Source organism: Hyaena hyaena, unplaced genomic scaffold (assembly GCF_003009895.1).
Source record: "Hyaena hyaena isolate Hyena2069 unplaced genomic scaffold, ASM300989v1 scaffold_81, whole genome shotgun sequence".
Lineage (NCBI taxonomy): Eukaryota > Metazoa > Chordata > Mammalia > Carnivora > Hyaenidae > Hyaena > Hyaena hyaena.
This window is the reverse complement of record NW_024080714.1, coordinates 2,405,965-2,550,143: the sequence shown is the minus strand read 5'-3', so window position 1 is coordinate 2,550,143 and position 144,179 is coordinate 2,405,965. Positions and strand designations below refer to the sequence as shown.

The window sequence follows — 144,179 nt, the reverse complement described above, 5'->3', positions numbered from 1 at the left end:
TTAAAATTATCCTAGAATTTCTTGCCAAATGAGCAGTCTGATACAGTGCATACAGCTTTAAGATCAATTTTCTAAAACTGTTGACCAAAGATATTCATGGGGCATATCTTACTGAAAATATTTTGAATTACTATAAGCTAATGTTTTGCATCAAAATGAGACAGAATTGTATTTTACCGAGTCCTTTTACAGATGAATTTGCAAATTTGCTTATATATTGGGGGGGTGGGGTGCCTGGGTGGCTCAGTTGGTTAAGCTTCTGACTCTGAGCCACCCAGGCTCTCCAAAATAAACATTTTTAATAAAAGAAGAAATTTTCTTTTTAAGTAATCACATTTTGATAGCCTAATAATATAACAACATTTTGAATAACCAATTCTTTTATTTTCTTTATTTTTTAATGTTTATTTATTTTTGAGAGAGACAGCAAGACTGAGTGGGGGAGGGGCAGAGAGAGGGGAGCACAGAGGATCCAAAGTGGACTCTGCATTGATAGCAGAGACCCCGATGGTGGGGTTCAAACTCACAGTCATGGCCTGAGCCAAAATCAGATGTTCAACAAACTGAGCCACCAGGCTCCTGGAATAACCAGTTCTTAATCACTATAATTTTTCCACCAGTTATTGAGAGGGAGGTTGTCAAAGAGACCAAAAGTTTCATGAAATCTCTGTGATTTATCAGGTTGAAAATCAAGAAGTTTTTCTTTCAGGGCCATATATAACTGCCCACTAGGCTGATTATACACAGTCTCAGAGGAATCTAGACTCATAAAAAGAGCAGATGCTGATACTAATTGAATGATTAAAGGAGAAAGAACCTGTTAAGGAATAACTATAAGTCAAAATCAACCAGAAAATAATAAACTGTGTAGGCAAAAGCAGTGACCAAGGAGTCACAAGACCTGTCTTCTAAGTCAGCTTTCCTACCAACTAGCTTTGTGACCTTAAGTAGTCTTATGACCTTGGCCAAACCTGCCCTCCAATTGTGCTTCAATAAAATGGTGGCCTCATGCCTGAATGGACTCTGTAGAACAGAACTGGCATGATGAAATAGTTCCAAGATATTTAAGAGAGGGGTTGGTAAAGTCCGTGCCAAGACTACATACTAGTCAAATTCCACCTGTAGAAATGTTTAGTTTGGCTCAGAAGGCAATGGTTCCATGGTGTTTTGAATTTGAATTTGCTGATCACATTTAGAATTTGGAAAATACTACATAAAAATCCGGCTTTCCAGCTTTCCACTAAAAATAGACATAGCACCAAGGGGCTAGCATCCTCATGTTGCAAAAGTTGGCTGATATGAGAAGAGGCTGTTCCTTTAGAGATAGCATACATGTCCCATTCTACATGGTGCTCACACTTTCTGTTGTTGCCTATATACTGAAATCAAATGCTTTAATCTCTCTCAACTGAGTTCCATTGATGCCAATGCTATACCACAGGGAATATCAACAGACTTATACCAGTGAACTGTAAGAGCTGTATTCCCAATTGACTGTAACATGGGAAGCCCAAACCTGCTCTTGTGAGGGGGAGCACCTCTGGGAAAGAAATGTGGGAGAGAGTTGTCTGCCACCTGTCATCCCCACAAGGTAAACAATCATTGCCATACTTGGAGGAAGAGGGAACATGTCAGTATTTCCTGCTGTGAATAAAGACAGTTGAGGGGTGCCTCAGTGGCTCAGTTGGTTAAGTGTCTTACTTGTTGATTTTGGCTCAGGTCATGATCTCACCGTTTGTGAGTCTGAGCCCCACATCAGGCTCTGTGCTGACAGCATGGAGCCTGCTTGGGATTTCCTCTCTCCTTCTCTCTCTGCTCTTCTTTCTCTCTCTCTCTCTCTCAAAATAAATAGATAGATAGATAGATAGATAGATAGATAGATAGATAGATAAACTTTAAAAAAAAAAAGGGGGGGGGGAAGAAAGATGGCTGAAAAACTAGACCAATGGATCTGTACCATTTTCTTCAATTTGGTTGTGGGTTGAATTGTGTCCCTTATTCCTATCCTACTCCCTACTTAAGAAGGTGACTGTATTTGAAAATAAGGCCTTTAGGGGCACCTGGGTGGCTTAGTCGGTTAAGCCTCCGACTCCCCAGCTCGCGATCTGTCTTTCTCTCTCAAAAGTGAATACACATCAAAAATAAAAATTTTTAAAAAGTTAAATATAGGGGCGCCTGGGTGGCTCAGTCGGTTAAGCGTCTGACTTCGGCTCAGGTCATGAACTTACGGTTCGAGGGTTCGAGCCCTGCGTCAGGCTCTGTGTGACAGCTCAGAGCCTGGAGCCTGTTTCAGATTCTGTGTCTCCCTCTCTCTCTGACCCCTCCCTTGCTCACGCTGTCTTTCTCTCTCTCTCCCAGAAATAAATAAAACATTTTTTTAAAAAGTTAAATATAAACAGCAACTTGTTTCTGATACTTGCTACAATATGGGTAACCCTCAAACACATTAAGCTAAGGGAAAGAAACTGGAGGCAAAAGATTATACATTGTATGATTCTATTTATATAAAATGTTTAGAAAAGGCATATCTGTGGGAAGAGAAGCTGATCAGTAGTTACTTGGAGCTGGAGTGTGACTGAGAATTGACCTTGATTATGGGGAATTTTTTGAAGTGATGGGAATGTTCTAGAACTGGATTTTAGGCATAACATCACAACTTTATAGATTTACTAAAAATAATCTTCACTTAATATGGGTGAGCTTTATGATATGTAAGTCCTACTTCAATAAAGCTCCATAAAGCCCTAAAATCATTCAGCTTCAGAATTCTTAATGTATCACACTATATTTTCTAATATTCAATATTGTTATTAGAAGCCTATGCCAGTCTGATTCATGTTCTTTCTGGATAACCTGAATTGTTTCTTTCCATCTCTGAATTTTTTTTTCTATTTTCATTATCAAAAATAAATATAGCATCATTTGGATTGTTAAATATGCTAAAATAGTATCTTCTAAATGTATCACTTCGTAACCTTTTTTTTTCTTTTCCTCAACATAATGGTGTTAACAGTTACCCATGTTGATACATAATAATTTTAAATACTATACAATAATCTGTTTTTCTATTATAAACACTGTTGCAAAGTACACTTATTTATGTTTCCTTAAAAAAAGAAAGGTCTTAGTTTCTCCAGAGAATATATCCATAAGTGGAATTACTGAATTACTGAGTCATAGTCTGCTTGCTGCAGGTTTACTAGGTTTTTTTTTTTTTTGAGTTAATTTATTTTGGAGAGAGAGGGGGAGAGAGAGAGAGAGAGAGCATGTGGGGGAAGGGCAGAAAAACCAAAGCAGGCTCCAGGCTCTGAGCTGTCATCCCAGAGATCAACACAGGGCTCGAACTCATGAACCATGAGATCATGACCTGAGCCAAAGTCAGTCATTTAACAGATTTGAGCCACCCGGGCGCCCCTTTACTAGTACTGACAAAATGCTCTTCAAAGTAATTATTCCAGCTTACACTTCCACAACAGTGTTTGTAGTTTGCATTTCTTCACATGCTCATATGTATGTTCAGACTTTTACATTTGGGAGGCAAAACACATCAGCTGAAAATGGAAATGAAAATAATCTTATTTTAGCCTCAAGTTTCTGGTATTCACATCTAAAGATGCATATCTTACAACTCAGGAAAATTCTCATTTCCTCTTCTCTGTTACTTCTCATCTCTCTCCCCAGATCAGTCTTGTTTGGCTGTTGTAAGTTGTACACTGCACAACGACATAATGACAAATAACTCACCTGTTACTGACCCCCTGAAATGATACTCTCTGACTCCAACTTTATTTTTCCATCTCTTTTTGCTCAATTTCCTGAGATCTCTCTTCAGCTTTTCCCCCCAGATATTCCATAACATTTTGGTAAGAAAAATCTTTCTCCTTATCTGAGCATTCCCTTTTCAGAGTATCCTTCTCCTGTGTTATGGACATAGAGTTTGAAATATGCTACTATTTAGAGAAAAACAAAATTATGTTCTTTTCTGTTGCCTGAATCATCTGTTTACTCTCAGGTCAGCTTTCCTCCTTGCTACTTTGTTTTTCCTCATTAAGTTCTTGAATTTTTCATCATACAATAAAACCTTGGGTTGCGAATAATTTGTTCTGCAAATGCTCCCCAAGACAAGAAAATATTTCTAATAAATTTTAACTTGATGAATGAGCAATGTCTTGCAACACAAGTAGGGATGCCAAATGTCACATGATCACAACTGAGCCAATGGTTTCTCTCTCTCTCCCTGTGGGATTGTGGGTGATCGTCTCCCATGCTCAGGTGCTCAGTCTCAGGCTGTGTGGTGTTTGGCAGACATCAGTGATTTTTCAGAACATTGGAAGGTGCCCACAACTGGCACTAGTGTATTTTTTGTCACTTCAAAGCACCTGTGGACAGTCCTTTGCTTTTCCAAACAAGAGGAAGCTTAGGAATGCTTTGCTTCATTCTAGGTCAGGCTGCCTGCTGGTAGAGACCATTTCCTCTGCTGTCTTACTGCCAGTTACATTAAATACAGTATATGACAAGAGTTTATTAATTCTGTACTGTCGTTGACATCTGTGCAAGTGTGTACAATGACCTCCATGCAGAAAAAGGTTGAAAAAAAAGGTGCTAAGTAGAAAGAGATGATTACAGTGGAAGTTAAGAAGAAAATTGTTGAGAAGTACGAACGAGGGATGTGAGTGGCTGCAACTGCAAGATTTTATAAGAAGTCTACATCCACATCTCGTCTGCAGAGGAGGAGAAGAAAAGGGCAGAGGAATCCCTCACTTCAAAAGAGATTAGGGAGATGTGTAAAATGTGGGAAGCAGTGCAAAATGTTGTAGAAAAGCACCACCCAAATAAGGCCGTAGCTGTGTGAGTGATGAATCTATTTAACAGCAATGCAGTGTCACATTTCTGAGAAATCCTTAAAAGGAGGCAAAGAGCAAGTGTCACTGAACAGGTTCCTTGTTAAAGTTGAACAAAAAGAAAAAGATTCCACTGAGCCAATAGATAGCAGTGATTCCATTAGTGATAGTGAAAGTCGTCCTACACAATCACCCTCTTCTCTCTCGTCTCCCTCACACCAGCCAGGAAGTTTTCAAAGGTAAGTGCAGGTTAATTTATTTTTCTTTATATGTTGTGTTTTCTTTATTATTTTGTATTATATTACATATTTTAATCATTTTTATATGAATATTTTGGGGTTGTGGCATGAATCCATTGAGTTTCCATTTTTTCTTAGGGGAAATTCGCTTTGATATACAGGTGCTTTGGATTGCAAGCATGTTTCCAGAAAGAATTATGCTTGCAAAGGTTTTACTGTATTTATGACTAAAGAATTAGGACAGCAGATTGGAAGCTCTGTATCTGTGGGTGAGTTTATCAACCAGCAGGCATTGCTTTACAAGGCATGTTCAGGGCGCCGGGGGGCTCCGTCTGTTGAGCATCCAACTTTGGCTCAGGTCACTATCTCATGGTTTGTGAGTTCAGGCCCCACATCGGGCTTATTGCTCTCAGCGCAGAGCTCACCTCAGATGCTCTGTCCCCGTCTCTCTGCCCTCCTCCCAGCTCACACTCTCTCTTAAAAAAAAAAAAAAAAAAAAAAGAATGCATGTACACAGAGTAACCCGCATATGCCAGAATGCCAAAGCTGGATTTGCCCAGATTTCATTCTAATTCTCCAGATTGTGTCCACTTTATTTAATGTATTTAGAAGAGAAAAAGGCACTCCATTGTTCCTCACGTTCATTTCTGTGTTTTTAGTGTCATCCACTGTGCCTGGTGTCTACAAATTTTGAGTGTCCCCAAAATGCTGCATAGCAGAGGGTTCTCTCTTTAGCAGCATCTGCTACACATAGTTTCTAAGTAATAGGTCATCTACTCTGTTTTATTGATTATTGTTTCATCTCCTTTCTAAACAAGTTAAAATCTTTACCCATCTTTCTATTCCTTGTTGTGATGACTCTATTTATTTTTATTATTGTTTTTTAAAATCTTTATTATTTATTTCTATATTTTTAAAGTAGGCTCTATACCCAATGTGAGGCTCAAACTCATGACCCGGAGAGCAAGAGTCACATGCTCTACCAACTGAGTCAGCCAGTCACTCTTTCTTTTCATTATTGTAAGTTTTCATAGGGATTCAGGAGGGAAAGGTAAAAAAGCATGAGCTCAATTCACCACTTTGAATTTTTTTTAAATTTTTTAATGTTTATTTTTTGAGAGAGAGAAAAGAGCACAAGCGGAGGAGAGTCAGAGAGAGAGGGAGAAACAGATTCTGAAGCAGGCAACAGGCTCTGAGCTGTCAGCACAGAGCCCAGTGAGGGGCTGGAACTCATGAATCAAACCATGAGATCCTGACCTGAGACGAAGTCAGATGCTCAACTGACTGAGCCACTCAGGTGCTCCTCAATTCACCACTTTAAGCCAGAAGTCTCAAATTTAACTTGAATATTAAAAAGGCGCTTTGTATCCCAAATAAATGAATTAGACTACATTATTTACACATAATTAAGGTAACATTTTGGAACTTACTGAATGATAATACTATCATGTAACCAGCACAAATGACTAGTATCCAAACTTTTTCTTATTTTTTGTAGAGAACATTTAAATATGAAAGGAAAGTACTGCCTTAAGGAAGGGAACCCACAAAGACGCGGGGGCTGCTCAGATCAGGGAAGACAGACTGTCCAACAACTCCTTCGATGTGGCCTCACTGGTTTCCAATCTTATTATGAGGACACACCCAGGAAAAATCAGTTTTACATGATTTGGGAGGGGTTTTTTTTAATGTGAAAAATGTGATAGAGGCCCTCAGTTACTAGAGGATCTATTGATCCTATCTAATTTCTACTCATTTGCCATATATTTATCGGCGACTTCTTAGTGTAAGGCGAGGACAGCTGTTTCAGGCACCAAAAAGGAATGAGACAAAACAAAACAAATAAACAAAGCTCACATTCTGGACCTGAAATTGTTTCCAGTCTCCTGGTGAAATGGCAAGGTCAACAGATACACGGGCCCCATGAGACTCCACAGGACCAAGGAGGAAGGAGCTTCCAAGCTTATGTTGAGACAGAGGGATGGATTGTCTTGGAAGCCATGATGTTTTAGTCCATTCTTAGAAGATTAGGAGTCTGCAGTGTGTGAGCCGGGAAAGACATTCCAAACAGCATTTGAGAAACGCAAAGTGTTCAGAGAGCATAGTACACCCGGAGACCGACACGTGTCTTGATATTTCCGGAGCATGAAGTGTAACGAGAGAAGAATTCTGAGCTGGCATCGCATATAGCAAATGCAAATCAGTATGACAGGGACCATTACTGTCACAAAAGCATAAAGAAAGTTGTTATCAAATGTGCAAAAATACTTTGAAAATAGTACGGATGCTGGCATTTCCGTTTCAGCCAAGCTCATTTAAAATCTCGTTAGATGATCTCTTAGCTTCTTCTAACAAATTACTTTGGTTGGGTCAGGTTTTCTCCCTCTCAAAATGGTATTTTCTCATTCCCTGAGAAAATACGTTGAAGCTAAAACTCACTTCTCATACACCCAACCTTTATCAGACAGTAACGGATATGTTCCTGTAAATCTCTAAACAGCCATGTATTTTATCATTTCGGTTTGATTGACGGAATGGAGAGTATTTGAACAGAAAAATCAATCCTAGTTCGTGTTGGAAAAATAGGAGTTTCGAGTTGGAAAATACATGTTTTACACTTTAAGAAACCAGAAGTAACCTCTTTTGTCACATGATCTTATACAAGGAACGTATGGATTTTGAAGGTGAACAAATTCGCTAAAAGATACCCAATAGTAAAGACTTTTGAAATAAAATGGATCACTCACTTTAGAATTCAAATTGAAGAAGACCCATTAGTATCAAGGTAGTGTCCTAAAGCCTAACCTATTTTTTAAGAAATCAAAATTGATCATGGAGTTGAAAATGTTTGGTTCCAGTTGCTTAGACCTCACTTTTTCATTTCACATTTCTGGCTTACTTACATATTCATGGAGTATTGTCTCTTTGTGAATTCCTTCCAACATTAGTGTTTAAATATAGAATCTCTGATGAGTAAGCACTTAACCAGAGTTTACTCCTAAGCAATCCCATATGCCCCTTTTCACTTTTAACATTGAAGCTGTATAGTACATTTTTCTATTCCTTTCATAACCAAACAGAAAGGAACATTTTCAGCTAGAAATGTTTGTTCTTCACAAATACTTCTATTAGGGACCAATGTTCCAAATCACATTTTGTAAAAGGTTTGCCTAGGCCAAAGTTTTTATCAGATAATCCATTTGTGTAGATGGAATTTGTGAATCATATACTCTCAGCATCACATTCAGCATGGAGTAGCAAATGGAATAAATATAAATATAGTCTCTATACATCAGGGGCACACTATTTTACTGAGGAGAAATACAGAGGCAACAGGTAAAGACAAAAGGTAACCAATGATTACATGACCCAAAACAGGTGCAGCGTGGCAGTATCCCATACTTTTCTATCCAAAGTACCCCTGGAGGAGACTCCTAGCCTCCTCCTCTAGAATTTCTTAATTTGGTCTGGGGAGGAGCCAAGGAGTCTGAATTCACAAGGTCCAGGTGTTGATTTTACTAAGATAAAAGTAAAAGCAAAGTAAGCTGGTGTGCCCAAGGAGTATTTCACTAGGGAAATGAGCAACGGACTAAACCTACCAGGATGGAGACATGTAATTGGGTTTCAGCAGTGGAAGAAGGCTGTATGTGTGTATTTTAAGAAGTATGCTGGGGCGCCTGGGTGGCTCAGTCGGTTAAGCGTCTGACTTCAGTTCAGGTCATGATCTCACGGTTCATGGGTTTGAGCCCTGCGTCGGGCTCTGTGCTGACAGCTAGCTCAGAGCCTGGAGCCTGTTTCAGATTCTGTATCTCCCTCTCTCTTTGACCCTCTCCTGCCCATGCTCTCTCTCTCTCTCAGAAATAAATACAATATTAAAAAAAAAAAAAAAAGAAGTGTGCTAAATGGTACACTTGGCTGGGACAAGAAAACTTATTTTAAAAGGAACAAGAATTAAAAGTAAAACAAGATTTTATTCAGGCCAAGAAAATGTTTGTTTTGTAGACAATGCAAAGGTATTTTTGAGCTGAAGAACCAAATGATGAAATCAGCTCTTTAGCAATAGTAATCCAGCAGAGGTGTTTCGGGAAAATGTGTGGTGAAAGAAAGCCAGGAGACATAGCCTACTTATTTCATTCTCTTAACAAGTATATATTGAACACCTAAATTATGTGAGTGTCCTGTGCTAAGTAGGAAGAATGCACAGCTCTAAGTATCAATGGCCAGAACTACCGAGCTGTGTCTGTGAGCTGTCTGTGTTTAATTCTTTTTTGTTCACTAAAATTTCTTCTTGTAGCCTGACTTAATTTAGGACTATCCTAACAGCTTTCAGTTCTGTATTTATGCTAATTTGCCTAGCTATTTGGAGTCACTGCATTTGCAATTAAAATGTTCTATGTAGTTGTTAGAAAACTGCTCTGTAAGTGAGATGAAAAACAATTTTGTTCCATCCAAAATATACTTAAAAGACTTTGAGAGGAAAAAAAATTAAAGCCATATTGATAGGTAGCCAGATCTTGAAATACAGAGAATAGTTAAGGAAAGTGGTTTAATGGTAATGCATTTATCAGAACAGAGAGGAATCAATTGGTATACATAATAATGATTACTGAAAAAGATTTAAATGTTTTTTTTTTTTTTTTTTGAGAGAGAGAGAGAGATACAGAGCATGAGCAGGGGAAGGGCAGAGAGACGGAGACACAGAATTGGAAGCAGGCTCCAGGCTCTCAGCACAGAGCCCGACACTGGCTCAAACTCATGAACCTGTGAGATCATGACCTGAGCTGAAGTCAGACGCTTAATGGACTGAGCCACCCAGGTGCCCCTGAAAAAGATTTAAATTTAGAAGTATGCTTAATTACATTCTGATTGGAGGCTTGGTCTCTAGAGTCATGATTGGTATATGTCATATATTTCACTGCACAACTTTTGAAATCTTAGTAAGAAGAGACACAGATTCCAAACCATTATTTGTGTTAAGAGTTATTGTATCACACATTCCAACCTGTAAGAAATTAGCAAATTTTCCATCTTCTTTAAATCAACTAAAATCTCTGTTTATAAACCCCATCCCACCAACTGAAGGGAAACATATTCATATGTATATATGTATATATTCATATATATAATTTATTATTTATTCATATATAAATATATTATTTATTATATAATGAAGTATATATTATTAATATATAAATGTATAAACATAAAGTTTATTATTATTTATTATATAAATATGAAGTTTTTTATTTATTTTGAGAGAGACAGAGACAGCACAAGCAGGGGAGGGGCAGAGAGAGGGAGAGAGAATCCCAAGCAGACTCTATGCTGGCAATGCAGGGCCAGATTCAGGGCTCAGACTTACAAAACTGTGAGATCATGACCTGAGCTGAAACCAAGAGTTGGAAGTTTAACTGACTGAGCCATCCAGCGCCCTTGATAGGAAATTTATTCTTAATTGTCTTCATTGCTATGTGTCAGAAGACATGAAAGCTATATGAGAGGTCACAAAACGGTGCCCATTAGCCTACATTTAGCTTATTGATGTCTTATTGACCCACAAAGTATATATTACAAATAAATAAAATGTGTAACTACCACACAGTTTCTACATAGTTGCCAGAATTAATATGGAAGCATTCATGTAAAGTTTGCATTTTGAGCTTCTATTACAAAATCAGCAATAATTAGTCTACATTAATTGTTGGCAACAATTGACTGGACCCAAATAGCCCTGACCTTCTTAGAAAGGGTGTCTTCTTATAGTTGCCACAGCCCCCAACATCTTTATGATCTTACAAATAAGGGCTTTAGCCATTTTGTGTTACCTCCTGCCCTGTAGGCATTTGGTTTTTTGCCACTCTAGCCCACTGGATTTTGAGGGGGAAATGTGACCTGTGCTAAATAACCCACTAGGCTAACTAAGCATGCATTGAGCCTGCTCTGAAAACAGGGCCATCAAAACGTGAGACTTGGTTTTGAAATCTTTATGTTCTTAAAACCTCAAAGTAACAGAGAAATGCCAGATTTGTGTTGGATTTTCTAATATATATTTTGTAGTTTAGGGGGGTATTTTTAAGTAAATGCGGTGGGGGCACATATGGCATACCAATAGTTTTTCAATATTAGGACCATGGAAATCATTATGTGGACCCTAAGATGGGCCTCAAGAACTTTGCCCCTGAGATTTCAGGTATGATGGGTCATAAATTATAGCATCCATGGGGTGCCTGGGTGCCTCAATCGGTTGAGCATCCAGCTCTTGATTTCGGCTCAGGTCATGATCCCAGGGTCGTGGGATCGAGCCCCACACCAGCCTCTGCACCGAGCTTGGAATCTGTTTAAGATTCTCTCTCTCTTCCTCTGCCTCACTGCCATTCTTCCTCAGTTGTGTGTGCTCTCTCTATATAAAATAAAAATAATTTAAAAAAGAAACTATAGCATCTATAATTGAAATTACTTGGAATCCTTTGCCAGAGATCACAAATAAAATCAGCACTGTAGGCAGTGAACTCTCCTCTTCTATGGTAAGGGCAAAAAATTAGCCCAGAGAGGGTAAGGGGAAGCTCCTAACTTTGCTCTTCATTAATTAAGAATGCACATGAAACACACAAAGCTATACCAAATCCCTCTGTTCATAGCATAAGGCCACATCTGTCCTCATATTTCAGTAAGGCTTAAAGTGGTTTCTTTGCTTCATGCCCAGATGAGGCCAGTTTAAGAATTCAGTCATGAGTGGTAAGAATGGAAACAAGTTAAAATACATGAAAATACAAACTTTACATTCATCACAAAACAAAGCAAATGTCAAAGATTCCTCTCAAAATGAGATTAGATAATATTAAAATTAACTTGAAATATATCTGAATGAATTTAAGATTATGTTAGAAAACTCAAAAAAGGAGGAAGAAAGAGAGGAGGAGATAGAACAACTTATACTAAAAATGCTTGCCAAAAATAAGGGGAATTAAAGATTTTGTGTCATTGTTGATGCTGACTACTACGAGAAGTCTAGACTAAAGGCTGCTTTTGAAAAACTTAATGGTCAACATCAGTAAATTTCAAAACATAATACAGTAATAGTTCAATAATAACTGCTTAAAAATTGACCATGAGCTGTTTGCAAGGCACTATTCAAAGATCTTGACATACACGGGGCACCTGGGTGGCTTTGTCAGTTAAGCCTCTGACTTCAGCTCAGGTCATGATCTCATGTTTGTGGGTTCAAGCCCTGCGTCAGGCTCTGTGCTGACAGCTCAGAGCCTAGAGTCTGCTTCGGATTCTGTATCCCCCTGTCTCTCTGCCCCTTCCCCTGCCCCTCTCACGTTCTGTCTCTCTCTGTCTCAAAAATAAATAAAACATTTAAAAATTTTTTTAAGAAGTTCTTGACACACATCATCTTTTTTAAGTCTTCACAATTGCTTTATGAAGCAGGAACTATTGTTGTCCCATTTTTGCAGATGAGGAAACCACAGTTTAGCATTTGTGACACACGTGAAGTCAACAGAGCAAGTGATTTGTAGAAGGGGAATGAAAAGCCAGATCTGCCCGATTGCAGGGCAGAAGCTCATTATTACCCAAGCTCTATCCTACTGCTTCCCGAAACTTTAGAGAAGACACAGCAGAGATACAAAGTTACAGGGAACAGAACAGAAGGACAAAGGGATGGTATGATAAATCATTTATTTTAATAAGTATTTGGGTAAAATTCCCATGTCAAAAATAAGTTACGTTAGGCCATGAGCCATCTTCTAACTATATGCTATTTATCGATCAACGCATAAGATGAAATGACAGGGGCAGCTGGGCGGCTCAGTTGGTTAAGTGTTTGACTCTTGATTTTGGCTCAGGTCATAATCTTGCAGTTGGTGAGATTAAGCCCTGTGTTGGGCTCAGCACTAACACCGTGGAGCCTGCTTGGAATTTTGTCTCTCTCTCTCTCTCTCTCTCTCTCTCTCCTCTCTCTCCTCTTTCTCCCGTCTCTGTCCATTCCCCACACATGTTCTCTCTCTCTCTCTCTCAAAATAAATAAATAAACATTAAAAGATGAAATGACAGAAAATGATTAAAAGTCAAAGGATATTGGAAAATTGTAAAATGAAGAGATAAGTTTTTACCACTACATTAATATCAAACAAGGTACTCTCTCAAAATAGGGGCATCTGAATGTGAGAATTGTTCTCTAAATAGATACATTATTAAATTACATTATTAATTTAATATATTATGAAATGTAGACTAAGAAAAGATAAGAAATTTTATACCAACAAATGTGTATTTCACAATAAATTATAACTCATAAAGCTTTACTAAAAAGCATTGAACCAAAAGACATAGTGTCTACCTATCTGCATGGCAAAATGCTTCGAAATACTGAAGAGAGTAACACATGCAATAATGTTGGGAGATTTTTAAAAATTTTTTTAATGTTTATTGATTTTTGAGAGAGAAAAAGAGAACAGGGGAGGGACAGAGAGAGAGGGAGACACAGAACCTGAAGCAGGCTCCAGGCTCTGAACTGTCAGCATGCGCAGGCGTGTGCGTGCGCGCGCACACACACACACACTCACACACACACACCTATACCTTAAACTAACCCAGAAGGGTAGGAAGCAGAACTTGGGCTTCTGTTCATTATTCTGGACCCTGGTCTCAATCAAAGTAGCTGATGTCCTCAGGACTACATCAAACATATGGGAGGAAGACACAGAAGCAGTTTAAGAAAACATTATCATTCGGGGGCACCTGTGTGGCTCAGTTGATTAAGCGTCCAACTTTTAGTTTTGGCCCAGGTCATGATCTCGGGGTTCATGAGATCAAGCCTCATATTGGGCTCCTTGCTGACAGTAAGGAGCCTGCTTTGGATTCTGTTTCTCCCTCTTTCTCTGCTCCTCCCCTGCTCTCTCTGTCTCTCTGTCTCTCTCAAAATAAATAAACATTAAAAAAACAACATTACCACTTAAAGTAGAATTCATGGAATATATAGATTACTGTTCCAAAATAAGTCTCTCTGAAAGAAAGAACAAAGGATTTTAGCAACATGAAGTAAGAACAGTAGCAAAGAAGAACCAATGAGAAATATAGGATATGAAAAACTACATCTGAAATCAGTATCTCACTATGCGTCATTAAGTCACAAAAATGGGTTCATCCCATCTTATCTTGAAGCAGAGTGACCAGTCATCCTGTTTTCCCGAGTGAAGAGTTTCACTGTCAGTTCTGACACTAGAAAGGCCTGAGCTTTGGTCCCCTATCCAGAAGACAAGAAGTCGTTCAGAAGACTTTGGTTAGAATCAAAGTTAGAAAAAAGTTTTAAATGAGATCAAATAAAACTGTCAACATTCAGGTAACAGGAGAGCCAGAGGAGGAATTATAACCCTTTAATTATAAAGAAATAATGAGTCAGAAATTTTCCAGAAATGAAGAAAGATGAAAAATCTAAGATCGGAAGCGTTCTAAACTGTCAAGCAGGATGACATGTTTATTGTAAACATCAAAGAAAGAAAATTCTAAAAGTACACAGAAAGAGAGCAAAACGAAAGAACAAGCATCAGGTTAACTGGAAATTTCTCGGAAACAACATTGGATGTAGAAAAGATGGTGTTCAAATATCTTCAAAAGTATCAGAAGAGATGAACTTCTAACGTAGAATTTTGTATTCAACTAAACTGCCGTGGATATAGAAGGATCTAGAAGGCCTCGATAACTTTGTCACACAAATGATCTCTCTGAAAGCACTCCTGGAGGAAACAGTTCAGTAAGGGGGGGAAAAAAAGAATAACATTATATATATGGAAGCGAGTTAGTGACATGTTCAATGGTCTAAAAGAGAAAGGAAGTGGGGCACCTGGGTGGCTCAGTCGGTTAAGCATCCCACTTCGCTCAGGTGGCTTCCTGCCCCTTCTCAGGCTCTGTGCTGACAGCTCAGAGCCTGGAGCCTGCTTTGGATCTTTGGATTCAGTGTCTCCCTCTCTCTCTCTACTCTCTACCCCTCATCCAACTTGTTCCTCCCCCCTCCCCAAGTGAATAAACACTTAAAATTTTTTTAAAGAGAGAGGACAGAACAAAAAAGTGCATCTATAATAATTGAGAACATAAATTGTAAATATCACAGTGGGGGCAGGGGGTGGCGTCACGTGGGAAGAAATGGAATAAAAGAGAGAGAAAAGTATGCTAGGAGACAGAGATGTTGATAAGCTCAAGGAATTGAAAAGACGTCTAACTGGCACTAGGGAGGGGTGGGCGTTTGCTACCTTGGGGGCTGGGGGGGCGGTGGAGCCAGGCGTCCTCAGCGCCCAGCGCCGCGCGTGAGGCAGCCGGGGGCGCGCCCCGCGGGCCCATCGTCCGTCCACCTGCCGGAGCGAAGGGAAGGCGAGCGAGCTGAGCTGGGAGTCCGGCCAGCCCTTGACCTCCAAGCACGGAGAAGGGGGGCGGGGCAGGTGGGCAAACCGCCTCCGGTGAGTCCCTGACTGCGCTGGTAGGGAGTCGGGGACCTCGCGAGGTGCCCGCACCTAAGAGACCTCGGCGGGTCGAAGGGGAGCAAACACAAGGGCACTGCCAAGATCTTAAAACCACCACAAGTCCAGAAAGGAGACCAAGGGGCAGACCCAAAAAACTGGAGAGGGAGGAAGAAGAAGGCATCTCGCAGGTGTCGGAGGAGGAGGAGGAGCAGGGACCGCTGGGCTCCCCGCTCCTTCACCGAGGAGCAGTTCCCTTCTGGGACTGGCCGGCTGGCTCCGCTCCCACCGCCCCTGCCTCCAGGCGCGCGTCACCGTCCCCCACCTGTGCCCTCACCACCACCCTCCACCGCACACCAGGGCCCCGAGGCCCAGGGGGAGCGGTTTTCCTCGGGTCTCCAGCGACCCCTCTCACCCACACACTTGCCCTCCCAGACAAAGCTGACTTCCTACCTCCCCACTCCTTGCCCCTACTGCGTCTCCACACTCAGCGGTGGGGACATAGCTGACTGGGCTCTGGGTTTGGGGGGGGGGGGGTTCCTTCTGCTTCTCCACTCTTCCCTCTGGCTTCCCACGAAGGGGCCTGGGAGGGCTCCCCCGGCCTTAAAAGGGGACCAAACCCCATCTCATTCTGATCCGCCCCACTCCAAGGCAGTGACGGCAGCAGGTGTGGTCAACAGGGAGGGGCTCCCGGCCCCAAGATGCCCCAGGCAACCTGTGCCTCGCGGATGGGGCCCATGCCCACTTTCTTCCTTCCCACCGCGCCTGTACCTAGCCCTTGCTTGGGACGGACAGTCCCTTCTGGGGCTCGGGAAGACAGGCAGGAGGGTCTTGAGCCCACCACCCTCTCTAAATGGGCTCCAGTCCACCTCACTCCCACCCTGGAATCTATTGCAGTGATGGAGTCGCAGCACCTTATATCCAGGTGAGGGCCACGAAGCCCACGCCCCCTGTGGCAGCCACCTGAGGTGGGCTGGAGCCACTGCCCAACCCATCCACTTTCCCCTTGGGCCTCAGTTTCCCCTTTCCTCACATGGGGCACTAATAACAAGCTAGCCTGCCCTCCCTCACCTATGTGCTCCTCCCCATCCCCCAAGGTTCTGGTTCCATCTTTCCTCCCTTCACAAGCTACTTCTGGACAGTGTGTTGTTTTTGTTCACTGTTTCCATTCTTTGACATCCGTCATTGCTGCTGTGACCGGCACCCAATGTTCATCCTCATTGCCTCCTCCTCTTCTGCTCATATTCCCCTCCTCCAAGATGCTCTTAGGGGAAGGGGCCTGGGGCACAGCAGGCAGGGGTAGGGGCCACCGCAGCCCCAGTGAAGGTGGGGCTCTGCCCCCACTAGCTGCAGCAGAGGGAGAAGTGGGATGCCTGTGTTGACTGTGGAGAGTGTAGGGACCACCTTCTCCCCCTGTTCTGCCGGCAAGGAGGCAGCCATTATTTTTCCCAGCCTGCCCCACCCCCAAACTCCTTCCTATCCACAGGCACTCGAATTTAAAATAAAAGTCCTTGAAAGGAAAAGAGAAGAGAAGAGAAGAGAAGAGAAGAGAAGAGAAGAGAAGAGAAGAGAAGTTAAGGAAAGTAAAGAAAACAAGAGAAAAGAAAAGAAAAGAAAAGAAATTGACAGTTGAAAAGTAAACAAGTATTGATCTTAATAATTTAGTGATAACCATCTAAAAAATTAGAATATCATAAATATCTTTCAGTCTGATAACCCCTCTCAAAATCTTGGTCTGTTCAAAAACTAAACAAAACAAAACAGAAAAGAGAAATAAGTAGGAAATATGAAAGAAGATGGTATAAAATTCTAAGATGTTATTGCATTTAATTAATGTAAATAATTTAAAAATGCACATCAAAAGAATCCTAAAACTAGATAAAAAAGCAAAATACAGCAAACTGCTTGTAAGAAAAAATATGCAAAAAGTTTGCAGATAAAGGGATGTATACAGCTACCTGCTAAACAATAACAGTGAAACAAAATAAATGCCAGGAGATTAATTTTAATATGACAAAATATAATTTTTTGAACAATAAGCACCTTTATTGCATGACCAAATATAGGAGGAAAGAAGATTTATTTGCCTTTCAGGGCTTTAATTTTCCTAAGAGAGAATTCTGGCTCCTTGCCCTCTGGCACATAGCCATCTGCTCCCCCACACTGGTAACATTTTTTACCTTAACTCTAAAGGAAAACGGAGCATTAAGACTAACAAAATAATCAAGATGCAGTTTCTAATGCCTTAAGAGAGAAAGCAGCAACTAGTAGAATTTTAGGAGGAGATAGATAAATAGACAGATGTAGCTGGAAATTTTAAAGAATGGTCACCAAAATTTACTGATAAAGCACACTAAGAACAAGTTAAGTTACAGATGCTGTAACACGATTAATACGTTTCACACAGATAGCTACATAACCAACAAAAATTTTTTTGAAGCAGACATAGAACCTGAACAAAAAGTCTGCAAAATGCCCTCAGCAGACTTTTGCCTACCTCTCGCTCTCCAGACCTGTGCCTCATGGCCACCATGTACAGTCGCTGGACAAAGCTTGCAAACAAGTATTGGGATTCACCAGCCTCTATTGGAGAGGCAGGCAGGGGAGAAGGGTGTTGGGAGTAGAAACCTTCAGTATCTTCCACATCTTGGTTATGTCATTATTCTGCCCCAACTTGAATGATCAAGAGCAACTGGATCTAAAATTCAAGTCCTAAGTTTTTATGCTCCGAATTTCAGACATTGCCCACTGGCATCCAAAGCATCTAAGGCAAGTTTTATACCAGCCTCTTCGGAGTTCCTTTGTAGTTTTCCTAATTATTCTCTGAAAGTTTTTATGATCTTTATTTTTATTATAATGTTCTGAAATTATGTGTGAACATGCCTAGCTAGGTCTTTTTAAAAGTCATTTTAGGGACGCCTGGGTGGTTCAGTTAGTTGAGCATCTGACTTTGGCTCAAGTCATGATCTCCCCGCTTGTGAGTTCAAGCCCCGCGTCAGGCTCGCTGATGTTAGCCTGTCAGCACAGAGCCCACTTCAGATCCTCTGTCCTCCTCTCTCTGCCCCCCCCACCTGCTTGCACTCTCCCTAAAAAATAAATATGTATTTTTAAAAAGTCATTCTACGCAGCACTTTTAATCTGGAAACTTGAATAATACCTTTCCAATTCTAAAAGCTTTCTTCTATTATTTCTTTGGCAATATTTTCTCTTATTGAGACACCAATAAGTTTGCATATGTTGGCTCTCCTTGATTGTTTTTCTCTCCTATTTTCTGTTTTATAATTTTGGACTCATTTTTCTTCTTTATATATGATTTTTCTATTCAAAGGGTGTGCATAGCCCAGCAGCGCTAGCCTCACCTGGGAGCTCATTGGAAAAGTAGAAATTCAGGGGTGCCTGAGTGGCTCAGTCTGCTAAGGCGTGTCTCTTGATTTCAGCTCAGGTCAGGATCTCACAGGTCATGAATTCGAGCCCCGCATCAGGCTCTGCACTGACGACATGAAGCCTGCTTAGGATTCTCCTTCTGCCTCTCTCTAAAAATAAATAAATAAACTTAAAAATAAAATGTAGAACTTCAGGCCTCACCTCAAAACTACTGAATTAGAGGGACACCTGGGTGGCTCAGTCGGTTAAGCATCTGACTTCAGCTCAGGTTATGATTTCCTGGTTCGTGAGTTCAAGCCCCACATTGGGCTCTGTGCTGACAGCTCAGAGCCTGGAGCCTGGTTTAGATTCCTGGAGCCTGGTGTCTTCCTCTCTCTCTCTGCCCTCCCCTGCCTTTTCTCTCAAAATAAATAAATAAACTTTTAAAAATGTGGAACTTCAGGCTTCAAAACTACTGAATTAGTCTTTGCATTTTAATGAAATCCCCAGGTGATTCTTATGTACGTTTTTGAAAGGTATTGTGGAGTTTTTTTTCTGTTACCCTCCATTTCTTTTGAAATATTTTAGTTGTCGCATTCATATTTTTTTTGTTTCTGATAGCCCTTTCTTGTACCATTTCTTTTTCAAAGAATTTTATTCTGTTTTATACATATAATATTTTCTTGAAACTAATTAGTTTTCTTTCAAGCTCTCCTCTGTTTCATGAATTACCTCTTTCCTCTCGGATTTGGCTGGTGGGGGGAGGTGCATCTTGGTCCAGCTCTTTCATGTTGCTTTTTTTCTTATACGTCTGTTGATCCCTGATAGTTTCTTTATATTTAAGGATAGAAGATGTGATAGGTTATTTCATGTAATTGCTATAAGTTTCTCCTTCTGCTGCATAAGAATGATAACCTGTTTCCCTAAATGGGAAGTCATTATATGTGAGAGAGACATGTTGAGGGACTTGCTTTATTTCATCATTACCATCCAAGAGTCAAACTCAGGACACCCCTTGGAAAACTTACATCTTCAAATATCTTCCTTAGGAATTGAATTTTTTCGGGGCACCTGGATGGCTCAGTCGGTTAAGCGTCCGACTTCGGCTCAGGTCATGATTTCATGGTTCGTGGGTTCAAGCCCCGCATTGGGCTCTGTGCTAACAACTAGCTCAGAGCCTGGAGCCTGTTTCAGAGTCTGTATCTCCCTCTCTCTCTGACCCTCCCCTGCTCACGCTGTCTCTCTCTCTCTCTCTCTCTCTCTCTCTCTCTCAGAAATAAATTTTAAAAAATATTTTTAAAAAGGAATTGAATTTTTTCTTTTTTGTGATGCAGCCTCTCTGGTGGGTGAGGTAGGAAAGTAAGGAGTTGACTGGCATAGCTCTTCTGGATTTTCAGTCCCGCTTTGCACTCCAGTCTTTTTCCAGTATGTTCTGCTGGTCTCCCAGTTACACTGCTACCCCTCTGAGCTGTAGTTTGAGCTATATCTCACACACAGTCACCCATGAATGTATCAGCAATGTATGATGCTTTTGTAGACAAGATGATGTGATGTGGGTGGATTTGTATTCAATGGAATAATCAGAAAAGATTGAAATAGTGCTGTTTGATCCAAGCTGGGAGAGGGCTTTACCAGTGAAGAGTAGAGTCATTAGTAATCAGACAGTTTTTATAGCAATTGATATAATAACATTGAGAGTATGCTGACAAAACCTTCAAATGAGTTAAAAGTAGAAGGCTAATAGATTTGACAGAAATAGAATTTTGAAAAAGGTGGTAGGTTGGAATGATGGATTTAATCTAAAAGAACAAAGTTTAATATAGGTAAGTATAACATCCAGGACTTTGTTCAAGAAACTAACCACACAGGAGCATAGCCTACAAGCAGCAAATGTGATGTGATATAGATGCTAAAAATACAAAATGGAATTTTAAGTCATACAAAAAGAAGTAGAATAGGGCCCTTAATAGGTTTGGTTCTCTCTGCATCAGGCAGTCCTTATTCATAGTATTGTATTCAGTTTTGGGAGCCATTATTTAGGAACAAACATCCTTTTTTAAAACTGTTTATTTAATTGTTTTTGAGGGGGGAGGGACAGAGAGACAGAGAAAGGGAGAGAGAAAATCCCAAGCAGCTCCATACACAGTGCAGAGCCCAAGGGTGGTCTTGATCAGAAATCCTTTGAAGCAGATCTGAAGACAATGATCTGATGAGATGATCATAGGAAGAATAACTAGAAGTTGAGAGGAGTACCTAGGTGACTCAGTTGATTAAGTGACCAACTCTTGATTTTGGCTCCGGTCATGATCTCCTGGTCCATGGGATCAAGTACCACATCAGGCTCTGCACTGACAGCATAGAGCATGCTTGGGATTCTCTCTCTCTCAAAATAAAATCAACTGTAAAAAAAAAAAAAAAAGAGGAAGAAGAAGAAGCAAAGGGGGCTCCTGGGTGGCTCAATCAGTTAAGCATCTGACTCTTGGTTTCAGCTTAGGTTATGATCTCACGGTTTTGTGAGTTCAAGCCCCATATCAGGCTCTGCACTGACAGCATAGAGCCTGCTTGGGATTCTCTCTCTCTCTTTCTCTCCCTGCCCCTCCCCTCCTCATGCTTTCTCTCTCTCCCTTAAAAAAAAATACACTTTTTAAAAAAAGAAGTGGCCAGGAGCCTGGGTGGCTCAATTGGTTAAGTGTCCAACTTCAGCTCAGGACATGATCTCACAGTTTGTGAGTTTGAGCCCTGTGTTGGGCTCTAGGCTGACAGCTCAGAGCCTGGAGCCTGCTTCTGATTCTGTGTCTTTATCACTCACTGCCCCTCCCCTGGGAGTGCACGCCCCTGCTTGTGTGTGCCCGCTCTCTCTCTCTCTCTCAAAAATAAATATTAAAAAAAAAACAAAATTGCCAAAAACATTCACTGAAGAATTAAGCATTGGCATATGCTCATATTCTTTTCAATTTTGAGATTTTATGAAATATGAGTGAGGAGGAAGGAAATACAGGTTTGATGCTTTATTAAGTTATAAATGAAAAAAGTCAACTCAGCTATTTCCAGAGAACAAATTCATGCTCTCATGATTGTGGCCTTGTTCCTGCAAGGCCTGAGATGTGTCCTGCAGCCTCACATTTTTGCTTCTCATATCCTTTGTAATGGAAGAAAGAGAATAGAAAATGGCGATTAATCAGATTTGTTCTTCCTGGATAACAAAAGTTGAAGAGGTTTGGGCTTCTGATGGAACAATTATCTTAACTTATCTTAACAAAGGCTTGCCAAACATTCCCCATTTTCTGTGAATTGCAATGATTTATTCCATTCCTGTCTTTAATAAATTGTCAATAATTATTCGAATGCTATAGAGGTTGAATTTCTTTTACGATTGATGTTAAAGTTTAATAAGAGAATCTTTAACCATGGCTGCGTTCTTGGCTATATGATAACTTCCAGAGACCTAAAAATCTTCAGGTTTGTAAGAATACTATTAGTTAGTTTCTTTTAATTAAGTAAAATAATTAAGTGGTTTCTTTGTTGATTTGTAGTTCGAAGGATAATCTCTAAAAAGTTTAGAATAAATTTTACAAAATAATTCTGGCATTCTGATTTAGGAGACTAAGGAACACTTTTAATGAGAAATGTTAAATGTTTCTCTTTTTTGCTAAGTGGGTTAACCTTTTTTTATTAATGCTCTACCTCTATTTCTTTTGATATACTCAAGACACAGACAAGCATTCCATCCTTAGCAGAGTTAAGTGACTAGTGCCTGTCTTGTGGAAGCTAGAAGTGTAGCCAGCCCTCTCATGTGTACATTTCTCTCCATATCCAGCTAAAATTTCATCCTCCCCAAATGCATCCTCCTTAATTGGCTTGCCCTCCTCTTTCTCTGTGGTTCCTGCTTGGTTAAATCACAACCCAAGTAACTCCTGTGCACCTCTCCCCACATGGCTCTATGTGGCTAGAGGAAGATTCACAGACATGTTGCCGGTTCTCACTTGAATTCCCAGTCACTGTTCTTGAATAGGCCCTTAATGCTCTCTGCCCTTAATACCACATCACATCCCCTTCTCTTCTTACACTGCCTTCCAAATCCTCGGTCTACACAGCTCCCTATTTCACTAACAAAGCAAGAGACTTTCTATACCAGCCAACCACCCATCTACCCACAAACTGCATCTTGGCCAGTGCCTCTTCATGTTCATGTTCTCCTCTTACTGTGGATGAGCTATTTGTGCCCCTAGCAAAGGTCAACTCTTGAGGGCCTTTGAACTGGCCACTCCCTCTGTCTGGAGCATAACTCCCTCCTTCATCTTGCTAGGGTCTATACTAAAATACCAGTGAGCGTCTCCTGTTCAGAATAGTAACCTCCACCCCCAGCTTCCGGCCTCTTTCCTTGCTTTATTTAGCACTTATCATCAAATAACATATCATATATTTAGCTTGTTTATTTTGATTAATATTTATCTCTCCATAGACAACTCAACTTCAAAAACATGTCAGTTCTCCATAATTTATCTATAAATTAGTAGGATCCAAATAAAAATATCTAGGGATATGTAAACAAGTAGACAAATGGATTCTAAAGTTTCATGTGGCAAAAATATCAAAAAATTATTGACAGAATATCCCTGAAATAAAATAGCAATAAGGTAGAACCAATCATACAATATAATAAAATATATTATAAGAGCCTGAAGTATTAAAACAGTATTAGACAGACATATTAATTAACAAAACATAGACAATATGTGGGAACTTAATGTACAGCAAAGGTTGTTTCCCAAATCATTGGTGAAAATACAAACTTTTCAGTAAATGAATTTAGGACAAGCTTCCCATCTGGAAAAAAATAAAGTCAAATCCAAAGCAATATGTAAATTTAATGAGAGTCCCTAAAAGTAATTTTGTTGGTTACCGCTATGTAGTATGTTTCTAAATTCCAAATAGGAATTTAGAGGAGTTAAAATTGTCCAGAAATTTGGAAAAGTAAGATTATTAATTAGGGGAACTGACCGTTATCAGATATTGAAGCAATATAAATCTATGGTAACTAAAACTATGGACTAGACACATGAACAGACAAGTTTTTCTACATTCATGTTCATCTCTTCCTATACATGTTTGTTGAAGATAAAATACAATGTCCAACTGAGTAAAGTATTATCTTTAAACTATCTTCTGCCTTATAACTTAATCATCCATTACTTTATTAATGGAATTTGAGTTTCCATTAATATAAATAATGCATCAATAAGTAAATTTTAAAATAATGCTTTATCCAGTTGAAGATTATATTCTATCTTCAACAAATGTATGTATGTATATATATACATACAATACCTATAGTCATATAATAAAGTTTAAAAATGTATGTGTTTATATACACATCACACACTAGACATGCAAGCATCAACATGGATGAATCTCATAAGCATTATATTAATGAAAACTTGAAAACTGTATACATGAAGTTCAAAACATTGCATACTCGAAAACAAATTGTATAGCAATATACATATTTAGCAAATCTACAGAAAAAGCACGAGAATAATAAATACACATCTAGGGGCGCCTGGGTGGCTCAGTCGGTTAAGTGTCCAACTTTGGCTCAGGTTATGATTGATTTCACAGTTCGTGGGTTCGAGCCCCGCATCGGGCTCTGTGCTGACAGCTAGCTCAGAGCCTGGAGACTGTCTTTGGATTCTGTGTCTCCCTCTCTCTCTGATCCCCCCCTGCTCATTCTGTTTCTCTCTCAGAAATAAATAAGACATTTTTAAAAATTTAAAAATAAATAAATAAATACACATCTAATGTGGTAGCTACTTGGCAAATGAGGAGGAGGTGTTTGGGATGAAGGGTGATGGGATTTAGGATAGGGATAGACAGGAAGTTGGGAGGCAGATACATTAAAAGCACATTTGAGACCCACTGTCCATAGAAAGACCTGCTTGCAAGTTTAGACCTTGGCTGGTGTCTGGGAGCTTGGATTTCATCTTGGGAGAGTTCCCACCATTGCCTGATAAGAGTGGTTCGCCGTGCCTAACTACGAACAATGTGATTTATACCAAGCACCTGCTATTCGTTCAGAAGTCTTGCAGCCTATGTGTCCAGCCCCCAGGAAAAACCCTGGACATTGAGTGTCTAACATGCTTCCCCAATAAGCCACACTTCATGATAGGCCATAACACGTGTTGTCACAACTTATTGCTAGAAGAATTAAACACATCTCATGTGACTCCCCTTGGGACAGGACTCTTGGAAGCTTGCACCTGTTTTCCTTGTGCCTTTTCCTTTTGGTGATTTTACTTTGTATCCTTTCACTGTAATAAATCATACTATGAACATTACTAGATTCTGAGTGTGTGAGGACCCCTCGCAAAAATCAAAATGAGTTGATTGGTTTTAGGAATCTCTTTCAGAGTGGGTGATACAGGTGTTCACTTTTAAATTTATCTGTCTTTCATATATTGTAAATATTGTATGTACTTACCAGTTAACAAAAAGGACAATAAAAGGAAAAATGAATAGGAGTTGCCCAATAAAGATGAGATGCAACTGTGTAGAAGACATTCCAGTAAAATAAAATAGAATGGCAACGTCTGGCATCAAACCATAGAATACTGTATTCAAGAATCTGAAACTACGAAAAGGGAATCAGGAAACAATGAAACTGGAAAATTAATCAGAAATAGCCATCTACCTTCCCAATCCCATCTACCTTCCATGTACTGCTTCTCTTCTTTTTTAATTTTTTTAATGTTTATTTTTGAGAGACAGAGCACAAGTGAGGGAGGGGCAGAGAGAGAGGGGGAAACACAGAATCTGAAGCAGGCACCACGTTCTGAGCTGTCAGCACAGTGCCTGATGTGGGGCTCGAACTCACAAGCTGTGAGATCATGACCTGAGCCAAAATGGAACACTTAACTGACTGAGCCACCCAGGTGCCTCTGTGCTCCTCCTCTTCTTAATTTTCCTCTAGAGTGTGCTGCATTATTTTTCTGTACGGATTGCCCTTTTCTCTATCGCCATTTATTGAAAAGACTATAGGCGCATCTGGGTGGCTCAGTCAGTTAAGTGTCCAACTTCAGCTCACGTCATGATCTTGTGCTTTGTGAGTTCGAGCCCCGAGTCAGGCTCTATGCTGACAGTGCAGGGATTGGAGGCTGCTTTGGAGTCTGTGTCGCCCTCGCTCTCTGCCCCTCCCCTGGTCTGTGTCTCTGTCTCTCAAAAATAAATAAACATTAAAAAAATTTTTTTAGGGGCGCCTGGGTGGCTTAGTCGGTTAAGCATCCGACTTTCGCTTAGGTCATGATCTCGCGGTTCGTGGGTTCGAGTGCCCCGTCGGGCTCTGTGCTGACTGCCAGCTCGGAGCCTGGAGCCTGTTTCAGTCTGTGACTCCCTCTCTCTCTGACCCTCCCCTGCTCACGCTGTCTCTCTCTCTTTCTCTCCTAGAAATAAATAAAACATTAAAAAAATTTTTTTTAAATGAAAGACTATGAATTACTTTGGCAACTTTGTTGAAAATTAATAAACTATATCTGTGTGGGAAAATGGATGGAGGGAGGGATCGATGGATTTTTCTATTCTCCTTTTTTGACATATGAATTTATTTATACTCCATTACTACATTTTCCTGAAGCTGTAGCTTTATAATAATGTTTTAGATCAGGCAGTGTAAATCCTCCCAGTTTTGTTTAAAATAGTTTTAGGCACTCTAAATCCTTTTCATTTTCATAGAAAATGTGGAATCAGCATGTAGATTCCTAGGGAAATCTACTTTTTCAAAGAAATTGCATTGAACCTTTAACTCATTTTGAGAAGAACGTCATCTTAACCATATTGAGTCTTCACTCCATGAATGTGCTCATCATTCTTGTTTAGATTATAATTCAATACTACTTTATTTGCTTCACATTGTTTCTGCTTTGGTCACTAGGAACTCTTTCAGTTGGTTCTTGTGTTATTTTGAGATACATATCAGTGTGTGCGCATGTGTACGTATTTGTAACACTTTCCAGGTGATCACTAAGGTTCTCTGTTCTGTGAATTTTGCCATTTTTCCAGAATCCGAGAGAGAGAGGGAGGGAAAGGACATGAAGCGGGCTCTGCGCTGACAGCAGCAAGCCCAATGTGGGGCTTGGACTCACAGAGTGTGAGATGGTGCCCTGAGCCAAAGTGGAGAAATCAACTGAGCACCCGGGAATCCCTATATTAATAAATTTTTTAATGTTAAAGTAACTACATTCCTGAGACAAACCCAGCTTGTTCATGATGTGTATGTTAATTTGCCTTTCCTGATGACTCTCATTAATGTTATATTGTTTCTTTGTGACTTTAATTATTTTTGTGTGATCCCTGTTTTAGGAGGCCAAATAATGTCCCCTCCCAAAGACGTCCACACTTTAATCTGCATGCATATATTACCTTACATGGCAAAAGGGACTTTGCAGATAGAGTTAAATGAAGGGTCTTGATGGAGGGAGATTACTTTGTAGTACCCAAGATCCAATGTTATCAGTGGGGTCCTCAGCAGTGAAGGAAGGAGGCAGGAGATGGAAGGGAAGGTGTGCCAAGGGAAGACATGATGGCAGTTTGATGTGAGAAGGACTGGAATTGCCCTTGCTGGCTTTGGAGAGGGAAGCAGGGGCCACCAGCCAATGAGTGGAGGCAGCATCTAGGGGCCGGAGACGACCCAACATCCTCGAGGAGGATGCTGCTCCAGTGAGACCACTGTTGACTCCTGACAGTCAGAACTATAAGATAGCTGGTGTGGTCTCAAGCCACTAAATTTGTGGTAACTTGTCATAGCAGCCAAGGAAAACTAATATTCTTATTAATCTTGAGACTACACTTGCAGAATTTCCTTAAAGCCTTAGATGCAGCAGCAATCTTCCAGAGAGAACTCGTACTTCTAGTTGTCTAGGGGCACTGTTAACCTGGGAACACTGTAGACTACATTAAGGACTTCAAGTAATGTGCTCTTGAAGCACAACTCCAAGTAAAAGCTAGGTGGTGTGTGCTTTTTAGTATTTCCCTCTCTTCTTGCTCCATTAGACAAAGACAGCTTTCTTGTAGTCCCCTGGGGTGAGGAAGAAGAGTGACTTTACTTCTCTTTCTCCTGAATCTTGGGTTAAAACCCTTGGGGGATCCAGTTTAACGTGAAGAGAGACTCCAGTTAGACTTCCCAACCTGGGTGGCCCTAGGCTTTGACTTCTGCCCCCTTTACCTCAGGAGGCTATCAAAACCCCAACTTCAATTTTTTTTGGAATGGAAAATGCCCTCAAGGCAAAAAAACAATCTCACAGTCCTCTCAGGTTCTTGCTTTATTTATCTTTTGCTTTGTTTTCAGTACTTTCAAAGCTTCTTGTATTGTTTAGTTTTAGACAGCATTTGCTGTAATTTTCAGTAATGGGACTGGTCTCAATAATCTAGTCTACAAGTTTGCCTTCCAAATCGGTCAGTGCCATCATCTAAACTTCATGTTGGTCTGATCCTGCTGTCTTTGTGTTTCTGTTCTTTTTACTCCTGATGCTTTGTTTTTCTGTTCTGTTTGTTTGTTCAATTATAATTTTATTTTTAACAGACCTTCGTTTGCCAGATTTCTTTGTAAAGTAGGTTGAAGTTGCTCTCCTCCAGAAGAATTTGCAGTTATTTTCCCAGTTGCCTGGAGGAATGCATCATAAGTTAACCTAGTACCAACATAAAATGATTTGCTTGAAGTTTTATACATTACCCAGGTATTATGAACGGGACCAAAATCATGCATGAAGGCTGTAAATTCTCAGGAAAAATCTTCCCTCTCCTTCCTCTACTCCAATGTTGATCCAGGCAAATTTTCCTGCTGTCCCCCCCCCCCCCCGCCCTCATCTTGGGATAGGTTTGTGTTTGTGTTTTTTCCCTCCCTTTACAGCTTCAACCCTTGACATTTAGCATTATTCAAGGTTCTCTTATAAAACTTCATAATGTGATCATCTCAAGTCCTGTGTCCATATCTTGAGTAGCGATAAAAATCAAAGCTTAGTAGCATCAGGGACTGGCATTTTAGTGCTATCTTATTTCTTGGCTTCTGATAACTGCTTGCTTTATACCAATTGCTTTACTTCATATCATGTCAGCAATGCACTTGAAAAGAAAATTTAAGCATTTTAACCATCATTAGTAGTTGTTATGCAACAAAAGTGTTTAGGGAATCTGGCCTGCCATTCCGCTGAAATTCATCATTTTAAATTGTCAGCTGTTTGAAGGAAATTAAGGGGCTAAAGGACTAAGGAGCTAAGGCTGGATTTCCTAAACTATGCACCAATGTCTCCTGTCCCCAGGAAGTCCTCCCTGAACCCCCACAGTTAAGATTAGATTCTATCTATCTATCTATCTATCTATCTATCTATCTATCATCTATCTATCTATCTATCATCTATCTATCTATCTATCTATCTATCTATCTATCTATCATCTATCTACCTGCCTATCTATTTAAAGTAGGTTTCATGCCCAATGAGGACCCCAGCCTGGCGCTTGAACTCACAGCCCTGAGATGAAGACCTGAGTTGAGATCAAGAGAGGGATGCTTAACTGATTGAGCCACCAGGCACCCCAAATTCCATTTAAATTCAAAATGGATTAAAGATTTGAAGGCAAGACCTGAAACCATAAAACTCCTGGAAGAAAACAGACATTGGTCTTAGCAATATTTGCTTTGTATTAGTCTCCTCAAGCAAGGTCAACAAAAGCTAAAATAAATGGGATTCCTCAAGCTAAAATGTTTTCGTATGGTGAAGGAAATCAACAAAACAAAAAGGCAGCCTATTGAACGGGAGAAGACATTTGCAAATCATTCATCTGATTAAAGGTGAATATCAAAAATATGTAAAGAACTTACACCACTAAATATCAAAAAACCAAGTAATTTGATCAAAAAATGGGCAGAGGACTGAATAGACATTTTCCCAAAGAATAGGTATAGCTGGCCAACAGGCACATAAGATGCTCAGTATCACTAATCATCAAAGAAATACAAATCAAAACCACAGTGAGATACCGCCTCACCCTGGGAAGATCAGCTATTAACAAAAAAGACAAAAAATAAAAAGCATTGGTGAGGATGTGGAGAAAAGGAAACCGTTGTGCACAGTTGGTGGGAATGTAAATTGGTGTAGCCACCATGGAAAACAGTATGAAGATTCCTCAGAAAAGTAATAAGGAACTACCATATGATGCAGGAATTCTGCTTCTGTGTATATGTCGTAAGGAAATAAAATCACTGTCTAGATAGAAGAAATATCTATACTCCTATGTTCATTGCAGCATTATTCAGAGTGGCCAAGATATGGAAACAATCTAAGTGTCTGTTGACAGAAAATGGATAAAAAAGATGTGGTATATATACATACATATGTATATGCACATACAATGTATATGTACACTGTACCATATATGTGTGTATATATATATGTATGTGTATATATGTATATATATGTACATTGTATCATATATACATATATAAACACACATAATCAATGACATTTTATTCAGCTAAGAGAAAGAAATAAATCTTGCCCTTTGTGTCCACATGAATGAAGCTAGAGGACAGTACGCTAAGTGAAATAAGCCAGACATATGAAGACAAATATGGCATCATCTCCCTTACATGTGGAAGCTAAAAGAAAGCTCAGAGCAGGGGAGTCCGGCTGACTCAGTTGGAGGAATGTGCAATTCTTGATCTTGGGGTCATGAGTTTGAGTCCCATGTAGGGTGTAGCAATTACTTAAATTGATAAAACTTTTTAAATAAATAAATGTAAGAAAGTTGAACTCGTAGTAACAGAGGGGAATAGTGGTTTCCAGAGTTGGGGAGCAAAGGGGTGGGTATTGATCAAAGGGTACAAACTTTCAATTTTAAGATGAATAAGTTCTAGAAGCCTTATGCAGCCTTCTGACTATAGTTAATAATAATATAAAGTATATTTGAGATTTGTTAAGAGGGGACTCTAGCTGGCTTAAAATGTGACTCTTGATCTCTGCATCATAAGTTTGAGTTCCATGTTGGATGTAGGGTTTACTTAAATAGATGGATAGTAGATAGGTAGATGGATAGATAGATGGTTCAATAAATAAACTTAAAAAAAAGAAATTTGGTAAGAGAGTAAATCTCAAGGGTTCTTACCACACACACACACACACACACACACACACACACACACACAGTGGTAACTATGTGAGGTAATGGATATGTTAATTAGTTTGATTGTGGTAATCATCTGGCTGGCTCAGCAAGCAACTCTTGACCTCAGGGTTGTGAGTTCAAGCCTCATATTGGGCATGGAGACTATTTTATTATTTAATATTTTTTAAGTTTATTTTCATTTATTTTGAGAGAGAGATAGAGAGCAAGCAGGGGAGAGGCAGAGTGAGAGGGAGAGACAGAGTCCTAAGCAGGCTCCACACTCTCAACATGGAGCCTGATGTTGGGCTTGAACTCATGAACCGGGAGATCATGACTTGAGTCAAAGTCAAGAATCAGACACTTAACCTACTGAGCCACACAGGAACCCCTAGTATGGAGCTTATTTTAAAATAGATAGATAGGTAGATAAGTACATAAATGGATGCAAGCTAGCAGAGGAGATACAATATCTCCAAATATGGTCACATTCTGAAGTGCTTGAGCGTTTGGACTTCAACATAATGCCTTTTGGGAGACACAATTCAGCCCCTAGCATCATTCAAAACCAATTCTAAAAAAACACCTTGAGAACCTTCACATTTAGATTAAAATCTGTAAAATTAATATATAATGGATAAAGTTAGGTCTTCAGAAGACCATGATTCTGCTGCTAATCTTACTATAGGCATTACATTGAGCCAAGAGGGGCACCTCAGTGGCTCAGTTCGTTAAGCTTACAACTCTCAGTTTTGGCTTTGGGCTCTGCACTGACCGTGTGGAGCCTGCTTGGGATTCTCTCTCTCTCCCTCTCTCTCTCCTCCTCCTCCTCCTCCTCCTCTATCTCTGCTCCTCCCTTGCTCACACTGTCTCTCTCAAATAAATAATAATAATAATAATAAAATAATAAAGTAATATATAATAATAATAAATAAATAATAAACTTAAAAAAAGTTAGCCAAGAGATGTCAGCCTAAAAACAAGAGATACTAGAGATGTTTATTCAGTACAGTCTAGGAAAAAAGAACACTACAGCTTGGGTATACGTTGTGGAGAAGGATATAGAAGTTCTAGTCACTTAAGTTCCTTTTTACCGTTTAATGATTCAAAGCAACCTTCAGATTATTAGTTTCCCAGGCATCTTGATAGGAAGAACTTTGTCTTAAATAGTAGGGGAATTCCAGTCACTTCAAAGTAATATAGTAGGAACACCTTTGTGGCTCAGTCAGCTAAGCATCTGATTCTTGATTTCGGCTCAGTTCATGATCTCATGGTCATGAGACTGAGCCCTGAATTAGGCTCTACACTGAGATTGGAGGCTGCTTAAGATTCTCTCTCTCTCTCTCTCTCTCTCTCTGCCCCTCTCCCCAACTTGTGCATTCTCCCCCCCCCCCCAACACACACACCATGGAATAGAAGTATAAGAAATGGTTAACACATTTGCATTCTGGGGGTGTATATCAGACTCCAGTATATTTGATTATCTTTCATTTGTCTATGAAGCACCGATCCACTCTGGATATATTAAGTTAACTTACTAATCTGCCAACATATGAGGAACACAATGATCCCAATTTATTGTAACCCCGTGAGGCCTCATTTCCATGGCCACCTTGATGCCGCCCATCATTGTACCTTCTTAAAACAGTTGTTTGTAGCAGAAAGCTTGACCAAGTCTAGGGATATAAGGAAATGCCTTTTGGGCAACATAACCTCTTTTATCACAACCCAAGCCTTCTCTCTATAACAGCAAAATAATTTGGTCACTTCCTCAATGATTTGAAATGAACATTTTTTTGTATAGTCAGCACAGTCTCCATCATTTCACAGCAGTGGCATAAAACTCTAATGTGGGCAAAATACCCCCTTTACAGGCAACTTGCAGTAGTGTTCATTTGGAAAGTCTGGGGGAACAAGTGAAGGTTGTCTCTGTAGGCAAAGCAAATAAGTTGGATCAGGAGGGTGTGTGTTAGAAGTAAGGAAAAGTTCATTATGAAGGCAAAGACATGAATGTGCTGGTTTATTCACTGGAAAGGCAAATGTTAAGTGTAAATCAATGGTCATATTATAGAGCCTGGAAATTTAGAAGTTTTCCTGATCTTTGACAACTTCTACTACTACTACTACTACTACTACTACTACTACTACTACTGCTGCTGCTGCTACTACTACACTACTACTACTGATGATAATGATGATGATGATGTGTTCTGTTTTACCTTTAGCCATTTGAAGAACCATCCTTTAACAGACAACAGAACAAACCTACCAAACTCAAAATTGCTACTTAATTTAAGCTGGTAAAAGTAAAATGTTTACTTTGTATCTTTAGTATCTCATGTTTCTTTTAGGAAATAACACTTGGTTTCAGTATCAAGCTTGGTGAATTATAGTGTGCCCATTAAAAAAATGAGATACAAAAATACTGAATTTTTGCAAAGGGGTGCCTGGCTGGCTTAGTTGGTAGAGCCTGCGACTTTTGATCTTGGAGTTGAGTTGGAGCCCCACACTGGGTGTAGAGATTACTTAAAAATAAAATCTAAAAAAACCCCCACAATCCCAGCATACTAATCTATTTTTCACTTTTTGCATATATATTTTTAGAGCTAAAATGCATTAAAAGTTTATCTTATTCCTGTATACTTAGTAGTCTATCAGATGCATTTCCCATACTTCTAGTCTTATTCCAACCATTTAAAAAATTACTGTGGTTACGTACATCTGATATAAAATTTACCATTTTAACTATTTTTAAATGTACATTTCTGTAGCATTCAGGACATTCACATTGTTGTACAACTCTCACCACTATCCATCTCCAGAACTTTTTCATCATCCCCAAATGAACTCTATACTCCCCATTCTTGCCCTCCTCTGGCAACCACTATCTACTCTCAGTATCCATGAATCTGACTATTCTAGGTACCTTATATGAGTGGAATCATATTTGTCTTTTTGTATCTTTATTTCACTCTGCATAATGTCCTCAAGATTCATGGATGCTGTGGTGTCAGAATTCCCTCCAATTTTCAAGTTAAATAATACTCCACTAAATGTGAATATACCACATTTTATCTATCCATTCATCAATCAATGAACACTTGGGTTGTTGCCACCTTTTAGTTATTGTGAATAGTGCTGCTATGAACATGGGTGTAAAAATATCCATTCAAGTTCCTTCCTTCCATTCTTTTGGGCATTTACCCAGAAGTGGACTTGGTGGATCATATGGTAATTCTATGTTTAATTTTTGAGGAATCACCATTCCGTTTCCCAAGTCTAATCATTTCTATTGGCTGTATAATATTTCATTTGTTTTCTATACCCTTATTTCTTAAGCCATTCCAGGACGCTTTCTAAGGATCTTCAAATTTTCTCTTCTTCCCGCCCCCCCCCCCCTTTGGATGGGAATGAGTTTTGGTTTAGGCAATGCTCCAGGCTTTTGTCCCAGTTAAACAACAATGACAACAACAACAACTCATTTACAGGGGCACCTGGGTGGCTCTCGGTTGGTTAAGCATCCGACTTTGGCCTAGGTCATGATCTCACCATTCTAGAGTTCGAGCCCTGCATCTGACTCTGTGCTGACAGCTCAGAGCCTGGAGCCTCCTTCGGATTCTGTGTCTCCCTCTCTCTCAATCTGCCCTTCCCCCACTTAAGTTCTCTCTCAAAAATAAACACTAAAAAAATAACTCATATACATATATCATTACTTCTGACAGCTAATAATTAAGTTGATTTTTTGCTTCATGTCACCTTACAACTATTTCCTTATACTCAGGAAGTGCCCTATCCATGGCAGTAAGTCCTTTCTAGCTAGACCTCTGCTTTCCAATCTGGTAGTCACTAGCACATATTTAAACTTGAGTCAATTAGAGTGAAATAAAAATAAAAATTCATTCCCTCAGTTGCATGAGCCATATTTCCAGTACATAATAGCCACATAGAGCTAGTGCTACTGAATTGGGTGACACAGATATAGAACACATGATCCCAGAAAGTTCTGTGGTGAGTGCTGCTCTAGACTCTGACCTTTTGGCTGAATTAGAGCCTACGAGTTAATCCCAGAAATGATTAAGTCCCAGGAGACAGGCCAATGATAGCTACATTCAGAAGAGAAGGTCACAAACTCTAAAATGTGAGTTTCATAGTTTGTAATTGGGCATATCTCTTCCAGAGGCAGGAATACTTCTGTCTACTATTTCCCCTGTCGTTCCTCTTCAAAATATGAATTAGTGGCCTGAAGTATTTTGGTGATGGTCACCTAATCCAAAGTGGGTCAATTAAATTCCTTCTCCTTCCCTTAGGAATTTGGAAGCGGGAAAGCAGAGTGTTCAGTCAAGTCCTCTAGGTGTTTTGAACTATAAAACTAGGAGCATAAATCTTATCTTACTAGTAAAACAGAGTTGGATACAGTAACAGAAAGAAAACAAAAGCAGGTAAGCAGAGATTAGGCTGCTGTTTACGGTTTCCATATTCTGGTTCTTTAGGCCCATGTGCACTCCTGACTTTGGAATCAAGGACAGAAATCTACCCACATCCTAATAGAGAATTCTTGTATGCTTAAGCTAGCTTGAATTGGTTTGTTTTGCTATGTGGGAATTGGAATCCTAAGACACACACACACACACACACACACACACACACACACGCATATACTATAGATATGGGTACTGCCATGTTCACACTGTGGAAGCATGTGTGGTTGCGCAAAACTTTGTATTTAGTCATTGCACTGAGCCTCCAGACTCCCTATAGCCCCTCTGATCTTTCTCTACTTTTCCTCTTGCTTTACTTCCTTCTCATCTTGGTGCTCAGGCTGTCCTCTACCTTTTTCCTCTTCTTTTCTTTCTCTTGATCAAAGTATGCCGTCTGCTATCTTTCAGGGTGTGGAAGCTTTATTAAATCAAGTCATGTAACATATTAACAACTGACTTTATTCTTTAGCTGGTATTGCATTTTACTCTCTCAGGCCTAGGTAATTCAGTCAACATTCATTAATGAATGACTGAATAAATAATCCCCGACAGGCCAAAGCAGTGAATGTTGAGCTTTAGAATCTGGCATGAATAGAACTGAGTAGGGTACTTATGCAAGTCTAGCACGCTACTTTTACTTTAGATGGATTAATTAGGATAGACCTTACCTCTTGCAGGAGGACAGGGTGAGTCAACTATGAAAAGAATGACAGCATCAGCATCCCAAAGGGAAGGGACACATGCTAGTGTTCTAGGCAGTGAAATGCTTAGTGTTACCAAGGAACAAAAAGGAGGCCATTGTGACCAGAGTGGAGAAAGTAAGGCAGAGTAGCATGAACCTTGGTAGGCAGGGCCTTCAGGCCCTGGTAAAAGGTTGTGACAATTTCTGAAGAGCAATAGGAAAATTCTAAAGGGATTTAAGCAAAGAAGTGACCTCATCTGACTTGAGTGAAAAAAAAAAAAGTCCTTCTGGCTAGTTTGGAGATGAATTATAGGAAGACAAGCAGGGGACCCTTTAGGAGGCTATAGCAATTGTTGGCAGAGAGATCATAATTAGTAGGCTTTTAAGGATTGGAGGTCAAAGGAGACAGAGAACTTTGTGACCACATTTGAGGTTTTTAAGGTAGATATACAGGCTCTTACTGATGAAGAAGTTATTCTTTTTGCCTTTTAAGTAGCCAGCCCCCGTATTAAAGTTGTTAATGGAGTAGACCTAGACCCTAGGAAATCAAGAAGGGCATCTCTCTGTTTCATAGGCTCTGGGCTCAGCTCTTAACCAAAGTACCTTGAGACTAACAATCTCTCAGCATAAAATTCTGCCATTTTCCTCCCTTTCCTTTGAGTGAACTTGGGAGGTGACTGCTGAAAAAAAAGACTCTCAGCAAGAGGACAGCGGCCTTTGGGGTTCGGCGGTACACCTCTAACTTTTAATTTCAATAAGTGTTTGCTTTTAATTTGGTATCGGTTATTTTACATTGCACAAAGTGAGAGCAGGCATTTTGCTAGCAGCATCTCCGTTTTCATCCACGAATATTGTATTCTCCATCTCAACTCCAAACAACCAAGGGCAAGATGCCTTTAAAAGAATTCATCTTTCATTTAAAAATGAGTTCCCTTTCACCTATCCAAATCTCGTGCATCTGGGACCCGCTTCCCGCCGCACCGACAAATGCACTCATTGTCTGTGCACCAATCCCCCTGGATTTTATGCAGCGTGCATTTCCTGCTCCGAGCTGCTTGCTGGCTGTGTGCGTGCTTCCCTCGTCCCCTGCCCCCATCCGGATCCGAAGCTTTTGTTTCTCATATTTCCTCGAGACGCTATTAAAATGCATGGGCTCATCGTTCCTAAATAAATGAATGTCCAGGAACTTTTCTTTTGGCTGTTAACCTCTAGGCCGCTGTCCAGTAAAGTTGTGAAAGGCAAGGGAACCCAGCATCTCACGTAAAGGGGCCAATCCACATGCAAACAACGGAAACGTGGACATTATTTCCCAAACTTGTCGCGTTACGGGGACACTTTGGCCCGTTTCAGGGAAACGCTCGGCAGGGCCCTCCCCGGGCGGGCAGAGGCGCCCCACGCTGCCGCGGCGCTCGCTCCCGCGTCTGCAAGGCGCGAGGAGGGGGCGAGGAGCTGGCTGCCCCGGGCCGAGCGGAGCGGGACCTCCGGGCGGCGACGCTCTGGCCCGAGCTCGCTCGATGGTTTCCGCGCGGCCGCTCGGGCCCGCGCGGTCCAGTCACCAGGGGGCGCGCTGGCCGGCGCCGCGGATCTCCGAGCTGCGCGGCCCGACTCGCGTCCGCCATATTGGATGCCGCAGCCGCTGCTGCCAGCGCTTCCTCCTCCGTCTTCGCTGTGCGCTGCTGGTTCCTGCGGCCCGAGCGGCGGGGAGGTGAAACAGGAGTCTGACGAAGATAGAAGAAGGAGGGGGTGGGGAGTGTAGGGGACGGGGCTGGAGGGCGGAGGACCGAGACCGAGCGGGGCTGAGAAGAGAAGGCGCCGCGGCCCGGCCCCTCCCCCGCCCGCTGCCGACCCGCCCCGGCAGCGCCTGTGTTCCCCAGACCGGCGCTCCGCCCGCCCTAGCGGCCATGCCGGAGCCTCGCCGCCCCTGAGGGAGGCTTTCCCTGCCAGTGCTTGCCCTTCCACTTCGGCCCCAGGGTCGCAGCGGCCGGGTCTCCCGCCGGCGCCCCTCCTCGCGGCGCCGCCGCCGCCCCCGTCTCGCTCTCCCCACCCAGTGCAGTGGCCGCCGCCTCTTCCGCCGCCGGGCTCGGGGCCTCCGCACCGACAACATGGAGGCTGTGAAAACCTTCAATAGCGAGGTTGGTATTGCAGCCCGGCTTCCCCTCCTACCCACACCTCCCACCGGGCCGAGGTCCGCGCGAGCCGGGTGGGTGCGGGCCTGCAGGGCTTCCCAGGGTGGGGCGAGCGGCGGCCTAGCTGGGTCGGGCGGGAGGGGGAGGGGTGTTTCTCTGCCCCGCGCCCCTCCCCCGAATCCGAGGGGAGGGCTGGGGGAGGGCCGCCCCGGGGCGGAGGGAGGTTCCGGTGTCTCCAGCGCCCTATTGAGTGGCTTCGGGGTTGGAGGGAAGGCCCCGTTGGGCCCTCCCCCGGAGGCTCCTGGCTGGTCTCTCGGGGTCAGTTCCGCCGAGGCCCGGCCCGCCCACCCCTTCCGTGGGCTTGCGGGGTTTTAACTGCCCACGGGTCATCACTGCCCAGACCTCCCCGGGGTCCTTGACGAGGCAGGCTCCGACGGGGGTGGTACAGGAAGGGAACCTACGGGGGTGATGATCTCTGGTCACGTTGTACGTACTGTTTATATTTGAGATACTGTTGGCTAGGTAACCTGCCAGCTAGGGACCGATGCAGGGAGAGGCTGATGGGGAGGCCAGATTGTTCCCGGTCTCTCCTCTCATCATCAGAGCGTAAAGACACAAGTGATAGGGAGAGGTCTGGGCTTCAGGAGAGAGGGAAGATGCACTTCCCATGGGCTCGTTCATAATGTCACATGTAACACTAGATTTTAAAGCAGGTGTCCAGTTTTCACTACTTAATTGAACTCCTTAGTCTGAAAGGAGGCAGGTTTCGATCAAGTGCGTTTGTTTATTTATTTATTTAACTTAATTTTTTTTTTTTACAACTCCGACGTAAACAGACCTTAATGCAAACATTAAACATAACAAGTACCTATCTACATAGCCAGAATTATCCTTATCTGTTAGGTCTTAGGAAAAAAAGTATTTTGATGCGATGTTAACTAAAGTCGCATAAATTTTAGGGACTTTTGATGTGGAAGTGCCGGTACTCTTTTCAACAGTATGATTGACAAAAGCTTAGATATTCACCTTTTAAAATACTAGACATAATTACTGTTGATAATCAGATGAGGATAATACTATTTTTTAAAAGCTGTTTCAGAGGTTTTTTTTTTTTAATTTCTTCCTTTTTTTTTTTTTTTTTAAGAATTGACATTTGGGAAGCTTAGCAGAAAGGCTAAATAAAAGTTAGATAACATCCATGTGAGTTGGGCTCTCCACTCTCTACGTTACCGTACACAGCAATGACACCGATGAAAGCAAACATTTTTTATAAAGGGTTTTCTTTTTTGGTATTGGCTTTTCTTTCTCTTTAGGCACTTCTTAAAAAGAGCAATAGACTTGGGAATCTTTTTTCCATTTTATTTATGAATTTGTAGCTAATTACGAAATTTGTTCTCTCAGTAGTACTTAGTGCTTAAAATCTGAAAGAAAAATATTTATTGGTATTATATGTTCCAATTTGTGGCAAATAGTTTCTCAGCTGTGCAGGAAAGAAAATAGCTCTATGTAGCCTTTTTATTTGCTACATACAGTGGTACAGCACTATGGAATGTTAAAGTTTTAAGAATTGTATATATTTTTAAAAAGCCTTTCTCTTATTTCCACTGCAGTTATTTGATTTACTCCCACCCCTTTTTATCAAGTTTGTTTATTTGTTTATTTTTTGTAATCCCTACATCCAGTGTGGGGCTAGACCTCCCAATTTGAAGATCAAGAGTTACATGCCCTTCTGAATGAGCCAGCCAGGTACTCCTACCCCACCCCTTTTTGATGGGTGTCCCTTCTGTTGTCTGGGGAGTTCCTAATATGTATCTTCCTTCACTCCCGGCCCCCACCCCCAAAATTTTGAATAGGATCCCTCCTGTGGTAGGTAGAGAAAAGATGTTAACTTTTTTTTAGGGTCATATTGTGACCCTATGGTTGTCACAGTAGAGCACAGTGGAGTCGAAATTGTATATCAGTTTTTCAGTTTAGTACCGTCCTTAAGGATGGGGGCCTAATATTTACATGGCTAGCTATATATTTAATCTCTTTTTTCATCTAATCTTTACAGGAATTTGAAATTGCCAGTAGTAGTTCCATTTTAGTGTATGTAGCAAATTCTCCTTTCTCTCTATGGATTTCAGAGAACATAGAAATAGAAAATCTTTTAACTACTTTATTTACTAATCTGCTCAAACGTCACCATGTTTGAATGTGGAGTTAGCTTAAAAATAGCAATACAGAGTCATAGAGAGTTGGGGAAGGGAAGTACATGCAGAAAAGATTCAGAAGAATATACTTTTTGTTTTAAACACAAAATACATAATCTTTTTTTCTGATTTTGAATATGGTTTCCTTGAATGTCTATAATGCTTGCTGTTGTAGTAATTTTGTTACAAGTAAGCACATAGTCATGGGAAGTAGTTCAGTAATGAATATTTTCCATTAAATCATGTATTATAAAGCGCAAAAATAAAAAATCTTGAGTTATCATATTAGAGAAAAGGATGTTTTAGAATATTTATTCATAGCGAATTTGGCTTTTAAAGCCTGACTTAAAATATGAAATGCTTAGGTTTTATGGCTGGCTAATTCTCAGATTTTTTTTTTCAAGTTTATTTATTTGTTTTGAGAGAGTGAGCATGTGCAGGGAGAGTTGGACAGGGGCAGAAAGAGGGAGAGAGAGAATCCCAAACAGGCTCTATGCCACTGGCACAGAGCCCAACGTGAGGGGCTTGATTTCACAAACCATGAGATATGACCTGAGCTGAAACCAAGAGTTGGACCCTCAACTGACTGAGCCACCCAGGCACCCCGGTTCTCAGGTTTTTTAATATTGACCTCCTTCCAGCACTGGCTTGAAAATAGGGACATATAGTACCAGAGATTTGTTAAGAATCAATTTTTTTTAAAGATTTTATTTTTAAGTAATCTCTATATTAAACCTGGGGCTTGAAATGGCTTGAAATCACAACCACAGGATCTAGAGTTGCATTCTCTACCGACTGAGCTAGCCAGGCACCGGAAGTTAAGAATATAGATTTTTATTTTGCAAACCATGGGTGAGTTTCAGTCTGAAAATCCATGACCTTATTTATGAGTCATGGTCAACAGGTGCCGCTGCCCCCACTTGCACCCACCATAATCTCTCAAAGGGGGTCTGTGGCCTCTCCTTCCCTGTGTTCAAAATCACTGTCAGTGCATCCTTTATGTGGTTAATTCCTCTTAATTATCTTGAGTTCAATGCGATTGAGGCCCAAGAATTGATATTTAAGTGCCCACTGTGCTGGTTTAGTGGGAAAGCCATAGTTTATAGCTAAGCATCATCATTGTGATGAGTTAATCCCAGGAGCAGTAACATCAGTTCTGAAACGATGAAAGAAAGTTTGTCCACATTGGAATATAAGGCTCCCTAAGAGTTGTGCTTGATCTGGGCATTTAACTCCAAGAGAATTCTTATCATTGCAAGTAGTATAGTTGTAGCTGCTCTAAGAGAGTGACATACCCTTGTTATGGTGGCTTAGAGTTCTCACTTCAGTGAGAGGGGACTCATTGGTCTGCTTAAATTCTGTTAACTACTTTAGGACTTCAGCTGATTACTGGAATGCAGCAGTTTTATGTGAGCTGTCCGTAAGAATGCCACTGAATGGTGGCCATCATGGTAGGGTTATTGTTTTTGTTTTTGAAAAGATGGAAATGGATAGCAATGTATAACTCTTAAGAAAATTATAACGTAATTAGAGAGGGCACTTTCATGATATAGGAATTCTTAAAGTAACACATGGAAAATACGACAATCTGTTATGCACTGGTTATACTTAGACACAGTAACTGGAGGAGATGAATTTTACTTGTGTGTTGGGTTCTTTAAAATTGTTTTTGTTTACAAATTTTTTTACTGTTTATTTTTTGAGAGAGAAAGACACAGAGCATGAGCGGGGAAGGGGTAGAGAAAGAGAGGGAGACACAGAATCTGAAACAGGCTCCCAGCTCAGCTGTCAGCACAGAGCCTGACGTGGGGCTCAAACTCACAAACCACGAGATCATGTCTTGAGCTGAAGTTGGATGCTTAACTGAATGAGCCACCCAGGAGCCCCTGGATTCTTTAAATTTTTAGGGACTTACTGTACTTCAGCAAGTTAACAATAATACTTTTAACACAATCAAATACGTCAGTGATCAGTTTTTTCCCCCTGGATTCTTTGTAGAGCTTATCGAATTACTATAGTTGTTTTTTTCTGTTATCCATTTCTCTTTTTACTCACAAAAAGGCTGAGTGGGATAATAAAGAACCAGATATGTAGGTTTGAGATGTGTCAGGTGAATTATCAAAATTTAAATTTTGGATTTGCCTTGGTTCATAAATTTGAAATGATTTTAGTACCTTTTATTGCCTGTAGGATGCCTAAATTCTTGGTGTTTTTTTGTTGTTAGGGTCTTTCGGTTAGTCAGGATTTGCAGATGTAGACTTTTCAGAGTCACATTAACACCTAGGACATTTTCCTTTTCTGTGCCTTCTATTTCACGTCAAAAGTGAAATCCCATCTTGGTTTTACTTCGTCTCCAGTTTTGTTTCCATAGTGTCCTTTTGTCCAGCTGTAGGAGATTTTATAATGTTCCCACCAGTATCTAGTAGTAGACATGGGACTGTGAAGAACAGTGGAAAAGGTAGTGGAAATAATAAAAATGTGTGAAATTTATTTGATATTTGTATATTTTTCTTTTGTCTGTGGTTCAGGAAAGGGATTTTATGTGAAGCAACTGAAAACACTGCATTTTTGTTTCATTTTCACTTACTAGAGAATCTGTCTCCTATTTTCTTTCCTGTTTTAACTTCTAGTGGGTGCTTTGGTTAATTGTATCAATCAAAACCATCTTTTTTGTTTCCACCCTGTGAAACTCTCTTAAAGATATGGTCTACTTAGTGTTATAAAGGGAGGAACCCTTCACTGCTCCAGTGGTTTAGGTTAGGGTTTTTCAGCCTCAATACTATTGATATTTTGGGCTGGATAATTATTTGCTGTGAGGAGCTGGCTTGTGCATTATATGAAGTTTAACAGTAATCACGGCCTCTACCCACAAGCTGCCACTATTGTGACAACCAGAAATGTCTGTAGACATTATCAAATGTCCCTTGGGGAACAAAATAGACCTTGGTTGAGAATCACTGATTTAATTCCCATTACATGGTCTTAAAAAACTGTACTTTCACTTTTAGTGATTACTATAAGTAACATAGTAATAGTTTTTCCTACCCAACAATAAGTGTCATGAGGACAGTGACCATAGATTTTCATTGTTTTGTAGCCTCAGTACATAGCACAGTACCTTAATACATAGTGTATGTCAAATAAAGATTTCTTGAATGAATGAATGAATGAATGAATGATATACTGCAGACTGAATGACCTGGACCAAAGTAGTTAACATTTCTGGACATTTGGTTTTCTCCTTTGTAAATGATTGATTTGAGATTATATTTAAGTTTCCTGTTAGAAGATTCTTTGACTAAATATAAAATTAATGTGAGGGACGAGTTAGTATTTATACGGATTATTTTGAAGGTCATTTTATGGAGTATAAGAGATCAGGTGGAAATTTTTTAATTGAAACTCTTTACTAAGGAGGGATCATTGGGAGGGGACTATTCCATTTGAAGGTTCTAGTTAGATTAAGTCCATCCTAAGCTTTATTTTGTAATTAACCCTATTTCCAAACCTTTTGTTGCTTTACTGTTTTTCAATTTAAAGCAAAATATGGTAAAAGTTGTGAAGTTTTTTCCTTATAATATTTTTAAAATTTGGAAAACAAGGATAATGGAGATTGATAATAATGATTTTTTATACCGTGCTTTGGGAGTGTTACAGTCTTAATTGTTCTAGACTAAATATAAAAAGTTTTTTTGGCAAGATTGAAATAGCTCTCTATCATTTTATTCTAGGATAGCACTGAGTTTGTTACAGTAATTTTGATTGACATATAGGGAACATCTGTATTCCCCAGATTCCTAAATAGTCATATTTTATGATCAATTGCTTCTTTTTTTAGAAGTATAGTTGGCTTAGAATTAGTGATGATATTACTAGTTGCACGTGGAATTTCAGATATCTCTTTCTAGGGCCAGTTTCGCTGTTACTGGACAACTTCTAACTCAAAGTGGTATGAGAGAATGTAATCAACCTTAACCTTGAACACTGGCTGAGCTCCTGAACTCGAATGAGCTCATTTTATCTGGTTTTGTTTTCTCAACATCTTTCTCTACTCCTCTCTCTCAGGATTGTGCCTCTACTCCTGCTTGTACAGACTGCTTTTTCCAGCAGCATGGACACAAGAAGCATAGTAAGATGACTATAACGCACATAAGGCAGGCCCTTTGGAAAATATTAGGTTTAAATTGGTAGTGAAATGATCTTGATTATACGGGCTATACTTGGGAAGTGGAATAAAGTTTGTCACTTCGAATATATTAGTAATCTTAAAGAGAGCATCTAAGGAATAGTTGAATTTCTTCACAAAAAATAGGTTAAGTGAAAAAAAAGTTATTGTGCTTAATAGTCAACCTAAATCGTATACTCTTGTTGCATTTACTTACATTCTGCTCCACATAATTACACTGTACTGTAAAAGGAATATAACGTTACTTATTTAATGTGAATGAATTGCAAATCTGTTAATTTGGTGGTTGGAAGTAAAATACATCTTATATTTTGAGGAAGTTCTTCAAACTATAAGATGATAGATAATTGACAGATATGCTGCAGGGATGGAGGAACAAAAAGATTACATCAAAGTTTTGGTTTTCTAATTATGAAGGAGCAGATTTTGATAGAGCTACTATTAGAAATAATGCTGATAAGAAATTTTTATGTAGCTTGTAATTTCTTATCTAAGTTAATTCTATCTCAAGTTTGATGATACATGATGCATTTGTGCTTTGATTTTTAATTTTATGCATTTGGTCTTCTAATTTGATTTAACAAGAATATCGTATACACCATATTTTAAACTCAGGGAAAGATATGTAAACACATTGTGGTATCTACTATAGGTCAGGAAGTATCTTAGTAACTTTGAAATTACCACGTTTGGTCAGAATGGAGAATAGAGAATATTAATGTTTTTTAAAGACGGTTATGGCTATGAAGTTAATGTATGCCAAATTTGTTTTAAGAATAATTCCACAGCTTAATATAACTCATGTAGGTTGATTTGAAAGACCTGTGTTTCGTTTAACCCAGGCATTTTTCTATCTGCTGGGACACAGTGGTAAACAAGATATGCAGGAACCATACCCTTTTGGAGCTAATGTTCTTGTAATCCCCCCTTTTTTCCCTCTCACTTGATCAGTTTTGCTTGCAGACAGTGACCTTGCTGCAGCACTAGTGAGGTTGTGCAGGCAGGACTGACTCCAGGGCTCTGCTTGCTAGGGGTTGGGCCGGCTGCAGCCCTTCTCCACAGGCGCACTTCTGCTTGCTCCACTCTCAGCATTTTGCCACGGAGACTAGAATGCTCTTCTACTATTCAAAATAGAGATTGAGCAAGTAGATTTACTTAGACAAGAATATGGTCTTATGTTTCAACTGTGGGAAACCAAGATGCACTACATTAAGTTTTATCTTATACCAAATTTTCTTTTTTTTTTTCCTTATATATATATTTTTATTTCTAGGAGAGAGAGAGAGACAGCATGAGCAGGGGAGGGTCAGAGAAAGAGGGAGACACAGACTCCGAAATAGGCTCCAGGCTCTGAGCTGGCAGTCAGCACAGAGCCCGACGCGGGGCTCGAACCCACGAACCGCAAGATCATGACCTAAGCGAAAGTCGGACGCTTAACCGACTAAGTCACCCAGGCGCCCCCCAAATTTTCTATCATGTATTTATGAAATCAATTTTTATTTTGAGATCATAATTATTGCTTAAAAGGTAACAGCTTTAAGAATATTTCCCTTTGTCACTGAAATATTTGTCTCTGCATGCAGTGATTAAAAAAAGCTTAAGTAGTGACCAAACCTTTATGAATTTGGAAGAATAAATTAATAAGTATTCTTATTTTTAAAACAAACTTTTGCTTAAGTACATGAAAAAATTGGGTGTCTCTCTCTCTCTCTCTTATAAACACTTATTCTTTGAATTTGATTGGATCCCTCAGGGCTAATTTGAGTAGCTTGTAAGTGAAAGATGAAACACTTTGGATCATGTATCTTCTATCTTACTATGTAGAATTTAGGAAATGATATAAAGATCTTTTTATACTGCGGCACAGTACCCTGAAACTGTTACAGTGTTCTGTGTCAGTTATATTTTACTTAAAAAAATAAGTTGATTAAGTCCTAGTTAATGATTTTTTAAAATTTAGTAAGATTTTTACACTGGAAATTTTTATGATAAAAAAACAGATTGGGGTGTTTGAATTTATTGAAATACTGGAAGTATCTGGGTAAAAAGAATGTTGAGTACGTGAAAATTTTTACAAACCAGTATCTACTTTCTGTAACAGCTGCTTGCTGTGATGAAAAACGTCTGGCTTATGTACTTTTGAAATACTTTTTGTTTACCAAACATTGTTGAAAGTGAGCCACTTTATAATATATAGTGTTGTATAGCTTACAGTGTTGACTCTCTTTTCCCCAACCATCATGTTTCAGTGGAAGTTTAGGATAAGCTTGTGAGAAATGGGTAGGTGCTACTCTCCTTTTACCAACTAGAAAACTGAGGCCACCATTGTGGTTTTACCAGTAAAATGCTAAAGTATGTAAGTATATAAGTATTAGAGCAGAAACTAGAAGAGACCGAGGTCTCAACCTTTGGTTGAGTTATTTTCTTATCCTTGTTCAAATAACTCTCACTCAGTTTTTCACAGTTCCTTTCTACTGGCATAACATCCAGTATAAATTAGTTCTACTTTTCCCACTTTTGAACTTTATTTTTACAACTTCAGATTTGCAGAAAACTTACAAGAATGAAGGATTTTATGTACACTTGATCTTGATTTTGCTACCTGATTATGTTAATTAACCATTTTTGCTTTTTTGTTCACCCTTCACATGCACATGAAAACACAAACTCTTTCTGGCATTTTGATAGGAAATGCAACTCATTTTACTTTTAAGTGACTGTTTTCCACAGTGACATTCTTATACATAGCCGTAGTATAGGAATCAAATTCAGGAAATTGATATAATGCAGTGGTCTATAGATCTTGATCAGATTTTGTTAATTATATCAGTAATGTCCTTAATAATGGAAAGAGAAAATGCTACACCACGCCTTGAGTTCATTCATCTTGTCTCTTCAGTATCCTTTACTCTCAAACAGTTGGTTATAACTCTTTCATTGTCTTTTATGACCTTTGATGATATTAAATGATAATAGTCCAGTTGTTTTTAGAATTTTCTCAGTTTTTCTTCTGTTGCTTCATGATTAGGTTCAGTTTATGCATTTTTGGCATTCTCCGGAAATGATACTGTGTTCTCAGAAAGCACATCATGCCTATTTATCCCATTAATAGGAATGTTAACTTTTTCCCTGCAAGTTTTCTCCATTGTAAAGTTACTATTTATCCCTTTGTAACAAGTATCTTATGGGGAGGTATTTTGAAACTAAGCACATACCTTGTTGCTTATCAAACTTTTACCCGTTTGTTTAAGCATCCATTTAGTTCTTGCCTTGAATCAGTACTAAGGTGGTTGCCAAAAGGTGATTTTCTGTCTATCATTTATTATTGGCATTCTGTAAGAGCTTTTCCTTCTTCCCACTTAAGTGTTTATGTTTATGTATGCATATCAGTATGAACTCATGGCTTTTTTTTTTTTTTATTCATTGGGATTTTTTGATGGAGAGTGTCTCAGTTTTGACCAGTCAGAGCTATTTCAAGCTGTCTCTTGTGTCCTTTTGATGTCTGCTTACTATCTTTTGTGTATTCTCCTTCTTACATAATAAGATATTCCCACCCCAGCCTTGGAGTCAGCCATTTCTCCAGGGAATTGTAGTTTCTTCTTGTGGATATTTATTAATGGATTGCCACAAATATAAACATATATACACATAAATCTTTTTTTTTTTATTATTATTACTGTCTTCCTTTCTAAAAAGCCATGGATTCACCCTGATACCTCCAATTCCAGTCCAACAACTGTAAGGTTCCTTCTAGTTTTTTGCCTTTCCAGTTCTGTAATTACTTTCTCTGACAGCAAGAACTAGTTTCTGTTATCCACAGTGTATTTACATATTATTTGTTCAAACCTGAAACACACAAATAGTTTCAGAATTGCTAAACCATATGTCTCTGAAAACAAACTTATTAATTAGCATTTAATGCTTGTTTATAGTTCTTTTTTTTTTTTTTTTTTTAAACCTGAGAGCATATAGTCAAAATGCTATGTTTAAACATGGCTTGGTTAATCTTTTCCCCTTAATGTAGTTCTGCTATTCATTTGACGTATAATTAGGTTGGGTTTTTTAGTTTGTATTCCATTTTTTTCCTTCCTTTTCCCATTTTTGGTATTTTATTTCTTCAGTATGGAAAACATTAAACATAAATTAACTTTATTTTTCCATTTTTATTTAGCGTCAGCATTCATAACTGTTTATGCTGTGGTTTAAAATTTTTTTTTAACATTCTTCAAATCAAATAGCAAGCCAGAATTCAGAAGTTTTAGATGCAGATAAGGTTTTAGGTGAAAGATGTGTTTCTAATAGTGCAGATTCAATTCATAGGTGAAAGAGATGTATATTCAAAAAACTTTCATTCTCTTGTAAATGGAATCTCCATTCACAGGGGCCAGTAAACTTTTTATGTAGAGGACCAAGTAGTAAATATTTTTAGGTTTTGTTAGCCACTTACGCACTTTTTCACAGACTCTTTTTTTAATTTTATTATTTTGAGAGAGAGAAAGTGAGAGAGGGAAGGAGGGAGAATCCTAAGCAGGCTCCATGCTGTCAATGCAAAGCCTAACAACAGGGCCTGAAGTCAGGAACCATGAGATTATGATGTGAACTAAAATCCAACCAGATGTTTAACTGACTGAGCCACTCAGGAGCCCCTCTTTCACGTATTCATTTTTAATTTTTTTAATATTTATTTTTGAGAGAGAGCAAGCAAGCAAGGGAGGGACAGAGCGAGAGGGAGACAACAGATCTGAGGCAGGCTCCAGGCTCTGAGCCTTCAGCACAGAGCCGATATGTGGCAGGAACCCACAAACATGAAATCATGACCCAAGCCAAAGTTGGATGCTTACGACCCAGCCACCAGATGCCCCTCTTTCACATGTTCTTGTTGGTCTTTCGCAGTTCTTTTAAAATATGAAAAGTGTTCTTGAGGACCTACAAAAATAAGCCATAGGCCATACCTTGCTGGCTCCTACTGCAAACTTTGAAACCTGAGAACTTGATTAATTGCATGCTACTTATAAGTCAGGATTATAATTGAGCAGGAAGATATATTCCTTTTGGCTTTATAATAGCCTTATTTGAACATCAAAAATAAGAAATAACAACTGCCTTAGTGAAAATTATTTATTCAAAATTTTTGAGCACTTACCACCAAGTGCAGACACTATTCTAGGCTCTAGAGATTTTACAGTGTACAAAACAGATTCCACAACAAAACACAACCCCACACAAAAAAACCCTCTGCCCTCATGGAGTTTACAGTCAGTTTTGTGTGTGGATGTTTTCACATTTTTTATAAAATTCAAGTGTTTCTTTTTTCAATTCGTGACATTTATCTATTAAAAATTGTTTTCAGGGGCTCCCGAGTGGCTCAGTCAAATGTCTGAATCTTGGTTTCTGCTCATGATCAGGTCATGATCTCATGGTTCGTGAGTTCAAGCCCTACATTGGGGCTCTCTGCTGTCAGCACAGAGCCTGCTTGGATTTTCTCTCTCCCTGTCTCACTGCCCCTCCCCTGCTTATACTGTTTCTGTCTTTTCTCCCTCAAAACAAATAAGTTTAAAAAAAAGAAATACAAAATAAAAAAATAAAAACTTTGTTTTCATATTAATTGCAGAGTGAGCATTTTCTTGAAAACCTGTTAAAAATGCAGCAAAAGGGGCAAACTTTAAATAGCTTGGCTCATTGCTTCCCTTCGTGTGTGTGTGTGTGGAGTGTCATTTTTTAAATTTGAAAATGATTCTTAGTCATGATGCTTTCAGGTTATAACTATACTAACTCACTAAAAGATGACAAGCTAAGTCTCACTAATTGGGACAAAGAACCCAAACTTAATTTAGTGATAAATATAGGTGTGTTATAGAATTTTAAAAAAAAATTTAATGATTATTTTTGAGAGAGAGAGAGACACACACACACAGTGTGAATGGGGGAGGGGCAGAGAGAGAGGGAGACACAGAATCTGAAGCAGGCTTCTGGGGCTTGAACCCACGAATGTGAGACCATGCGCTGAGCTGAAATCAGATGCTCAACTGACTGAGCCACCCAGGTGCCCCGTTATAGAATCTTTAAAAAAATGTTAAAATACGTAATAGTGATTCAGCTAGTCTTTCTTTAAGGCTTTAATGAATAAAAGATAATGGAATGATTTTTAAAATCCTGTCTGAAGCTGAAGACTATGGTGAAAATAGTAGTTGTTAAACGTAGCTTTTTTGAAATAGGGAGAACATGCCCTGATAGTGCGTGTATTTATTTATCTAATAAAAGTTCCAGAACTGTGTGCAGGTTATCTATCTAGTCCCTGGCTAAATATTGAATAAAACTCATCACAATGAGTTTTTACCATGTTTTAAGTTTGTTGCTAAAAGGACTTTTATCTTTGAGTAGTTTTTCTACAAGCATTTAACTAACCAGTAAGTGCCCTTTTTAAAAACTTTATTGAGCAGTGCCTGGGTGGCTCAGTCGGTTAAACGTCCGATTTCAGTTCACGTCATGATCTCATGTTCGTGGGTTCGAGCCCTTTGTTGGTCTCTGTGCTGACAGCTAGCTCAGAGCCTGGAGTCTGCTTCGGATTCTGTGTCTCTCTTTCTCTGCTTAGAAATAAATAAAACATTAAAAGATTTTTAAAAACTTTATTGAGGTATGACTAGCTGCTTTTGTAAGCATTATTAACATATTTGATTTTTTTACACCAAGAAAAATATTATGGTAATTCCTTTTATTGAGTAAAATTTTCCAAATTTTTGTTTCTATTTCTATCAGGAGAACTCAGAACCTTTTTTCAAGACATATCACTGCTTTGGTGGCAATTGTAAGAACAGGGCTTGTAACCAACTTAGCTGAAGGGTATTGGCTTTTTAAAGGAGTTGGCCAGACCAGCCACATCATTCCTTGTACATAATTTTCCAGTTTTTTTATTCATTTGCATAATCAAAGGACTAAGATGTCTTAGGCCTCTTAGAGCTGTAATAATTAATGATTCCAGATAATTCTTTTAGAACTTCCTCTATTTTACAAGTCCTTCAAGAGTGTTAGACCATTTTTTCATTCTATTTTCATTAGACTTTTCCAATTGCTAGAATGTAATTCCAGTCAATGAAAATTTTCATGTAATAGCAACTAGCGGTTGGAAAGAATGCTGCAAGAAGTAGTTGCTGGTTGTTTGAGCTTTATTTTTTATGCTTATTTGCCATCTATCAGGCATTGTATTCTGGAGAGTGGTTACCAGTCTTAAGTAGATATCTGTGTTCTGTTTCTCAGCTCATATTCCAGTAGGGGTGGGAACGGGAATGGGTTACTACAAAGAGTTAGAAGGTAGTGTAATGAATATTATGTTACAGAAAGTAGTGATACAGCATGTGCAAACTGTGTGTAAGCTTTTCATCGTGTATATCATGATGTATACAGAATGAGGGAAGAGACGTCATATGACGCAAAGGGTAAAGGATCATTTTCAAGAAAATGGCAACTTTAGGGGTTGGGGTTGGGAGGATGATGGAAAATTACCCAAAGATTTTCTGATGAAGGGCTTTTGTACACTGTAGATAAGATCTCGTTTTTAATCAAAAGGGAATGGAGATCCTGAAGGGTTTTGAAATTGTGTTTCAAAAAATGAGTAGTATCTTTGGAGCAGGGCAGGACATGGAGAGGTGAGATTAGGGAAGGGAGGCTAAGTTAGTACAGAGAAGATGAGGGGCTCCACTAGAGAAATAATAGGGAGAAGAAAAAGAGATGAATGCAGGAGAAATTTAATAATAAGGAGCTAGATATGAGGACAAGGGTGGTGCCAGGGCTTTGGCTAAGTGACAAAGTAAACAAGGTGGTGTGGTATTAACCACTAAGATGGGCGAATCAGGAGTAGTTAGAAATTTGAGAAAAGTAATTGGGTGGGTTGGGTTGAAGGGAAATCATGTTTCATAATCTGGAATAAGAGAAAGATCGTTAGTATGGTAGGACTGAAATACTACCCATATCTCAACCACCAAAAGATACTTTTAGTATTTTGCTGAATATAGTTGTAATTTTGAGAGTTTTCTAGGGAGATGATCTAGAATAGAGAAGCAGGCTTAGGGCACAATCTTGTGGAATCTCTATGTTCTTCAGTTTTTTTGTTTTTTTTTAAGATAAGGCTTTTATCCTTTCTGTTATATTGTATTTGTGAATACGAGGACATTTAAAACCAACTCTGTATGGGATATGCTTGATTTTAAACTGCTTATAATGCAATTGCTGTTCTTCTGTGCAGTTAATATTAAGTTGTATATGTAGTCATCTGTGAATAAAATTGATTTAACTTTCTTTGAGATTTTATTAGAATTTATTAACATTAAGCCTACTCCTATCATTCAGCGTTTTATTAGCTCCTCTTAGTCACATAATTTTTTTACCTTAACTGTGTGTATAGTAATGAGTTTATTGTGAATATGTAATTGTGAAAGTAAAGTCTATATCATTAGAAATAGAACTCATTATTTATCTGAGAAATTTCAGCTAATAATGGTTTGTGGAGATTTTTTATTTATGAAGAGGATTTACAAATGAATTATTCTTTTTCATTTTTTTGGACCGCTTCGTTATTACTAGTACTTCTAACATTAAAAGGATATAAAATTGATATAATTTCATTTCAATGTTTTCAAAAAGACATAGGGAAGAATTGAAATTAAAGGAAGTTGGATTGTTTGGATCCCAGGGAAAATATAAACTGAAGAATTATTTTTATATATGTGTATGTTTGTTTATAGTTTTATTTTGTTTTCTCCTTTGGAGAATCATTTCTGTTTCCTTTGACTTTAGGGTAGCCAGAGACCATTACAGTCATGTTACACATTTGTAGCTGTGATTGGGTTTCTTGTTTACTTCTGTGCTTACTTTACTTCCAGAGATTACAAATTTTAGACCTGAAAGACTTGTAATAGTATGTCACTTAACAGACTCATATTATGGATGAATAATCAAGACAGAGAGATGATGAAACTTGTTTAGTATCAAGGACACATAGTCACCAACCAAATTGGAATTTCTGCTCTTTGTCTCGGAGTTTAGTGGTCTTATTTTTTCAGTATGTATTTGTTTAGTGGGATTTTGGTAGTATTTATGTGTGTTGGAGGTAGAGGAGTAGAAATAGAGTATTCTTAGTTGATTATAATCATTTCATGCTATCCTGGGCCAGGATAAGGAATGAACTATTATACTGCTGCTCTCCTGCCTGTGAGCTAAGGGGCCACAGGAAAATATGCGTGCCTTAGCAAAGAAGTACTGCACAGTAGCAACTCCGGTAGTCAGCACTTTCTAGCAATTTGGCCCTCTATGAAAAGTGAAAAAGTCATTGGGTCAAAGCTCACGTATCTTTCACCTTCTTTGTGGGAGAGGAGTGCAGTTATTCTGTAAGCCCGTATCCTTAGCATGTTTCTAACATTCTCATTTTAATAACGGTGGCTGCTTTGTAACTACCTTTACATTTTCTGGGACTACTGTTTTAAAAGGCTTCTTGTTCAGGTATCTTAAAGCTCGGCAAGGCTGCAGGGTCATGGTTACTGTCACAGTAAGATGTGATAGATTGTAGTTGACCTGAAAAGAGATAGTTGTTTTATCATTTATAAAATGGGACTACAAAAGATAACCTTTAGGATCTCTTTAATATTAACCCTAATAAGCAAGTTTTCTAATTAATTTTTCTTGGCTTCAGTTTACTCATTTCAGAAATAATGATAATGATGCCTTACTTGATCATCTCTAAGAATTTTTTTAAATACTTAAAATATTGGGGTTGCCTGGGTGGCTTAGTCGGTTAAGCGTCCGACTTTCGCTTAGGTCATGATCTCGCGGTTCGTGGGTTCGAGCCCCGCGTCGGGCTCTGTGCTGACTGCCGGCTCAGAGCCTGGAGCCTGTTTCAGTCTGTGACTCCCTCTCTCTCTGACCCTCCCCTGCTCACGCTGTCTGTCTCTCTCAGAAATAAATAAAACATTAAAAAAAAAATTAAAAAAAAATACTTAAAATATTGGCTTATTTTAGAATATTTAGAAAAGCTCATTTAAATAAAATATTTAAATTATTTTATAAAGTATTTGGAAAGTTAATACTAGTTCTGGGGACACCTGGGTAGCTCAGCCAGTTAAGCATCTGACTCTTGATTTTGGCTCAGGTCAATGTCCTATGATTGAGAGATTGAACCCTGTGTTGGGCTTCAGGCTGACAGCACAGAGCCTGCTTGGGATTCTTTCTCTCCCTCTCTCTGCCCCTCCCCAGCTCATTCTCTGTCTCTCAAAAATAAACATTAAAAAAAAATACATGAATTCTAATATTCTTTTTTTTTAATTTTTCAAGTATTTATTTCCGAGAGAGAGAGAGAGAGAAGGGAGGGACAGAAAGGGAGACACAGAATCAGCAGGTTCCAGGCTCCACACAGTCAACACTGAGGCTGATGGCAAGGCTTCAAGTCATGTCAACCATGAGATCATGACCTGAGCCGAAGTTGGACACTTAACTGACTGAGCTACTGAGGCACTCCCAAAAAATCTATTTTAAACAGTTGCGAGGAGTGTAATTTTGCACTGGAACATACCATATAGATACACATTTACAGTATTTATATATATAGATAGGTGCATATAGAAAATTCTGGAAGGCAGCCTACCAGTCTTAACAGTGGTCATTTCTTAAGAGAGCAATAGGTGGATAGTGTGCAGTAAATGAGAGCTTTCAATATTTGGAGTTTTTACATTTATTACCATGTTACTTTTATAATATCCCTCAAGCCCAAAATACTATGTTTCTTAGCTTTTGGGAGAAAGAGGAAGTTAGTCTATCTTAATAATATTATTTTTTAAAGTTTTATTTTTGAGAGAGACAGAGTACAAGTGGGGGAGGGGCAGAGAGAGAGAGGCAGACACAGAATCTGAAGCAGGCTCCAGGTTCTGAGCTGTCAGCATGGACCCCACTGTGGGGCTACAACCCACGAACCACAAGATCATGACTCAACCGACTGAGCCCCCCAATGATGTTATTACGTTTGAATGCTGATTAAGATAATTAGAAACCATTTTGTATATATCAGCTGCACTTCCATTTTTAATGTTTATTTATTTTGAGACAGAGCATGCACACAAGCTGGGGGGGAAGGGGGTAGAATCCCAAGGAGACTCTGTGCTCTCAGTGCAGAACCCAGTGAGGGGCTTGAACTCATGAACCACGAGATCCTGACCTGAACTGAAATCAAGAATTGGATGCTTAGTTAACTGAGCCACCCAGGCACCCCTGATTGAATCCTTTAGAAAGTGAGCTTCTTTGTTAAAGATTGGAGGACTCTTAAACCTTATTGAGGATTGCTTAAAATCCATGTTTAACTGAAATTTGTTTAGCTGTTTGGTCAGTAGATGCATAAACTTCACAATCTATTGTCTTTTGATCAAAGTCTTCTTGGTTATTAGTTAAGTTGATGCTGTTAAATGGCATATCTCCACAACCATCTGCCATCTTACTCAGTGACTTTGTTGTGTATGTTTAGTTGGTTGCTAGCTGGTGGGCTTTTTTGTTTTGTTTTTGGAAACTGAGTGTCTGGGTAGGCAGAAGAACTGAGTTTGAGACATAGTTCATTAGCTTACTATGAATTTGAATTTAGTTAGGTTACTAACCCTAAATTTATACATCTATAAAATGAGAACGATATTAATCTCATTGGGTCATCCTGAAGATATGATAGCATTTATGACAGTACTTAATAATTGACAAAGTATATGAAAGTAATATATATTACTATTTTTTTTTTTATTTTATCATGCTACTGCCTGTACCTTGTTTTATTCTGTGTATAGCTTCTATTTCTGGAATCATTTCACCCGAAGGCCTGGTAGGCTCTTGTTCTTCTTATTCTGTCTCCGGTACTTATAGTATTTATTCTTTATCTCTTTAACTATTATCTCTTCAGGAATAACTTGTATTTTTGGTTTTCTCTTCTGGGATTCAGTCTCGTACTTTTTTAGGTATTTTGTATCCATATGCACATGAACTTTTATTGTTATCACCTGAATCTAAACTTGTCTTTCTTTCTTCCACAAACTTCTTTTAGACTTCTTTTTTTCTCTCATTTTATATGAAAGAATATTTTAATTCTTTTCCTTAGGAACTATAAAGACTATAAATATTTGAAAATGAGACTGTACCAAACATTGGCCAAAGAAAAATCTTTGACTCTATGCCTTGTCTTTGTTCTGTTCACTTAGAGATACAGTGTTATCAGCTGTGATTGTTGTTGCTTGTTGCCTCATATTACTTTTGTCTGTGTGTTCAACATAGTCTGCTCTCCTCCACATAGATGCAGGACCCCTTTCTCATATTCTAATATGCCATGTCTCTGAGCCCTGATCGGAATACTGATATTCATGTTGTGTTTTGACTGACATCACCCATCTGGTATGTTTCACTTTCCCCTGATCACCACATCTCCTTCATTGCTGGAGAAAATACCGTGACTATGTTTTTCTCTTCCACCTGATTCATGACATGGTCCTGACCCACTTGCCCAGGTAACTACATTCAATTAAGACATATTTCAAGAATGAGGCTGCTAGCTATTTCAGACTCCCGTCTTACAAAGTGATGGTAGAGCTCTGATGCAGGTTTCCAAAACATGCTTTTATTGGCCTTTCCTGCAGTCTCGTCCTTGGTCCTCGCCGGACGCTCTAGCCTGAACCTGGACGACCTCTTACGTCGGTAGTAAAATCATGCTCCCAAATACTCAAGACTTGAAAACCTGGAATTTTCTTAGGTGCCTATTTCATTTATGTCTTCTCAGTCATAAAATCCAGTGAGTTATTTTTAAAAATGTGTTCTGCATCCTTCCCTTTTATTCTCAGTATTAAATAATAAAAATAAAGTGTTGATACTTTAGTCCAGGTCCTCATTATTTTCCCTGTTGGTTTGTTATAGTTGGGTTTGAATTGGCTTTTAATTTACTATTCTCTGTTCTCTCTAGTTCATACAATAGAACTAAGTCTTTTTATATTATTAGATTAAATTTTACTAGATTCATCTTTTCAAACAACTGTTTTGCTTGAATCACTTTATACTTTTTAAAACACTTCATATTACTTTTGACTTCAACAGTGCAGATTTCTTAGCTATGGATTTCAGGCTTTTTATAAGGCTATATTTTAGAAATAAGTTATTTATAAGTAAATGTAGAAGTATGCTTATATACATTGTATATACACAGCACTATGAGATGGGAACATTATAGTAATGTGTGAAGATATGCATTATATATTCTTACCACGTGTCTTGTTGTTTTGGTAGTCTGATTCTCCAGTAGCAAAGCACACTGTTCTCTTGAGATTCTAATGCATTCCCATTAGGAAATACTTCTCTTCTCCAATCCTTCTTGAAAATTGCTATTTGTAAAGAGAGATTTATTGTTGAGTGTGTCATGAATAGAAATAGTGTGGAAGCAGAATCACAGCCGTAACAATATTACTGCTCTCTTTTTCCAGTCAACCTATTGCACTTCCATTTTCTTTATTAAACCCTGTCTCTCTTAGCAAATGCATGTACATTTCATGTGTTTGGTTGTAGCATCTTTTATTCTGGCACTGTTATGCCATGGGTTTTGTTTTTGTGAGGCCAAATCTTCAGGTTCTCATGGGTCTCCCAAACTTTTAATACCGCTTTAGTATATTATTCCTCTGTTAAATGCAAATGAGAATTTGAGAGAAACAAAGATCCTCAGCCACTAATAGTTAAGTAAATTATTTTCCCATACATCAGTTTTTTAATATACACACCTCAAATTAGCATCTTCACAGAATTACCTGGGATTACATTTTAAAGGCCATTGGGATTATTAGCTGACTGTGGTGAATCTCAGAATACTAAGAATCTACTATGTCATAGTAATGGTATGTCACTGACCTCCCCTTCTATGTCAGTAGATTGTTAGATATCTGAGGTAAAGTTCTTGAAGTTTTGTTTTATTTTTTGTTTGTTTCTGAAGGGCTTAATATTGTGTATATTTGCAGATCTAGTCAGTGACTCTTGTTTTAATTTGATTTAAATCATTGTTTGGCTTTAACCTATTAATTGGTTGACTTTGGCTTTGTATTTTTCAGTTCTCTGTTTTTAGTTGATAACACGTTGATAATAAAACTTTATTGATCTGAGTAAGAATATTGAGTGCTTGTGATTAACTCTAAAAGTCAACTTGAAAACTGCATATAAGAATAATTATTATACAGTATTATAAATGATATTGGGGATTGTTTCAGAGTGAAGCACTCTTCTGCTTTGAAATAGTTTCTTATTTTCATGAATATTGGCATAGAATTATAAATAAAAGTCTGCAAAGATTTATTTTAAATGTTTATTTTTGAGCGAGAGGAGATAGAGTGAGCAGGGGAGGGACAGAGAGAGAGGGAGACAGAATCCCAAGCAGGCTCTGAACTATCAGCACAGAGCCTGATGCGTGGCTTGAACTCACAGACCGTGAGATCATGACCTGAGCCAAAACCAAGAGTGAACACTTAACCAACTTGAGCCATCCTGAGGCCCAAGGCTGGAAAGATTATTAAAAGCAAAAGTTCAGGGGGTAAATGTAAATGTATATCATTACCTGTAGCTTTCATATTCCACTTCTTTGAGCAAAATAAGTCTGTTGCATTTAAGTGAATTTAGATATGAATTTAGATATGAAGAAGCCTGATAAATTTTTGCCAGTTTGTATTTGGTTACCTGATTACCACTGGAACCCAGTGAGCTACTTTATCAAAGTCGAATCCGCATATATGTGGATACCTGATGTGTTCAAGGAACTGTTTTAGGCATTGTGGGGGATATGAAATAAAGGATACTGATATTGGTACCTATTTATTGAAGATTTACAACATGTGAAGTCAGTGTTTTCCAAAGTGGGTAGATGAATGGAAAGATAGATGGCTAGGTAGCTAGATCGGTAGGTATAGAGAGAGTCAGAGAGAGAGTCTAAACAGAGAAAATACTATGACCAAATAATTTTATCCTTGTGGTAAGAGTGCTGTGAAGGTAATAAGCAGGGTATATAACAGTTGCAGGAGGATATGTACATCACTGGTGGCACAATGTGATTTCAGATATGAAAGTTATTTCCCTTTTCCCGTTTTGCTGATTACAATTAGGAAAATCTGAGTTTTAGTACCACTGTGTCTTTTACATTTCTGCATATTTGCTAATTGTCTTTAAAAAAATAAAACAGACTGCACTTTAGACTCAATTCTAGCCTTTGGCAAGAATTATCCAGAGAATTTAATCATGTTTTATTTTCCTTATAATTAATTTTAGTATTACCTTCTAATTATGACTGTGGCCTAGCTAGAACAGTGTCTCAAAAAATTTATACAGCCCACAGTAAGAAACATAATTTGTGGGGTACCTGGTTGGTTTGGTTGGCTGAGCGTTGGACTTGTGATTTCAGCTCAGGTAGTGATCCCAGGGTTATAAGATCAAGCCCCAAATCAGGCTTCACACTGAATATGGAGCCTGCTTAAGGTGCTGTCCCTCTGCCCCCCTCCCTCTGCCCCTCTCCCTCTCTCCCCTCCCTCTGCCCCTCTCCCTCTACCCCCTCCCCCCCCCCCCCCCGCTCCTCTCCCGTGCTCATGTTCTCTCCCTCTTGCTTGCTTGCTCTCTCAAATTAAAAAAAAAAAGTTGTGTCATGAGCCAATAGTCATATATGTAAATATAACAAGATACAAGTTTCACCCAAGGTTAGTCAGGGTGTACTTCATTATTTTAATTGGGCTAGAATTACCTTGAAAAAGTTTTCATCTAGTTCATTAATTAAATTATGGTCTGAAAAAAAAGTAAAAGAAAAAACTGCATGAACTAGAAAAAGAAATATGTAGTATGATTTTTGTTTAATTGTAAGAAAACTGTGTGTGCCTAATAAATTATATTCATTTGTTATAACGGTTTTTGAATGTTTTTCTTATTTTTACATTTAATATTATATTTATAAAGTTTTAGTTATTGCAGATATTTTATATTTGTCATGTAATGTGTTAGGCATTTCCATATTTCTACGTTAGGAATGTATATATAAGTTGACTCTCTGTCTCTTAGGATACCTTACTCAATCTTTCTTCTTGGGTGTTTTTACCTTATGTAAAATGTTGATGTGGGGATGCCTGGCTGGCTCAGTTAGTGAAGTGTCCAACTTTGGATCAGGTCATGATCTCGTGGTTTGTGAGTTTGAGCCCCTCATCAGGCTTTCTGCTGTCAGCACAGAGCCCTCTTGGGATCCTGTCCCCATCTCTTTATGCCCCTGCCTTACTTGTGTGCATGCTTGCTCTCTAAAAAAAAAAAAAAAAAAAAAAAAGTAAAAATTCCATGATTATGGCCTTTTGCTTTTTAAAATATATAAAGTCACTCATAAACATTTTATAACTCTTGTATTTAGCCCCATACTACCTTTTCCTTCCAGATATTGTAGTTTTCAGTTCTAAAATTTTCAAATTATCAGTTGATTCTCTTTTGTAATTTTTCTTTCCCTAATTAAAACTGCATTTTTGCATTTATTTCAAGAATTTGCTCCTTAACCTTATTGGGGATGATTATAGTTTTTTTAAAGTTTGATGATTCCAACATGAGCATCATTCTGAGGTTGACATTTGTTGATTATCCTTTCACTGGAGCATTTTCCTGGTTGTGTGTGTGTGTGTGTGTGTGTGTGTGTGTGAGAGAGAGAGAGAGAGAGAGAGAGAGAGAGAGATGTCCAGGAAGTTTGGCTGGTATACTGGACATTTTCAGTATTATACTGTAGGACTTCATTAAAATCGTCTTAAGAATGTGGATTTGTTTTCTTTAGCCAACATTCAACTTGGTTAGGTTCAGGATGCAAGTTCTGTCTTGCCTTTTTGTAGCAGTTTTAATGTCAGTTCCATTTTACAAGCATTTTGCATGTTGCTCTTTAGGTGTACCCAAAACATGTGCCACTCAGGAGTTAGTGGTTTATATAGATTTTTGTTCTCAAAGCTTTTGCTGGGTTTGTTTTGGGTGTGTTTCACACAAACAATTCCAGAATGAGCCCAAGACTTTCATTTATTTCTTTTTTAAATTTTAAAATGTTTTATTTATTTCTGAGAGAGAGAGAGACAGTGTGAACAGGGGAGGGTCAGAGAGAGAGGGAGACACAGAATCTGAAACAGGCTCTAGGCTCTGAGCTATCAGCACAGAGCCTGATGCAGGGCTCAAACCCTTGAACCGTGAGATCATGACCTGAGCCAAAGTTGGACGTTTAACTGACTGAGCCACCCAGGTGCCCCAAGACTTTTAAATTCATACACAGAAGGAGGGGATCCTTTTCAGATCTCTGTGTGACTCCCATACTCTATCTAGATCCCAAGGCACCCTTTTCTCAAAAAATCAAGTTTCTCTCCATGTTGAGCCTTCAGCGTTGAAGTGGTAAGAAAGAAAAGGGGATTCCTCACCATACTTTTTGGGCTCTTTTCCTAGTTCCTCTATCTGGAAATTGCTATTCTTTTGGTGGGGGGGGGGGATTAGGTGCTGGCCACAGTTGCTGCCTGCCCTCTGACCCTTAGTGTGTCGTGTGAGAAATGAGAGAGGGGAAGAAAAGATTGCTCCTGGTGCCCACCTCATCATGGAGGAGTCCTTTTACCTGGCAAGGTAAAAGTGTTCTGGCAAGACGAAAGGGGCTTCCTCTAGCGTGTCTGCTTCTAGCACTGGCTGTGCGACTCAGCCGGCTCTCTGGCATTGAAGCCTGTAGATAATACAGTTATTTACAGCATAAAACAATAGGAAATTTACTTCGGTCCCTTCTCCTGCCATCGCTGGTTATTGTTCTACTCCAGTTTCTGGTCAGCTTCCTGTTGATTTTACTTCTCAGTCTTCAGGTAGTCGCTTTTTTTGTATTTATTGTGGCCGGTTCAGTTGTTCTCAGTGGGGGAGAGAGGCGGTGTTGGCTTGCTCCATCTTGGCTCGCTGTAACTCTTGTGTACCTTTCTAAGAGATTTTTGTTGTTGTTTTGAGAATTAGAGAGGGGGAAGAGGGGCCCAGAAGGATGGGGGGGGAGAGAGAGAGAGAGAGAGAGAGAGAGAGACGGAGAGCGTGCGCGTGTGCACACGCGAGAGAGAATAATCCCACTTTGTACATGGAGCCTGACTAGGGACTCCATGTCCCCTATGTGAGATCATGACCTGAGCTGAAATCCAGAGTCACCCAGGTGCCCCGAGAGTATTGTTTTATCCACTTTATTCCAAGAATTTGGAAAGGAATTGTAAATTTTTGTACTGAATTAAAGGAGCACACAAATAATTTTTTGTGGTCTAAATTTAGTTTTTTAAGTAGTAGTTTTGGGAGGAGAGTTGATTATAGTTTCTCTTTGTTACTAACACAGTTTTAAACTATAAGCTAGATTCTGAAATAAATGGCTACCTTTTTATAAGAGTGTTCAAAACTATAGTATTAACCTTAGACCCCTGCCAGGGTTGAGAAATAGTGTTCTGCTTAGTAATATAAAAGGTTAATTATGTGAAAATACTTTAGTCCATAGGAAAAAATAATTAGTTACAAAGCATGTAAACATTTATGTTTGTCATAATAATTTTGTTAGCATTTATATACATATCAAAATCTGGCTTTTTAAACAATGTTTATTTTTGGGAGAGGTGCAAGCAGGGGAGGGGCCAAGAGAGGGTGACAGAGGATCTTCGGCTGGTTTTGCACTGACAGGCTAACAGCAGCAAGCCTGATGGGAGTCTTAAACCCATGAACCATGAGATCGTGACCTGAACCTAAGTCGGATGCTCAACCGACTAAGCCACCCAGATGTCCTTTTTTTTTTTTTTTTTTTTTTAAACTAGAGGATTCTACCCCAGCCTACTGCCTCATTAAAAGCTTAGTATATAGGTTTGATCTTACGAGACAGATGTTTGCATCTGTTTCAGATTTATAATTTTAAGAAAATAGGTATCATTTTTCCTGATAATATCTTACACTTTTATATTTGCTGTTTTTTATTTTAGAGAGTACATATAAGCTGGGGAGAGGGGCAGATGGGAAGGGAAGGGGGAGGAGAGAAAAGAGAGATCTTAAATAGGTTCCGTGCTCAGTGCAGAGACTGACTCCAGGCTCGATCCCATGACCCTAGGATCATGACCTGAGCCAAAATCAAGAGTCAGATGCTCAACCTACTGAGCCACCCAGGTGCCCCACCTTTTTTTTTTTTAAAGGGGTTCTGGATTTGAGATCCTGACAAAGGTGTGGCTTTGCATACCCTTCACTAAATAATATTACTTTCATTGTATACTTAATTATACTTGGCAAACTGTTAGAATATTACCCGTCTCCAGAAGCACACTGTCTGTTCCATGAGGACAGAAATGTTGTCAGTCTCTTCTGTTGAGTCCATAGGGCCTGGCACTAATGAGTGATTTTGGGATGAATGATTTATTGTTGGATTATAGAGAATTTGCATTTTTTGTCATCTTTGGGCTTTTAAAAATATTTTCCAATTTTTCTGTACTAAAATATAATCACAGAAAAAGTGATTTAAAGCCTAAAAGCCTTTAGGTTATATTTTAAAGGGAAAGATTCTTTCTTAATTTTGCTCACTGATTTTTAAATGTTGTAACATTTTAGATTTTATGTACTGTAATGTTTCAGTTACATGTGGTTTATTTATTTCAAAGATGCATTTGAAACACTGGAAATTAAAAAAAAATTTTAACCTTTATTTTTGAGAGAGAGAATGCAAGCGAGGAAAGAACAGAGAGAGAGGGAGACACAGAATTCGAAGCAGGCTCCATCCAGGCTTGGAGCTGTCAACACAGAGCCCGACACTGGGCTTGAACTCACAACATGAGATCATGACATGAGCCAAAGTTGGACGTTTAACTAACTGAGCCATCCAAGCGCCCCAAAACATTGGAAATTTTTATATTGGTACAGTATTAGTGTAAAATCAGGAACTGTGCCTTTGTTAAAAGCTTGATCAGGGGGTCCTAGCAGAATATCTGTAACATACATCTTTTGCTCTAAAAAATTCTCATTGCTCCAGAATATTGCTATTTTAACAGAAATAACCCAAGTTTATGTATAGTTTTAATTCAAACATTTCTTACAAAGAAATTTACTTTAAAAATCTGAGTTAGGGGTGCCTGGGTGGTTCAGTCAGTTAAATGTCCAACTTTAGCTCAGGTCATGATCCTGTGGTCTGTGAGTTTGAGCCCCATGTCAGGCTCTGCACTGACAGCTCAGAGCCTGGAGTCTGCTTTGCATTCTGTGTCCTCCCCCCTCTCTCTGCCCCTCCCCTGTTCACATTCTCTTTCACAAAAGTAAAAAACATTAAAAAAGTAAAAAAAAATCTGAGTATAAATTCCCTATTGGTCACATTATTCTTTTAGAACATGCTTTTAATGTTGCATTTTCTTTGTAATGAATCTGTTAATTTTCTTGTTACTTTTTGGTTACATTTTATTATGTCAAGTGCAACTGATTTTATGCTACTTCAATACATGTTTATAGTATCTAATATTTTATGTTGTATCTCAAATCAAAAGTAATACAGAAGATCCTGGTATAAAGGAGAGGAGAACTTGCATATTAGGGAGTGACAAATTTTGGGTATAGAGAACACTTAGTTTTTTGACCTGTTGAAGTAAACTTTGTAATGAAGTATACTGATTCTCTGGTATTACAGTCGGAGAATAATCTTTTAAAACAACTTTATCAGTGAAACAAGTCTCTTAACTTACTTTTTTATTCCTATGTAGTATATTGATTCTCAGGTATTACAGTCGGAGAATAATCTTTTTAAAATGACTTTATCAGTGAAACAAGTCTCTTACTTTTTGTTCCTATATGCAAAATACTGAATTTCTATTTTTTACTTTTCAAGTTATTTAGGAAAACAAATTTTTTAAATTTTAATTTTTGACTTTGAATTATAAAAATAATTTTCACAAATATTTTGTGAAAGTTAAAAAATTTAAACAGTCAAGATAAAGTGAAGAAAAATCATTTCTTTCTGATTTTAACTGTATAAGTTTTCTGTTGCTGCTTAACACATTGCCACAAACTTAGCTTGTGGCTTAAAGGACCACAGATTTATTTTACAAATTCCATGGGTCACAATCCAAGCACTAGTTTGCTGCCTTTGCTGATGGGCTCACCAGGCCAAAATCAAGGTGTCCACTAGGCTGTATGCTCTCATTCAATACAGGGGTTTCTCTTCCAACCTCATTTTGGTTGTTGACTGAATACTGTTCCTTGCTGTTTACAGGGCTGAGGTCTCTGTTTGCTAGCCATGGGTTGGGGATTGCTCTCAGTTCCTACCAGCTACCTTCAGGTCCTGGTAGTCATGTGGTCCCTCACGCGGCCATGTGAGAGAGCTAGATCTTTGGTGTCTCTTCTAATGATGCTAGTCCTATTGAGTCAGTCTTAAAATCTCTTGTGACTTTACCTCCAGATAGGCTCTGGACCGTTTTCAAATACAGTCACATTAGTGGTTGGGGAGTCAACATAAGAATTTGCAGGGAGAGGGGCGCCTGGGTGGCTTAGTTGGTTAAGCGTCCGATTTTCGCTTAGGTCATGATCTCGCAGTTTGTGGGTTCGGGCCCCGCGTCGGGCTCTGTGCTGACTGCCAGCTCAGAGCCTGGAGCCTGTATCAGTCTGTGACTCCCTCTCTCTCTGACCCTCCCCTGCTCACGCTGTCTGTCTGTCTGTCTGTCTGTCTCTCTCTCTCTCTCTCTCTCCCCCACTCTCCTAGAAATAAAAAAAAAAAAAAAAAAAAAGAATTTGCAGGGAGAGATACTATGGAGGACCATTGTGGCAAGTAGAGTTAAAACAAGATTGTATTAAAATATAATTATTATATTTTTCAAAGTAACATAGGGCATGTAATTTTTTTAAGGACAAAAGAGATTTTATTTGAAGCTCTTCCTTCACACCTTATGCTGGATCCTCCAAAAAGAAAAATGTTTTAGTTCTTAACACTTTAGTTCTTCTGATGATTACCTTCATATATCTAAGAAGTATTTCTATAACACTGTTTCTTGAATGATTGATTTTAGATATTTTTTGACTTTTTTGCAAGAATAAATGAGGCATTAGTTCACTTGTGTTGCTCTTGCTCTCTTTAATACCTTAATTTTATGTGTTAGGACTCTGGATTTAAGCAGGACAAATCATTTTCCTCTGGCTCTATCTTCTATGTGTACTGTGGCTTGTGGTTTCCTCTTTACGTTGTCAGTTACTAATCCCCTTAATTATATTTCCATTTTTTGTAAATTTGTAACATCTTTTTTGCTGATTATACTTCCCTTCCTATTCTGTTTTCATTGTGAGGGTTTTTTTTTTTTTACGCCTATTTAAAATTTTATTCCTTTATTGTCCTCTTAATAGGAAGAGGAGAAAAATGTCTGTAGTCGGCATGCTGTCTTGACTTGAAAGTATCAGGATTGTTTGTTCCAGGATTTTTTGTAATTTCTGATTTTCAGATTTTGGAGATTTGAGGGACTTTAAATAGTACTTTCAAGGCAGTAAAGGACCATTGTTGGGAAAGATGGATTGGACTGATCACTTTTTTAGTTATATTAGGCTTACATAGGGGTTAATTCCATTGATCATGGAACCACACCCTTAAACATTAACCTGTAAATGAACAAGATTTTACCTACATTTGGTGGTTCTTCTCTGGGTAGTCAGTTAATAAGTTCTTTGTTGGGCATTTCCAAGGTAATGATAGAATTCATGTAATACCTATGCTCAAATTGAGAAAGGCACTAAAATTTTTGAAGCGAATTTCCTTAAAATAACAGCATGAAGTACAGCATCTTGTTAGATTTTGGGTAATGAGTCAGACTCAGTGTGGAAGAGGGTAGATGAGGGAGGACATCGAGTATACTTTCCAGGGACATGAGATTCCAGCATTTATCCAAAAGAAAAAAAAGTGCATGTTTCTAGGATTGAGAAATATTGCCCAAAATCAGGATTGGCTGGCTTTTTGTAGGTAACTTCTGTTGGAACATACCCTGCCCGTTCATGTGTGAATTGGTCCTTGGTTGCTTTCTTGTAACGGGTAGAGACCATGTAGCCTTAAAGTGTAAAATACTTATTGTGGTGACTATTCCTTGGCCTAATTAATAGCTGACAACTACAACTTTAGAAATCTGTATTCTAAATAAGTTTTTGTTGGAGTAGCCAGCAGCAACTAAGATATCTCAGTGTAGGTAAAAAAATTTTTCTCAAAACTTGATTAAAGTCATTAGAAACTGATTTGATAAATTATTGTTTTCAGATCTAAAAATTACAGTTGATGTGCCTACAAGTTTCCAAAGGGATTGAAACATAAGGAAGGAATTAATTAGCCTGAAACCCAGGCTATTGTTTAATGTCTTTGTTTAAATAAGTCTTGAGTAGCCAAAGGAAAGGACAGGTCAAGACTGGGACTTCATTTCACTTACTGAGGTCAGACAGATAAGGAGAATCTGTATAAATAAAGGATTGTCACATGAGATTAAATAACGTTTGAACATACCATTTGAGGGGAAGAGGCTTGGTTTTAGGAAACAAAGTTCAGACATAGCAAGTATCAATAGCCCCAGAAAAGTTAAAATAGTCTTAACAAAGGGAATAATTTGATGGAACAAACTAACAGGAATCAGCAGCCACTTTACACTTTAGAAAACAGTGTAGCAGGGAGCCAGAACTCAAGAAATTGATGGGTGGGATTAAAACCTATACATGAGAACACTGGGTGTCTAGAGAGCCCAGAGAGCTTAGAGTGCATGCAGCCCTGGTCTTCTGAGCCAAGCATGAGGTGGGAATCATCATACAAATGGAAAAAAGGTCCCAGAATAAACTTTCACTCTTCTCCAGCATTTTCCAGTGTAAAACCCCAGATCACATTTTGAGAGTACAGGGAGAATAACATTCCCAATTTTTGGTGAGGGTTTGGTATATCTGATTAGAATGAGGACTGAAATGAAGCTTGGCACTTCCTAATGGCAGTATTGTAGCAGAATTAAGTTATCGTTGGGTAATACAGGTTTATTACTGTCTATCAGGCATTATGTCACATCCTGTAGATCTAAAAATTAAATATACTCTCTTGATATACATTGGGTTATTTATAAATGTTCTTAAAAGCTTTGAGTGACCTGACAGCATATTTCATTGCTACTTTCTTTTTTTAAAATACTGAATGTTGTAGTGATAGTCACACAATTCTCAACAAATAGTCTTTGATGGAGGTCCTAGAGGATTGAGTTTGATGTTGGGAATTGACAACAATGGAATATATAGCACACCTATATTGGGAGATAGAATTGAATAGAAAGAAAAGTGGATAATGACAAGCTGTCTATGAAGTCGTGTCACATTAGTTCGTTAGATGTATAAATTTATACACCACCTACCTCAAAGGAACTTTGAAACAGCTTATCAAAATTAGACACCCATGAAAATACATTTTATTTTTAGATTCAATAAAACTAATAGTTAAATATAGCACAGAAGTAGATGCCAGTAGGCATTTGAGATTTATGTTCAGACAAGTAAAATAAACATCAATCAGTAGGCTCAGTTAGAAGCCATGCCACAAGATGAGAGAAACATATTAAGGTTTTTTTTATTATTATTAAAAAAGTAAGCCTGGGGAAACTAGCTGAATCATTATCCTGCTTCTGTATTTAAGGAGAATATACTTTGGGAATTCTTGCATAAGTGATTTTTTTGGGGTTAAAGGTAATTTCTTTAACAGATTGGTAAAACACAGTGTACTTAAAGTTTAGTAAAAGCATTTGGTGAGGAATTAAAGGAAATGATCTGTGCCCATATTCTGATGATCAGATTTAATAAGGAAATGAGATTTTAGAGAATCCAGAGTAATGGTTAGTTGGAAGCATATGTATTAGGTGAGCCTTGGAAAAGCACTTCATTATCAGTATTTCTCTGAGTACTACCTTAAATTTCTGCAGTAGCTGCATTTAAAAAGGGGGAGGAGGGGCGCCTGGGTGGCTTAGTCGGATAAGTGTCCGACTTTCGCTTAGGTCATGATCTTGCAGTTCGTGGGTTCGAGCCCCGCGTCGGGCTCTGTGCTGACTGCCAGCTCAGAGCCTGGAGCCTATTTCAGAGTCTGTGTCTCCCTCTCTCTCTGACCCTCCCCTGCTCATGCTGTCTCTCTCTCTCTCTCCTAGAAATAAATTTTAAAAAAATATTAAAAAAGGGGGGGGGAGGAGATCTCTGGGGAAAGATGACTTTTGAAAATGTTTTTATAAGTCTAAATTACATGTCCGTGTGCCATAATATGGACTAATGCTTTATTGAGACTTCGGGGCTTTGCTACACAAAATATATAGTCAAGTGTGGGAACAACCTGATGCATCTTCATTGCCCTAGTCATATAAATTATTCTAGAATGGACTTGTAAGTAGTTGAGTGAATAAATGTTTGATGGATCCTTTAATATTACTCATTTAAATGGAGAACACCCCAAAGAGAAGGATTTTAATTTTAATAATGGCTAACTCTATTGAGTAATTTTTTTCTGTTCTAAAAGCTTTATTATATGTGGTGTTTCTATGAAATGAGTTTCACTTTTTGAATGCGAAAACTAATTTTCAGAGGTTTAGCAACTTGTAATAAGGTGACATAGTTGGAATTCCTATCCAGGTCTTTCTGTGCAAAGCTTGTACAGTGTTGTGTTTTATGTGTATTTGTTAATTTTAATTTATTCTTAACAAATACTTATTTTCTCCCAGACACTGAAGATAGTTTGGAGAAGAGGAAACAAATCTAAACAAAAAAAGACGCAGTTTCTCTTCTTGAGCTTCTATTCTGTAGTGGGTCTCAGATGGGCAGCAGCCAGAGCCTACTGAGAAATTCTGGGAAATTGACCTTTACTTTTTACATACAGCTTTTTGTAAGCATTGTAGAATGTGTTGATGTTATTTTGTACCTGTTAAGTAGACTGGCATATGGGTAGGAATTGAAGCCACAAATATATTAAAACTCCCTGTGAGGGGCACCCGAGCAGCTCAGCCAGTTAAGCATCTGGCTTTGGCTCAGGTCATGATCTCACGGTTCATGAATTCCAGCCCTGCGTCGCGTTCTGCACTGACAGCTTGGAGCCTGGAGCCTGCTTCAGATTCTCTATCTTCCTCTCCTCTCCTCCCTGGCTATGCTTGCTCACTTGTTCTCTCTCTCTCTCTCTCTCTCTCTCTCTCTGGCTATGCTTGCTCACTTGTTCTCTCTCTCTCTCTCTGTCTCTCTCTCTGGCTATGCTTGCTCACTTGTTCTCTCTCTCTCTCTCTCTCTCTGGCTATGCTTGCTCACTTGTTGTCTCTCTCTCTCTCTCTCTCTTACACACACACACACACAAATAAATATTTTTAAAATTCCCTGTGAATTTGACAGAGGTACCTTCTTAAATCGTCTGATGAGATCTTGACCCTAATGGGTGGCAGTGTACAGGTGGGCACCTCTGTGGGTACTTTAAGGAAAGGACATTTATATTCCTCTCACAGTTGATTTCAGCTTGAACAGCTTGAACAGCTCTTGTATCATTAATGTCATATTAACTTAAACTGTAGTAAAGGAACCTACCTTCTTTGCCCTTGGTGTTACTGTCATTTGTGACAGTTCTTTTAAAAATCACGTGTTAGTTAAATGATCAACAAGTAAATGTCAGAGTACTATGATGAGTGCTTCAGAGGTGAGTGACAGAGGAAGAGCATGAAAGGGGAGGTATTGATCTGGCTGGGAAGGTACGGAAGGCTTTCTTCATTAGATGTTGCTTAAACTAAGATTGATGAGCACACATTAACCAGTGAGACCATGGTGAGGAGTATTCCAAATAGAGAGAATGGGTCCATTTTAAAGGCTTTGTGGCAAGAAACTGGAAAAAGACCATTGTGCCTAGAGCAGAGGGCTCAGGACGGGAGCATGTGGTGAGATGAGACTGGACAGGTGGACAGGAATTGAACCATGTAAATATCCAAAGCACGGGAAGTCATTGATCTTCGTAAGGGGGTATTCATCACCTGATCAGATTAGTTTTTGAAAAGATAGACATGCACATCCTTTTAGAGATGTTCTCTGTGTGGGAGATGAAAGTGATTTGGGCTGTGGTTATGATGGTGGTTGGAGTAGAAAGAAGAGACAAATATGGGGAAAACTGGGTAAAAATTAGTAGAATTCATTGATAGGTGAAGCAAAAGCTGTAGAGGACTCCCTACATTGCTGGTTGACTAACCAACACATTCTGTTTGTTACGTTTAAGTCTGTTCAGATTGTTTCTGCAGTCTTCTAATGGCCAAGCTTAGTTTCCAGACTTGAAATTAATAATGTTGTGTCATTATAGTTAAAATCTTAGCATCATAGAGTGCAATGCAAGTTTTAATGAATATTTACTTAGCTTAGTTATTTGTTCATTGCCTGATTCCCCACCTTTTAAAAAAAGTTATTTATTTATTTATTTTGTGAGAGAGAGTGAGAGCAATTGAGGGAGAAGGGAGAGAGAATCCCAGGCAGGCTCTGCACCATCAGTTCAGAGCCTGATGCAGGGCTCAGATTCACAAACCATGAGATCATGATCTGAGCCAAAGGTGAATGCTTAACCTACTGTGCTGCCCAGGTGCCCCCTTATTTTCCCACCTTTAACTGTTTTTCTTTCTAAGCAGTTTTATTATCCCTTGCTTATATGAGAAGTTTCAGAACAAAATTATTATTTTTTTTGACTTGGAGGATTACTGCTAAACCTTAAATCCCTTGATTTCTAAGAAGTTTTGAGTTATAATTTATATACCATACAGTTAACCAATTGGGTGTATACTTCAGTGGTATTTAGTACAATTGTACATTATTACCACAATCAGTTTTAGAATATTTTTATCACTACCCAAAAGAAATGTTGTACTCATTAGTAGTAATGCATCATTTATCCCAAATTCCCTTAATTGTAGGCAGTCACCAATAGATTTGTGTTTTCTGGACATATCATATAAATGGAATCTTGTAATATCTGGTCTTTTTAATATGGCTTTTTTAACTGAGCATAATGTTTTCAGGGTTCATCTGTTTTGTAGCATGTATCATTCCTTTTTTATGGCTGTTTTGAATGGTTATAACACTGTTCTTGTTTGATGGACATTTGGGTGGTTTCCACTTTTTAAATGACTTTCTTATGAGTAATGTTGCAATGACCATTTGTATACAGTTTTTATGTGACCTTTATTTTCAACTCTTTTGGGTATATACCTGGGAGTGGTATTGCTTTGTCATATTATATATTACTGTGTTTACTTTTAAAGGAACTGCCAAGCCATTTTCCAAAGCTGCTGTACCATTTTACATTCCCACTAGCAATGTATAAGCATTCCAGGTTCTCCACATCCTTTCTCGCTCTTTTTATTAACTGTCTTTTTTATTATAAACAAGTAAATGTGAAGTGGCAACTCATTGTGGGTTTTTTTTTTTAATTTTTTTTTTTTTATTTTGAGAGAGAGAGAAAGCAGGAGGAGGCAGAGAGAGAGGGAGAGACAATCCTAAGCAGGCTCTGTGCTGCTGCCTGTACAGAGCCCCACATGGGGCTTGATTCCGCAAACCTTGAGATGATGACCTGAGCTGAACTCCAAAGTCAGATGGTTAACCGACTGAGCCACCCAGGTGCCCTCTCATTGTGGTTTTGATTTGCATATCTCTGATGGCTAATGATGTTGAACTTGATTTTTAAAAGAAACAAGCACTTTGATTTTATTGAGAATATAAAAATGGAGATGTTTGCTAATTTCATGTAATTGCTTAGAGACCATTAGTTTTGCTGTATTTAAATTTTTTTTTTTTTTATCAGTTGTATTCCCTGAATGACTACAAACCACCCATTTCTAAAGCGAAAATGACCCAAATTACTAAGGCAGCCATCAAAGCTATTAAGGTGAGTAATAAACTTTACACTTGAGTTTTCAGAAGAAAATACTATGGTAATATTTTACAGGAGGCATAATTTTTAAAGATTATACAGTTAACCATTGAGCATCATAGATTTGAATTGCATGGTCTGTTTACACATGAATTTGTTTATAGATACAGTGCAGTTACTATGGATATGTTTTCTCTTTCTTACAAGTTTCCTAATAACATATGCTTTTCTCCAGCTTACTTTATTGTAAGAATATGGTATATGAAACATATAGAAAGTATGTGTTTATCAACATTTCGTTATTGGTAAGGCTTCTGGTCAGTAGTACTTAATTTTGGGGGGAGGCAGATCTTCGACCGTGCAGGCTGTTGGTTGCTCCACTCATGTTGTTTCAGGATCAATGTATATTTTCTTTCTCTTTATAGAGTTAATATATGTTCTTGGGGGAAAAACACAAAAGCAAACATCTGTTATCACCTGCAAACTCTCCTACCTAGAGATAAACATTTAACATTTTGATAAATGTTCTTCCATGAACTTTGAAGCTATCATTTTTCTTTACTTTTCGTAAGCAAGATTTTAGATAGAGCCACATTGTGGAGAATATCTTTATGCTGTTGTATGTCACACTGACTTTACAGAATCTTGGTAAAAGTTTTCTAAATAGAAATTAATGTTTTTTTCTATTCTACTATAGATTTGAAAATTAGACATTATGAAAAGTAATTGAACCTTACTGTTTATAGGACACTTGGAACTGTGGGAAGATGCCCCAGGCATTTAGCCATTGCTCTGATAGAGTGATTTTGAGCCAATCTGTGTTGACTCATGGATATTCTGAAAATCTCAGAGAAAGGTTGGACTTTCTGTAGAAAAATACACAGATGCACAGAATTTTGCATAACATTTCTTGGCTTTATGGACCTTTTAAAGTTCAACCAGACACCTCTTTCTAAGAGGTTCTTGTCCCCAAAGTTAAGACTCCCTGCTTTAGTGGACTGTTAAAGTTGAGAATGAATGTTTCTTTTTAATTATGTTTCAACCAGTGGGTATTTGGTGATATGTTTTCCTATTCTAAATAAAAACATCAGCCATAACCAGAAGCACCAATTATTTGAACAAGTTGTCTTTGGATAACAGCATTATCTATTAGGTGTAACAAATTCCTATTTACAGAGAGAATAGTCACTAGGGGAAAATGCAGATAGTTGATTTTTCAGTGTTCTGGTGGCCAAAGCTTAGTTTTCAGATGTGCCGTTAATTTCTTACATCATTATAGTTAAAATGCCTGTACTTATATGTGGAAAATCAAAGAGGTAATAAGTAATAAGGACAGTAACCAGTAAGCATTTAAGCAAGAGAATTCTTCAAAAAAAGTGATTTTTCAGGGTATCTGATAGGCTTAGTATAGAATATTTAGTCTCCTGGACTTTCTTTATCCTATTTTACATTGTGATCTGACTTTTATGGTCAGGATCTGGAGAGTGTACGAACATGTATATTATTACCATTTTTAGTCTGAAAATAATTGATGTATTTTATACCACTTGAGCAATAATACTTTTTAAAAAAATTTTTCAGTCAAGTATAGTTGACACATAATGTACTAGTCCCAGGTGTACAGCTTAGTGATACAGTGTGTCTGTTCCTTATGCTGTCCTCAACACAAGTGTAGCTGTCATCTGTCACGATACATTACAGAGCCATTGATTGTATTACCAGTGCTGTGCCTTTTGATAACCTGATAATGCCACAGCAGAAAGCCTCTTCACCTATTTGCGCATCCCTCCAACCTCTTCCTTCTGAGAATACTTTTTAATTAAAATAGTCTGGAAGTATTGGTGTCAACATTATTTCTACTTTTCAGGTGTAGGAAGGGTCTAAGAGAAATTAATTTGCAAAGTCAGAATAAATACAGCTAGATTTGAATTCAGGATTTTCTTAATCAAGAACCTAAACATTGATATACTATACTATTTTGATTTATTGTTACCACTTTTAGTATTTTAATTTTCAAAATTCTACATCGATGTTGCAAAATACAGTGAGCAACACATCGTCTTCCCTTAGATTTGCCAGTTGTTAAAATTTTGCTACGTTTGGTTTCTTTCTGTACACACAAACACATTTTTTGGCTGAATTGTTTGAGTTTCAGATTTCATTCATAATAACACTTAAATCCCTAAATATTCGATTTTGAATCTCCCTAAAGACATTTCCTAAGTAATTATATAGCACACTGACCACATGAAAGAAATTTCAGGATCCAGTAAGATCGTACATTATTACATTTATTTGTCCTGTCACTTAGCCTTACCCAGCTTTTTTCTTTTGTTTTTTATGTCATTAACATTTCTAAGAGTTCAGACCTGTTGTTCTGCAGTACTGTATTAATTTTTAAAGATTTTTAACATTTATTTATTTTTGAGAGACAGACCATGAGCAGAGAAGGGGCAGAGAGAGAGAGAGAATCCAAAGCAGGCTCCAGGCTCTGAGCTGTCAGCACAGAGCCTGAAGCAGGGATCGAACCCACAGACTATGAGATCATGACCTGAGCTGAAGTCGGATGCTTAGTTGACTGAGCCACCCAGGCACCCCAGTACTATATTATTTTAAACTGCATTTAGTACATACGTAAATTGAGATTTGAACTGCCTTTTAAGTCAGATTTAAAAGATACTGTGGTTCAAATTGAGGTAAGTCATTCGTTTCTTTAATCAGCGTTTAGAGGCATGATTATTTTGATGGACAGTTGTTAACATTGCACACTGTCAGAGAAATCTCACAGATGAACCTATCAGGGAAGAAGGCCTATGTGAATTGATAAACTTTGAATTAAAGTTTAGTAAGCAGTTTTACTCAGAATTACATGTAGTAAAATGGCTAGACGCAGGAAGCACTGTCAAGTTGTTTTCCAGAAGAATTATTATTTAGTAAAAATCGTTCGGTGTGTAATTAATATTTTGTGTGTTGATTTTAAATGCTTAAGTAGTTCTTACTAACTTTTAAGTAGTTGGCTTGGCTTTTTTACTTAAGCAACTTAAACTTTTGAATTAACTATTCTTTTATACAATGAAAATTTTAGCCAAGCTTAAACTTGGACACTTTGATTTGATGACTATGAGTGATAAGGTTTTTCCTTTCTTTTTCATTTTATAAATATTGGATTTCATGATGCAGTTCAGAGGAATGTTCTTATGTCTCTTTGGTCTAGGAGGATGTTCCTCAAAAATAAAATGCCTGAGGTGAAAAGTATAAATAGAAGCCCAATTGAAGCTCTTTAAACAAATATGCTAGTATGCAATTGCCATGTACCAAAACTTACTGTGCACAAATTCTAGATACCTTTTGTGAAATCTGTAACTTTTATTTTATTCCTTTTTAGGTTTATTCATAGAGTTGTTTCTGAAACTTACATTTATTTTCTTGTAACTGATAGTAGCCCATTACTCATTTTTAATCTGTGTGTTGCCTTTACTTTGATTTGTTTTGGCTGATCCGTGAGAACTTAATACCTCTCTATACCTTATTACATATACTTGTTCCATTTCCAGGAGAAGCAGAAGGAGATAATGAAGTTGAAAACAACTCCTTTGCATTCATTTATTAATACTATTGGTTGAGTTATTTGATTTTTCTAGTATAGTATATGTATTATATACTATATTCTTACAATTGAGTTAGCTGGGGAAATAAGATGTTATTAAGAAAATCATAAGAGAAAATACATGGTACTATACTTTATTTATTGAAAAAAATCAGCGTGTAAGTTCAAACCTGTGTTCAAGGGTCAGTTGTACTGTCCATGTATGTATGTACATCAAGAATCCCCTTTAATAATTAGATACCATAGTTACTTGCTTATGAATGGGAGTGACATGCTTGTCTTAAAATTCATGATTAAAATTTATTGTTTAGATAAACCTCTGAAGCTATGTTAAACCTTTTGTTAACAGGAAGATTTGAATCTAATTGAACAAATTTTAAAAGCACACTTCATGTTTTTTCTTTTAGTTCTATAAACATGTGGTACAGAGTGTTGAGAAATTCATTCAGAAAGTAAGTATATAATTTTCCATATATATACTAAATGTACTGTAATTCTAGATTAATGCCTTGTGCTCTACTCTTTTAAATAAAATACTCAAGTTTAAATTGTTTTGATGGACTGTTAAGTGATTTCACTTATTTTCTAATTAATAAATAAAATGGTGGTGCTTTTTGTATAAATCTAAAAACAATAGCTTTTATTCAGGTAGATGTTATTGTTAATTTGCAGTGCCATAGTGAGTATCTGTCCCTTGAAAAAAATGGTGCCCATATGATTGATTTTAAATAGAATTATGAACTTGTTGCTTTTTATAACTTTTAAAGGAATTTTTGCTGGTCGTTTCAAGCAGAATGCCTAGAGAGCAAGACTTTTAGATAAGGTGTGGAGAAGACATTGCCTACTGACTACTTCTCTTCTGCGTTTTGTCTCATCCATTAGGACATTATACATCTCAACATCTTACTGTGTAGACCTTGGGGGCACCTGGGTCGCTCAGTCAGTTAAACGTCTGACTTCGGCTAAGGTCATGATCTCATGGTTCATGGGTTCAAGCCCCGTGTCGGGCTCTGTGCTGACAGGTAGCTCAGAGCCTGGAGCCTCCTCCAGATTCTGTATCTCCCTCTCTCGCTGACCCTCCCCTGTTCATGCTGTCTCTCTCTCTTTCTCAGAAATAAATAAAATATAAAAAAAATTATGTAGACCTAAAGTTCCATTTTCCAGGGTAAGCAGAGGGAGATGAAGTTGAAAACAGATGTCTTACACATAAGTAGTAGTGCTTTTTATAAGCAGAGTCCAAGGTGACTAGATTCCAGTTTTTGCCTTCTTGGTGATCAGTGCCTTATTCATGACATAGTTTTTGGCAGAAGTACATAGGGCTTAAAACTTTTGAAATGATACTATATTTGCACTTTATGTAATTGAATTTAGGCTTTGTACTCTGCCCATGTCCATGTGCCTAGATGTAACCACAGCAAATTTCAGAGTCAGTGGTATATGGCATTAAGGATTCAGCAAAGTAGCAATTTTTCTTAAAAATAGTTGACTAGGAGAAGGGTATGTGAATCAAAGTGAGGTGACTGTGTCACTAAACTAGATAGGTAACCTTGAGTAAATCAGTTAACCTTTATGTGATTCCCTTTTTTCTAACATCTTAGTTTCTCAGTACTTAGAGTATTAGTAAAACATATTTTGAAATGAAGAACTAGTGAGTTGAGGCTAAGACACAAGGTAAAATAAAATAGTGTCCTGTGTGTTTTAGGTAAATCACATTATACAGTAAAAATAGTGATTTGGAAAATACCATTTTTCTAAAGCTTTTAAGAGTTTTTAAAAACATTTTCAAATGTTGGGGCACCTGGTAGGCTCAGTTGGAAGAAGAGCAGGCAACGTTTGATCTCGGGGTTATGAATTCAAGCCCCACATTGGGTATTAAGATTACTGAAAATAAATAAGTGAACTTAAAAAGACATTTCATATGTCTAAAGCAGTGCACCTTAAACTTTTTTGTGCATAGGATTTACCTAGGGATTTCTTTTTAACTTTTATTTAAATTCTTGTTAGTTAACATAGAGTGTGTAATACTAGAATTTAGTGATTTATCACATATAATACCTGGTGCTCATCACAAGTGCCCTCCTTAATACCCATCACCCATTTAGCGTTCCCCAGCCTACCTTCCTTCTAGCAGCGCTCAGTTTGTTCTCTGTTGTTAAGAGTCTCTTATGATATGCTTCCCTCTATTTTCTACCCCCTATATATTCATCTCTTTTGTTTAAATTCCACATATGAGTGAAATCGTAATGGTATTGGACTTAGCATAATATACTCTAGCTCCATACACATTGTTGCAAATGGCAAGATCTCATTCTTTTTAATGGTTGAGTAATATTCCTCTCTCTCTCTCTCCCTCTCTCTCTCTCTCTCTCTGTGTGTGTGTGTGTGTGTGTGTGTACGTACGTACGTACACCACATTTCTTTATCCATTCATCAGTTGATGGGCATTTGGGCTCTTTCCATAATTTGGCTATTGTTGATAATACTGCTATAAATATCAGGGTGCACATACCGCTTCAGATCAGTATTTTTTTATCCTTTGGGTAAATACCTAGTAATAACTGGGTTGTAGGGTAGTTCTATTTTTAGTTTTTTTGAGGAACCTTTCTACTGTTTCCCAGAGTGGCTGCACCATTTTGCATTCCTACTAGCAGTGTAAGCTAGTTCCACCTAGGGATCTTGTTAAAATTCAGATTCTGATTCACTAAGTATGGCATGGGGCTGAGAGCCTGCATTTCTACCTGTTTCTAGATGATACTTTTGGTATTGGTTCAGAAACCACAATTTAAGTAGTTAAGAGTTTAAAGGATAAACATGAATTTATGGGTAAATGTTTTTTTGACTGATTTGATTTGGGACTGGGGTACTTTTAATAAGACCTTTCAGAATCTTAGGAAGACCTTAGGTGAGCAACATTATCTCCATTGTGAGACAATTGTAGAGTCAGAGTACAAACAAACAACTTTTATGACTCTGCCATATGTTCTAAAAGTTGAAAGTCTCAGGAGTGCCATCTCCATTTGGAATGGATGGCCTTCAGAGCCAGTTTCTGGCACAATACTTAGATCTTGCCCTTAAGAGAAATATTGCACAATCAAGTTTAATGAAGCTTTGTACCCAGACTCATTATCATGGTTTTATTTTAGCTTCGGTTTTGTCCAGCCCTCCACATTTTTCAGTCATTATATTGAATTTCTTAGTTTTACTTAAACTTTCAGCAGCCTGAAAGATATTTGAAATGGCATCCAGAATAACCAGAATAATTTTGGTATCTTTAATAGTAATGAGGTTCATCAGCAATTCTATTATGTCATAGTGAATGAAGTATATGATCTGTTCCACTGTTCTGTCACTTGTATAGTTAGTTGGTCACAGTCCATATAGCTTCTTTTTGTATCTTAAAGCCTGCCATAGAGGGACATGTGGCTGGCTCAGTTGGTAGAACATGGAACTTTTGATCTTAAAGTCTGCTTTAGAACATCAAAAGAGGAATGACATTGCCAGTCATTGTCTAGGCAGAAATTAAAATGCTTTACTCCCACCCCTATTTAAATCAGAAATTTGGCAATGGGTTAGTGTAATGGTAAATTGAATTATGTGTGTATATTTTTAAACTCTCTATTTTGTAATAATTGTAGATTCATGTGTCATTTAATTGATACTAGATTATAATGATACTCTCAGTAGATTATAGTAAAAAGAGATCCCATATAGTCTTCACCCAGTTTCCCCCATTGGTAATATCATGATAATGTAAGTATTACAGTCAAGACATTCATATAGTCTATCAAACTTATTCAGATTTTACCAGTTTTAGATGCACTCATTTGTGTATATGTACATTTAGTTCTGTGCACTTTAATCACATATTGATTCATAAATCCACCACTGTATTCAAGATACAGAATAATTCCAGTCACCCCAAGGATCCATCATGTTCCTTCCCCTTTTTATAGAGCCACACTCTACTCTCCTCCTCCCCCCACCCCTAACTCCAGGGGGTCATTAATCTGTTCTCTGTCTCTAATTTTGTCATTTCAGGAAAGTTATATAAATGCACCCTTTGAAATTGCCTTGTTTTGCTCATTATAATTTTATTAAGATCCATCCAAATTGAGCTCATGTCTAATGGTTACTTCTTTCTCATGTTTTTTCCTTCTTTTCATTTTGAGTAACATTCCATGGTATGCGTGTCTACCCCATCATCTGAGTTGTTTCCATTTGGAGTGGCTATTATTAATAAAGCTGCTAGGAACATTTGTCTATGGATTTTTGGGTGAATGTAAGTTTTCATTTCTCTGGGAAAGTAAGTGCATGTTTAATTTTATAAGAAATTGCCTCTATTTTCTAGAATGGCTGTACCATTTTACATTCCTACCAGTAATGTGTGATTGGTCCAGTTTCCACATTTTTGCTGTCATTTGGTGTTACCATGATTTTTTTATTTTAGCTATTCTGATAAATATATAGTAGTGTCTCATTGTGGTTTTTTTTTTTTTTTTTTTTTTTTTTTTACAAATAGTTTATTGTCAGATTGGTTTCCATATAACACCCAGTGCTCATCCCCACAAGTGCCCTCCTCCATGCCCATTTCCCCCCACCCTCCCACATCCGTCAGTCTTCAGTTTGTTTCTCAGCATTCAAGAGTCTCTCATGGTTTGCCTCTCTCCCTTTCCCCCAACATTTCCCCCATTCTTCTCCCCCATGGTCCTCAGTTAAGTTCCTCCTAATCCTCATAATACGTGCAAACATATGATATTTGTCTTTCTCTGCCTGACTAATTTCGCTAAGCATAACACCCTGAAGGTCTATCCATGTTCTCATTGTGGTTTAATTTGCATTTAGGTAATGGCTAATGACGTTGAACATATTTTTACATGCTTAGTACTTGGCATTTTCAGTGAAATATCTTTTCGTGTCTTTTGCCCATTTTCTAATTGGATGCTTTTTTACTGTTGGATTTTCAGAGTTCTTAATAATATTCTAGATGCAGGTCCTTTGTTAGTATTGTGGTTTGTAAATATTTTTTCCCTAGTTGGTAGCTTGTCTTTTCATTTTCTTATTAACACAGGTGTTTTGCAGAACAAAGATTTTTTAGTTTTGACAAGATTCCAGATTGCATATAAGTTTTTAATACAAGAGGATAACTTTTCCTCCATTGTATTAGAAAAAATTTTTTAATGTTTATTTTTGAGCAGACCATGAGCGGGGGAGGGGCAGAGAGTGCGGGAGACACAGAATCTGAAGCAGGCTCCAGGCTCTGAGCTGTGTCAGCACAGTGCCCGAAATGGGGTTCAAACCCATGAACTGTGAAATCTGAGTTGAAGTTGGATGCTTATCTGACCGGGCCATCCCAGGTGCTCCTCCTTCCTGTTCTTACTTGAACTTTAGTCCAGGGTGGGGGGGCGGGGGTGTGGAGACAGATTAAACTTAAGTAAAAATGGAGCAGTAGTGGTTGTGGTAGGGAACAAGTTTTGTTTTCTGCCCCATAGCCCTTGAGGCCATTGCATAGATGCTTTGTTCTGTGGAGCCCAGTTTGTAAAACCACTGAATTAGAGTATTGTTTATACCAGGAAGTACTGTTTTAACAAATCTATGAGAAGGTCCATTTGTCAATGTATATAGCCAAATGAAAGATCTAAGAAAAATTTGAAGTATTATTTAATGATGTGAAATTTGTAATTTTGGGACTCTTGCAACTCTAGAACACTGCATATTGGCTTCTATGTGCTTTCTTTCACCCATCATAGACCGTGCAAGGAAAGGAGAAGTCTGGCAGTAGTTTGATAATGTGTTACATGTGAGTCTAGGTTTTAGCTGTGAAGGATTTATAGATAAATTAGGGATAGTAATAAATGAAAAGATAAATCACCCAAATAAAATGACATTCCATAGTCTAGGAATACTACTTGAATGTTTATTCTGGCCTTGGGCCTCTGGTGTGGGTTACACAAAGGTTTGGGCACTTGACCAGAGGTAGTTTGAAAACAAATTTTCAGCTTTTCACTTTCCTTATGTACTTTTTACTAAAATTCCTTTGCCCTGGGATGTTTTAGATCCATTCTTTTCCTCATACACCTTAAATGAACGTTTCAAATGTATCTTGAGCTTATCAGTCAGCATTAGTCATTAAGATACGAGAAGCTTTTGCCTATTGTGCTTTATTTAAGAATTTAATGTTTATATAAATGTTTCTTTTTATATGACATGTTTACACATTTACAGAAAAGTTCAGAAAATACGTAAAGCTAAATTTTTTAGTTACCTGTGTAACTACTGCTCAGTTCAAGAAATTGAACTTTGATTCAAGTCCCCAAGTGTCTCTTCTTGATCATATCCCTCTATAAGTGAGCACAATCTGACTTTTATGTTAGTCACGTCCTTGTTTGGCATTACAGTATTACTCTAGAAGTCTGAATTCTTCTACATTGCAGTTTAACCTGCTTTATACGTTTGTATAAATGGAATCCTGTATTATGTATTCTTTCGTGCACAGTTGTTTTTACTCAGTGTCATATGTTCAGGATCTATCCCTGTTGTTTGTGGCAGTATTTCTTTTCATTGCTGTATATATTCCATTATGTGAATAAACCGCTGCTTATCTATTCTGTTGTCAGACATTGAGTGTGTGTATGTATGTGTGTAGGTTTTTTCAGTTTTGGGGATTGTGAATGATATACTGCTGAGAACACACTTTCATATGTATCCTGGTGTGGCTTGCATTTCTGTGGTAGTAGAATTGCTGGGTAGGAGGATATGCATTTCTTCAACTTGGCTAGATAATACCAAATTAATTTCACAATGATTGTACTGATTCATACTCCCACTCTCACTCAGTGTGTGCATCTGTGTTGTTCCCATCTTTACCCACACTTAGTATTGTTGGACTTAAATTCTTCTAATCTATGAATCTTTTTTTTTAAATTTAAATCCAAGTTGGTTAACAAATGATGTCAAGAATAGAATTTAGTGATTCATCACTTGCATGTAACACCCAGTGCTCATCCCAGCAAGTGTCCTCCTTAATGCCCCTTGTCCATTTAGCCCAGCCCCCCACCTGATACCCCTGCAGCAACCTTCAGTTTGTTCTCCGTATTTAAGAGCCTTTTATGATTTGTCTCCCTCACTGTTTTTATATTATTTTTGTTTCCCTTCCCTTATGTTCATCTGTTTTGTATCTTAAATTCTGCATGAGTGAAATCATACTTGTTTTGCTCTGACTTATGTTGCTTAGGCATAATATACTCTAGTTCTGTCCACGTTGTTGCAAATGGCAAGATTTCATTCTTTTTCATCATCAAGTAATATTTCAGTGTGTGTGTGTGTGGGGGGGCTTGTATGTATGTACGTGTGTGTGTGTGTGTGTGTGTGTGTGTGTATGTACCGCATCTCTCTGTTGATAGACATGTGGGCCCTTTCCATACTTTGGCTCTTGTTGATAGTGCTGCTATAAACATTGGGGTGCATGTATCCCTTTGAATCAGTATATTTGTATCCTTTGGATAAATAACTAGCAGTGCAATTGCTGGGTCATAGGTATTTTTAATTTTTTGAGGAACCTCCATACTGTTTTCCGGAGTGGCTGCACCAGTTTGCATTTGTACCAACAGTGGAAAAGAGATCATCTTTCTCCACATCCTCGCCAATATCTGTTGTTGCCTGAGTTGTTAATGTTAGCCATTCTGAAGGGTGTGAGGTGGTATCTCACAGTGGTTTTGATTTGTATTTCCCTGATGATGAGTGGTGTCCAGCATTTTTCATGTGTCTGTTAGCCATCTGAATGTCTTTGGAAAAGCGTCTGTTCATTTCTTTTGCCCATTTCTTCACTGGATTATTTGTTTTTTGGGTGTTGACTTTGATAAGTTCAAAGATTTTGGATACTAACCCTTTATCTGATATGTCATTTGCAGATATCTTCTCCCATTTTGTTGGTTGCATTTTAGTTTTGTTGATTGTTTCCTTCACTGTGTAGAAGCATTTTATCTGGATGAAGTCCCAATAGTTCATTTTTGCTTTTGTTTCCCTTGCCTCTGAAGATATGTCAATTAAGAAGTTGCTGTGGTCAGCGTCAAAAAGGTTGTTGCTTGTTTTCTTCTCTAGGATTTTGTTGGCTTCCTGTTTTATGTTTAGGTCTTCCATCTATTTTGAGTTTATTTTTGTGTATGTTGTAAGAAAGTGGTCCAGGTTCATTATTCTGCATGTCGCTGTTCAGTTTTCCCAATACCATTTACTAAAGACTGTCTCTTTTCCAGAGATTTGGGTAATCTTTTCTGCTTTGTCAAAGATTAGTTGGCCATGTTTGTGGGTCCACTTCTGGGTTCTCTATTCTGTTCCACCGATCTATGTGTCTGTTTTTGTGCCATTACCATACTACCTTGATGATTACAGCTTTGTAATACAGCTTGAAGTCCAGAATTGTGATGCCTCCAGTTTTGGGTTTTTTTCAGGATTATCTTGGCTATTTAGCGTCTTTTCTGCTTCCATACAAATTTTAGGATTATTTGTTCTAACTCGGTGAAGAATGCTGGTGTTATTTTGATAGAGATTGCATTGAATATGTAGACTGCTTTGGGTAGTATCAACATTTTAACAATATTTGTTCTTCCAGTCCATGAACATGGAATGTTTTTCCATTTTTTGTGTGTCTTCAATTTCTTTCATAAGCTTCCTATAGTTTTCAGTGTATAGATTTTTCACCTCTTGGTTAGGTTTATTCCTAGATATTTTATGTTTTTTTGGTGTAATTATAAATGGGATCAATTCCTTGATTTCTCTTTCTGCTTCATTATTGGTATATAGAAATGCAACCAATTTCTGTATATTGATTTTATATCCTGCGGCTTTGCTGAATTCATGTGTCAGTTCTAGCAGTTTTTTGGTGGAGTCTTTTGGGTTTTCCACATAGAGTATCATTTTATCTGTGAAGAGTGAACGTTTGATTTCCTTCTTGTCACATAGAGTATCATGTTATCTGTGAAGAATGAACGTTTGATTTCCTTCTTGTCGAATTGGATACCTTTTATTTCTTTATGTTTTCTGATTGCTGAGGCTAGGACTTCCAACACTATGTTGAATAACAGTGTTGAGAGTGGTTATCTTTGTCATGTTCCCGACCTTAGGGGGAAAGCTCTGTTTTTCCCCATTAAGGATAATATTAGTGGTAGGTCTTTCGTATATGGCTTTTATGATCTTGAGGTATGATCCTTCTATCCCTACTTTCTTGAGGGTTTTTATCAACAAGGGATGCTGTATTTTGTCAAGTGCTTTTTCTGCATCTATTGAGAGCATCATGCGGTTTATTTTTTCTTTTATTAATGTGATGTATCCCATTGATTGGTTTGCAGATATTGAACCAGTCCTGCATCCCAGGAATAAATCCTTCTTGATTGTGGTGAATAATTCTTTTAATGTATTGTTGGATCCGGTTTGCTTGTATCTTGTTGAGAATTTTTGCTTCTCTTTTCATCAGGGATATTGGTCTGGGGTTCTTCTTTTTAGTGGGGTCTTTGTCTGGTTTTGGAATCAAGGTAATGCTGGTCTCGTAAAATGACTTTGGAAATTTTTTTTCTATTTCTAATTTTTGGAATAGCTTCAAAAGAATAGATGCTAACTCTTTAAATGGTAGAATTCCCCTGGAAAGGTATCTAGCCCTGGACTCTTGTTTGTTGGGATATTTTTGATTACTGATTCAATTTCTTTACTGGTTATGAGCCTGTTCAAATTTTCTAGGAATATTTTCTAGGAAGAATATTTCAGTTTTGGTAGTTTTATATGTTTCTAGGAATTTGTCAGTTTCTTCCAGATTATGTAATTTATTGGTATATAAATTGCTGTTAATAGTCTCTTATTGTTTGTATTTCTGTGGTGTTGGTTGTCATCTCTCCTGTTTCATTCATGATTTTTATTTATTTGCTTCATTTCCTTTTTCTTATTGATAAGTCTGGCTAGGGGATTATGAATTTCATTAATTCTTTCAAAGAAGCAACTCTTGGTTTTATTGATCTGTTCTACTGTTATTTTAATTTCAGTATCATTGATTTCGTCTCTTATCTTTACTATTTTCTTTTTTTCTGCTGGTTTGGGGCTTTATTTGTTGTTCTTTTTCCAGTTCTTATAGGTGTAAGTTTAGGTTGTGAATTTGAGATCTTTCATTCTCCTTTAGGAAGGCCTGGGTTGCTATATATTTCCCACTTATGACTACCTTTGCTGCATCCCAAAGGTTTTGGGCTGTCGTGTTTTCATTTTCATTATTTTCATTGGCTTCAGTATATTTTTAAATCTCCTCTTTCATCTCTTGGTTAAACCATTCATTCTTCACTAGGGTGTTCTTTAATCTCGAAGTATTCATGGTGTTTCCAGATTTTTTCTTGTGGTTGATTTCGAGTTTCATAGTGGTGTGGTGTGAAAATATGCAAGGTACAATCTCTATCTTTTTGTACTTGTTGAGGGCTGATTTGTGTCCCAGTGTGTGATCTGTTCTGGAGATTGTTCCATATGCACTCGAGAAAAATGTGTATTCTGCTGCTTTAGGATGAAATGCTCTGAATATATCTGTTAAGTCCATCCAGTCCAGTGTGTCACTCAAAGCCATTGTTTCCTTGTTGATTTTCTGCTTAGATAATCTGTCCATTGCTGTAAGTAGGCTATTGAAGTCTCCTACTACTGTGGTATTATTGTCATTGAGTTTCTTTATATTTGTGATTAATTGAGTTACATATTTTGTTTTTTTCACATTGGGGGCATAAATGTTTACACTTGTTAGCTCTTCTTGGTAGATAGACCCCTTAATTATGATATAATGCCCTTCATCTGTCATTAGTCTTTATTTTAAAATCTTGTTTGATATAAGCATAGTTACTGCAGCTTTCTTTTGATGACTTTTGGGATGATAGATCCTCTTACTTTCAATATGGAGGTGTCTTAGGTATTAAATGGGTCTCTTGTAAGCAGCATATAGATGAGTCTTACTTTTTTATGCATTTTGATACCCTGTGTATTTTGATTGGAGCGTTTAGTTGGCATTTTGTTGCCTATAGACTTGGTGGTGGTCTCTGGTCCTTTCTAGTCTTTGTTGCTTTGGGTCTTTTTTGTTTTGTTTTGTCTATTCTCCACTCAAAGAATTCTCCTTAAAATTTCTTGCAGGCCTGGTTTAGTGGTCATCAACTCCTCTAGTTTTTGTTTGTCTGGGAAACTCCTTATTTCCCTTTCTATTTTGAATAACAGCCTTGCTGGATTAAGAATTCTTGGCTTCATATTTTTCCAATTCAGCACATTGAATATATCTTGCCACTCCTTTTGGTCTGCCAAGTGTCTGGATAGGTCTGCTGTGAATCTGATTAGGCTTCCCTTATAAGTTAAGGACTATTTTCCCCCTTGCTGCTTTCAAAATTCTTTGTCTGTGCATTTTGTGAATTTGACTATGATATGCCTTGGTGATAGTCAGTTTTTGTTGAATCTAATGGGAGTTCTCTATGCTTCTTGGATTTTGATGTCCGTGTCCTTTCCTAGTTTAGGAAAGTTTTCTGCTATAATTTGCTGACATGAACCATCTGTCCTTTTTCTCTCTCTTCATCTTCGGAGACTCCCATGATTCAGATGTTATTCCTTTTTAAAAAGTCACTGAGTTCTCTTAAGTCTGGTATCATGCTCATTTGTCTTTGTTTCCCTCTTTTCCTGTTTCATTATTCTCCATAGTTTATCTTCTAGATCACTAATATGCTGCTCTGCTTCATCCATCCTTGCCATCATGGTGTCTATTTGAGATTGCATCTCGGTTATACCTTTTTTAATTCCGTCCTAACTAGATTTTACTTCTTTTATCTTTGCAGAAAGGGATTCTTTTTTTTTTTTTTCCAACCGCAGCTGGTATTCCTATTAATTGTGATTCTGAATTCTAGTTCACACTTCTTGCTTGTAGCTATGTTAAGCCACTGGCTGCCGTTTCTTCCTGTTCTTTCTTTTGGGGTGAATTCCTTCGCTTTGCATTTTGGAAGAATAAAAAAATTAAGAAAATACTATTAAAATAAAAAAGACAAGGAAAAAAATCAAAGGAAGCTATATCCTAGGTGTGTTTTGGTCTGCTTGTTGAAAGAAGCTCGATAGAATAGAGAAAAAAGGGAAAGAAAAGAAACAAATGGTAAAAAAAAGAATCTAAATTAATATATATAATAAAATAGAGTAAATTGAAATAGAAAATAGAATAACAAATTAAAAAATAAAGTAAAAAGTAATTTAAATAGAAAGTTAAAAAAAGAAAAATAAAATTTTTTCCTTCTGTATCCAAGAAAAAGAAAGGAAAAAAAAAAGAAAACAAAAAGAGTAGCGAAAAAAAGAAAAAAGAAAGAATAAATGAACCCGCAAACAGAATGAAACCCGAATGAAAGTACATTCAGTTTACCCTAGAACTGAAACCGAAGCCCTCTATGGTCTGTGCACTAAATAGGTAGAGGGACTTGTGTTGGTCTTCTAGGGGATGTACTTGGAGGGAGCAGTGAGTGGGGCTTGGTGCAATGGCTCTGTTCTCCACTAGGTGGTGCTACTTAGCTTAGTGATGTAGATCAGTGTGGTGCACGTTTTGCAGGAGCAGTAGAAATGGCTTTACCCAGCTACCTAGTTTCTGGCACAGGAACTTAGAGCTCTCACTGATCAGCGATCAAGCACTCCTCCTTTGTCTCTGGCCTCCGTCCATTCCCTGCCTGTACCCTGTCCATGTCCAAGCTGTCTCTCTGCCAGGTGGTACCTCTCTCCAGTTCTATCTCAGATGGGATTGTATTTCAAAACCCCACACTTCAGAGACCCCCATGGCTTGGACCTGCACTGACTCTCTGGGGGAGGGCCTCGTTGAAGAATGGCTGGGTCCTGGCTTGACCCAGCAAATGTTTGTGCAGTTGCGCATCAGCATAGGTTCAGAAATTACGGCAAATCACAGCACACAGCTGGTGCCAGGTTTCACCGCACTTTGGCATCTGTCCCAGTATCAGCAAATGTGGCTGTTCTCCAGGGTCAGCTGGGACCTTTGCCTGTGGGGAGGCCATATGTCCTCTACCAAATGCATCGCAGACAGAGGAAATGTTTCTCCCCGTGTGGCCCATGGGCCCCTCAGACCCTGCTGCCTGCTTCTGGGGATTTGCCCTATTCTTCTCCAGAACAGCACCAGGCACTGAGCTCTAGAACTTCAGACTCTGCACTCCACTGTTTATAGAATCCTGGTGGTATTGAAACCCTCTCCTTTCTTCCCGTCAGTGGTTTTGGGGAACAGGTTTTTTTTTTTTTGTTTTGTTTTGTTCAGTCCCCTGCGAGTGTTTTCATTCTTTTTCTCTCTTTCTCTCCAGCCACTTTCAGGGGAGTGTTTTTCCTGTACACTCCCAGTGTGCCACACTTTCCCCCTTTCTCTGTCCTTTCTCCACAAAAATAGCTCCCTACTGTCGGTGGCTTTTCTCTCCCCCAGATCACCTCTCTGTCCTCATACCTTCTGAGGTCTGTGGCTCCAAGTTGTGCAGATTGTTGTGTTAATCCTCAGATCAATTTCCTAGGTGTGCAAAATGGTTTGGTGCTGATGTAGCTACATTTCAGGAAGGAGACAAGCTGAGGGTCTCCATGCTGCTCTTCCATCTTGATTGCAATCGCAATCTAATGAATCTTCGTTCAAGGTTATTTTTGAAAGATGTTACCCTCATATCACCTTTACTCAAGGAGTTAAATTCCAACCAGCATTAAGTCTTGTTAATCAGAATGTTTTTTAGACTTTTAAAGACTCGTCAAAGAGATTGAATATTCTATAATCTGACTATAGTCAGAGAGTGAAATGTATATTGTCACCAAAACTGAAAAATAGGTTGCTTTATGGCTACTGTTACTTTCCTTCAGATTCAGTATTATCATAGCTAGTTTAATCTGAAATATTTTGCTAAGTTGTGTATTAAATTGGGATTTGTTTAGGTTTGCTTCATCAGGAAATGGGATAATTTTTTTTTCTTGTCATCTACCTTCTATAGTTGTGCAGTGACCCTTTATGTCAGTGAAGAACAAAGCCTTTGTCTGTCTCTTGCTTCTTTACTTGGGTGACTGAGGCTCTCTGATTATAAAGAGAAAAGGAATTAGTGATTCCCTATTATCCTTTCCAGCTTAGGTGTTGTGGAAATAGGATTGCTATTGTGGAATTTCTGAGGTTACACACATTTGAGAAAACTTGAATCATCAGAAATCTCAAAAATGACAGAAAAGTAATATGTTTACCGTGTAAAAGAAAATACCACTTATTCTTTCCACTTATTTTGTGTCTCCAATTTAAGTTATGTAATTGTGTTATTTCATTAAGTAATATGTAGATTGGTTCACAGTTAGCAGTGAAGATCTTGTAGGCCCAATAATATATGTTTAATTTTGTTGAATCTTCCTTCCCAGTTTGTGTAGCCTTTGTTTCTTTTTCTTGTCTTAATTGCATTAGCTAGGACTTCCAGTATCATATTGAAAAGCAGTGGTCAGAGAGGGCATCCATACCTAGTTATCATCCATACTTGGTCTTAGTGGGAAAACTTTTAGAATGACTATGATGAGTATGATGTTAGTTGTAGATTTTTTATAGAGTCTGTACTTCTGGACCATAGACTTAACACATGCTTCTCAGTTTTTCTTAATTCTTCTTAGGACAGGATGGCTGTAGTAGGCTGGAGTTGGGTATTCTTCCTCCAGGTCAGTGAGACTCTAGTTAAATAGTTTCTCCTGAGCACATAACTTCTTGAGAACAGAGTGCTGCTGACTGTCTCAAAATGGTTCCTTTTCTCCACCCTCTGACAGAAAGAGGAGATGCTTTTTCTCTAGTATTCACTTTGAGAACTCATGTAGTATCAGGTATGACTGTCCTGGGACCAGCCTTTTATTTCATGCTTTTTTGTCAGCATCATTCAGTGCTTTGCAAGCACAGCCACATGCTCCTAGTTTTACAATTCTAGCTTTGTTTCCTTTAATGTTAACTTACAGTAGCTGAAAGTGACAACATAAATTTGTCATATAAATGCGTGTTTATGTGTTATATAGTTATATGTGTTATACGTGTTATATAGTGCTGATCTAGCTGTGTTTCAAGAAGGAGACAAGCTGAGGGTTTCCATACTGCTCTGCCATGTTGATCACAGTCTCAGTCTAATGAATCATTAGATTGTGTATTAGTTCATAGATTGCAAAGTATGTGATCCAAGTCACCTAGAGAGGTCTTTTTTTTTTTTTTTTGTCAGAAAACCTTAACCTTAACTTAGCTATTATATTCACATAATAGCTTAGATAACATTATAATGAAAATCACAAAATATGTTCTAAGGTGCATTCTCCTGTGTTACAGTCTTTCCCTTTCAAAAGGGCTATTTCTGCAGCACAAGAAATTAGAAATTACTAGAATGCCATTTGAAAACTTTATATCTGGAAACTAAATGTGACATAAGTTTATACTTACTATTTAAAGAGTAAAAATTTCTCATACCAGTGGAAAGTCTTAGGAATTACTACATTTTCAGTACTCATAAAACTTGAAGAGGAAATTGAAAAAACTTTTCAATGTTGTTTTTTAAAATTTTTCCTTAGGTTTCTAGTTGTTTTAAGCATTGAGTCATACTTAAGAATTTTTTTTTTTGTCTTTTTATGTGACTAAAAGGGCCTAATCTGCAAGTGAACAAAATCTGGCCCACAACATCATAATATATAGTATATCTAAAGATACTGTGGATGAAGAAATGCTTACCACTAAACTGTTAATATATTTTCGAAGCGTTGGAATCTTCACAGTAGGCCAGAATGGGCCTTTTATTGTCTTACGCATTCATGATTCTTCCGTGTTATGAGTTTGTAATCTGAGCTTTTGTTACAAATCAAAGAAAAAGATGCGTTTTTAAAAAATTTAGTACATTTATTACTTACCATTCAGTATTAATTTCTGAAGCTCTTATGAGCAACTTCTAAATTCTGTTCAGATTTACTCCCAGGGTAGTTATTTATATGAAGTAATATATGTCAGATTATTTTGTCTTTAGGAAAATTAAAATGCCAATAAAATATTTTATTAATCACTTCTCTGTATTTGTGGCTTTAGGGAATAGATACATTTTAAGAAAATGGATATCATGGTTTTCATTAAATTTTAAGGTTTTCTTCTCTTTACTAAGATATGTTACTTGCTTGGTTAGATTGCAGTTTATTTGAATATATGGTAATCAGGTAAATAGCCTTGGCCAGATACATGAACTGAAGGACAAATAAGCTCAATGTTTTTGGAACGTGAGGGATAACTATTTCTTACTTTCAAAAACCTTAACTTTCAACAGAGCAGATATTTTAAGTCTTTAGGTAGGTTAAACTTAAAACTTCAGTATCCAAACACCAACATTTTGCTCTTCTATGAACTATTTCAAGTTCTTAACAGTTAGAATGTTGCAATAGGTACTTGTTAATTGGTGCTAAAGGGCTCCTCATTTTCTTGACTAAATAAGACCTTAAGGATAAGGTTCTTAACGTGTTCTTGAAAAGGGGTGCCTGGGTGGCTCAGTTGGTTAAGTGTCCAGCTCTTGGTTTTGGCTCGGGTCATGATCTCACGGTTTCGTGAGTTTGAGCCCCACATCGATCTTTGTGCTGATGGTGTGAGCCTGCTTGTTCTCATTCTCTCTCCCTCTCTCTCCCTCTCTCTCTCTCTCCCCCTCCCTCCCTCCCTCTCTCTCTCTCCCTCTCTCTCTCTCTCTCTCCCCCTCCCTCCCTCCCTCTCTCTCTTTCTCTCTCTCTCTGTCTCTCCCCCTTTCTCTCTCTCTGTCTCTCCCCCTTTCTCCCTGTCTCTCTGCCCCTCCCCTACTCATGCTATCTCTGTCTCTCTCAGAATAATTAAGTTAAGAAAAAATATTTGAGGGAACAAATGAAGCACCATCTTGTCTTTTTGCAGAATGAAATCACTCATTGCACTGAAAATGCTATTAGAAATGTGTGTGTGTGTGTGAGTGAGTGTTGGGGGTGGATTGAGGATGCTTTTCTTACTGGTACTTGAGTTTCCAAGGATTTTTCAATAATGTAATTGTACTTTAGTGCCATATATGATTGCCAGGAAGTTACTTTAGGTGAACTACTTACCTAATTACACCTGAAAGTTGAACCTGATTTTTGCAGCCATGATTCCATGTTATGTAACGTATGCTGGGGAAGCAGGTTTTCTTATGCTTCTGGATATGGTGACAAACCAGGAGCAGTAAGCTTAATAGTAAAAAGATTCTTCATTGTGCTCACCTAACCAGATAGACTAGAAAAGCTTGTGGCAAGAAAGTAGGAGGATTATATTTCTCAGTTTGGGTGATGGATAAGAATGTTGAGAAATATTTATTATTATTTATTATTTTTATAGGATAGATTCCTGTAATCATAATGGTAGTTTGTTTCTTATAGGTGTGATGTTTGAGAAGACTTTGAGACTTTAGGGTTGGTGTATTTAGTGTTATAGCTTGCCTTGTTATTTGTTCCTTCATTAGTACAGAAACCCCTTTTTTTACACATTTCAGATGAAGTCTAATGCATGTTAACCATGCTTTTTTCTAGAGCTCTTTCCTAAATTTGCTGCTTCCTTCCTCGTGGCTTTTCAAAATGATTAAACAAAAAAATTTTATAACCATGCCTTACTTATCCTTTTATTTGTCATCCAAGCCAGTTATGCAGTACTATTTTAGAACTTAGGTGATAGGCAGTTGAACTGGGTGTCTGGAGTAGCCAAAGTAGATTGTTTAAAATGCTATTCTAGAGACAGATGGTGTGGAATAGTCAATATCTGAATATTTGTTATGTCTACATAGGCATTGTTTTTGTACTTGTATAGGATTTTAATGAATGTTACCTTTTTATTCCTTCCCTTCCTACTCTTGTTTTTTCTATCAGTGTAAACCAGAATACAAGGTACCTGGACTTTATGTTATTGACTCTATTGTACGACAATCTCGACATCAGTTTGGTCAAGAAAAGGACGTGTTTGCACCCAGATTTAGTAATAACATCATTAGCACTTTCCAGAATTTATATCGTTGCCCTGGGGATGACAAGGTAAGCTGCCTTTTTTTTTTTTTTTTTTTTTTTTTTTTTTTTTTTTTTTTTTTTTTTTTTTTTTTTTTTTTTTTTTTTTTTTTTTTTTTTTTTTTTTTAGTCAATACATTAGCTTTTGGTCTTAATGAGACTCTGGATTTTCTTACTTTATGATTTTGTTACCCTTTAAGTAATTCTGAATTCTAATATTTAGTTCTTATATACTCTATGTTCTGAGGTTCTTAGAATCTTCTTAAAAATGGAGAGATGTAGTTGATGTTGCTTCTTTTTAACTTACTGAAGCAATTGGTTGGTGTCAAACCGGCTATAAGAAGCTTTTGGAATTACACTAAAAGCTTATTTATTCTCACAGAAAACTAATTCAGTATTTTGATATTTGACCTGAGTTGATAGGCACCTATTACGTGCCTATCAGATTATAGAAAAGAACTGCATTTAGATTCTTTTGTTATAGTGGAGTTTCATCAGTGTCAGAAACCATACTGCTAAGTCCACTGATCTGAGTGAATATATGTTCCATACCACATGAAAGGAAGGTTTGGAACCTGAAAGAAAATAAAAAAGTTGATGTGTGTTCAAAGATATTATTTTGGATGCTGATTTGGAAATTTAGTATACCCTTCTGATAGGTTGATTACAGCATTAAAGTTTTAAAAAGTCATGTAAGATAAGAACTTTGGCCTAAAGTTTGTTATTTGTTTAAAAGATAAAGTTAAAGTGACCTATAAATACAGCTTCGGTGCTGAGATGAATCCTGATCATCTCAGCAGCCCTTAACACAGTGTCCAGCCGAAACCATCCATCTCCTGAGGCCTCACAGACAAGCTGAAACCTAGTTGCCGTTCTTGCCTTTGCTAAATGCAGCTTTCGTTTATTTACCTTGTGTATCTATACAGATGAATGGGGTTTTTCATGTGTTAAGATAAGCAAATGCAAAATTACAGAAACATGATTTCAGAGGTGGAAAGTCTTATAGAAGTATTTGAATCAGTCCTCCCATGCACTGCTCGCATGATCTCTGAAATGACTGTGCTAAGTTTTGAAAGCAAAAAATTAAAATGTCATTTGTTTTGTTTTTTGTTTTTTTTTCCTCTAGAGTAAAATAGTGAGAGTATTAAACTTATGGCAGAAGAATAATGTGTTTAAGAGTGAGATTATTCAGCCTCTTCTGGATATGGCCGCAGGGATCCCTCCCCCGGTCGTCACCCCTGTGTTGGCCAGTACTACTGCTGCCATGAGCAACACCCCCGGTAGGTTACTCCTGTCGAGATTTGTTTTCTAAGTATTCTATTCCTGGTTTTCAGGTGGTTATTCATACTTCTCTAGCATTAGATAATTGAAAGGATATGTGATTTGAAGGAAAAATAAACTCAGATTTTATATTTGTGTGTAATTCTTTTCTAAAAATTAAAAAGCCACACTTTTAAATCCCTACAGACATAAATATAATGAACTTTGGGGAATTGGTTTGTCACTTAGATCTTTTCCTGGTTTAGACTGTCTGTAGTCTTTTAAACTTGCATGTAAATTAACCTGATTAAGTAACCAGTAATTAACCTAATTAACCTAACCAGTGTAGTAGGGGAACTTAATATTTATAAGGAACCCTGAAAAACTTATTTAATGGAGCCAAGAATGCTTTAGTAATTAAATGTCAAAATCCTGTTTTTGGAAGTATATTTGAATGACGTTTAAAATTTGTTATCATCATTTAACGTTTGATATATATTTAGTTTTTGTTGTGTGTCTATATATCTATGCCTCCATTGTTTTTTACGTTTATTTATTTTGAGAGAGAGACAGAGCAACTGGAGGAGGAGCAGAGAGAGGGAGAGAGAGAATCTCAAGCAGCCTTTGTGCTGTCAGTGCAGAGCCCAGTATGGCCCATGAGATCAGGACCTGAGCCGAAACCAAGAGTTGGACACTTTAACTGACTGAGCCACCAAGGCATCCCCATATATATCCATTTTAAACAAAAATAGCTTTACATTATATGTGCTATTTTATAACTTTTTAAATTATATTTTGAATATTTTCTCATGTCATGAATCTTCTGTAGTAAGATTTTTAATGCCTTGTAAGCATTGTAGGCTCTTTTAAGTAGTAGCTTAGTTAATGAGGACACGTATGGACAGATCCTTTTGGTATTTTTTTCCAACCCTACCTAATTCTGTAATTGTATAATAAAAACATTTGTTTAAGTTAGTATATATTTTATAAAAGTGACAAAACAAATCTCTCTACCTTTTCAAGTCTTATTTATTTACTTTACATATTTGTTTGGGTGGGTGTGATGTCTTTTTTTAAAAGGAACTCCTGTGACACCTGTTACTCCAGCCAATGTGGTCCAGGGTCTGCCCGACCCGTGGGTATCTCAGATAACGAATACAGATACACTTGCTGCGGTAGCTCAGATCTTACAGAGTCCTCAAGGCCAGCAGGTGAGCAGTTTTTTTGTTACGTGGACAATGATTTAGACCTCATTTTCATAATGTACCACCTAAAGAATATGTGTTTTCTTATTTTGTAAAAATGAGGTCATTTTAGTGCTCTGTAACTTGCTTTTTTAAAAACTTAGTAATGCATTGTTTTATGTGCTGTTTTATAAAAAAATGTATTTCACGCTACAGTATTGATTTAGCACATAGTTTGTGCCAAACATTATTAGATGCTGTTGTTACTCCAGTGCCAAGACAGGGGAAAGGAGTCTTTCTTAGGGGAGACAAATAAGAAAAAAGCATAAAACTTGTGATAGTGACACATAAGTTAAAACAGTGAATTTTTAGAATGACTAGGTTTGGAGAAAGGGTCAAAATTAGGAAGAGTAGCCAAGCCAAGAGAAGATGTTTTTGAGAAGTGGCATTTGAAGTAAGACTTGAAATGGAACTAGTCATGGTAGGATTTGAAGATAGCTCATTCTTAGCATAGCCTTTTTTTTTTTTTACTTGACCTTTAAAAACCAAATTAATTATGATCTGTGCAATAAAATCCCCCAAACTCTTTTTCCAGGTATTCATAAGGTTTAAGCCAAGTGTAAGTTTTTGTTTAAATGTCACCTCAGTAAGTCCTTCAAAAAGTTATTTAAAACTGTACATTCTTAACTGCACATGCTTTCACCCCCATCCTTTTTCCTCTCACCTACCTTCTTCCTTTTTTTAAGTTTATCTTAACTTATTTTGAGAGAGAGCATGTGTACGAGCAGGGGATGAGCATGGAGAGAAAGAATCCCAAGCAGGCTCTGCACTGTCAGTGCAGAGCCCAGTATGGGGCTCGATCCCACAAACTGTGAAATCATGACCTGAGGTTAAATCAAGAGTTGGACACCTAACCAACTGTGATACCCAGGCACTCCCTGTCTATTATATTATATTATATTATATAATCTATCTTCTATTACATTTACTTAAATAATTTACTAAATTTATTTTGTTCATTCTCTGTCTCTTCCCACTGGAATGTGTGCTATATAAGGACAAGCTTTTTTTTTTTTGGTCTGTTTTGTTCACTTGTGTATCTCCAATGTTTAGGTAGCAGATGTTCAGTACATTTTTGTAGAATGAGTGAATAGTGTATAGAGCCTAACAATGCGGGGTATATGAAAGATCTTTTAGAGTTGAGATGGCTGAAGGATAAGATGGCCTGTGTATATAAGATAATGACGACAAAGTTGAAATGGTAAACCTAAATGTGGGACCTGGTAGGCTGAAAAAGGGCTCAACAGTGTAGAATCGCCACAGATTTTTATGTTGAAGTCACATGATCTGAACAGTACTTTAATGGACGAGAGAGGAAAGAAGCCTAGAGATAGCAAGTATTGGTAACAATGATAAAGGAAGGAAAGTAATGAATATGTGAAAATAGCAGGGTTGTAGACTCTAAAAGGACAATCTAAGAAAAGAGGGACTACACTAGAGTTTTAAACATGTAAAAACCAATTGGAAAACGGAATTGGATGTTAGATAAAATTCTCAAATTATTAATTTTATGATAATGATATTTTGAAAATAATTCATAAAGCAAATGTTCTCATTTTAAAAGATACCTGTTAAAATAAATACTTTTGGCAGAAGTGATTTTTCCAGAAGAAATAGTACAAAGAAAGTTAAGAAAATACAGTGATCAGTAGAATATGAAGTTTGAGTAAAGGGAAACATAGGATGCTGCAGTGCTTTGAACCTGACAAACAATAACAGTGCTATCTGGAAGACTGGGGATGTCAAAAACAATAGTTAAAATTGTGTAAAGCAGAAAATATGAATTTAACCCCCTTCACTCCATCCCTTCCCCAACTCCTCCTGGCCCTTCCTCCTCTCCCTACATTTCTTCCTCCTTCTCCCCCCCCCCACCCCCATCTTGTGTGTTCTGGAGCTTCCTCAGTGCAGTAAATCACTTATCGTATATTTTGGTATCACTTTCTTTGCTTTCACAGTAGTAGCTTGTAGTATTTGTTTATTTATAGCTAAATGACCCTAGTTTGTTTCTTAATATCGTTGTTTTAGATAGGCCTGAAATTAGTTACTTTCATCTTGCAAGACTCTTGTACCTTTTCCCACTATAAGTTGATTTTCTCATAAACATTACACATTTCTTGTTTCTCTTCTCAAGTGACAATACTCAGATTTAACTCAGGTTTAGATGTTGATTAGGAAAGTATTAATTACTTGTAAGATATATGTAGGGTTTATCTAACTATGAAATATCTTTAGGATCTTAACTGTTGTTTCTGCTTTTTAGAAGTTTGGTTGAATGGGGGAATGGGGAATTGCTTTCACCACTTGTTGGCACTATTCACTTAATTTCCTTTCTTTGAGATTGATCCAAGGGACAGGTTTCTTACTTGCTTTTTTTGCATTCAGGAAGTGTGTTATCTGATGATAAATCTGAAAGATAACAGAAGCATTGTTGTAGCTTGTTCTTTTACAGAGATTAAGGAGTTTATTGAAGAAGGAATGAAAAGCTTAGTGAAAAAAAGTCAGTCTGTATATGATGAGTTCTTTACCTGTTATGATACGACCACTTTATTAGGCTTAAAGTTCTCAGACTTTCCAGAAGCAAGGCAGACCTAGTAAGGATTTTTTTTTTTTAATTAACTGTTGTTTTGAGTTCATATTTTTTTTTTCCAAAGACTGTAGGATGGTGACTTTTATTGACTGAAACTTTTAGGTGGGTATTCTTACAAATAAAACTCAGCATCTGTTTGTAATAAGTTCTTTTTTTACCTTCCAGCTTCAGCAGTTGATACAAACTTTACAGCTACAGCAGCAGAAGCCTCAGCCGTCCATCCTGCAGGCCCTGGACGCCGGGCTGGTGGTGCAGCTGCAAGCCCTCACGGCACAGCTCACGGCCGCGGCCGCAGCGGCCAACACGCTGAACCCCCTAGAGCAGGGGGTGCCTTTCAGCAAGGTGGGAATGAAGTTATCACATCTGCACTGTATGCTGTGTCCAGTTGTATGTACTGTCATATGGATTGTAATTCTGTAAATTACCTTTTATTATGGAACTATTGCAATATTCACTGCACTGTGTAAGATAGGAATTTTACAAAAAGTTTAGACTTCTGAAAGAACTCCACTTAAAACATTTAGAATATTCTCTTTTAACTTAGGATAACTAGTTGGTAAAATTGTGTTTTCACCTTTGAGACAAATGATAATTTTCTGAATTTTCTAATTTCTTTTATGACTGTTACAAATACACTAATTTTGATGTTCTGTGTTTTAAAATTTTAACCTGCTAAAATTGTAATGGTTCAAAATGTGGAACTTCAAAGGAGCACTTCTCTACAAGTCGTCAGTATGCTGTAATATTATGTCAGTATGCTGTAATATTATGCTGACTATAAAGAATAATGGTTTTAAAGTTGAAAACCACTCATGTATAATTTATTGTGTGTTAGCCTCAATAGTCTTGTTAATTATGGGAAAATTAAAATACCTTGGAAGTATTATCCATATTATTTTTGCTGCTACTACTATACTTTTTAAGGAAAACAAATGTTGATTTGTTTTGTTACTTGACTTTTTTAGCTAGCACCTTAGTCTAAAAATAAATAGCTAAACCACATAAAAAAAACCCTTTAAATTGGTCATGTAAAAGACAGTAGAGCATTCTAAGAAGAGAAATGTACTGGGAATAGATACCATTGATTATAGTTGTAGGTGTTTTTTTAATCAAGCTTTATTTCCATTGTGAAGCCACTTAATTATTTTAATCCCAATCCTCTATAAAGCATTAGTATTTATTGAGTGTGTTGTGATTTGTTTTGTTACATAAGGCAGTGTATGTCAGAGTACTTTAAAGATCCACTCAGTTAACTGCTTTGTTACAGTATAACATAAGGTTATATAAAACATTTATATATTAAATGGTAGAGGTAAATTAATGAGATGTTATTGACATTCAGAATAGCATTTGTAACATATTTTTATGTGAAGCACCTTTTAATTTGTCTTACTCTTCTTCCCCCCCCCCCCCCCCCTTCTTAGAAGTTGATGGATAGGTTCGATTTTGGGGAAGATTCCGAGCATAGTGAAGAACCTAAAAAGGAAATTTCAGCTTCTCAACTGTAAGAATTTTTTCTTTATAATCATAAACTTTCCCCATTACTATTTTAGACATTGGATGGGATATTACCTTCTGAACCACAAAGTATACTGTGAATAAATGGGGATATAAGTTCAGGCTGTTGAGTGTTCACACTACAGAAAGATGGTAGAATTGTTGTCTTGTTGCCTCTCTCTGTTATTTTGACTCTCAGATCTTTGCAAATATTTGGGATATATCAAAATTCTTTATAGGAAAATTGATAGATATTGATAAATCTAGTTGTGATATTTTCTGTGTATTAGGCTTTACATTATTTAATTCAGTTGCAAGAATATTTCAGTAATAGGAAAGAAGCTTGCTTCTAAAGTCAGTGGCTACTGTAGGGAGTCTGCCATGTCCTGGGAGTGTATCTAAGCAGAAGTAAGGATTAGGATTGTAAGGACTTTGTTTTTTTAAAGATACAGATTGTATGTTTTTATTTAGATTGTTGGTTGTGGGTTTTTTTTTTCCCCCCTCAAATAGTTCTGTGCAGCCCTAGGTTCTTGTGGGTTTGAGAAAAGGCCAGTAGGGAAGAGGATGTTGGAGAGTGGGAGTGTAAAAATTGGGGGTTTGGAGGAGGAGTGATGAATGGGGAGAACACCTCTGGGAATCCTGTTTTAAGTAGAGGTTATTAATTTTGTATATTGGTTTAATAGTTTTAAAAACATTTATATATGTAAAAATATAAATATATCCTTTTGGTAAAGATACTCAAAGAATTAAAAACTAATGTTTTAGATTGTGAATTATAAAGTTAGAGGAGAAATATTTGAGATCACATTAGATCAGTGTCCTGAACAATGTAAGAATCTCCTTTCACGTTTGTAATAAGGTGTTTATGTAATGTTTTAATGCCTTCTATGAAGAGATTAATTTTTGGTTGCTGAGTCTTGTTTGATTTACTTAACACACACTGATCCGTTTCGCATTCTGAAGCAAGGAAACAAATTTGCTCCATTATCTTTTGAGACATAGCCTTTCAATATTTGAAGTTAGGTATCATTCTTCCCCTTAGGTTTATTTGCTCCAGATGAAGTACACTTTTTTTCAACTGTTTCAAGACTTCTCACCATCCTGATTGCCCCTTTTGGGATGCCCTCTTTTTTGTTCATGTCTTACCTTGTGGCACCCAGAATTCCAGGTGTATTCCAGGTGTGAATTTCCCAGAGTATAGTTAAATTATTATTTCCTCTTACCTAAATACTGTTTCTGTTAACATATCTAATAATGTGAATCCTTTTCTAAAGAAAGCAGATTAGTTGTATAAAGTTTAAGGTCAATTACAATTGTAGATTTCACATGTACTGATTGATAGACCATTTCTCCCACTATCTTATAGTTAGAGAAGGAGTTAAAGTGACAGTGTTTAAATACTTTTAACAATTTTTATGTGTTTTCATTGAGATTTTCTTAAAAGCTCTAATGTAAAAAATACTAATTTATATGTATTTAATAGCGTGAGACCATAATAACAGATCTTCCATCAGAGTATCTTTAACATGTTATCCATCTGTTGAAAGACTATTGGAGAGCTTTCTATTTTAACATATTAATGTTCTGAGGTATTCCATTTTCTCTTAATATTTCAAAAGTAAACAGTGTAGTAGAGTATGTTTCATTTAATTGGCATTGAGGGAGTTGAATATTCAGTTATTTTCATATTATCTTTACTGACTTTTAAAATATATATCCACTTGTTTTTTCCTTCTAGTTCTCATGTTTCAGAATCTGTGAACAATTCAATTTTTCATCAGATAGCGGAACAATTACAGCAGCAAAACCTTGAACATCTCAGACAGCAGCTCCTGGAACAGCAACAGCCTCAAAAGGTTTATAACTCCATCTTGTGGCCTTTAGAGTTATTGCTGTCTATATTCTGTAAAGTGGTGCTTCTCAAGTATGGTGATTTTTCTTCAACTTCATTACTAAGAAAATCAGCCTTTTCAGAACCTTTATGTTTTCTGCTATCAGAATGTGTTCTGGATATATGCATGTGCTTGGTATACTAGAGGTGGAGGAAAACAGAGGTAGTGTTTTAATGTTACAACTTACCTTCATGTGCTTTCCTCTCCACTCAGTTCCCTATCAAACAAGGTCATGATGATTTTGCTTTTGTTGATGGTGATGACAGCAAAGTAGATTGCTATTTTTAAGTAGGCTCTTATTGTGTGGAAGGATGTTTATGAGGCATGATTACATTTAATGCTGTGAGTTAGCTTTTTGACACCCATTGTACACTACAGGAAATTGTACCTTAGTGAAATGAAACATCCATTGCAAAAATATACAGCTAATATCATGTTATGATTAGTCTTAAGGTGCACCATTATTTCATGTATAGCTAAGAATTTGAATCACTTTAAGAGTACAACATCCCATGGAGTTACAAGAATCCTCTAAATTATAGGGATAATATGTGAAGAAGAATCACATCTTGGAATTGATAAAGTACATCAAGTGGCAAAAGCAGTATTCATTACAAAGACTATTTTTGCTCTAGATGAGAAATACTCACAAATATAAACTGTTTAGAATAGGACTGTTTTCAAATATCCCCATCACACTTTTTCCTTGTACCTAAAACTTTTTGGCACTAAAATAATACAATAAAATTTTTAAAATATGAGTGAAGCATTGTCAGACAAGTGATATATACAAGATGAACAAAAAAGCATCTAGCTTCAAGTAATCTCTGCTCAAATGGAGTACATACAATATGAACACAGGGCAGAATTTTAGTTCCTGTGACAGTAGGGGTACAAGTGAAGGACAGTGGGAATAAAGACAGAAGAGTTACTTAAAAAGAAATTTTTTTTTTTAACATTTATTTTTGAGAGAAAGAGAGTGCCACAGGGGAGGGGCAGAGAGAGGAAGACAGAATCTGAAGCAGGCGCCAGGCTCTGAGCTGTCAGCGTGGAGCCCAATGTGAGACGTGAACCCACAAACCCTGAGATAATAGCCTGAGCCAAAGTCAGATGCTTAACTGACTGAGCCACCCAGGCACCCCAAAGGGAAAGGTTATTTTAGATTAAAGGGATAGCAAACCTTTAAGACACTGCTGGGATCTGAACTTGTCTTTTTCATGCAAACAGTAAACATAAAATGGATATTAATGGTATTTGCTAGGTTATCTTATTCCTGGAATTATGAGAATGGAATTCTGCAGTATTTTATGTCAGGCAGATAGATCTGCCTGAGTACTCAGGGACTTAAAGGTTGAGTACAACATACAACATTTGGATGTTGTTTAAAGAAAAACACAAGTTGTAAATCAAGGAAAAGAAACAGGTTATTAGTAATGTAATAAAAAATCACAGAGTTGTGGGGCACCTGGGTGGCTCAGTCGGTTAAGCGTTTGACTTCAGCTCACAGTTCCTGGGTTCGAGCCCCACGTCAGGCTCTGTGCTGACAGCTAGCTCAGAGCCTGGAGCCTGCTTCGGATTCTGTATCTCCCTCTCTCTTTGACCCTCCCCTGCTCACGCTGTCCCTCTCTCTCTCTCAGAAATAAATAAAAACATTAAAAAAATTTTTAGAAAAAAATTACAAGAGTTGTTAAAGAGACAGGGGATAATAGTGAAGGATACTTTATCCAAACAACAGATTTTCCAGCTATAAGTGTGACAGTTTTGATTGTCTTAGATCTAGTTTCATTTGAGAAGGTTTAGCAGAAGCAGTAAAATCAAGGTAATACTCTTAAAATTAGCACCAAATTATTGAAGTGAAAATTACTAGAAACCTGAGGGAATGATATGTCTGAAGAATATCACAAGTTAAAAAAATATAGAGCTCTGGTTTTAGTTAATTGCTCTATACCTTATCTACACAATTTTATTTTTTTCCTCCACAATTTTAAAGGATACAGTAATAAGATCCTTTGTTCTTTTTTTTTAATGTTTATTTTTGGGAGAGAGAGATGGTATGAACAGGGGAGGGGCAGAGAGAGGGAGACACGGAATCCAAGCATAGAGCCTGACACGGGGCTCGAACTCACAAACTGCAAGATCATGACCTGAGCTGAAGTCCACCACTTAACTGACTGAGCCACCCAGGTGTCCCAGTAATAAGATACTTTTGAAAGAAGTAAATGTTCCTAAAAGCTTCTGTCCAAAAACGAGTGTTAAAGAAAGGGGATAGTTGAATAAAAGCAACTTTTCAAATACATCAGGTGGATAGTGTTCAAAACCTATGCCAAATTTAGAATCAGAAAGTGTATCAACAGAGTAACCATTCAGTTTAATAAATTGTGTAATTGGCTAACCAGTTGCCTTAGTGTGTTTAAGATAGGGTGAAATATGCAGAAAAAGGAAGCATTTTGTTTACCAGTGAGCTCATTATGGCGGTCTGAAAGTTCTTCTGGTGTCTCAGAGAAAAGAATAGGATTGCTGGTTCCACCACGTTCATTGCAGCCCTGACCACACCTGCATTCAGGTTGAGATCTAGTGTCCTTAACAAGAGAAAAACACTGAAAACAGAGCCCTTCCAGGGAGTGACTGAATTGTGAAGGGAGTGATAGTCATGTCAGAAGGGGGAATGATTGCCGTTTTCTTGAGTAAGTTACAGTTCATGGTATTGGTAATTGTTTCATCAGAATATTCAAAAAATGTCAGGAAGGCTGTAGCTCAAAATGAAATGCTGATAATGAAAATGATATGACTATCAAAAGGGGCTTTTAAAAGAATGTTAGGAATAAAATGATTATGGAAAATTCAACAACTTAATGAAGAACTGTCATATAACTTATTTTGATTCAGTTAACTTTTTATATAAAGGAGAATATATCGAAAAAGTAGAATTGAACATGATAAAACCTAAGAGCCTTGAGCTGCTTTAAATGAGTTGATGTCTTAACTCCTATAAATTGCATTTCATGGTACTGCGGTTGTAGGATTACAGCACAGTCTGTGGGGATTGCAGTAAAGGCTTTGACGAAGTCTTTCCTGTCTCTTATACAGAAAAAAGTGAAGGAATGGAGATCTATAACTGACCAAAATGATCATTTTTATTTTTAATGTATGTTTGTTTGTTTGCTTAGAGAGTGTGTGCAAAAGTAGGGGGAGGGACAGACAGGAGAGAATCCTAAGCAAGCTCCACACTGACAGCTGATCAGCACAGGGCTGATGAGATCATGACTTGAGCTGAAATCAACAGTTGGACACTTAACCCATGGAGCCACTTAGATGTCCCTCAAATTGTGACATTTAATGAGTGTTCATCCAGCCTCGAAGGAAGGCTCTGCTAGCTGCTGTTAATCTTCATCTTCTATTTTTTTTAGTATTGATGGTTTACATGAGGACATCATTGAAGAAAGTACATATGTATACCAGGACATATACTAGATATATACCAATATATCAGAAAAACAGTCATTTGCCACCTGGGTCCAGTGGATCCTTTTTAAACACACTTGGCATCATCTCACAGATAATTTACAGAAGTGAGGCTAAAAAAGATGGGGAAGAAAACTTTATAAGCAATTTTAATATGTGTAATTGAAATGTAGCAATTAAATTGACAGGTCATATGTTCTTAGGGCACCTTGGTGGCTAAGTTGGTTAAGTATCCAACTCTTGATTTCTGTTCAGGTCATGAACTCAGGTTTGTGGGATGGAGCCCCACTTCAGGTTCTGCACTGAGATTGAGGAGCCTGCTTAGTACCCTCTCTTTCCCTCCCTCTCTCCCTCTACCCCTTCCCTGTTCTCTCTGTCTTTCTCTAGATAAGTACACCTAAAAAAATGTCACATGTTCTTTTAGCAAAATAAAACAGTCCAGGTGCTTATTACAAAATGGTGCAAGATAAAGCTCTTCCAGTTATGTGACTAAGCAGATGAAAAGACCCTAGTTTTGTTCTTAGAGACACTTTTTTTTTTTTTGCCATTAGTTTTGGAGTTTAAGAAATACCTTTAAGATGTCATCTGAAAACTCATAGTCTCATATTTCACTTAGATATTAAATTTCACCATCATCATTAGAGTCTAGAATGTTGCTCTTTCTCTGTATTCATCTTTGTTTTATGTAATAATTCTGAAACATGTTCCTCTATCACTTTTCTTCTCTTTGCCACTATGTACAGAAATTGAAAAAATCTAAATATTCAACCAAGACCTTAAAAGCAGAATACAGGGGCACCTGGGTGGCTCAGTTGGTTAAACGTCTGACTTCAGCTCAGGTCATGATCTCACAGTTTGTGGGTTTGAGCCCCGCGTCGGGCTCTGTGCTAACAGCTAGCTCAGAGCCTGGAGCCTGTTTCAGATTCTGTATCTCCCTCTCTCAGACCCTCCCCTGCTCATGCTGTCTCTGTCTCTCTCTCTCTCAGAAATAAATAAAACATAAAAAAAAGTTTTTAAAGCAGAATACAGAGTTAGTGTCTCCACTCTTATTTATACCTTTTTGAAATATACAGTATTTCTGGTAATGCAGTAAAACTGGATGACTATGATTTTATTACACTATTGAATTACCCTTCTTGACCGTTACTTTGCTTTTTCTTTTTTGTATTGTTTTTATCTTTTTTGGGCGGGGGGGAGAGAATGAGAGAGAGAGAGTGTGAGTGGACAAAGGGCATAAAGAGAATCTTAAGCAGGATCCATGCCCAGCATAGTCAATCTCATGACTGTGAGATCATGACTTGAACCTAAATCAAGAGTCAGATACTTAACTGACTGAGCCACCCAGGTGCCCCTATTTTAGTCTGTCTTGAAATAATTGGGAAAAACTGATGAATTACAATAGAAAAATTAGGATGATGAAATAGCAAATGTTTCGATATATATAGGAAAATAAGATCCCAAGACATATCTTAGATATAGGAAAGGGTCTAGTGGATCTAATGCAGCTAATTCAAGAATTTTTAATATAATTTTAATAAAATTAAATTTTAATATAATTTAATATTGAATTTTTAATATAAATTTTCTCTTCATTCCTTATAAGACCTCTAAGAAAGAATAAAGGTCATGAAATTACAGTCTTTCCAAATGGGCAAAAGTCAAGAAACTCAAAAACTAAAATTAGTTGCAGTGGATCTTGGTGGTATACCAAGAATTAAGCTTTAAATAGAAAAATAAGGTGAAGAACAGGGGTGGGTGGATACAAAGCTTAAGATGAATAGAGAAGTAAGAAAAATATGATGTGAAGAATATATGTATACTGAATCAGGACTAAAAAGACTCAGGATGTGGCTAATTATTCCCTTGCCGTGTTAAAAATTCTATTGTTAGTATACTGTTTTTAAAGACATAAGCCAGGACTGTACTAAAAGGTATTTGATTAGTTCTGGAAGAATTTGTTTGCTTACTGACATTTTAGCCAGTGCTGTGATATGTAATAGGTGTTTCACAGAAGTCTTTTCTAATTCCAACTTTAACTTTATTTCCGAATCTTAAAATGTAACTTGTTTTTACAGAACCTTTTCCTTCAAAAATAAGAGATTTGGAATGGTTCTTTAAATGCTCTTTTTGCTCTTAATTTTTAGTTTATTTTTTTTTTCTTTCAGATTAAATGTCATTAGAGTAAGAATTTTTTTTTTTTTTAATGTTATTGAGAGGGCACCTAGGTAGCTCAGTCTGTTAAGCCTCTGTCTTCCGCTCATGTCATGATCTCACGGTTCATGGGTTTGAGCTCAATGTCGGGCTCTCTGCTGTCCTGGAGCCTCCTTCAGATTCTGTGTCTCCCTCTCACCCTGCCCCACTCTTGATCATGTTCTGTTTCTCTTTCTCTCAAAAATAAACAAACATATAAAAATGTTATTAAGATATAATTGACATATAACTATGTAAGTTTAAGGTGTACAACATAATGATTTGATAGATTTATGTATTCCAATTAGCTATGACCTCTATCATGTCTTAAAACTATCATTTCTTTCTGGGAACAGTTAAGATCTAGTCTCTTCACAACTTTGAAGTTTATAATACACTATTGTCTGTAGTCTCTGTGCTGGTATTCCTCGTACAGATGGGACTAAAGTTCACAATTCAAGTAACTTGTTCACAATCACAGAGTTTGTATCAAAGGAACAGTATTTTTGAGTTGCTCTTCTGTTAATTATTACAGTAGCTCCTAGCTTGTGTACTGCCAGGAACTATTTTTATTAATCTTCAACACCTGGGAAGATGCTTTAGGAAAGTTTATGTAGGGAGACTTTTTCATAACTAGTTTTCTCATTTTTGGTTAACACCATAGTATATGTAATTGCTGAATCAGGTTAATACTAATAAATATCATGTAAGCAGTGTCACTGTATCATGTTGCTGTGAATCTAGACCCAGCAAAAATAAAAGGGGGGGTGTGTGGAACATTTTAAGTGTTCCTTTAATTAGTCTTCAGTGCCTAACTTTTATTAGTTTCAGAAATGTATTATATATCAGAGTACTTCTTAATATTATGTTGCAAATTCCTAGAGATGGAGGTTGAGGAAGGCCCAAGTTAGGAACTGTTTTGCTAGATCAATTAATTTGATAATGGTATTTGAGCTTTGTTTTGCTTTTATACATGTAATATATGACTTAGTTCCTTAATATACAGTATTTTAATATTAAAAGTATTGTTGCATTTTATAAAAATGCTAATTGCCAATGAAATTCTGGATTCATTTAACTTGGTGACATTATATGTTATTCATGATATAATCCCTTTATGAATTCTTGGAAGTATGTTTATATTTTTACACAATTTAAAAATTTGAAGACCTACTTGATCTTACCATTCTAGTCTAATACATTTTTCTCCCCCATTTATGGAGATGTCCCGTGCTCTTCAGTAAACTTGGATTTCTACAAAACTGTAATTTTAGGTTGATTAACATGGGATTTCTCTATGTATTGGCCTCCTTTTTAAAACTTTGTGATGTATGCGTGTCTAAATTGTTTTGTAATAATATGCATACTTTGCTAATGTTTGTGTGTTTGTATACATTCTCAATAGGCAACCCCTCAGGATAGTCAAGAAGGAACATTTGGATCAGAGCATTCTGCATCACCATCACAAGGGAGCAGTCAACAGCATTTCCTCGAACCTGAAGCAAATTTGGATGATTCTATAGATATTCAACAACAGGTAAAAAGTAAATGTTTCTCCAGGTCATAAGTTTCTAAAATTAATTAGAGAAATTTAATTAATTAAACTTACTTATATAAAATAGTTTTTATATAAAATACTGGTAATGTCCTAAATATTTTTTCCTCACACTTAAGCTCTACACTAACCATTTTACTATTAGGCATTGGTACTACTATGGTGAATATTTTATAAGGCAGAAATGTCCATATATACTAAATTTCAATCAGGCATTTAGTTTGCTGTTCTTTTGACTTTCAAGGACATGGATATAGATGAAGGGCAAGATGGAGTGGAAGAGGAGATCTTCGAACAAGAAGCAAAGAAAGTGGCTGTTCGCTCAAGATCAAGAACACATTCACGTTCTCGTTCAAGGTTCTACAATAATAATTAAGAATAGCTGTGTGTGAACTTTTAAATGTTGGGTCTATTTCCTTGTATCAAAATTAAAGGAAATGGTTTTCTTAGAATGGCATTTTATATTCAGAAGCAATTAGAATTTCAGAAACAGAAAAATACACTCTTTTTTTAATTAGAAATATCTATGGCCATTTATCTGAATAATATACATTAATTGCAGCCATTATAAGACTGGGATTTTGGATTATACCTGATTTTAGTTAATAATATTTTGATGACCCCCAGCTTAGGATATTATTGCCTCTATAAACTATAAATCAAACTTATAGAGGAACGGTGTTAGACGTCCCATTTTATGTCTTATATTTTGTTTCATCTTTATAATAATACCAAAATGATCATAAAAATAAAACCATAAGGATTATCTTTATAAACATTAAACATAGTATCATATTATTATAAAATATATAATTTTTCTTTGTGGTTTTCTTTTGTGGGCTTTTCAACATGACTAAGGCTCATTAATGTACGTGCTTATTCAAGTTTGAGTTGAAGATTCCTTAACCTGTTAATTCTCATGTAAATATACATTGCTTTTACTACATATTGTCTTAAAGTCATTCATCTTTAATATTAATATAACCTATTTTTTGCACATTAATACCCCTGAAAATCTGAACAGTATATGCTGGAAGAGGAGCAGTATCTTTGATGGCTTTTTCAGTCATTTCTTACATGTTTCAAGAAGTTATTTGTATTTACCTCTGGTAAATGAGAACCTGTCTGTTCACCTTTCTCTAAACCCATCTCATGTCATTGAATAATCTTGCTAAAGCAGAAGCAAGTGTTAGAGCTGAACTCTTAGCAGGTTCCTTGTCTTAACAGCCTCTCCTTATTAAGCATTTTGAAGCAGTGCTCTGGCTAATGGTTGATAGGAAGAAAAGAAACCGTGTTTCCATATCACATTATATTGTAAAGTCAAGCACCTTGAAATTTTAGACGTTGAAAACTTAAAAGCAGAAATTTTTAGTGGCCTAATGCTCTGTTGGAAACATTCTCTGTTCTCTCATTTTAAAAATGTAACATCCTCATCACCTAAGGAATCTTTATTTTCTTCAGTCTTTCATCCCTATTCTTGACTTTTGTTTGAAAAATGAGTTGGAAGAGACTAAGGAAAGTAAGGCCCTTACTAGAGTCTCACTCTCTTCTTCCTGGTCTCAGTAAGAATCATTGTAGATAAACATCTCTTACTAAAGTGTGGGCCTGAGCAGTTCATAGATTTGAGAAAATGCATGTTTGACACTTCACTATACTTAAACATTTTTTAAGAGGTAGCTAAACATAAGACAACCTTTCTGTGTGTGTCTTTTGTCCTTACCTAGAAGTGAGAAATTTGATAGAAGAATAATATTGTCATTAGAAGTAAAATCAGATTTTTTTTGGTAGATCGCCAAGAAAACGAAGGTCTCGGTCGCGATCTGGTTCTCGAAAGCGTAAACACAGAAAGCGATCACGCTCACGCTCGAGAGAAAGAAAGAGGAAATCATCACGTTCATACTCAAGTGAAAGGAGAGCAAGAGAAAGGGAGAAAGAACGACAGAAGAAGGGATTACCTCCAATTAGATCTAAAACATTAAGTGGTGAGTGACATACTTTTATAAAGCTTTGGTTTCAACGAAAATTAAGAATTATGAACTGCTAAAGCCAACTGTATTTGTAGACTAAGAAACTGGAAAGTAGTTTGGTAAGTGAATAATTTTATCCCGGTTTTTGTAATGTGAGAGAGTAGAAAAGAAAAGGAAAAGCAGGTTCTACTGAAACACTAAGATCACTGAGAGTTGATTTTTTTTTTTTTAACGCAAGTTAGAAAATCTAGAACTTTAATGATAATATAAAGTGGATTAGGCCTACTGTCTATTATGTAGACACTGTGATTTCTATTCATAGTGTTGTAACCAAGTATGACCACCACATCTGGGGAGTAATTATTGAAGGAATCATGTAAATTTTAAAGCTAATTATAAACTTACTAGATCAGCACTGAGGGAGAGATTCCCATTGTACAAACTTTCCCTCCTTTATATGTTAATCTGTACTATATAATTACAACAAATTTGATAGTAGTGAGAGTTTGGGGAGAGTTCACTTGGTGGGAATGTGAGTGGTAATTAGTGCCAGATTCTTCCTGAAGAATCCTAGTGGGTTATGATTTCTAAGGTGAATAAACAGACTACAGAGGGGCAAAGTACATGAAATGGAGCAATTTTTCATTCTCTGAACATCAGAGAATCAGCTAAACACTGAGAATCTCTGATCAATCAGCTGAACACTGAGCTGGTTGTCTGATTTCTTGAGGTTTCCAAATAAATTCTTTGCCATGAGATAAATAATTGGTAAACTGGAGCATCCTGGAAATACAGGCTTATAAGTAAAGGCAGCATCCATCTTACTAAGTTCTGGCAATTTGAGCAAGCTATGGCTATCTTGCCAGATGCTTACCTGATTATGAAAGCCAGTATTAATTTAATAATGTCGATATTCCTAACTCAGAGTTTCTGTTTGTCCCTTTAGGGTGAGAAACCAAATTCAAACATTTTAGTGGTGTCTGAAAAAGAAATACCATCAAAAGTGTGACCATAAAATTTCTGTGCCTTCTCCCATGATTACTGTTAGGACATTCAGAATCTTCAGCTTTAGGACAGGACTTTTATAAACATGGAGTCTCTTTCATTTAGTTCCTTGCTTTACTTATCATATTACAGCTGCCACCATTTACACAGTTACTGAGCATGGAGTTTCTTTTCTATTATAGTGGGCTTTTTTATGGGTAAAGCACAATAAAGAAGAAAAATAAGAAAGTACATAAGAAAATACAGTAAAAATATAGGGACACCTCGGTTGGCTAAGTGTCCGACTCCAGCTCAGGTCATGATCTCACAGTTCAAGAGTTCGAGCCCTGCATTGGGTTCTGTGCTGACAGCTCAGAGCCTGGAGCCTGCTGTGGATTCTGTGTCTCCCTCTCTCTGCCTCTCCCCTGCTGTCTTTTTTTTGTTGTTGTTGTTATCAAAAATAAACATTAAGAAAAGGAAAGAAAATACAGTGAAAAGTATGTCCTTCTTTTTTTTTTTTACCTGAAAACTCTCCTTACTCCAAAGCAATGTCAATTTCATATGGCCCCAGCACATTTTAAACACTTCAGGTAGTATTTCCCTACCCTTGGTTCTTAGAACACAAGCATATTTGTGACTAGTCCAGTGGATATGAAACATCAACAAGCAGTTATAGTCTAAGAATCTGTGTTCTCTCCTCATGGGATGAGGGAGGTTCTTTATTACTGTTTGGATTTAAAAAAGTTGTCAGTGGGAAAAATTTATAGAGAAACTACCTTAAAACAGTAGGGGAAACATGGAAAATATTTCAGGGAGATTAAAGCAGCTGTGATGTGGGGGACAGAATACTGAAGAGGTTGAAACTACTCAGTGAAAGAGGTCCAGAAATTTCCTGCGGGTTTGTGGTAGGTAGTTGAATAACAGTCCTCCGAAGATATTCACATCCAGATCACTGGTACGTTTAAATATGCTACATTACATGGTAAAAGGAACTTTGCAGATCAGATTAATCAGGATCTTGGGGTGAGAAGATTAACTTGAATTATCCAGAAGGGTCCAGTGTAACTCAAGGGTCCTTATAGGAAGGATATAAGAGAGTCAGAAAAGGTGATGTGAAGGGGAAAGGAGAAAAACAAAGATAGGTAAATGCTCAACTGTTGGCTTTGAAGATGGAAGTTGGAGTCATGAGCCAAGGAATGCAGACAGCTTGTAGAAACTAGCAAAGTCAAGGAAATAAATTCTCCCCTAGAGTCTTCAGAAAGAATGTAGGCTTGTTGACCCATTTTAGACTGCCAGAACTCTAAGAGATTACATTTTTGTGTTTTAAGCTACTAAGCTTGTGATATTTTGTTACAACAATAGAATAAAGCTAACATATTGCTGCTGGAGACTTTGGTTAAATATTATGTGTTTATGTATATAAATATAACGTTACCAGGGAATCTGTTAGCTGAACGATTCCTAAAGCTAACACAGGTCTGGAAGAAGGACATTTGAGTTCAAACCAGCTGAGATAAAGAAACCTGGTTGAAAACCTTCATTCAGTAGAGCTCTTGCAGTGGTCACATCATAGGGTGGCACTGAAATTAGCTATCTAGAGCAAAACCTGCTGTAGGCCTGCCCTATAATGATAAAAGAGCATCAGAACGCTGGAAACTTCGTTTTTAAAAATGACATTGATTTAATCTAAATTTATTGAAACTCCACAAATACATCAGCTTTTGTTAACATTTTACAAGTAAGTGTCCTCAGGAAAAGGAAATGTTCATGGATGCATGAACCGTACACATTTAAGTAGGTAAGATATCTCATGTGTAGCTTGTTTCTTAAAGGGAAGTGGTATCCCATACCAACTTAAAGTATCTTTTAAGTTTTTCATGATAACAAGTTCTAATTTAGACGTTTTCCCTTTGTATCTCCATGGAAATTATTTCCTTAAGGATAAGGTGGCGTTTTCAGATTCAACTGTTGATTAGAAAGAAACATCTGCTTAATCATTCCAGCAGAGAAAGATTAAACATACACAGCTAGGATTGCAGTGAAGTGTTTTTGTGACTTTGTTGCACATTAGGATTACTTACAGAATTTTAAAACTCCCAGTTCCCATCTATCATACCCCATAACCCTTCTTCTTTTAGGGTGAGACCCAGGTATCCACAAGTGATTAAAGTGTGCAGCCAAGCTTGAGAACAGGTAACACACGAGGTTGATTTATAATAGATGTGGATGGATACCTGGGATTTTAGTTCATTTTAAGTGTAGCAAATAAAAATGTCACTTAAGTTTTAACTATCCATCTTAAGTTATTATTATTAGTGCTTTTTCCTGAGCTGCTTGCAAAAAGTAACTGTCTCTGTGATTTAGAACATTTGTCTCTTTTATGTCTTGACAGTATGTAGTACTACTTTATGGGTTGGCCAGGTGGATAAGAAGGCAACCCAGCAAGATTTAACCAATCTGTTTGAAGAGTTTGGACAAATTGAATCCATTAATGTAAGTAGCACTTCTTATGACAACAGTTTAAGGTTAAAAACAAACATATAGAAGATTTTCACACATACAAAGACTCACTTTGGTTCCTAATTAGCCCAGTAGTGTCTGCCTTTTTAATATTGCACACCTTTACAAGGATTATTTGACTTAAATCATTTCATGTTTATTTCTTTTGCCATTTATCTCCTTAAATAATTTTGTCTATTTAGTGGATTCTAACAAAATCCTCTTAGGGGTTTATAGCAGTATAGCACTTGGTTCCTAAAGTCATCAAATGTTTGGGTTAGCAGGAACCCTATGTGTGACCTTATTTAATTTCTTTTTTTTTTTTTTTTTTTTTAAATAATGAAAATGAGGAAACTGAGTCCCACAGAATTGTAATCCCTGCACATGAGCACATGGGTAGTAGTGGAGACACAATTGGACTTGGGGACCCAGTCTTTTACCAGTCCCCTCACTCTTCCCCATCTCCTTCTCACAGCCAACCTGCCCAAATCTGTGTGGCCACAGTGTCTCCAGTCAAGTTATGGTAACTTGACCATAACTCTTTCACTTCTCAACTCCATTCTTGCAGTGCTTTGGCCCCACCCAGTCTCCTTTTTTAAGTATTTTTTTCCTCCTGAAGGTCTATTGTATTTCCCTGAGGCTAAAACTAAGTAATGGAATGTTTTACGTTTATTTGTTTGAGGAGCTTTCTAATTCATTAGCTCTCTGATTGTATTCACTGTTGTTAGACTTTTATGTCTGTTTGGACCTTTTGTCATTATTTACCAGGAAATTGGCTCATTTTCCTTTCTAGTCTTAGATCTCAGCATTCCTCAAATGGCCTAATTTTACTTTTCCATATTAATAACAGCATTCTTCATATGAATTGACCATTTCATGTACTGCTTTCAACTGTATATGATCTCTTTGGAATCTCACAAGAAGCTGGTTAAATAATTCCCATATTGTTATTTTACCAGTGATGAATCTAAGTGATTCGCCTGAGTTACACAGACAATAAATAGATGATTGGTTGAGTGTTTCAACTTAGGAGTTTCATATTCCTCTTTCTACACCATGAGAATGTTGTAGGCTTTTCTTAATCTTTGGTTTTTTTAAATTGCACCTGTCAAAACATAACCATTAGAGTCCTTGATCATATAGCCTCTGATTTTTGCCTTAGCTGAGATATCAGAAATGTGTTGATATTTGAAAAAATAGGGATGCGCAAGATCAGTGTCTTTAGGTTCTTATCAAAGTGTCCCAGCTTACACAGGTGATTGCAATGCAGAGTCAGGAATCACTACTCTGAGTAGATGCTGAATCCAAGTAGCATTTGGATTGTCATAATACTTGTGACATTTGTAGTCTTTCTTGTTCCACAGTCATTTGGACATTAGTTTGCCTTGATTCTCCCCCTCTTCTGTATTATCTTTTTTTAAAAATATTTTTATTTTTGAAAGAGAGAGAGAGAGAGAGAGATCAAAGGAGGGGCAGAGAGAAATGGAGACAGACTCCAAAGCAGGCTCCAGGCTCTGAGCTGTCAACACAAAGCCCACCATGGGACTCAAACCCATGAACTGCGAGATTTTGACCTCAACAGAAATTGGACACTTAGCCTGCTAAGCCACCCAGGCACCCCTGTATTAACCTTTAAAGAGCATACAACTTATAAACAGTAGGCACCGAGTTATTTTGTGAACTGAAAATACATTGAATGGCTAATGATAAAATCCAGGATTTGAATATTAGATGGAAAATTTATAAGCCTTTCACTTGGCTTTGGGGGAGTTTGAGAACTGAGTAAAAAGTCTGTTAGATTTATCACTTAGTGAACTTGAAGAAATTTTCAGTACATTGATAAAGAGTTGGATCTATATTGTAAAAGGTGAAGAAGTATATATGGGGTTAGATAGACTTCTCTTTTGAGAAGTTTGGGAGTAAAGTTTGGAAAGTAGCTTGAAATGAACTCCAAGTGAAAGTGAAAACACTGAGGCAATTTTATTATTCATGGTAAAACCTTTATCTAGAAGCACTTGGACAAAATGAAGTTTTATACATTTGAAGTGCTTTAGTTTTATCATTAGTTATAGATTATAGATTTTATATTAAGGATAAGATACTTCCCTAAATAAAAATCTTTCTCATATTACTCAGTATAACACTTGGAAACATTGAAGTTACTACTGTGAATAAATTCTTTGCTTTCAATTATGTTGGCCATACAATATTATTTTCTTTTTATCTGGTGGTGTTGTATCCATATCTTTTTACATGTTTAAAAATTTCTTTATTGTGCATTAGGAAAACTTTGGGATGTGATAATCAAGATTTTGCTTATGTTACGGCTTAGAGTGAGACCCAAATAGGTTTTGAATTTTTTTTTAACTAAGTAATTGGTTGTACATGGATTGTACCAGTAAGTAGCCAAAGGGAGAAGGGAAAACCATTCAGTATTAGTATGATCTATTTCATTAAAACCATAAAATAATGCCAGAATGAATTGCCTTACTTAACACTCTATCTAAAGAAAAAATTTTTCTTAATAGATGATTCCTCCCAGGGGCTGTGCATATGTCTGCATGGTTCACCGACAAGATGCTTTTCGGGCTCTTCAGAAACTTAGTTCTGGATCATATAAAATTGGGTCCAAGGTCATCAAGGTAAGATTGGAGAGGGGGGACCCATGCTCTTGTTTTATTGAATTATTAGAATGTATATTATTAGAATTATATATTTGATTCATCTTTGTTTTTTAACGTTATTGGAAAACCTCTAGGAAATTTCATTATTTCAGTATTGTTGGGTTATAGAATTAGACATAGGTATAGCAGTGACTAAGACTTTACTCCAGTGATTCTTTGAAATCATACTTGTAATTCTCTTAGTCACCCAGGGCACCATTTTATGAGCAGAACTTTCTCATTTTTACAAGTTTATCTTTTTTTAATAAGATTTTTTAAAAGAAATTTTAAATAATCTCCATACTCAAAGTAATCTCCACACCCAAAATGGGACTCAAACCTACAACCCTGAGATCGAGAGTTATGCACTCCACCGACTGAGCAGCCAGGCACACCAACAAGTTTATCTTTATTCCCTTCTTCTTCCCAGTGCTTTCTAATCATACCTCTTAATTATATTATTTTCTCCTTTTTCACGTCTTGTGTTATACATCAAAGGCACTGTGAAGGGCTTATTGATGAGTATAGTTTGTTTTCCTTCTACCTTTATAAACTGTTTATTGTGTATTTTTCTTGTGACATTTTATTTCTGCTACTTGGAGATAATTTATTCCATCAGTTTCTGCAACCGAGTTAAAAACTTTAAAGTAACTACTTTCAAGGTTATGCCCATGGTTTGTCGTTTCATGGCAGAGAATTTCTTTGTGTAAACTAAGTTGTCTCCTTTTCTGGACTACCAAGATTCTATTTAAATTATGACAACTATTCTAATTATTGCTAATGTAGGTTGATTTTTTCTTTTTTAATTTTTTAAATGTTTTTATTTATTTCTGAGAGAGAAAGACAGTGTGAGCAGGGGAGGGTCAAAGAGAGAGGGAGACACAGAATCCGAAGCAGGCTCCAGGCTCTGAGCTAGCTGTCAGCACAGAGCCTAACATGGGGCTCGAACCCACAACCGTGAGATCATGACCTGAGCTGAAGTCGGACACTTAACCGACTGAGTCACCCAGGCACCCCTGTAGGTTGACTTTTTTATGGTGAAAAGTAGATTTGATTGTTTCTGGAAATGTGTTTTTTAAGTTTTAGTAAAAAGTGGAATAAATCCCATGTTATGAATGTCATTGCTTTCTAATGCAGGCTTTATTTTAAAACAGGCTTTATTTTAAAACAAAAACAGGACATACATGGAAAAACTTTTTTTGCCTACTGTTATTTTTCTAGTATCCAGTGATGCTTTGCTGTCCAACTAATTTCATTCACATTGTTTACATATAATTTTCAATATTTTACCCTGTTTTTATAGTATATCTGAGTTCTCATTTGTTTCTTCATTCCTGATAGATTGCTTGGGCTTTAAACAAAGGTGTAAAAACAGAATATAAACAATTCTGGGATGTGGATCTTGGAGTTACATACATACCATGGGAAAAAGTTAAAGTGGACGACTTGGAAGGTTTTGCAGAAGGAGGCATGATTGACCAGGAAACAGTAAATACTGGTAAGAACATTAGAGGTAGTTTTATTGTTTTAAAAAAAAGTATGCCTAAAAGGTTGTAATTGATAAGAGTTTTGCACGATAAGGTGATTTGTGTGTATTTCCTGGATACTAAAGCCCCCCTCCTCCCAAAGAAGAAAACAGAAGCACTGCCTTTTCCAGTGTATATGCCTAATGGGTGTTATTTCAGAAGTGTCTGAGAATCGTGTTTAGAAGTCTATAAATGGACCATTTTTCTTGTATGTGTTTTAAAAAGTTTTGCACTTTTAAAAACTAAATATTTCAATTCTTTGCATTTAAATAAGAATTGGGGACTTAAGATGTTTCTTTGAAAAACTTCCTAGGTTATTTTGATTAGTATCCATGTTGAGAATGGCAGAAATAGAATGTTTAGGGGCACCTGGGTGGCTTAGTCGGTTGAGTGTCCGACTTTCGCTTAGGTCATGATCTCGCGGATCGTGGGTTCGAGCCCCGTGTCGGGCTCTCTGCTGACTGCCAGCTCAGAGCCTGGAGCCTGTTTCAGTCTGTGACTCCCTCTCTCTCTGACCCTCCCCTGCTCACGCTGTCTCTCTCTCTCTCCTAGAAATAAATAAAAACATTAAAAAAAAAAAAAAGAAATAGAATGTTTGGAGAGCTGTAGTTCTGATTTCTATAATTCTAGAATGCTTCTAACCAAATGATCATCTTGTCTATTTTTTGTGTTTTTATTTTTAAAAATACCAGTTACAAATCCACAAAATGATTAGCATTTATAATCAGTAAGATATCTTAAAATAGATACTTGAGAAAATAATTGATATGTGGTATATGTAGCTTTTATTTCTTCATATCTTAGCTCTTTTACCAAAATCAGCTAATTTTCGGGGTATTTTCTTTCTCAGGCCAACGCACATATTTTCCAAATACTTTTTCAGTGTTTTCTTCTTGTCGGTCTTCCCCCCCTTCCCCCCTCCCACCTTGATGGATATTCCTCTAAAACATTTATTCATTCAGTAAATATTTTCATTTCAGTCGCGTGCCAGCCATGATTTTAGGAACTGGGATTATACCAGTGAGACAAAAATCCTTCCTCTCATTGCATGCACATTGTAGTACAGGTGAAGACAGCCTGTAGGCTGTAGGTCATATTCTGCTGGCAGGCTAGTCTGTTAAATTTTATTGAAACACAGCTGTGCTCACTTACGTTTGCTTATTTTATGTGACTATTTTTTTTTCAACAGCAGTTGAGTAGTTGCAACAGAGAACATATGGTCCACAAAGTCTAAAGTACTTACTATAGGGAAAATTTGCCAACCCATGTTCTAGTGGAAAGAAACATACAATAAAATAGGTAAACTAAATAGTATTTCTATGTTGATAAGTTCTTAGAGGAAAAAGCAGGGAGCAGGGAGGGGGGATATAGACAGTATTGGTGTAGAACAATGCAGTTTTATATAGTTGAGGAAGATCTAATGGAGAGTGAGATTTGAAGGAGTGAGATGTGCAGCTATCTGGAGAAAGCACATTCTATACAGAGGGCACAGTAAGTGCAAAGTCTATTCAAAAATTATGAGACACCAGTATGGATTGAACAAAGTTAGTGACTTAGAGTAGTAGGAGGTAGAGTCAGAGAGATGTACAGAGAAACAGAGTCCTATAGAAGTCTTATTAGTCATCATAATGACTATGATCTTTACTCTGAAGGAGCTAGAGAACCATTGGAAGAACCAGGAGAGCTTCTTTGTTTTATTTTGTGTAACTGTATTTTCAGAAAGATATTTAAAAAATTTTTTTAAACATTTATTTATTTTTGAGAGACAGAGCATGAGTGGGGGTGGGAGGGGAGTAGAGAGAGAGGGAGATACAGAATCTGATGCAGGCCCCAGGCTCTGAGCTATCAGCACAGAGCCCAACACAGGGCTTGAAACCACAAACTGCGAGATTATGACCTGATCCAAAGTTGGACGCTTAACTAACTGAGCCACCCAGGTGCCCCAGAAAAGATTTTTCTTTATTGGATTAATACTTTCCTTGTTGGTCTCCCCTTGTATCTTGTGACACAATATAGAAAAAGATTGGTTCCTCTTATGTCAGATAGATAGCCTTTGAGACCTGTCTCTATTATATCCTAAGTGTTCTCTCTAAACTAAATATTTTAGTGTCTTTCATTTGTGTCTTGTGTCCTGCCTTTTTGGATTCCTTCGTGTTCTCATTAGATTTATAATGGCAAAACCTAGGTTGGCACTTTTTATAATTGTGGACATATCTTAAAGATGTGCCAAGGTAGATAAAAGACTTAGAGATGAAATAAATGTATACATAGAAATAAAATGAAAATTTTGCACCTATACAGAGGAAATCAATTTCAAATATTTTGTTTAGAGTGGGAAACTGTGAAAAGCTCAGAACCTGTTAAAGAGACAGTCCAGACAACTCAGAGCCCACCTCCGGTTGAAAAGGAGACAGTGGTCACAACCCAGGCAGAGGTTTTTCCTCCACCTGTTGCTATGTTACAGGTTAGTGCTGGGTGTTTCTGTTTCTATTATTGTTAACGTGTTGCCTTATACTTATGTGTTTACTCATGTGTTGACTTTATACAACTTGGAAGAAATTGTCCAAAATAGAGTAAATATGAGTTTAGTCCAACAAGTTTGAGAAAAGAAATATTTTTTAGAAATGGTGTCCTATATGTTTAAATATTCATTTATTGTGTAAATATTTATCTGTTGCCTGCTTCTAGGACATTCACTGTTCTAGGCACCCAGGATAAGGATACATGAGTGGAAAACACCACACAAAAATCCCTGCCTTTAAGCAGCTTTTGTTTTCAATAGGGGAGATAGAAAAATGCTTGCATTTTCTTGATGAGTGGGTTGTGAGGTATTATAGAAGGAAAAGGAAGAAGTATAAGGATTATCAAGAGTGCCTGGACAGGTGCTTAGGATTTTTAAATCGTCAGAGTAGACTTAATTGAAAATGTGAGATTTGAACAACAGTTACTGAGGGAATTAACCACATGGGTACCTGAGGAAGAGCATTCGAGGTAGAAGGAACAGGCAGTGAAAGCCGTAGGCTAGGAGCGTGCTTGGTGCATTCCAGGAATAGCAAGTGGGCTAGAGTGAAGTGAATAAGAGGCAGCTTAGTAGAAGTGAGATCTCTAGAAGGGCTTTGGTTTTCACTCTGAGATGGGGCATTGCTGCAGGATTTTGAAGAAAGGAGTGACTTGATCTGGCTTTAAAGCCTTTAAAAGATCTGGTTAAAGGACTGCACTGGCTGCTATTTTGAGAATAGACTAGTGGGCATTAGTAAGAGAGCAGGGAGACCAGTGAAGAGAGACAGTTGCAGCAATCCAGATGAGAGTGGATGGTGGCTCATGGACTGTTGGCAATGAAGGGATTCCAAAGTGCTCAGATACTAGGGGTCTAGTAGTGATGGTGTGTTGAGTGAGGCTTTGTGACATGTTTAGATTGGAGTTGTGAGAAAGAGAAGAGGCAAGATTTTTGGTTTGCAAAATTGGAAAGATGAAGATATTATCTGAGTAGGGGAAGGACAAGGAGTTCAGTTTTGTGCATGTGAAATTTGGAGTCTTTCAGACAACAAACTTGAGATGTTGAATGGACCACTGATATATGTGAAATTTAGGAAAGGGGTATACCCATAGTACAAGTAAATATTTGAGAATTACTGTGTCCAGCATGAGTACAAAATATTTATGCTAGGAGTAGAAAATTAACTTAGGAGAAATTGAAGCCATTTTGAAACTGTTACTGACAGGTTTCCTAATGGTTAGGTTGCTTACCATGTATAGGTATTATAAACTTAGTGGGGGATGGCAGTTGAAAACTGTCATGATATTCATTCTTCAAGTCAGTGCCCATTACTGTACATCACTTGAATGTGAAATAGATTTCAGCCTCCAGGTATACTATTTGTTGACAATGGTACCTTGCTTTTACCTCAAGTTAGGGTCACTTAACAAGTGTCCAAAAAGGAAAATAACAAGACAACTTAATACAGTGTGGTTTTTGTTATCTCCTTAGAAATAAATAGAAATAATTTACCTTTAGTTGTTCCAAGATGTAATCATTGCAGATGGATAAAATAATTTATGGACTTTTTATTTTCTATTCACAAAAGATTCCAGTAGCTCCAGCTGTGCCTACAGTTAGTTTAGTTCCACCAGCATTTCCGGTCTCCATGCCGGTTCCTCCTCCTGGATTCAGTCCCATCCCTCCACCTCCTTTTCTGCGAGCGAGTTTTAACCCTTCACAACCACCTCCTGGTAAGGAATTTTCATCTTATTATGTGTACTCTACTTAGAATATCATTTAAATTGTTATTTTTCCAGGTTAAAATGCTGCATAGAGCATCAGTTCTCAAACCTTAGCATACATAGGGGTCCCTCAGAGCGCATGTTGAAGCAAAGAGTACTGGGCCTGGCCTCCTGTTGATTCACTAAGACTGAGGTGGGGCAGGACCATTGCATTTCTAACAAGTTCCCAGGTGATGCACATGGTTGGTGGACCATACGTTAAGAAGCACAGATGAGAAAAAAATGGAATTCTTTAAAAGCATTGAAATACTCTTAAAATAATTTAAAATTTATGTTGCGTTTTTTATATCAGAATTCTCTGTAGTTATCACCTATGCATCAGGAAGTATGCATTAAATTATATAGATTGTTGTTCCTAAAAATCATTAGGTTTTAATTTTCAGGAAATTAGTGTATCTTAAAATGCCAATTGAATTTGTAATACTTATTTTGATAAAAGTTTCTTGAATCAACATTTCTAGTTTAAAAACTAGAGATTACTTGACATATGTCAATTAAATATAATAATAGCTTATATAGCTTAGAGTTTTAAGCGTCAGACCATGGCAGGTTAGAAGAATGAAAGTAAAGCACAAAGGATTAAATGATATGTATTGTTTTTCAAAAAGCTGTTTTTACCTTTCTTTGAATTTCATAGATGATTTGCATATTGTAAGAAAAGAACTTTGATTTCTATAATTTAAGTTCGTAGCCATTCCTAAAACAGTCAACAAGGCCAAAAGTAAATTCATTGTCTGAGAATGGTTGTAATTTATTTGCCATGTAACATAAAATGTTCACATTATAATAAAATATGTAATTAGGTATTAATGTAGATTTTATAAGAATTTTATCTTTTTTGTATTTTAAAGATTGGAAGATTACTCTTGTCAGTTATTTTCTGTATTTGAAATCTGAATTAAAAGTTTTTTTTCAAGGCCACCTGGGTGGCTAATTTGGTTAAGTATCTGACTTCGGCTCAGGTCATGATCTCACAGTTTGTGGGTTCTAGCCCCACATTGGGCTCTCTGCTGACACCTCAGAGCCTGAAGCCTGCATGAATTCTGTGTCTCCCTCCCTCTCTGCCCCTCCGCATCTTGCGTTCTATCTGTCTCTAAAGTAAAATAAACATTAAAAATTTTTTTCAAAAAAATTATTTTTCAGAAGATCATTTTAGGTGGTTAATTCATACCACGTTGGCTTTATAGAATCATTGTCTAGCATTTATTTGTTGATAATCAGTATTTTTAGCCACTTTTTTTTAATGTTTATTTATTTTGAGAGAGAGAGTATGCTTAAGAGGAGGGGAGGTACAGAGAGAGAGGGAGAAAGAGAGAAAATCTCAAGCAGGCTCTGCATTGTCAGCACAGAGCCTGACATGGAGCTCAGTCTCATGAGCCATGAGTCAAATCACCTGAACTGAAATCAAGAGTCAGACACTTAACTGACTGAGCCACCCAGGCACCCCTTTAGTCACTGTTTTTTAATTGAATTGAATGGTAGCTCTGTATTTTTAAAAAATTTTTTTGAATGTTGAATTATTTCTGTGAGAGAGTGTGCAAGCAGGGGAGGCACAGAGAGAGAGAGAGAGAGAGAGAAAATCCAAGGCAGGCTCCAGGCTCTGAGCTGGCAGCACAGAGTCCAGCGCAGGACTCAAACTCAGAAACTGCAAGATCATGACCTGAGCTAAAGTCAGACGCTCAACCCACTGAGCCACCCACCTCTGGTAGTTCTGTATTTTAACAACACAAGGAAACAGGCTTATTTTTTGATCATTTGACATTTAAATTTATTAAAAGTCAATATTTAAGTTGAAGATTTATTTCAGTCCTCAAAGCATAAGATAATAACATCCAAAGATAGTGGAATTATTTTGATCTAGTAGATAAACAGCATATTTAGCAAAGAAATATAGCACCACATTTTACACATGACATTATTGCATATAGTGCTAGCAGCTTGAAATATAGTATTTAATTTCCCATGAAGTTACTGTGCTAACATACAAAACAGGTTGTTTGGCTTATGTTAATTTTGATTTTACAGCGTCAGAGAGAGCGCCACAGGACTTCCACCTACGAGCAGATAAATAGGGCGTGATCGGGATGGGGATTTCTGAGCTCTACGTAGCTTATTCAGGACCAAATATGAGACGTTGTTTACAAAGAATTTCCATTATTTAATATGGAAAATATATTCACAAATATAAGGTCATAGTAATGGGAACCTGTTTTAAGAATGTAGAGTTCCATGTGTAACTACTGAAATCTTTGAGTTATAAGAGGTCAGTCTTCTGTTCTGGTCTTGTCTCCGCTGCAGGCTTCATGCCTCCTCCAGTCCCACCGCCTGTTGTACCACCGCCTGCCATCCCACCGGTAGTGCCAACGCGTGAGTGTTCTGCCTGCAGACTTTCTTTATAAATGGGGGCATTAGCCGGTTGGTGCTCATTCTTGTGAATTATTATAACATTTTTACATGAAATTTTTTACTTTTTATTTATTTTAATAAAGCAGATTTTTTAAAAGTTTATTTATTTTGAGAGAGAGCGAGCATGAAGCAGGGGAGGGGCAAAGAGAACGGGAGGAGAATCCCAAGCAGGCTCCACACTGTCAGCACAGAGCCCCGTCCATGTGGAGCTCGAAGTCACAAACCTGGAGATCATCCCAGCTGAGCCAAAACCAAGAGTTGGGCACTTAGCTGACTGAGTCACCCAGGCCACCCCTGTTATGAAAGTTTTTAGAAAAATAACTCTTTTTGTTGTTAAATGATTTCCAAAAAATTAACATTATTATGACAGTCATTTTCCATATTCAGATTTGCACTGTTGTCTCAAAATGTCATTTATAATTGATTTGTTTTAGTCAAAATTCAAAGAAGAGGCCCCAGATCATATTTGTGTGGTTTTGTTTTGTGTATTAAATGTCTCAGTCTAGAGCAGTCCTGCTTCGACCTTCCTTTCTTTTTTAATCTTGATTTGCTGAAGAAACACTTCGCTTCTCTATGCAAGATCCCAAACAATGGATTTGGGTTTTCCTTCTTTGTGATGTTGAATTTGTTCCTCCATCTTCTGGATTTTCTTGTACCTAGGAAGTTTCTTAGCACCCAAGGTTTGCCAAGGATCTGCTCCAACATTTTTAGCAACAGTATTTAATTGGTGGAGTGTTATATAGACTTGATGTTATATCACGTCAGGAGCCATGCAATTTCTTCTTTTGTTTTTGTTTTCTTGCCGTGCAGTTTCTTCTTATCCCACGTTTAATGATGTTAAGATGGATCAGAGCATTCAGGTAGTAGAACCTGGTCTTTAAAAAGGTTTCCCTTCCGATTTTCATCTGATATTTTCATCCACTGATTACTATTGCTTTTTAATCTACTTTCCACTAGTTGCCAAGTGGTAATCTTTTGAATTTTATAATTTTTCCACATGTATTACCTAGAATTTTTCTACTCAAAAACCTTTCTTTTACCAGCTGGTAGTAGTTACTTATCGTGAGGTATAGTTGCATAGAACTGTGGTAGATGCTAAATTCTTGCCCCGAAGTGCCATTTTTCAGCACGAGTTTAGTTCTGTGGGTATTTCCAGTTATATCCAGTGACTGAAGGGGAAGAGCCTTTCTCTTTCTCTACCTTTCGTTTCCACTTCTTTCTCCTTCAGTTTCTTTAACGTTTATGGATTAATAGAATTTTACTTTAGAGCAGTTGCACTCACTTTGCATTTTGAAGTTCAATTTGTTTTATCTTTAGCTAGTAAGAGACCTTTCCTGTTGCCTCTTTATCCTTTTGAGATGACTACATCAGTTTTGGAGAACTTCTTAGCTTTCTGGCCCATTACTGGTTCAAAGATTTTATTGTAGAGAGAGTGTATATGACAGAGAACTTACCTGTAACCCACTTCCCTAATATTTATCAACCCTTTTCTCTCCGTTAGTGTTCAGATAGGATTAGGATCCTTCTTTTTTATTGTTGTTGGTTAATTAGGAAGCATTGTTTATTTTTTCTAAAAATTAGACAAGTGCTTAGAAGCCGTTTCTGAATTCAGCATTTAGAGACTCATCTTAGAGTTCACCTCCCAATCATTTCTTTAGCTTACTCATTTTGGAAAATCTGGGATCAGTTTCACAGAGAAAGAGAAATACAGCCATGTGCCAGATATTCTCTTCATTGTTCATACTGTATTGTTTAATTCTCATAATTCCTATACATGATTGCAGGTGGTTTTGTTGCTGTTTCATAGATAGTTCTGTTACATGCTAGCAGTTTGTCCAGGTAAGGCTGGAGTCAAAATGTGAGGATGTTAAAACAGTGCTTAAAATTCCCAAGTAAATGATGTAATGGTGTTGTGACATAAATTGGACTAAAAATTTTGACGGTTTAAGTGTGATTTTATATTCCTCTAGTTCTGTTTTTTAACATATAAATGATGTATGCACTTAACAGAGTTTTCTATTCTTTAAAATGGAATGTTCATAGGGGCATCTGAGTGGCTCAGTTAGTTGAGTGTCTGACTTTGACTCAGGTCATGATCTCACGGTTCATGGGTTCGAGCCCCGCGTTACGCTCTGTGCTGATAGCTCAGAGCCTGGAGCCTGCTTCTGTTTCTCTCTGTCTCTCTGTCTCTCTTTCTTTCTCTCTCCCTCTCTCTCCCCCTCCTCCATTTGCCCTCTGTCTCTGAAAAAAAAAAAAAACCAAAAAACATTAAAAAATTTTTTATGGAAAACTTTAAAAAATGGAATATTAATACCTTTTTATTTGCAGTTCACATTACCTCTTATGTGAGAAGTAGTGAATGTAAGGATGCTGTACATTATAATTTAAGGGGATTGAGCAGATTCGTATTGTTGTATGTGTCATTCTGCATGAATCATTTCTGTATATTCAGAAATTCTTGTAGTAACATTCTTGGAAATTATTATTTTTTTATTACTGGAATTTTCTTCTAAAGTGCTGGCCTGTGTTTTACTAAACACTGTTTATGAAAATATTTCCAAAAAATTTTTCCCTGATTAAAAATAAATAAAATTTTCTAAATGTAACTTAGCCTCTTCATGGTGACTCCTTTGTCATTTTGAGCATCAATTATTATATAATGTGCTAGGTAATAGAGAGATGCCATTAAATGAAACAGATAAGCTGTGAGATTTCATTATAAAGTAGAGGGACCAGAAGAGAATTCATGTATGTCACGGTAACGTAGTAGTCTTCCCAAACAACTAGGGAGAGAGGAGAGGAAGTCATTGAAAACTTTGGCAAGGGCAGTGTTGACCATAGTTAATCTTTTAACTTAACACATGATTTGTGTGCCTGATTAAATCTGAAATATATTTTCTTGCTCTTTAAACAACAGCTTTAGTGCAGCCGCCATTATCCATGACTCCAGAAACTGTGAAGGATGTTGGATTTGGTAGTCTTGTTTTACCGGGTGGTTCTGTTGCCAGCAATCTTGCTACTTCCACTCTGCCAGCTGGAAATGTTTTTAATCCTTCAACTAAACAAGCAGAGCCTGAAGAAAAAGTACCTCATCTTCTAGACCACCAGATTCCTTCTGCTGAAAGCACCAGAGCAGGTAAGACAAATTAACAGATTCCCCAGAAATACATAGTTAAATTATAAGGACTACTCCTTTATATTGGTGTTTAATTCTGAGATACCTTGCACATTTGTAACCAGTTCAGTGCACCAATACTGAAGTGTTGAATGTTTAAAAAGAGGTCACTATCTCCTAAAATTTCTGTTAGAAAAAAGTTGGCATTCTTTTCAGGTCGGTGTAGATTTTGGTACCTTTAAGACCTCTCCCTTCCCTTTTTTGGCCTATTGGGACTGCAGCAATGTGTTGTTATCAAAATACAACTGCACAAAATATGTATACTTACAGAAAGATAAGAACAAGCAGATATTAGGTCTGAATAATTTCTCCCCAGTATTCTCCAGCCAGTTCCAAAAGATAAATATGATATCTCAAAGTAGCCAGTCGTCTTTTATGGTAGTGTTGTTAGTATATTAAAATTTGTGCTTTAGAAAGACTTTTGTTAAATGTGAAGATTACTATAATACCGTACATTTTTATTAAACTTTAAACGTTCTATGTAAAGATCTTAGGCAACACCACACTTACGTCTTAATATTTAAATTTCACTATGCATAGTAATAATTTTAGCTTTAATTTTTTTTAGTATCTAGTGCATCTTGATTGTTGGGGGATACGAGTTGCTAACTCTAGGCTAACTACTGGAAATTAAAGCATTAGTAATTATAAAAACGGTTTCCTTTTACGTGAATGATTTTTTTGTGTGTTTTATTTTTCCTCTTTCTGTTTTAGTGATTCCAAATGATATTTCAAGTAGCTCTGCGATTTTAGGAGGACAGCCACCAAATGTGACAAGCAATTCTGGAGGAATTCTGGGAGTCCAAAGACCGAATGTATCGAGTAATTCTGAAATTATTGGAGTACGGCCATCTAACGTTTCCAGTAGTTCTGGGATTATTGGAGCCCAGCCACCAAATATTCTAAATAACTCTGGAATTTTGGGACTACAGCCACCAACTGTGTCAAGTAGTTCTGGACTTTTGGGAGTGCTACCCCCAAATATTCCTAATAATTCGGGACTTATAGGAGTACAGCCACCAAATGTTCCAAACACTGCTGGACTTTTGGGAACACAGCCACCAGCCGGGCCTCAAAACCTACCCCCTTTAAATCTCGCTAGTCAGAGGATGCCTGCAATGCCAATGTTAGACATTCGTCCAGGACTAATACCACAGACACCTGGACCAAGATTCCCTTTAATACAGCCTGGAATTCCACCCCAGCGGGGAATCCCTCCCCCATCGGTACTTGATTCAGCTCTTCATCCACCACCCCGTGGTCCTTTTCCTCCAGGAGATATTTTTAGTCATCCAGAAAGACCTTTTCTGGTTCCTGGAAGACAAAGTGTAGACAATGTTACTAATCCAGAAAAAAGGATACCACTTGGGAATGAAAACATTCAACAGGAAGGAGATAGAGATTACCGGTTTCCTCCCATTGAAGCCAGGGAAAGCCTTAGTAGACCTCCCCCGGTGGATGTTAGGGATGTGGTTGGACGGCCTATAGATCCAAGAGAAGGTCCTGGAAGGCCTCCTCCGTTAGATGGTAGGGATCATTTTGGAAGACCTCCTGTCGATATTAGAGAGAATCTTGTGAGGCCAGGCATAGATCACCTTGGTCTAAGAGACCACTTTGCGTTTAATCCAGAAAAGCCCTGGGGGCATAGAGATTTTGATGAGAGAGAACATCGGGTTCTACCTGTGTATGGTGGTCCAAAAGGCTTACATGAAGAAAGAGGTCGATTTCGGTCTGGAAATTATCGATTTGATCCTAGAAGTGGTCCTTGGAACAGAGGATTTGGACAAGAAGTTCACAGAGATTTTGATGACCGCAGAAGACCTTGGGAGAGGCACAGGGATAGGGATGACAGAGATTTTGATTTCTGCAGAGAAATCAATGGAAACCGTCTTGGACGAGATAGAATTCAAAACACCTGGGTGCCCCCTCCTCATGCTCGGGTTTTTGATTTTTTTGAAGGGGCCACTTCTCAACGAAAAGGTGATAATGTGCCTCAGGTTAATGGTGAAAATACTGAGAGACATGCCCAACCACCACCTTTACCAGTACAGAATGATCCTGAACTTTATGAAAAACTGACCTCTTCAAGTGAAATAAACAAGGAGAAGAATGACACAGTTGCTGATATAGAAAGTGAACCAGTGGTAGAAAGCACAGAAACTGAGGGGACATAATCATCACTCAGTAGGTAAAAGATACCTTTTGTAAAGTTGTCATCTCTCTGTAATAGATTAATGGCTGACTGGACCATAGTTGTTCACTTTTGTCTGCCAGAATTAAGTTAATCTGATGTTCATGTTCACCTTTCTCTTAAAATAATTGTACAACTGACTTGTATAGACATTGTTCTTAATATGAACATGGTAGGTAAACATTTTTTTATTTTTCTGATAAAATATAAATGTTGCCCCCAGATTCTTTTAACTTCAAGGAAATGAATAACAGCTTGTCAGAGACTTCCTATGGAAGAAAGAATTTTTTAGATACTACCATTAGGTTGGATATGGTAATAGATATATTTCAAAATAGCAAGTGGTGGTATATCTTATCCATATCTTTAGGCTGCTGCAGAATTTTAAGGTAATAGACAAAGCTGTGATATTTTATGCAAAGACTGGCTCTAGATATTTGAGGAGCACAATACAGAGATTTTAAAAAGTGATTTTGTAAAATCTACACTATGGTCTCTGTTTCTCCAAAGTAAGTGTTTGTGATTTGTTCCTCATACTGCAGTGAGTAAAAAAGAAAAAAGAAAAAAAAAAGAAAACAACATAAATATTAAAGTACGTTTCAATGTTGGGTGAATTTTGTTTTTAGATGCCAATAAAACTTATTTGTTTGATAACAGTGTTCTAGGAATTGTATTTTTTTAATCTACAAATTCTTAAAACCCTGGATCATTAGCAGCATGTGCTTAGTTGCAGAAGTTTTTTTATTACTCTTGATAATGATGAAGAACTGTGTGGTGGAAAAACATGTACTTTGATATAAAAATCATGCAGTCTCATTAGTATGTATGTAATATCTGTATATATTTATTGTGTAAATCCTATGTAGATTTTTGTTTCTCTGTATGTCTGTCTTCATGTACATACAGAGAAAAATAGTTGATAGTTTATAAAATATTCTTTAAAATTGGATAGAAAATTAGAGACATTTGGCTAATTGACAATGCTCATAGTCAAAACTCTTAGCCTTTATGAAGGTAAAATAAGAAATACTGTAAAGAAATGCAATGACAGTTTGGCAATTCTTTTTTAACGTAGTGAGGCATGAAGCCAGAGTTAGCATGGAGCCAAAATTCACGTAAATGGTTGCATTGCTTTGTTTCACATTATATTTGCTATTCTGCATAGATAGTGCTAGTACTAAAGTACTTATTGGTCACTTGCCTGAGGTGAATTTCTTAATTGCACAGAATATATAGAGCTGTTGATGGATTTAAAAACATTATATATCAGGAACAAAGTGTCCATCATGTGTTTTGTAGGCTGTGGGTAACAGTAGCTCCAGGGTAATCTGAGTAGCAGAAAAATTGGGGATTGGTTTCCTATTTATTTATTTATTTTTGCTTTTAATTTTCACCTAATTGCTGTTAGTTTCTCCTTTGGGTTTTACATATATATACACACATATATTAAAAACCATTGGTGCTTTTTTTTCATTCCTAATGAAGGCTTTTATTTGGTCCTGTGAATAGTCATTTTGTTTCCTCTGCATTCCCAGCCATTCATCATTTGCTCTATTTCTTTAAAATTCTTAAGCTACATTTGTCAACCCTTCCGAAAATAAGGATAGAACACACCAGCCCTTTAAAATTGGATTTAAGTTTAAATTTAAAAGTGGATTGGTTTGGCTTACCTCTTGATAATCTAAAGAGTTGTAAGAGCTTTAAGGTTGGTTCCTGGCCAAAAATCAAGTCCTTCTTAATGGTTCTGAACAGAAATAGCACATTATTACTTTTGTTATGTGAAATATGGGTAAGAGTGGAAATTTGGTGTTTATTTTTAAGGCAAATCAATATAGTCCAGTAATTTGAGGTAGTTTCAGATCTTTTCCTTAGGGTAACAGGAAAAACTGTGACATTGGTACAAAGTATTAATGTTCGGGAACGATTAGCCTTGTCTTTAAGGAAATTATATCGACTGGGATTTCAAACTACTTTAGTTGCATTACCGTTATTAAAATTAAGTGATACTCACTTGGATTAAGTAGCAATAAAAAACGTAAGACTTTTCAGTGACTTTTGATCCCAAGTTTTTAATCACTGCTGGGCCTTCATGTGCAAACTTGAAAACAATATGTAGAAGCATTGCACTGGTTTGAAGATTCTGGTGGTAAAAGTTAACCTCATCAGCTGTCAGTGCTATATCTAGAAACCTATCTTGGGAGTGTGTGTGACATTCTTAAAATAGTTGAAAAATAATTATGAATACTTGTTCTCACTTTGTCCTTATTTTGTAGTGTAGTATTTAAGAGAAAGGATATATTACTCATCCTTATACTGAATTCCCAAAGTTTATATTTACGTTTACCAGTTTTTTGAATGATTGGAGAGAAATTACATTTGTTTAAGTTGGAAGTAGAACCTATCACGTTTTTGATGCGCTTGATCCCAGTGCTGTCACTAGAATGCGAGCCAGTGAAACCACACAAAGAGTGACCTAACCACTGAGTACAGTTGTTCCCAGTGCCGCAGGCAGTGTCTGCAGGAGCCACCAAGTTCGTAGTGTCATGATTTGTGGTATGTTAGAGAATGATAGGACTTTCCACGACATTGGTAGACTACAGTTTCAGGAGATACTATGTTTTAAATTCTTTCTTTTTTTTTTTTGGTCTTTAAACACTTCATTAAACATTGGCCTCTGTTTATAGCATAGATACATACAGTGCACTTTGATCATTTATACTGCAGTTAGAAACTTACTTTATAGCAAAGCAGTTATTATCTGCAGCACATTGTAGGTGGAATGCTAAATTTATTTCAGTATGTAGGATGGGCAAATGGTTAGCATTGAAAGGTGGAAACATAAAATTCTTTGAAGCTCTGAAAATGACTTTATATAATATTTGATAATGTTTATTCACTATTTAAGCCATTACATTCTTACCAGTCTTTTGTCCTGATAATTTAGTGGACTCATTAAATTTATTTGCCATTTTCACTCATAATAAGATTATAGTTTATGGAGCCACATGTTCAAGGTTGTTTTCAGGGTGGGTCAGTTATATTACATTCAGAGAGGAAAAGTTACCTCTTTTAATTTGAAAATGTATTTTTTTTTTTTTTACAAACACCATAGTTCATCAGATCTAAAGTGCCATTGATTGTAAGAAACGTCATTCAGAAATAAAAAATGACATGCCAGTGATTATAAGACCCATCCTTTTTTCAGAAACATCAAATGTAAAAGTGTCTTAGAATCAAAGAAATGTGGTTTCATTATGAACTTTATATAGATAGATGTATATATAATCCCTTATTCATTAAGTGATTTAAAGAACATTTTGATGTTTTTTGTCACTGTATATATTTTAAATGGGCACAACTTTAAAGAAAAGGTAAATTTTAATATTCAATTAAAAATAATTTCATTATGCCTTATGTGCCTTTATGATCATTACTTTATTGGGTGCTACTAATAAAATGTTTTAAGGGCTTTTAACTTTCCAAGAAAGGAGACATTAACATTTTTCTTTTTAAATATTTTACATAATGTCGAAGAGGAGAAGCAAATATCTTTATATTATTTTTAAGACAGGCAAAATTAAAAACTAAATATTTGTATATAATCATAAATATTGCAGTGTGACAGAGAATTAGAAATATTTCCTTAATTGAGGATGCTGTGGTTTTATATAAGACAACTTTTAAACTATAAGTTTTAGGCACTAAAATTTTTGTTTTCCACTTCTGAAGAAATGACGGTTACTGCTTTTTAATGGGAGATTTAAATACAAGACACCTTGGTTTAGCAAAATTTTCTGGAATTAGAATTCAAAATTAATGGCCCAGATTGTTTTCTTGCGGGGGTATACTTTAAATAGGGGCGTACATCTTGAAAGTAATTTGAAATACTCTGTGTGGTTCTCAGCCGAGAAATGTAGAATAGAATCACCTGTGGAGCCCTTTGAAACTAGGAGGTGGGGGATGTCACCACAGACTTACAAATACAGACTCCTCTCCGGAGGTACATGTTTACACACACACACACACACACACACACACACACTTCCCTGGGTGTATATATTTGCTCTTTATATATATCTTTATATATATCTTTGCCCCCACATTCTACCACTTCAAATAGATTAAAACATGTAAATACTTAATATGCTGTGCACTTGAGATTCTTTAAAAAATTTTTTAAGTAAAATCCTTTGGTAATATAAAAATTATTTTTAATGTTTAAGTTAAGTATATACTTAATTTGTAGCAGTTGGTACTGGAGTATGAATAAAAAATTGAGAAGTCATTATTACAGATGTTCTAAACTCATTAATATTAATCATTAAGAATCTAAAAATGAATTAAGGCAAGAAAGGGATGGAAGGAAGCATCCTGAGATGGTTTTATAGGAAATATTTTTGACTCAATTGAGACTTTGTTATAGGATATCTCAAAGTAGAAGTTACTTTTTCTTTGGATTTAAATGCTTTGATTATGCGAAAGGACCCTTTGGGATAAGATTGTGAGTGTCAAATTTATCAAGGGCTAGTAGTATTTCTAGTAGGACTGGACTATTAGATGTGGTTGCACATCAGAAACTAATGCAGATTGGTGGTTTATTTTGCATGAGCTTTGCTCAGATATTTTTCTTCCCCTCTACTTAATTCTCCCCTCTTTTGGGGTTCTCTTTTCATTCTTTATGTACACTTAGAATTATTCTGCCCTGTTCTAATCACAATACAGAACAAATATGTAAACTATACCCAGTGGCTCAAGGGGTAGAATTGTGCTCACAGCCTAAGTTTACATCATGGAACTGCTAGGTGCTTCGGATAGTAAGATTGTCGCAGGATTCTCATAGAGTCATGACACCGAGGCTTTTTTTTCCCAGGAAGCAACTTTATTAGTGCCAGGACGACTCAGTTGGGTTCCTACCCTAAGAACTGAGCCCCAAACGCCATGTGGCATAGTCTTTTTATGCATTATCAACTTCTTTGTCTTCCATGTATGGTAACACACAAACATGCAGCCTGTTTAAGTGTTCTCATGTTACAAGGTCTTGAGGGAAATTTTGTTTTGTTTTGTTTTTTGTTTTCATTCCTTAGGGAGGGACCCTACCACAGATTGACCTTTCCCGAAGGAAGCAAAGGAGGGAGCTCTTATGCACAGAATTCACCAGATGGTAGAGAGTAAACTTGGAACTTATGACTTTGAGCCCTGAGTTAATGAGAAATAGATGAATTTAATGAGTCTGTTACACTTGTGTAGCAATGGCAGATATGTTGCACTTGGTTTACATGTGTTGTTTGGCCCTCTCTGCTCTCCCTGGGAGCTATCACTATTTTGTCTTACTTTTCTGCTTTTCTCAGAATTCTCAAATACTTCCTGGGGCACCTGGGTGGCTCAGTCCATTAAGTGTCTGACTCTTGCCCAGGTCATGATCTTGTAGTTCGTGAGTTCGAACCCCTGTTCAGGCTCTGTGCTGGCAGCTTGGAGCGTGGAGCCTGCTTCCGATTCCGTGTTTCCCTCTCTCTCTGCCCCTCCCCGTCTCGTGCTCACTCCCTCGCTTTCCCCTTCTCTCTCTTTCACTCTCAAAAATAAACATTTAAAAAAAATTAAAAATCCTTATCATAGCACTCCAGCCTCCTTTTTGACCCTTGATTCCAGGCAAGGACTATCAATTGGATATAATTGTGTTGAAAGTAGTTTGCTACCCTTTGGCTTAGCAATTTCTAAGGTCATTTCTAGTGTTTAAACACCTTGAGTATATGAAATAAATTTTCTCCTCTGTAAAAGACCAGTTGAGGAAGCCAGAGGAACAAAGGGAAAGACTAACAACATTGGAACTTTTTAAGAGACCACAGATTTCAGTGCGATTAGGTTTTCAAAACTATTTTTAACATTTGCTAGATATATGTGTCTTTTTGACAAGTTACTGTACCTCCAAGCATCATTTCTTAATAACTAATCTGCAGGGTTACATTTTTAAAATGATTATTGGTGATGTTAGCTAATATTTAATGGACATGTACTGTATGACAAGAACTGGGATAATTTTATTACCTGTATAAGCCTCCTGACTATCTTGTATTTTAAGATCTAGTTCACTAACAGGAAGCCTATCACAGATTTAAGTTATTTCCCAGGGCCACACAACTTGTAAATATTTGAGCAAAGATTGAAACCCAGGTCTATCACTTCCTAAAATTAGTGTGTTCCACCTACTAAAGTGCGAGACATACGTGGCAGAGGCTCACCAACTGTTAACTCCTCTTCTCTTTAAAAGGCAAATAAATTTGTGGCAGGCAAACATAAACTTGAACAGACAGTCTTCTCCTTATAGAATAAGGCTGCATTTAAACACTAAACCGAATTTGTATTTTCCTTGTTACAAGTACCTATGGGACTCTCTCCTTTTCCTATAGCTAAATAATTACGTCAGCTTCATGTTCTTAGATTCTGTTTTCAGGATTTGGGTTTTTCTTAAGGTTATACTGTGACGTAATATTGCTAACTTTCTTAATAACATGCTAATTTGGGGGCAAGTTTGTATTGCACTGATATTAAGGAATTTTTTTTTATTGCAGCTGTCCCACAAGTAAAATATCAAAACTTATTTATCTTTTAAAATGTTTAAATATATGTAAAATAGAGCCAGTGATTGCTTGCAAATATATATTTTAGATTGTGGCTATAGGAAGCTTCTCTCAGAATTCAGCATTTATACACTCTATGTATAGACAAAACTTAGTAATCCGTTTCCTTGTGTATAAAACTCCTATGTTAAGAATATTCCACGGCTTGAATGAAGTGAAATATGTCAAATTGTCTTTACACATAGTAAGCATTCAGTATTAGTCTTTATTCACCATTTAGAATCAGGCAGTTTTAGAGCCCAGCTCTGTGGTCTTCGATGGCAGTAGATAATTTGCAGTGATTTTACTTTCCTCAAATACGCAGTCTGATTCTAGGTATTCTTTCTCTTCAAGTCTTCTGTTCATATCACTAAACTTAGAGTCATAGAAGTTTTAATCCATAGCATGTCATGGTGCTGGCCTTTGATCACCTTTTCCAGTCTTTGGACAGATGACTCTAAACATTGTGGCCATATTACTGGCTAATTTGCATGTCAGGGGAACATGCTTATTTGTGAGTTTTATTTCTATCTCTACTAATCTTGTCAAAGCTAATTATTATTTTACTTATGTTATGATTATTACATGAAATAAAAAGTTCCTGCATTTGAACAATGAGTTTTTAATAACAGGAGTCTTGTGTTTATTACTGAACTTGAGTCAGTTTTCATATTAAAAAGAATATTAGTAAAGCAGAAGACTTGTGATGAATAAAATTAACCTTTGAAAGTAAAAAGGATCAACTGTTGCATAAGAATTGATCTTTCTGTGATGATTGAAATTACTTTGAACCTTTTAAATAGGAGAGGGTAGCATTCACCATCTCAGGAAGTTCTGAAAACATCACATCTTATATATTGTGTTCATACCCAGGATAAGGATTTAGAGATTGCTAAGTAGTTAAACTATCAGGGCTTAACTTAGGACTTTGTTTTTATCATATTACTTTCTGAATTGTTAGCCAATTACTAACAATTATTAGCCAACAACTTGTTAGTGCAAGTTAAAATGCACTCTCATTACAGGGAGAGAAGGGCTTGGGTATGGAGAGACTTAACATTTAAAAATTTTTTTAATGTTTTTATTTATTTTTTAGAGAGAGAGTGGGAGAGAAGCAGAGAGAGAGAGGGAGACACAGAATCTGAAGCAGGCTCCAGGCTCCAAGCTGTCAGCATAGAGTCTGACGTGGGGCTTGAACTCGGGAGCCATAAGATCATGACCTGAGCTGAAGTCGGGTGCTCAACCGACTGAGCCACCCAGGGTCCCCTGAGACTTAACATTTTTGGCCTCTATGTTGTGAACATTGTACCTAATTTATCTTCAGAAATAGACTGTTTGGTAGGATTTGTTACCTCTTTTTTACAAAGGAAGGAAATTCAAGTCCAGGGTTAAACAGATTTAATTTGCACAGGTGTTTGATGACAGGTTTTGCTGGCTCTGAAGCTATGCTTTACTTTAAAAGATGCTATTTTGGAAAGGTAGCTTTTAATTCATGATCGGTGTAGTAATTAGTTTCCTGCTGTAACACCATTACCAAAGATTGAGGGGCTTAGAACAGCAGAAACTCAGGCAGTTCCAGAGGCTTGAAGTCTGAAATCAAGGTGTTGGCAGAGCCATGCCTCTCTGAAGGCTTCGGAGGAGAATCCTTCCTTTCCTCTTCCTAACTTCTGGCAGTTCTTAGTAGTCCTTGGTGTTCTTGACTTGTAGATGCATCACTTCAGTCTCTGCCTCTGTCATCAAATGGTGGGTGTTCTTTCCATCTTGTATCTTCACGTCATCTCTGTTCATGTCTGTGTCTAAGTTCCCCTTTTCTAAGGACACCAGTTACATTGATTAGGAGCCCACCCTGCTCTAGTACGGCCTCATCTCAACTATTTCCGTCTGCAATGACCCTATTTCCAAATAAGTTCACATTCTGAGGTACTGCGAATTGGGACTTCAACATATATTTTTGAAGGACACAGTTCATAACAGCCTAGGGCTGAATTCTATAACTAGTTAAGATCTAAGTAAACAAACCTTGAAAAATTTAAAACACACACAAACAGTGGGAAAGGTAGTCACATTTTAGAGTGACAAAACACATCTTCATAGAATTCTATTTTTAAATTACTTTGGATATTACAACAGTCAAATTTAAATCTGTAGTACAAGAATTGCAAACCCATTAAAACACAACAGCACTGCTTAGCTTTTTAGATGAAGTTGTAATGCCCATACTATAAAAGTTAATTTCTTTAGTAATAATTGAATTAAAAGAATTTGGGGAAATCCTATACTATTAGTATTATACAGCAAAGAATCTACTGCAAATTATTCTTGCATCAAAAAATTGACTTTAAAAAGTGGAGGTTTTTTAATACTTTATTAAATACAGCTATCCTGAAAATTGCTGTATGTTTTTCCATTTCACTTCTACTGTTTGTATGTTTTAAATAGTGTTAGCATTTTCTGTTTTATCTACTCATTAAAATTTTCCCTTACATGATATGACTGTCATTTTGCCATTTGAGCAGTTTATTAGAAATTAGTTTTATTATTTGCCACATAAAGTACCAATTTGCTATTTTCATTTGTCTAGTGTTATAATCTTAATAAATTTTGCTTTTTTTGTAGAATTAGTACAATTTGTATTTGATCAAGTAAAAAAATAACTTTGTATCAACGGAAATCAAAGTTACATGAATATGTAGGCTTTTACTAAATAAGTGTCTTAATAAAAGCCCTTATAACTTTATAGAAATTTGGACAGTTCTTCTTCATTTTGTTTGAAGAACAGCAAAGCAGTTAAAACACTGCCTGGCATGTCATATTACGTAGGTGTTCACTGTGGTAATTGTGGATACTGGCCAACAGACTTCGGGGCATGCAAATCAGTGTGGTGTTGGTTGCAAATAATTAAGGGATTATTTGCAAAACACTTTTTTTTTTTTAACCTCCAAAGCTTCAAGTCCTCAAGTATATTTGTCTGATGCTTTAGGCTAGTGGCAAGCATCCTGTTGGTCCAAGTGGCTTTCCTGTCATGGAGAGGTGGCTGTGATCAGGAAGAACAGTTAAAAAGCTTCCTTCCTACGGCACCAGGGTGGCTCAGTCAGTTCAGTGTCCAACTCATGATTTCAGCTCAAGTCATGATCCCAGGGTCATGGGATGGAGCCCTGTGTTGGCCTCTTGGCTGAGCGTGGAGCCTGCTTGGGATTCTGTCTCCCCCACCCCTCTCCTCAGCACATGCTCTTTCTCTCTAAAATGAAATTTTTAAGGGGCGCCTGGGTGGCTCAGTCGGTTAAGCGTCTGACTTCAGCTCAGGTCATGATCACATGGTTTGTGGGTTCGAGCCCTGCGTCGGGCTCTGTGCTGACGGCTAGCTCAGAGCCTGGAACCTGCTTCCGTTTCTATGTCTCCCTCTCTCTCTGACCCTCCCCTGTTCATGCTGTCTGTCTGTCTCTCTCTCTCTCAGAAATTAAAAAAAAAATTTAAAATGAAATTTTTAAAAGGCCTCCTTCCTTTTGTTAGTTGCTTAAATATGTCCAGATAGTAATAATTCAGTTGTTAAAAATACAGCATTCCTCATTTTTTTATTCAATAAAGCAGGAATTCAAGTTTTAAGAGTGTATTTTTTTCATGGGACTTGAGAACGGCTGACTAGTTAGAAATGAAGAAAAGGCTTATACTCCCATGAATATATTCATTTTAAAAAGTGTTGTTAATCACTGAAATAAACTAAATACTTCCTTAAATTGTGTCTGACTCCATCCATCAAATGGGAAACCACATTTAGAAAAACGATTTTCTAGTTTGTTACTAGATTAGTATTAGTTTGTTATTGAATTAGTATTAATACTGAGAATTTGAAAATCATTTAATCCCCAAATAAGACTGTCAAATAAAATTTGAGATCCAAGAGATATATCTGTTTGGAGAGATTAACATTACTTAACTACTGCAATTCTGGAATCTCTAGGCACTCAGTAGCCAGTTGAAGATACAGTAAGAATCTTGACTCCATTAGCAGTCACAAAATGCAACAGTAACTGTAGTTATCTGTACTTTCAGATGTGAAGCAGTAATTTTTAAATCATAGCTTTACAAAAATAACAGCGAGACTCTTTAGAGGATAATATAAAATTTAATTGTTGCCTTGATACAGAAAGCTAATTTTGGAATGGGGCAGTCCCTTATCAGGTTAAAGCTCTAATCTTTCTTTGCCACTTTGGTCATTTTAAGTTTATTTGTTGGACTAACAATATAGTTGTATCTTTAGTCTTTATGTGGAAGAGTCTAAATACATAGTATACCTGCTCCCAAATTCACAGTTCAAAGCCTTTAATTTTCTTTTAAGCTGTACATTTCAAGTTTTCTTCATAATACAACTTCTATATTCTGCGCAAGTGAAATCAGCGGTTCACATTTTAATCAGTGGCAGACTAAAGTGGATTTCTTAATATTAGTTTTCAAAGGGTGAAAAAATGGCTTCCCTCACTGCAAAAACAATTCTATTTAACTGATAGTTAAGTTAGGGAATGTGGAAATATTCATGGATGAAGGGGAGAATTTGATGGAGGGTTTGCCTGAGAAACTATGGGGATAAAGGCACTAGCCTTTAGATCTCATGAGCCTCTAGCTACCTAAGGGTTATAGATCAAGGTTATGGCCTTGTCTGATGCCATCTGAACATCAGATGGAAAGGATCTTAAGAGTATAGGAATAATGTGACCAGGTCTTGAAAATAATCGCGATATCTAGGTTCAGAGAATTAAATGAAGCTGGCACTGTGTGATTAGTCATTAAGTCCTTTGAGATATACTTTTCTCAGTTTTTTCCAAAGGAATACTTTGCTACTTTTCCCTTTGTTCTTAGCAATTTGGACAGCTTTCCCCTCCTTTTTGTAGCTCTAAGTGTCTTTTTGTCGAAAAGAAAGTGATTACAGAGCTCAGCCTTTGTTGGTTTGGCCTTTAA

The 144,179-nt window shown here is 37.3% G+C and overlaps 1 protein-coding gene, 1 long non-coding RNA gene and 1 pseudogene across 4 annotated transcripts; 1 reads left to right on the top strand and 2 right to left on the bottom strand.

Moving 5' to 3' along the window:
- Positions 1-37,727: 37,727 nt before the first annotated feature.
- SCAF8 (SR-related CTD associated factor 8) lies at positions 37,728-133,273 on the top strand. The gene is given in 23 exon segments (XM_039234106.1): positions 37,728-37,909; positions 38,253-38,336; positions 44,588-44,620; positions 44,622-44,651; positions 73,534-73,617; positions 77,617-77,661; positions 95,102-95,263; positions 96,360-96,513; positions 97,574-97,704; positions 100,490-100,666; positions 101,749-101,828; positions 103,560-103,677; positions 110,771-110,902; positions 111,165-111,277; positions 112,709-112,902; positions 116,264-116,364; positions 118,899-119,012; positions 120,375-120,531; positions 122,890-123,023; positions 124,645-124,789; positions 127,139-127,207; positions 130,164-130,382; positions 131,136-133,273. Coding segments are annotated over 23 exon segments (4,017 nt in total). The 5' UTR covers positions 37,728-37,828; the 3' UTR covers positions 132,596-133,273.
- Positions 45,497-58,548, bottom strand: LOC120233039. Of its 3 annotated transcripts, none has more exons than XR_005528701.1 (3): positions 58,481-58,548; positions 57,973-58,090; positions 45,497-45,829 (listed from the first exon to the last, which is right to left on the bottom strand). It is a non-coding gene; the product is annotated as an uncharacterized LOC120233039 (long non-coding RNA). The 3 variants fall into 3 exon arrangements; XR_005528702.1 differs by having other exon boundaries at positions 45,497-45,826; XR_005528700.1 differs by lacking the exon at positions 45,497-45,829 and adding an exon at positions 54,103-54,272.
- Positions 56,894-57,332, bottom strand: LOC120233037 (annotated as a pseudogene).
- Positions 133,274-144,179: the final 10,906 nt, after the last annotated feature.